The sequence below is a fragment of the Falco biarmicus genome, chromosome 15, assembly GCF_023638135.1.
Source record: "Falco biarmicus isolate bFalBia1 chromosome 15, bFalBia1.pri, whole genome shotgun sequence".
NCBI classification, from domain to species: domain Eukaryota; kingdom Metazoa; phylum Chordata; class Aves; order Falconiformes; family Falconidae; genus Falco; species Falco biarmicus.
Window position 1 is genome coordinate 13714812 of NC_079302.1, and position 144179 is coordinate 13858990.

The window sequence follows — 144179 nt, forward strand, 5'->3', positions numbered from 1 at the left end:
AAATTTGTACTGAGACTAAAATATTGAGCTTTTCTCCAGTCAGCAGTCTCTGGAATCTTATTGTCGAAAACTTTATCTAGTTGTAACCCTCCCCAGGGTGATTTTCATTTGCAGCTGCCCTGCTCTGTCTCTCGCCGCCTGTCCCACACTGCCTCTGCATCAGCCAGCACAGGAGTAGGCTCCTGGTGTACAAGGTAGTGGCTGGGCCAGGCAGAAGTAATGACAACTGGGGCGAGTGTTTTGTACGCTGGGTTTTGCAGAAAGCTTTTTGATTCTCACAAATCCCTCTGACAGCTGTCCTTAGGAGAAATCATTATTTTCTTCCCTTTTAGCTACAACCTGAAGAAAGGGCTCAACATTTAGTGTGGCACTCGGTGGCAAAGCACAGTAAGAAATCTCTAAGCACATGGAGGGGAAAAAAACCCAACAAACCAACCACCTCATGAAAATGTAAGATTTATTATTTTCATAAGGTAGACCAGTTCTAACAGAAGTATAGTACATTTCCAGGCTGGTGCTAGAAATTTAATTGATTAGTGCTTCTGGTATTTGTTTGACTGAATTCTCCTGTAATTCTGAAAAAAATGACTCCCTCATTTTATTAGTTATTTTCTGCATTGCAGCCAGACATGGAGGTCTCACCAACAGCAGGATCTGCTGTGCTATGTGCAGGAGCGCAGCCACCGCCTCATTAGAGCAGCTGGGCCAAGTGAGTGTGGAGGGAGTCACATTTCCAGTTTCCAGATGGGAAATGGAGGGTAAACGGTATGACCAAAGTCACCCTCGGAGGCTGCAGTGGAGAAACACATTGAACTGGAAACTTCTCGCGCTTCACAAGGTGTCCTAGCCATCAGACCTTCCTTTTGTCATAATTAAAGAAGACTTATTTAGTATTTAGCAAAATACTGCATCTCAGGTTGTTGTCTGATCTGTTGGAGCACATTGTTTTTATTTCCTGAACATTATAAATCCTTCTGTAGTTTTCATTTAGGACACTCTGTGATTTTTATTTTTTTTCAGATTTTTGGCACAAAAATAACTTAGAAATATTGGCGTGTGATATTATGTGGATTTAATAACCTATTGCTGTGAGAGTCTTTTAGACTGTTATCTAGGAAAGGTTTAGAGTTTTTAATATGGAATTTTTTGGTCAGAAATCTCTTAAATGAGTACAAACCTTAGTGTAATGTACTATTGTACATTTTCATTTCACTACACCTGCTGCAGTTTAGCTTACGGGTGATGCCAAGGAATAGAGAGCAGTCTCAACCCTTTTACTAACTTCTCTTTAGCCATGGTGATTTTATTTTTTTTAAGCACTTCATCTCTACAGGGCATTTGACTGAAGTTTTGATATCCAGCTGGAGAAACAATTTCTTTAAAAGGAAGGCATAACAATGAATGCTGTATATTGACCCTATGCATACTCTGTCTAGTTTTGAATGAAGGCCTTCTGCAAATCTCCCTGTGTTTGCTCATAGGCATCCCCACGCATGCTGTATGACGACAAGGCTGTTGTGGATCACTGAGTATTGCAGCAGCAGGACTGAGAATATTAGTTTGCACTTAACATGTTTTGTGCTTTCAGCTGGGTCAAGGGTCAAACAGCAGAAACACGGTGGGAGAAAAAAGGAGCTGTAATGTCCAAAGACATTACAAAGCTGTGCTGAGACATCCTTTCTTTCTGTTATATGTGCAAAGGACTGCTTGCTTTCTTTCAGGGTTAGGACAACCGTTCCTCCTAAGGAGGCTCAGAGCTTGCTTCACGTCCTAAGGCCACTATGCCAGACCTGTGTTCAAAGACAAGAAAAGGCATGGAGATCCTGCCCAGGCAATAACAACTCGGTGGTAACGGGGAAGATGTAGGTACGTGTCCCAGCGTCAGCATTTCACACAACTCAAGGGTGAGGAGATGGTGTTGGCAGTGTCCTCTCCGTCTCTACAGTCGGCTGCAAAGGGAAGGGAAGAAAGACGACATGCATTTCCAGCATTGCTCCCTTGAAATTTGGTGTAAACCTTTTATATATTCAGAGCATTTTGACGGGAGCAGGGTAGAGCAGCTTGCTCACTCACTGTCCATGTGCCTGGGACCCAGTGGGTGTCCCCAGCAGGCAGTGCACTGCCCGGCACAGCTGGAGCAGCTCTATTGATGCTGGCAGCACTGTGTTTCCTAGACATGACCTCCATGCTTCCAGGAAGCGGAATTTTAAAGGAGTTTCTGTGCCTAATTTCCAGATTTGAAGCATTGTTCTTCACCTTACTATATTTAGAAGCTGAACCTGTACACACCCCCTGCAGTTCAATCACTGGCATGCACAAATTGTGTGTGGTTGGTATCTGTCTGCCTGTCCTTCCCTTCCATCTCAGACTTGGATACGTGGCTTGGAGGCACCAGTGGCAGAAGAACATTGGCTGTGGTAAAGTAACATGCCAAAGGTCATGTGTCAGTAGGTCTGTGGCAGCATTAACCCTAAGCCATTAGTCGCAGCATCATCTCAGCTGAGACCGCATGTTATCTGCAGCCTTCCCTCAGAGCCAGTTGTTTAACTGCCACTTAGCTCAGAAACCTAAGACTCCCTCCTTGACTCAGCAAGTTCTTCCTCACAGCACTTGAGACAGTTTTTGAGCCTTGTTTATAGAAAATTATGAATATTTCAAAAGAAGGAAGGGGAAAGAATCTTTAAATTCAGGGGGGATCCTGCTCTTATCTGAAGAATTAAAACTCACAATCCTGACTGGCTAAATAGATACCTTACATCCATAATAATTCTTTCAAGAGATACCAGCTAACCCATGTGATTTCAGCCGCCATGGCTCCAACATCTGGCTGTGTTTTGACGTTTCTAAGATGTAGAGGTATTGTGTGGAATTGCAATGTTTTTGCTCAAATGTCAGTGATAATATTGCTGGCATGCTCAAGCAGTGGATATTCTTGTGCCTAGATACCTCATTATCTGCAGATGCCATAATGAGAATATGAACGCTGTCAATCACTATGAGACACTTGTATAAGCAATAACATAGGAAAGCTTTCCTTGATTTTCTCTTACTGCTCTGTGTTTGTTGGCTGGGAAAATCATTGGGATGTGAGGAACTGAGACTTTGTTTGGCCTGTTCTTTACAGACTTGAATCTGTCAAGTCTCGAGCCTCTCTCCTTAAATACCTCCAATTCATCTTCCCTTCAGAGGGGGCTAGCAAGGCAGGGAACTCTCCTGGAGTCTCTCAGGCAACAGCTACCTCAAAGATAGATACAGATTGTGGGGGACTTGCAACGGCTCATCCCAGATCTGACACCACTGATGCCAGATCATTCTCAATTATACCATTAAGGTTTACGGACTCTCTGTTTACTTCAAGACTACATAGACAGCTCAGGTTCAAAGCAGAAAAGTCTTACTTTCCAACCCAAAAAGTATTAGAAAAGCTTGAAGCAAACAGGCTATCCCTGGAAACCACCTTTTCATTCAGAAGGGCTTTCCCAAGCTACATGTGTGAAGGTTTTTAATAAGTGTTATGAAATCCCTACAGATGTAGATACAAAACATCTGCAATATTTGATAGCTTCACAGATTTATTTAAGTTATTTCTGAAAGGCATATTCTGTAAGTAAACATCTTACAGTTCTTAATTATCAAAAGGGGAAATAGTTTTACTAGTCTCTCCTTATTTTTTGCTCATTTCAGTTTGACACCCATGGAATATTGGGTAGATAATATTAATTTTCCCTGACTTCGATGTCTACAAGTTAGACAATTAAGTCTGGGCTAGTTACCCTTTAAAGTCAGTGGAGTGAAACAGGGCAGTTTGTACTGAGAGTCTTAGCATTGGTCAAATGAATCAGATTTATAGCCTGCACTGATTATAAAAAAAGATGTAGTTTAGTGACGGGTACAGGCTAGATACCTGACTTTACATATGTAATGCTGGTTGAGATTGATTCCACCCGTCACTGGCCAAAATATTGCAGCATGTACTTGTGTTTCCTACACATCTGAGAGAGCCCCCAGAACCAAGGTGGCTCCCGGGGTGCTGGTGCTGCCAAGGCTGCCTGCCAGCCTGGGGGCTCCCCTCGCCCACTCATGCTGCAAGCCAGCCCAGCAAAAGCTCATTCTGGCTCAGCAGTGCCCAGGTGCCCTTTTCAATTTACTGTGTGGTGGTGATGTAATGATAACCGTGTTTAGCTGGATGAAAATCGAAATCAGGGGTAGGGAAGCAGCCCTGTTTCCCTGAGGGAAAGATCCCTGCATCCCTGACCAAAGTCACCAAATGGGGCCCCAACCTTTGGGTCTACTCTACTTGTGCAGGAGGAGGTGAGGGCCAAAGAGTTTTATGGAGTGTGAGCTTCTGCGTGATCATTTCTGGAGGCTGCTGATGTATTTCTATCCTCTCTTTTAATTAATACATTAATGAATTTAGTGCTGATTTTGCATTGCTGTTTTGAGTGTTGGAAGGCATGATAAACAGTAATCATTAATGTGTTGGTGGAAGGCTTAAAATGGCTTAGGATAAGGGCTTTTCACAGATGCTGAGGAAGGTGCCTTGGGTGGCCATGGACAGGGAGGTGACATGACTGTCTAGAAGAGCAGAGATGTTGGGCTCCATCGGTAGTCAGGTACTTGGCCTGCTGGGCAGCTTCTGGTGTATCAGAATGGCCATTACACCCCTCCTAGACTTAAAGGAATCTGTTGAGCTCTTTTCTGCAAAGTGTCTGGACTTTCATTCTGGACCTACTTGAACCCCTTTGTATTTTACACCACGCTTGCTACACATTTTTTGGGCACAACTCCTCCCACCTTATCCTTTCATTGAACATAAACATAATGTAGCATAAAGGTGAACTTGATTTTATCATTTCATCAGGGCTCCACACTGAAATTCAAACACAGTGTGTGTATTCATTGAATTCATTTTACCTGTATAATCTCACATTATAATGGTATTGCCTTCCAGAGGGTCACTGCAGATTTGCACTGTGATCGTTTTGTCATTGCAAGCTTGTGTGATAATAGGATTACCATAGGCATGTTCTGAAATTGTTGTAAGATTGCTGTGAGGACATTAAGTCTCTATTCAAGAGTTTGCATCACTAAGAGTTGCACAAAACAAGCTTAGAAAACCTGAGAAATGTGTGTGACAAAAAGGAAGACACTTGACGTATCTTCCTCATGAAAGGAAACCATTTGTGTTTCTAGAAGTTTTGCAACAGGCATGAAAGTAAATGAGGGAAGCTTGAAAGAAAATAAATATTTATTGCAGGTCAGATTTACATATATACATGAAAGTACATACGCAAAAATGCAAATGGAGTTACTATCAGTGCCTATAGAGGCAAATGCTTACATTGCAAATATCTAATTAAACAGCTGTATGGCACTGTGTTTTATCAGAGCAGTAATGGTGTCTGTCTGCTAGGGCTGCCCAATTGTGTCAGCCTTTTTATTCTTAAGGAAAAATGTCCTGCTACTAGTGTTACCACTACAACAGTGAGTATCCTGGTACATATACAATCATATATGATTTCTTGTTTGAAATGCTGAGAACAATTATATGCAGAAGTTCTGATCAAATAGAAAGTGAGCAAGCCCATAAAACTAGTGGCGTGCAAATAAAGGATTATTACAGAGTACTCCAATTTTAAACAAGTAGTGGGAAGTATTTCATTTCTACTCATCATTTTTGATGCTGTTTGTGTTCTTAAGGCCTATTTAATTAAAGAAGAGCTTGTGGCTCCTTTAGGAAAATAAAATAACTCCACCCAGAGAGGTGTATTGTATTCTATTCTAATTCTGTCAGCTCCTTGCTTTTTTCCCTTTTGATTACAGGGCATGTTTGCAATGTGATGTAGTTTAGCAGTATTATTTAAAATATGGCTATTAAGCTTACCTACCGTTCTGAAAGCTAGGCAAACCTCAGATCATCCAGAATGCTTGCCCATCCAAACCTTAGTCAGTGACAGATTAGCTTAGCAAAGGGCCTTGCCTGGCTGTCCCAGCTGGCTTCTATACTCATTTCAAAAATATGTTTTCATCAAAAGCTCTTCAGCTGACAGCTGAGTTGGGGGGCAAATAAAACAGAAAAACTCTTGGCAATTTAATTTTTCAATGAAAGCTTTGACAAAAAAAAAAATATTTTTTTTTTCATTATTAAATCGTGCTCATCTTCAGCATTATTTTCTGAGTAAGTCTTAAAGGAACCTCTAGCTTTTACCTGAATTCCAGCTTGGAAACCACCAACATTTCAGAGCTCAAGGGAATTTACAGCTGGCCCTGAGGAGACTCCAGCCTGCACACAGGGCTGGCTAAAGTGGGTCACCACAGCATGAGGTATGTCTGGGCTGTCCATGTACACGGATGGTGAGTTAGTAGCTGGAGTTGTGGGACAAGGGCTCAGAGTGGTGGGTACTTTAAAACCAGTGCTGCCAAGGGCTGCAGTCATTGAATTATAGAATAATTTAGGTTGGATGGGATCTCTGGATGTCATCTACTTCAACCCCTTGCTTAAAGCTGGGTTAAACTTGTAAAACACCTTCATCACTTTCTTTATTATCTGACCTAATTTCAAAATTATCTCAACTTTCATCCAAGAGTATAGATGGACTTTTGAAAACAAAGTTTTATACTCATTTTGCAAAAGGGCCAGCTGACATAAGCCACTGCAAAGCTACTGGCTGAGACAGATCCTCAGAATTCCTGTGTCTCGGTCTCTCAGCTTTCGGCTTTCCATGCTAGGCAACTGCCTGCCTACAGTACAATTGGTTATTATTTACATGAAGGCACAAGATCCTTCTAATAAAATGCCCATCAAAGCATCAAAGTGGTCATCAGTGTGGGCTCATTTTTTCTCTTAGTATCATTCAGAGTTGTATAGACGTGTTTCTCGCAGGCAGAATTTAACCTTTGCTGCACAAATTAGCAGAGGTTGGTTATTAAAGCAACGTGGTTTGAAATTGCTTTGGTAGTTGCTAAGCACATCTGTGATTACGTCAATTTAGGTTTACCTCAAGATACAAAGCTTCAAGTGAAATGTTAGAGAAGCAAGGAAAAATCATGCTTTCACATCTAAATGACATATGCTAGACAACCAAAATAAACCCCTCTATGTCGTTATATTCTGGGCTGCCCTTATTTTGCAGCTCTGCTTGTACTGGATTGAGGTCTACAGTTGCTGACCACTGCTTTGATTATCTCACTGTAGCACATAATGCTTCATACCCGGAGAATGTATTCTAGCAAGCTCCTAAATTGTATTTGGACAAAGAATAATTGAACACTGGACAGAATAACAAATGCTATGGTCAAGCTTGCTTCATGGGTTTATCGTGTTGTATTAACATGATAGAAATATGAATACTTAAATCTTATCTCAGGTATAGTTTATAACTGCATTAATCATTTACTGTATTATATATTTTTCATGTCACTAAGATTGTGAGGAAAAGATTCAATTTTCCCAGTGCAGTCAGTTGAATGTGGTTTAGATAAGTTAAAGGCATTGCATTAAACTGTTTCAGCATGGCTTTCTCTTATAGATCCTATAAAAGGATGGGGAACATATATCAAACAGTAATAACTGGTATATTTTACTTTTTAAAAAAAAGTCATATAGCAGTGCATTTTCCATTTTCATTAAAATCAGATAAATGAAGTTACTAAGTTTGCCACTTACAGGTAAATGTATTCAAATTGACACAGGCATTTCTACCTGCTGTATTTGCTTGAAATTGTTAAGGGGAAATGCCCTTCTATCAATTAAAGTAGCAGTTTGGTAGACACTGAAATTATCCAGGGATACCATAAAGAGCAACAACAAATACCCACAATATACCTAGAGGTGTTTCACTTTCCTCGTATTTACTGGTGATGTGGAATACGAACCTTCCAAAAAAAAAAAAAAAAAAGAGTGGCTCACCAGCATGTGTCTCTGAGATTTCAGCACACCACAAAGCACTCCCATTTTACTCCACATAAAAAAGGAATATGTACCAGCATATGCATTATGCACTGCTAACTGCCTTTTTAGATCATTATATGAACATTGCACATTCATTGCCCATGAATTATACGTAGATTCTAATTTGCAAGAGAGATACTGATTCATATCCTTGAAATCAAGAGGTGGCCAAAGGAAAAACGGGGGATGCCAAGGCAAGGGATGCCAGGGGGGCTGCGCCAACGGCTGCAGGCTGAGTGCAGGCGAGGTGGTGTGGCTGCCGACCTCAATGGGAAAAACAGTGAGTGGAGCAGGTAGCGGTATTTACTTGTCTGTAGGAGTGCTCCATCAGTTTGGGGGAGTTTTGGACAAATGGGTGAGTATCGGGTGGTTAAGTACTTTTGCGCTGCCCCTTACTGGCATGTAATATATGGCCACTGGGGCTCACACCATGAGCAGCTGCTTCTGTTGGGGAAGAGATGCAGGGAATGGTGTCTGGCTGGGCTTCAGTCTGGTCAGGACCAGGGCTGGCTGGGGATCGGGTCCAGCACCGTGCCCGGGACTGCCTAGGTGCAGTACAGCACCCTGAGGGTGGCACGAGCGCCGGGCAGGGCGGGCACCAGCGGGTCCTGGGGCGGCTGTGCCATGCAGGTACTTGGGTCCCCTGTGCAGGGTGTGGGGTTTGTAGCAACAGCACAGATATACCGTGACTGGAGGTGAATTAATTGTTTCAGCAAATTTTCATAGTTGCTCATAACCGCGTTTTGGAAAGTCCCATTTAATAACAAAAAACAAAACAAACAAAATTATACTGCTATAGCTGTCATGCTTTGCTATCGTTCATTATTATTTTTTAATATATATAGATAAAACTGTTCAAAAGTTTTGTACCTGGAAAGCCAATTGAAATACCAGGATCCTTATGCCACGACCGTTCTTCTGCTACAAAATTCTCTGCACTTGTTTGTATCTATCTGTTGCACTTCAACATCATGCTCCGTTTGCTTTATGACTTTAAAAATAAATAGGATACTTTAAATATGTTGTACAATAATAACTTATTTTCTGGTCAGATATCCTCTAATTGAGATCAGCTGAAATAATCTTAATGAAGTTGTACAATATGGAAGATTCCCTGCTATGGAGGATTTATTCGCCTAAACTGTAAGTGGTGAGTGAAGCGTTTGCCAGCTCTCAATTAGTAGTTCCTATGTCATTGCTGGATTTTTAGAGGGTTTTCCTTAAACTGCTTTGAATTATGGTGTCACAAAATGCTAAATCAATTACATATGTGTCCTTGTATCTACCCCATAAGAATACCTGCCATGATTTTTTTATGGTCCTTTTAGACTTCTTGTTTACTTCCATGAAGTGAAGTAAAGGTCATAACACAGTGCAACTTATTCCTTAAAGTTTAGAAAAAAATCAAAACAGCAGGCCGTATAATAGAAAGGTGAGATTCAAAGACACAAATCACTTCACAGTCACAAAAATTGCCAAAAAATAGCAGCTTGCAGCTGTGCACAGCAGGGACAGAAAACATTAAACACATGTTAAATAACAAATAGGAGACTTAAATATAGCTAAAAGTGGACCTTATTCTGAATAAATCATGTAAACTGCATCTTAATGGTTCTAAGGAATGTAATGGATCATGTGAAATATGCTAAATTTGTATTGTTAAAAAAATCAATAGTTAACCCCATCCCTTTTAAAAAGGGGACTGTTGAGTCCATGAGTAAATATTTTGTCTTTCATTTTCCTTCTCTATGTACAGCCAGATTTGTGAAATTTCATTTCAGTTAAGGGCAAAGCAGGACTTGCATTCAAAGCAGTTTGGGTTTTGGGTATGATACTATTTAACATTCTCTTTACAGAGGCTGGACTTTTAATGAAATTGTCCTTTTCCCCTTTCTTCTGTTACAAATGCAAAGAATGTGGATTATCCCATTTTTTTATATACTCCTGGTAAAGTGTTTGAATTGGGCTATCCAACATGCTGCATTCATTTGTGGTGCCTGTGAAAGGGCAGCCATTGCTCAATGGGCACAGCGAGCCTCATCCCATCCTTTCTACCGTCTGGGAATGAGCGACTGAGCGCGAGGGGGAGAGGAGGGGAAAAAAGGCTCTCTTCTTTTTATGAGAAGCATGAAAAATAAATCACCAGTTTGAGCATTCAAATCAATCCTGCTGGCAACTATCTTTCCCTTGAAATGTTTGTTGCCTGTATATTTCTGCCTTCTGAATATTTTCAAGCCTTTTTGCCTGCCTTCCTCACCGAGGGTCACGTTTTAGTTTCGCTGTATATATCTTTTTTGAGATTAATGTACCTTAATGACATCATTGTGTGCGATGATGGGAAGGTCCCCAAGTTTGCTTTTCTTCCCATCTCAGTTGCACTTCTGAACAAATCAGCTCTTGGGCTTTGATGTTTTTTCCTTTAGGGCTATCTTTCTTATAGGCAATATAGCTTACCTATACATTTAGCGAGTCTGCAGTCTCTCATTAGATGCATTTTTGTCATCAATAATAAGTTCCTAAGGAGCCTAATACGAGGGGTAACGGATACGGTGTGGAATGGAGCCATTGTTTGATAATGCAATATCTCTCATAACAATGTAAATAAGAGACTGAATACATTTCAAGGCTCCTTTGTGCTCCACGTTATTAGATAGTGCTCTATTTTCAATCTGAATATTCAAAATATGCTCCTAGAGTGCAGCATCGAAGTAAGTGGCTTTGAGGATATTTTTTTTTTTAAGTGGAAAGAAAAAAAAAAAAAAGAAAAAATGAGGAGTGTTCTAATGAGGAACAGTTGAGTACTATGATTTAACATACTTCTGAGGTTTCTATCAGCCTGGAGCCGTTCTTTCTTGGCTTGTACACAGTGCATTTACATGGAGCTCTGTTTGGATGAGTGCCTTCCAAAGTACTAAATGCTCTAATGTACTGAAAAGCGATAAATATGGAAAATGCACACATGCATACACACACACACATACACGAAGTGCAGATACATATGCAAACACATACACACACACCCCTACACTCCTTACAGAGAAACTCACCCTCCCCCATACAGATGTTTTCATCTCCTTGATGGATGGATGGGTGAATTTTTGAAGGCAAAAATAATAAAATAGTATGTATTTTATTTATTTATTACCTGGCATTGCATAATACTGAAGTACTGCTTGAAGGGATGTGCTCCCACCCCTGCAGTGTGGCACCAAAGAATAAGACTAGTTAAAGGGGAAGAAAAACGAGGGGAAAAATCCCATAGAATAAAACCTGTACAAGTATTGTCACTTCTTCCCTGACCTGCCTGTACTCTGCTAACCTGAAAATGAGGGAAGGAAGGGTCTGGGTTTAAGCAGCACAACAAGCTGTGTTGCTGGATGTCAGGTACTGTAAATGCAGACAATAAGCTCTGGAAAGCATGTCACTGTTTACCAAAGGGCTCTTTGCAGTGACCTTACAAGCTAACAACAGTGATGGGAGTAGAAATGGTAATTGTCATTTTTATAGCATAGTCTTTTCTAATTTCTTTCAGTTCGTTCCTAAAAAAAAAACAAAACAAAAACAAAAAAACACAAAAAAACCCAACAAAACAACTTAGACCACAAAAAAGAGAAATAAAATCGTGAAAACAAAGCTGAATAGGTTAATGAAATGACAATAGAAAAGAGTCCTTAATGGGGATACAATTGCTGCCTGAAATATTTATTACTTACATTTATTTAGATCCTTCATGAAAAAATGTGTCTGTTTTCCTATACTTTGATTTTTGCTCTGAAGTTTCGAGGAGTTTTTGTGCTTTTTCATCTAATATTCCTCCTCTAACTCTCCCAACGTGATTCATTTCTTTAAGATCTTGTTTTATTTTTAAGTCATCAATTACTCAAACTTTGTTGGCCTATCTATTCTCTGCCATCTGGACCCCATACCTTATTTTAAAGCATGTTCAAATAATGACAACCTTCTTTTCTCAATTAATTTATGGGCTGTGGGGACCATTTTTCATTTGTTATCATGCACTTCCATTTGATCTCTCATATCTTTCTTCTGCATCTGCAACCATAGTGTATAAATCTTCCTCTCAAGCATTGTCATGGTGCCCAAGATATATAGGTGTAACTCCCTATTAGTTCCACAAAACCGACCTTAATTTCTAAAAATGGTATCAGATGCGAATAAAGTTTGGTAAGATGATTTGTTTTGATTTACTTTGTACCACTTATCTCGGAGTTTTCTTCCTACTTTTCTTTTATCTAATTTAGACAGTATAGTCTTGCAAGCCCAGTTGCATGTTTATCCATTACCTCCCTGCCAATGCTGCTCCTTAGAGAGATGGTGCTGTAAGATTTTGGATGCTAAGAATAATAAAATGGCATTTTTCAGTAACCTGTAGTAAGTATGCAATTTCTTCTTGCATTTAAAAATGGTAATTTTGTTTCCAATGAAATACAGGGATTTTGTAGGTCTGATTGAGGTGACATCAGTCTGGTAAAATGAACAGAAACAGACAAATCCAAATAGCTTTCATTTTATTCTGCTGTGTTGACAAATGATAAGACTTAAAAATCCAATTCTCCCACCGAGCACTTAGAGGAAGCTGGTTTGGACTGCTGAAGGGCTGTGGCTCACAAAACAAAAACCTCTCTTTTTTGTTATTGGGGGCGGGGGGCAGAGTATGCATACACACACACACACACACACACACGTGTGTGTGTGTGTGTGTGTGTGTGTGTATGTGTATTTTGTTTTACATAAACAGACTTCAGTCCAAACTAAGGGTTGCTAATTAAGCAAAAAACATGACCAGATGTTTATTAACACCTCTCAGGTTCATGGGATTTGGATAGTGTGCAGTTTTCATGGACTAATTTGAGAAGGGAAACACCTTTATTGGAATAATGGCCAATTATAATTGCCGCCTATGCCTATTTTTCTTTTATCTGGTGTACAGGGGGGAAAAAATAAGCCCAACCTATCATCCTCATACTGTTGATATTAATTCTGCACATTATTGGGTACATATTATTAATAATAAATACATAATAATGTACAGATGAAAAATTCCTCAGCCATTTACTTTACAACAACTTTTCTGTACGTGTTTTTATTAGTTTATCACATGCCAACGTTGTTAACCTATTTATATGTAGCCTGCCACTAGGTTTGCCTCTGCCAAAGCAACGATGCGTCACTTTGATGCCAAAAAGCACTGAAACAGGAAGAGTTGCTGTTGGGTCCCAGCATGGTGACTTCATCACAGGCCTCAGCTTCAAACTGTGGAGTAATAAAACTGAATAGCACAATATAAAACTCCATGTTTCATAAGACAAATATTGCTTTACGCATTCATGTCCCTTGTACTATGTTAACTGTAGGAAGAAATGGAATACAGTTTTAGTGACCCCCTGGGACCTATAAAGGCTATTTCTGAGTCTGAATCTTGCTGTTTAATTTAATCATTTATTATATTAATATTCAAATGGGCTGCATCTTATTAGCTACTGCAAAGATGTTAGTATGTCTGAAATAAATACCTAATTATGCTTTTGAAGAGAGAGGTTCTAAAGACTTTTGTACATTTGTGCTAATAGAACAGTTCATTTGCAGATTTTTTCTGCAGAAATCAGCAGTCTGAACATTTTGTTTTTTCCCCTCCTTACTTTGAATAAAATAAGAACACAGATCAAATATACCATTGTGGTGCCTAAATAGCACATACGAGTTTTCCCCTTTGTGCTGTGAGACTTCATTCTCCAAGCGAGTGAGTTATACAGTAGCAAACTGACCAGTGCCCTCAGCTTCTAGCTCAATAACACATTAATAAAAATAACTGCTTTAACCAAATGACCATGAAATTAAGTATGTTCTTATTCAAATTAAACAAATAGATATGCTTTTGAAAAAACATTTTTGAGCCTGACATGGTCATGTTTAAAATACATTGACGTTTTATTGTTTTAAAAGCCCATTATTATTTTTTCCCTGAGTGCAAACTAGAAAAGATGAGGACTTTGAATTTCATGTCTTCAAACAATAGACAGCAGCTTCCTGCAAAAACACATGTTGTGGTTCTACATCAGGTAGGTAGCAGGATGCAGGGATGTGGAGGAAAACCATCCGTGGATTTCCAGTGCCAGCACATCTGCAGGATCTCCAGAAAAAAAACCTTTCACTAAGTCTGCATAAGGATGTCTTGAACTGCAAATACTGTGTATGTAAATGGTACTAACACATTTTAAACTAAATATGCACGGTGTGTTTAGAGCAGTACAGAAAATTAGTAATAAATGCAGAAGTTACCGTCTGCAAGACTAAGGATCACAAGTTGCTATCTTTCAAAAGATCACCACAACCAAACTTGGAATAATCTTTTTTTTTTTTTTTTAAGTCTCTAAATCCAAGGTTCCTACTAACACAAAGTTATTTCTTTCATAACTGTTTGCTGAATAAATGATGTTGTTAATAAAAGGTTAAAGGACAGAGACTGCTGGAAGCCAAAGTCAAGTCCTGATATTATCCACAAACAGCCAAGATAGCGAGCTGCAGGATGAGGTCCTCCGTGCCGACCTGTGAATGGGCTTACCCTCACTCCGCTGCAGCAGTGTGGAAGCCTCGCCAGAACATCTCCTGCCATCGAGGACAACAATTACCACAGTTATCACTGCTGGGCAAATTATCAGCCTTCTTGAATCCAAGGAGGAGAGAGGTAGGTCAGCTCCTATATTTACTCAGGGAAGTTTTGTCTAACACCTCTAAGCCCCGCTGCTCCTCGTGGGAGTGTTGCCTGTGAAGGCTGTGACTAGACCCCACTCCGCAGTTCGTTCCTTAATTCTCCCAGAGCTTTTGGGGCTGCACTTCATCCCATTCACCCCCACAGAGTCTTCACTGTATCCAAGGCATCCTTAAATGCCTGTGAGGTTTGCTGTGGAGAACTTGAGTCAGTGACACCCCACCCCTGCAGGTGATTTTAATGACAATTATGTAGTTACCTGTAACCTTTGACAGGATTGCAAGGAGGATCAGTATGTATTATGGCATAGAATACATAACGTTTTATAACCACTGTTATCTTAGTGACCAACTGAAATTATTAATAATGGTCATCTGACCTACCCTGTATATAAAACAATAGCCTTGGTAGTTTGCTAATTAATGGCAATGATGTTTCTCTCAATAAGTAGTTGATGCATTTCTCTGTTGGCAAATACTTAAAAATACACATTGTTGTCTAGTTTTGCCTTCTTTTCTCCTGCAGAGTACCTAAAGATTAGATTTTCACTGTTGGTTTAACAAGTGCAAGCAAAGCTAGGGCATCAATAGTTAACCTTATATTACCCTCTGCTGAACAGACACAGTATCAATGTAGGGGTTTAACTACCACACCACTAAAAACACATATTCCTGCAGTTTTAGACTAGCCATAAGAATGCTGTGTATATGTTTTCCTCATTATTTGGATGTGCTGTTTGAATGTTGTGATCAGTGATTCAGAGCACATGATTCATCAGGAAGACATTTGCTAGGCAGACATGTGAGGAGCTGTCTGCCTCTTCAATCTCACTGACAGGGCAAAAATGCTGATTTATAGTAAATCATTAAAATCTGCTTATTATTGCACTGCTTGTTCCTCTTCTCCACTTCAAGCCAGCATCTTGATCTGCATCATGTCTCTTACAATTTTATACTACAGCAAGCAGTTATTTAAACAAGAGAGAAATGATCCTTAGTCTTTATTAGTGCATATGAAAGGATATTTTGTTTAAAGAAGACTAATTAAGAAAGCAGACTCTATTTTCTTGCTCAGTTTAGGGAAAAATAAAGATTTAAAACGTGGAAGTGCAAAGAATTATTACAATAAACCAATACTTTTAAATGATTATTGAATAGCTTGTTTTTTAAAAAATAATCATAGAAAAGCAGCTCAAATACCACCAAAAATATTTGGACGGAAAGAGAGCTTGGATGGTTATTCAGCTTGTGATAGAACTCGGGGAAGACACAGCTAAATATTATGTGATTATTGGTGGAAAGGGTAAAACCCCTTGGAACTAGAACTAGGTGCCAGTTGGGTACAGTGACAATGGGAACATTAAAATAATTTTCGGGGGGGGGGGAAGTTTTGTTTACTTTTAAAGAGGTGGTTTTGTGAAATAATACAATATGTAAATACGCTGTCTGATAGAAAAACAAAGAAACAATACAAAAAGCTCTATATTGTGTATGTGTTACTTACAGTAAAAATTTTAATTTGATGCCTGGGGACAGAAATCCTTGCCACTGAATTACAAAGAAGTGAATAAACTGACTCAAAATTAATCCATACAGATCTGTCCCCTTAATAATACTAATTCCAGAGAACAAAGCAGTGCATAATGCATTTTAAATTAACTTGGAAAATGCATAATTTATATTTGTTTTATTTCTTAATATTTGAACACAGGTACATTTTAGAATGCTAAGGACAAGAAAGGAGAGGACAGATTTTGTCCATATATGCTCAATTTAAAAAAAATAAAACCAGATAATATTTTTCAAGCTCTCTTAGAAAAGGACTTCAGCTGTGAAATATTACGGAGAAAGGATAAACACAGTTAGGAGAGAGAAAATGATTTTTAACATGCTGTGAAATGAATATGTTTGGTTAAAATATAAAAAGGGTCCTAATTCCTAATAAAACATTCTGAAATAGATAATTACATATTAGTTTGGATCAAAAATAATGTCCTTACTCATGAGAAGCAATTGAGAGATACACGGCGGGGTGCCCTGTCGGGCATGGCAGGCAGATAGAATACAGGATGTAAGAGGGCAGGGGTAATGCACTGCAGTGCAATGCTCCGCTCCCTGAAAAATACACCGTGCCTACGGGAAACGACGAGACTCGGGGCTGCTGCTTTATTAATGCTCTTCACCTACACATGTAACATTGTCACCTGCCTCTTATATATATATCATATTATTTACCATATGGGTGTGCAAGTAGAAAACCAGATATCCTGTGTTTCTAATCTAGAAAAGCCGTGCCTGTAATTCAGAGATGCATTGATCTCCTGGCTGCTGGGGTAGCTCAGCAGGTTGGCTTCACCCCCTCCAGCCCAAAGGGCCAACCTGCACTTTACCAGGCACCACCTTACCACAGGGAAGAGGAAATAATTTCGTACATCGGTATATCAGCCTCCTTCCAGGCTGTGTCTTTTGGACAAACTCACAGGCTCTTCACTGCCCCGCCGTGCTATGTCTGTGCTGCTGGACTTGAAAGTTTGTCGTTCAGTTGGCCTGAAAAGAAAGGAAGGAAAACAAAAGGATTGCTGCTACAGTACAGGCATGGGTGCAGATGGTAATGTAATACAAGGAGAGAGCATCTGGATTTAAAGGTTCTTAGTCTGGAAAATTAGTCCACACTGTTTTTCTCCTGCCTTTTCCAGAGTAACTTTGGATCTAATAAATGTGAAGGGCTTTTGGAGAGGGCCAAGAAGCAATCGGGTAGGTGTGTGCCTCTTGCATAGCTGTATATGCAGAGATGGGGCATGCCTGCACGGGCAGCAGGGTTGTCTGCATTTCCCCTCTGGGGTACCAGCCTAGGTAGGTCCTGGAAAGAAAGATAAGCTTTTAAAGAGAAGAAAATTTGCAAGCATTCCCATTCTCATATCAAAGCTGTGATCCTGAGTGAGGATGGAAACCCGAGTGAGTATTGAAAAAAAACAACCTGCTTGACTATATTTACTCGGGGAGATGTGGTGGTTAAAACAGCGGTGGTACATGTGCAGCTGGTAATCAGTAACGATTTAGAATAATTTCACTGGTGTAGATTTCAGTTATTGATACTGCTAACTGTTAACTCACTTTGAGTGGTTATCATAGGAGCACACGAAGGATAAAGACCATATTTTATGGAGATTTTCCTAAATATTCTTCATGATGTTTAAAAGAGGTGAAATTTGCCTGAGACCAGACTTGCTTACAACACAAAAATTTAGCTCCTAGTTGCTAAGTTATAAATCTTTCTGCCAGATTGGCTGGAACATCACATTACCTTGAACTAAATTTGTAAAGAATGACCATTGTCCTCACAGCTGTAAGAGAAAAATGTAGAGCTTGCCCCAAACCACAGGTTTTAATAGGCTGTTCACATGAAACTAAAAAGTGAGGAGATAAAACCAAGCCAACGCAAATTTATCCAAACTGATTACTTCCACAGTGACAATTTGTTAAATAATGACTTTACTAGGAAACTAAATTGATTACATTTTGCACACTTTTAGTATTTTAACTACCTGGAAAAAAATATCAGCTTATGTTTATAGGAAAACATTCCTAGTTAATTCTTTCCTTGGTGCTATGGTTGCGAGTTATTTTCAATAACTCAATTTACAGGCTAGCCTTATCGTGGGCTAATGCAAATTAATGCTTTGAGTCATAAGTGTTTCCCTTGGAAACAGTAATTTCAAGTTAATGTCTCTTGATGTGAAATGGAGTGCAGTGTCACAAGCTCTCTCTCACCAACCTACAAATTAACTTCTGTCCCCTCTGTACAAGAAATATGGATGGAGTCCTGCTTTGCTTCCCATAAAAAGTTATAGACACATACGTGTATGTGTAGGTGTGTCTATGCAGGCATGTGCGGCAGGCCACTCTTTAATGAACTGGTTACCGTGGATTTTCACTGGTGCAACCAACGGTGTGTGAAAAGGCTGTATGCAGCCGTTGGAAATGAATGAAAAAACAAAGTACTGACATTTGCAGCATACTAATACAATGATGAATCATGAAAGATAATTGTTGATCCCCAAACCAGGCCTACTTGGGCAGGTTGATTTGGTTTGCACCTAGGGACTGGTGAGAAAGAATTTGCAGCTAGCAACTATGAAAAAAAACCCACCAGAATTAAAGAAAGAAAACAAAGAAAGCAAATAGTGAGCAGAGGGAAAAAACATGTTTCTTCACTGTATTAACGACTTTTTTTGTGACATATTTTAAATGAATCAACAGTAGAAAAATTCTCCGATCCAGCACAGCTATGCCTCCTGCATATATATTTGATTTAGTATTTTCAGTCCAATCTTTTAACACAGCCTGTAGAACCCCAGCCTTATGCTACTGCTCAGAGAAATCACAGCACTTGTCTCCATCCTTCCAGCCCTCTGCACGTGTTGGAGCATGGGCTTTTTATTCTCATAGTTGGGCAAAAGTAAAACCAGAGTAGTCAGAACTACTAATGGTGAAGTCAGTTACAACCGAGTCAAAGCAGGCTAATTCTCCTGGCTGTGCCCTTGATGGTGCCTTCCCCTAGAACTCTCATATTATTGAATTTTTCTTCTTGCAAAATTCCTTTTCTTTTTTTTTTTTTTTTCCTTCTTAATAGTTCCGAGGTCAAACTTCTCATTTTTATAGCACCTACCTTCTGGAATTTATTTAAAAATAAATATTACAAACCTAACAAACCAGCCAGCCAGCCCTTCTCCACTTCTCCTTTGCCTAAGATAACTAAGTTAAACAAAACAAGCTTTGTAGAGAAATTACACAAATCCCATCTTACAATACAGAACATTTTCCATCTTTGCAGAGTCCTGAACTTCTTTTGGAGCTACGCAGCTCTCTGTCCCACAATGGACAATATTTGTGGGCTGCTACCTTTTGACCTCCACAACATCCCACAGCTTTCAGCAAACACCCAGGCGACACCAGTAATGCTACTTATTTTCTCCCAGCAATGGAACTATCAAAACAAGTTAAAAAAAAAAAGTGGTAAATAGCAGTTAATGTAGGATGCCCGCTGAGCATCAGCTAGGACAGTCCCAGCAGTCCTCCGAGCCTAAGACCACACAGCTCAGCAAGCCCTGGGACAGCTGCAAGTCTCCAACTCACAGAGGAGGGAAATGGTCTCTTCTGAAAATTCATGGGTAAGGATGTGTTCAATGAGAAGGGAAAAAAAAGCCTAAATTGCGCATAGCTCTTGACTCTGAGAGAAGTACCTATGTATCCTTGGGAAATAGCTTCCCTCATCTTGAGTACAGGCAAGAGAACGAAAGCAGAAGTGCCCATCAGCAGCCAAAGGCAGATGTGGCATTTCAGAGGGAGAGGAACCCAAGGCAATAATTAGATCAGAGACAGAGAACAAGGTAGAATCCTAGAAAATTAAAGGGAAGGAAGAAGAAGCAAGACTGCAATAAAGGAATAAAGAATAGAGGACAGAACATTCATAAACCAAGATGAACAAATAAGATAGTAAAAACTAGGGAGGGAAAGGAGCAGCATGACTGATTTTTAAAAGCTCAGGTCCTGATACCTATAGGAGGAGGAAAGGAATGAAGACAGTGGGGGGAAAAAGGAAATAAAGACAATCTGGCCTGATGGAAATAGCAGAGACAAAGAAAACGAAGCATGTCTGAAGAAACAGCAGCAGGAAGGGAAAGCACAAATTCCTTCGGGAGGAGGCAAAAAAGAATAGCTGTGTGCTCTGGACAGAAAGAGATTTCTTGAGAAACCACTGGCAAAAAGGCAACAAAGTCCCTATTTATTAACGCAGATTGTTTAATGATTTTTTTTCCTAAGACTTGAAGCAAATTATGGGACTCAGAACACTAAACAAGGATGCAGAAGACAGAAAATGTTTAGGTTGTGCAGGTGAGCTTTAGGTTTCAGAGTGTCTTGAAATAGCACATACTGAATAAAATTGCAGCAAGTATAATAGCCTGTTTACAAGATCAAGGCACAGAAGCAAATCGAATGAAAGGTTAATAAGATCAGAGTTCATAAATTAAGGTTTAAATTCTCATTTTCTTAAAGAGAAAGATTTAGATGAAAGATCATGCAATCTATTTTAATTGTAGGAATAATTAGACGTATGGAAGAGCAGAAGGGATAATATGTAATCAGTGAAAAGACCTGGTCTTCTTGACCAAGGAAACGCCCTCCAGACAAAGTCAAAGACATGGTATATTCAGGAATCAATACATTTTTCTTTACTTGAAGAGGTCTCTTATTGTCCACGTTGGTTCGTGTCATCCAACTTTAAATGGTTTTACTTCATCAAAGAAAAATTATTCTTTTTTCCCTCTTTTTTTTTTTTTTGATGTTGCCATGGATAATTCATTCTGACCAAAAAAGCAAAGATTCAGATATGAGCAAAAGACCAGAAAGGCTATGGGGGAAGACCCTATTTAATACTTTGATCTACAGACTTGAAAACAACTGTAAATATTTTTTTAATATTTCCAACATAAATAGTGTCATCTTTAGAATTATATTTGCAATCAAATTTATGATGGCCAAAAATATCACTTTAAAGCAGAAGCATCACTTCTACCGTCTGGAGATTTTTCTTTTTTTTTCTTGTGTTAGGTGTCTTAAGAGTGTGCAGAAAAAGGCACTGCAAATTCAGCACTTAAGAGAAATGATAATCAGACAATACCACATTTAAATCATAATGTTACATTACATTGCAACACCTTGTTTTTCTTATGACTTATGGCAATCCTCTAAGGACCATCACTCTTCAAAGAAATTAAGAGATTTCATCAGTAACAATCCCAAAAGAATTCTTGCACTTTGGAGTGTTTTGTTGGGTTTTTTAAAATACAGTTTACACACAAGAATATGGCCGCTGATGTGATAACAGACTCAGTTGGCAAAAATGCTTTTCTTTTCACAATTACTGCTTTTGGATTTCATTCTGCAGAAGGCTGAAACAAAAGCCTTGGCAAAATTCCTATGACCAAATGGTGGAAGAATGTGGCTGCTGTTTGAGGGACCGTGCCGGAGGAGCCCAGTGCAGCGGGACCTGCAAGCAAGTCACCACTGCCCTGCGCCAGGAGAAGGTGCCGTAGCAATATCAGGAGCATTTCACTTCTGAAAGGCAGCTGTGCGCATGGCTTGCTTGCTTACCTGTCTTGCAACACTCGTTGCTCACCGTGGGGCAGGAGGGAAACACTAGGGCTGTCACCAGCTTCATGGGCATCCTCTCCTCCTGGAGCTGTGTTCTTTAGGGCTCACATGGCTCCCAAGGGTCTGGCCAGCCTTTAAAGTCTGACTCCTGCAGAGATCAGGCTGACTCCGTCCTCTACCTGCATAGCCTCCAAAAAGGGAGCAAGTAGAAATTTAAGCAAAAATTGGTGGAGCCTGAAAGACGAGTCTGTGCTACAGCATGGAAGAAGGTGGCGTGGGGAGATGTGGGCTGTCACTGCCCTGTGAAGGGTCTGGCAGCGTTTGCCAGTGCACGTGGGGACCGGGCAGGTGCCTGTGCATCCTCCTTCGCTATGACCAAGCGACTGCTGGACACCAGGCACAGCAGTGGGGATTTCCCCTGCATCTAGGAGGAAAAGCATCACCTCAAGGGGTGAAGAGCAATATTAATAGGGAACGTTGTCTCCTTCCTTTGTCGATGAAACACCTTGTTTCAGGGTTTTTGTTTTTGAACAGAACAAACGGTAACTAATCGGTAAATGTTATTTTGCATGTGCATATATCACTGGATTGCTCCAGCTCCTGTAATGTGATATCATACATCAGAGTCAAGAGGGATTAACAGCTCTGTCAAATGTCATCAGTGAAAGCTGTATATGTACAGTCATCTCCTGTGGAAACACTTCTGAGCAGGCTAAGTTTAATTCAAATAGTTTTCAAAAACATCTCCAATTGTCATAAATAGGCGAGTCCCTGGAGAAGCAGATGTTAGCTCTACCAAATGCAGTAAAACATCTTAAGAAAAAAAATCGTAAATATGGGCAAACTTCACTGATAGAGTATTTGCTAGAGAAAGACCAAAAGATTTACTGTGGATGTCATTTGGTGTTTAAAAATACTATCATGTGTATCATTAAAACAAAGAGTATTCTCTTAAATGTCTGTTATTTAGTTTTGAAATGAAAAATATCAAATAGTTAAACTTTATTACGTGTAAAATTGTTTTTAGATCATGATGTAAATGTTACATACAGCAAAGCAAAGTTGAAAAGCAAGAAAAAGCAGCTTGCTGCAGAAAGATTCAAAACACCAAAGCCAAACAGATGTTTTTAAGCTAATCTGACTGTAGCAAGGACCACGTGCCATCACCTATAACTGAGCCCTGAAGGAGGGAGGCCAGGATTACTGTGGGGTTATAACCTGGTTCAGCTATTTAGAAGCACGTGGAAACCCTTGAAATGCTGCATGTAAAATGCAGCGGGGCCTTTTGGGCAGATGTGGTTTCCATCCAACAGCAAGTCCTGCTTTAAGCTGCTCAAGAGCAAGAGCCGCTGAAAGGCCCAAGCGCTGCCCTGCCCACCAGCCTTCGGATTTTCCTCTCCATGTTACACAGGAGCAGGACACAAACCAGAAACTATTTGGGTGCAATCACAGGAGAGCCCTGCCAGGTTTGGCAGTGCCAGCACTTGCCCTGCAGCTGGCTGGGGAGGCCCCCCCGGCAGCCCCCCGGGAGAGGACTGTGGTGCTGCCATGCCCTCAGCCATGGCAAGGTCGGCTGTGTTCCCAGGCAAACATCAACTCCTCCCGCAGCTTTCCAGAAGACATCTTCAGCCCACACCGTACCCAATATACAACAGGATATAACTTCCTGAAAACAAAAGGGTTTTCTTTAAAATAACGGTCATGCCTCTTAGTGTCTCAAATCATGGTGAAAATTGTGTAAAGTAAGTAGTGTTTTAAGTAAGTAGTGTTTTTACTTACTAAATTTCTTCCTTCAAAATAAACTGAGTTCTAGACATACAACAGCATTAAAAAAGAAACGTCCTGTGACCAGTTTTGTACTTTTCTGGACTGCTTTTTCTGCTGCCGTTCTTGGATGGAAGAGACCACAATGGGCTACACTCATGTAGAAGTATGTGCATATTGAACACTAAACAGTAGTCATCATGTCATTAAATCAAAGGAACATCTCACCATGTAACTGGGTCTCGATTCCTTGCAGCAGCATCACTGTACAGGTAACTGGTCCCTTGGAGGTCAGCTGAATCCATTTCTCTTTCTTTACAAGGACTTTTCTGTAAATCTTGGAAGTTCACATGTTGTGTTTAAAGACTTGTAATCTCTCGTTCACATAACCATCACAAAGAGCACTGCCACCACTGTAGCGTTTAGACGAGCTGGATCACCAAAGGCAACAGTGGCTAGCCAGGCAGCAGAGGAACTAATGGCATCTAAATGGTCGAGATTCTATGGCATATAGACAAAACATGAGTAAATCTTGAACATTATTTCATTTTGTTAAAAATATTTTCCTTCAGAAATCTTAGGTGTCAAACTGAACATTTAATTACCACATCTAAATTGTGACAACCTACACCAGTAAACTGCACTGTTACATGAATGAGGGACAAACTATCACATGAAGGTACTCACCGTGATTTAATGATCCTTCAGAAGAGTATTGTTCAGAAATTACCTCATTAGTTCCTTTGCAGGTAACCAGCACCATTCATATGTCACATTGCAACAGGATGCTGAAGAGCCTATCTAGGGTCGACTGAAATTTGTCTTCTGCCTGGTAAAATGGACATTGCAAAGGAAATATATAAAAATGTGACTGATCTGATGAGTTGCAGAGAATGACAGTGCATCCTTCTGGGACTTCTGGTCTCTTCACTATCCATGGATCCATGCAGCCACCCATTCTTCCACCCATCTGTCCTGAGAACTTTTGATGTGCGTGCCCAGAAACTTCTGATAAGATGGTAATTTTCAGCTTCTAAAGCCAGGCATTTTTTTTTTCCTTTTAACTGCAAAACTACGTGTTCTCTCCACGTCACGGTCTAAATCAAATGGCAGGATATTAATAAAAGAAGTCATAACCAGCAGATTAAATTTCTTTTGTATTAAACTTGGTGAGAGTTATCAGGACCTCAGATTCTTAGCTATAAAAAATATTCCTTTACTAAGGGATTAACTTCTAACAACAGATCTGTTGTTCAGCAGAGTGAGAGATGCCCCAGACTGCAAGGGACTTGAACCAGCTGGCCAAGCCCTACGGTCAGCCTACGCTGGGCTGAAATATTAAGCATTGTCTGCCAAAGCTGCACCTCTTTGCCTGGCAGTTGTCAATTAATTCATCTGCAAGGCCTTTTTCTAATACTCTGTACTCCACTGGAGTTTAAAAAGTCAATCTCTGTGTTCTTATTAGGTTGAAAGAGCTTAATTACTAGTAGAAGGAATTAAAATAGTATTGAAGGTTTTGCTTTCTGAAGAGTAATTAATACAATATATAATTAAACCTTAGGTTTATTTTCAAGGGATGATATTGCTTAGGTTACCTGAATTCAGCCTTCAGCACTGACCTTGTGGCCTTGTGGACAGGGGGATGGCAAACCTCTGCAGGAGACACTGGGAAAGCAACGGCAGGAGGACAGGAGTGACACTGCACAGAGGACATCCATCGGGCTTGCTTTCCAGTCATGTTAAACTAAGCTGTGGGAAAAACTTAGTTTAGATTTTCTTTCATACATTGGCACTTATTAGGTTAAAAACCATCAGAGGCAAACCATGTAGTCATGCTTGTGCCGCTGAGTGCTTCAGAATGTCACGTGCCAGGTTGCCAGTGCTGAAGAGGTTTGGGTTCCATTTGTTGGGTTGTCTGGCTGTAAAGTGCACGTAGCAGTTGGGTCCGGCGGGCTTTGCAGCAGGAGCTGAGCTGGGTGGGTGACTCGGGGGTCACAGTGCTCCATTTGCATCCTCATCTTCACACACCTGCATCAGGTATGTGTGAACGCCCCGTGATACCATTCGGGGAGGTGGGTGTAAGCATCTTTTTTTTAGGAGGCAGATACCCATGGTCAGAACGGTGCTACGAGGAGTTTCTTCAGCTGGGGAAGACAGGATCTCCAAGTCGGCTTTGTTTCACACCACCGTATATTATTTCAACTGTTAATGAAAACACATGGGTTAATGTTATTTAAAATGCATTTAGGATAAAGGCTGCATATGAAATAATGTCAAAAGGAAAAAAACCCCACAAAATTGCCGTAAAAGCCAGCTTTCTCAGAGAAATATCGCACTGGATTTATTTGAGAAAGACTCAATATTTTCTGTTTGGAGGATTTTGATGAATAAATGTTATTCCTATTTATTATTTATCCACTTTCAAATTGTAATGAATAGTCGTGGTGATAATTTCTTTATTTCTATATTTATAGAAATACAGAATTTCATACATACTGAACTGTGTTATTATCCACACATGTTCCGCCTTTCTGTAAATACAGAAATTTGGTGTTTGCCAGTAGAACTATTCATTACAATTTGAAAGTGGATAAATAATGAATAGTAATGCCATTTCTTCATTAAAATTCTACAAAAGGAAAATATATACTCGTTATTCCTTTCATGAATTCGGCCCATTGAAGGTTCATAAATAATTGTGCTTCACAATTGTGTCTAATTAGCAATGAACTTAATCCAGTGCATCCAAGAGCCTGAAGCAAAGGGAGGGATATTTTTTTGTTGTTTTATTTCTCACTCTCAGTGGCAACTGTCTGATTTTTGAATGTACCTTTGCTGACAAAATGATGCACTTTCAAAGATCAACGTTACATATACTTCTCCCCCCCCCCCCCCAAATTTGCTCTTTTAAGTATGAGGTTCATAAACACTGTCCCCACCAAACTTCAGGTTAGCTCAACAGTGGAGCAGCAATAAACTGATAAATGAATCTTAAAAATACTTCTCTATATTGAAGTTCTCACATAATACTTTTATTCCCTAATATGAGCTTCCCTGCAGAGCCATGCTGCTGTAGGAATGTCTCGCTATGAAACAGTTACTTCTGAGCCAAGCTTCAGCAGTGGCACCTGCTGTGGCAACACCCTTGAGGAAGGGTTGTGCAAAAGGCAGAAGGTTGGGTCTTCCCTACCGGGGGCACTGGTAGAGTCTCAGCACACAGGCACACACAGCACCACAGCTCGCTCTTTCCCTGCACAGGCTTCAAAGTCAGTATACAATGTAAAGTGATCATATTGCCCGTGAGGATTTCCCAGCAATGCACCCTTAAGAACTGTTAGAGGATGATATGTATTTAGCTGTCCCTCTTTTCTGTACAAGCTGGTTTACTAGAGAGTGGCTGGTGAAAAAACAGAGCTAGATGTACTAAATGTCCTATATTCTTCAGCTTTCAGTATCTCTAGTTTCTGTGGTGCTTATCACATGCCTATATAGCCGCTCCCATCGAGATTCCTTGGCAGGCTTGATAAAAATCCTAAATATATTCATTGTTTTCATCTCCCCCAACTAGTCAGTCATCAGTGACGCTGTTGGCTTTGTTCTTTGTACTTTTTCAAAGGAGCTTAAGCTCATACTCTAACTGATTTGATGTTATCTGAGTCTTAAACTATCACCAGCTATGAAACATCTAAGTCTGTTATGAATAGTCATTTAAACAACCAGTACTGTTTTATGAGACACCAGCAGGTTATTTGATTATATTACAATCACATGCCTTGCAGTTGAACTTTACTGTTGCCAGTGAAAAGCAGAGGAGAGGAAGAAGGAAAGGGAAACGGATCTTTGCTTTTCTTAGTGTCCTTTGTAACTCATGCGACTCATACAGTGAGGACACCAGACAATATCTTTATTGAATGTATGCCATCAAACTATTTAACACAAAATATGACATATTTTAACTGACCTTGTCTTAGAAAACAAAGGCAGACTCCAACAGATTTCTTAAGTGAAAGCCTCTAATATCACAGCTTCAATAAAATAAACATCTCTTTTGTTTTCCCTCTTTGCCTTTTACAAAGACCAAAGGAAGGTCTAAAGACAGACTCCCTGATGGAACACATTTAGCTAAAATAACACTGTCGCCTGCTTTTAGAATTATCTCAGCTCCTTCCAAATATAGAAAATAATAGAAAAATAAATGCTGTTTTATCATCATACTTCACCCCTGAGAAATTCATATCCTCCAACAAACAAAAGTATGAATTAAAATTGTCTTTCGAGACAACTGCTGGAGAAAGTTACATAGGGGAGAGTCAGGGATTAAATATACAGACTGATTTCTGCTCCCAGTTCTGCCCCAGACATCCAGAATGACACTGGGCAGGTCAGGGATTTTTTAGGTACCTGCTTTCCCATAACAAAATCCATACCCATGAGTTAAATCCTCATGGCTTATAAAATGCATCCAGAGAGTTAGGCACAGAGAATAATAAGTGAAAAGCTGCCTAATACAACATAAATCTAAAAAACGTAGTCACCCTTGGGCATAATAAAATGGGCATAATAGTATTCTCCTACCTCACAGAGTGCTATCAGCATACATTTACGAATGCATGGGTTCATAAAGACTACAGAAACAGCTTGGGAGACCCTCCTACCACATCATCTCAAACAGACCCTGCCGCTGCCTGTCCCTGGCATGAGGTGTGTGGGGCATAGGCCAGGGAGAGCCCTGGGGGTTGATTGTTCTTGCACCTTGCTGTCCAAACAGGTTTTTACTCTGCAGCATTCAGCCATCTATAAGAACACGGGAATCTTATCTTTTGAAGTAGTTGGGCTGAGAAGCATAGCTTTTCCCCATGCTTTTCCCATCTTTCTCACGCTGCTGGTATTTCCTAAGTCTGGGAATTATCCAGAAACCAGAATTCAGCAACGCTGCTTTGGTATTTGCCTTTCTGTCAGGCCTGTGAGCAAAAAAATGTTGTCTAAATGCTTGGTGATGTCTTAAATTCTCAGAGCAAGAACACGTATGTCTTCACTTACACGTCCTTTGCGTCCACAGGCATATATAGCAAAGCGGTGAGAGATCTGCAGAAGTGATTTCCCATCTGAACACGCTGTGACCTGGATGCCCATGTAGGTATACGGTTACAATTTTTGCAACCTAGGTGCAGAGGTTTGAAAATATGCCCCCAGTGACCAGTCATTAGCAAAACTGAAATGAGGACAGTTTCATGTAAGAGGCTTTCTGAAAGCCTTGAAATATACTCAGCATATTTTAAATGGCTTTAATTCTACAGTACTTTTAATATAACCCTTTAAACATGAGGGAACACAAAGGGGAGGTTAATTGGAATGGCTAATTAAACACAGTGAAGTTAAAGAACTGGAACACTGGGATTTTGTTTTGATATTTAGCAACATCTCATAACCCTAAGGACATTGATTTAGCCTAAGGTCTGGTATCTTTATAAATTGCAACATAGCCTGGAGACCCAAAGGAGAGACAAAAGGGTTGAGTGCTTGTAACAACAGATTCCCAAAGGAGCCCTAATAACAATTATAACCAACATGATTATTTGCATTAGTTAAAAAATAAATCCGTCTCTCAAGTTTTAGTCATTTTGTACTGATCAACTAGGATATGGAAACAGTGAGACAAAATCTGCAACAAAAGCACATCCGACCTAGGGATTCAGAGGACAGAAATTTGTATCTTCCCTTGTGGATATTCAGCCACAAACTTCATTTTGCCCTCGATAATCCCAGAGCAATTCAAACCATTCCTCAAATATGTCAGTGAATGGGAAAAAAAAGGCTGCTTTTCTAGACTTCTTCCCCAGTCTTTAACGATAACATTCAGAGAGCCTGTGAGGTGTAGTTATACCCATTTTATAGCTAGGAAAACAAGCAACGTACCCAACTCTCAGCAAGCAGAGAGAAACCCAGAAGCGGTGACTGGATGTCCAGACCTGTTCCTCGCTGCTGAAGGGTGCCTGTGCCTGCTGCTCTGCCATGCTGATGTGCCAGCGACAAACCCAGTAGAGCAGGAGCTGCCAAAAAGCACTGAAATTAGAAACAGTAGAGCCACACCAGTAAGATCCTAAACCTTACAGCTTCTCTGGCTGGGGGACCAGGGTCTTGTCTGTGCACTGCATGGTGCAGGAATGCAGGATGGAAACCTGCCTGGTTGCTGTGTCTCATATGATTAAACTGGAAGCAGAGACGAAAGCTGTTGAACCTCTGTTGGCTTTGTTCAGTGAGCTCCTCTTCCATGAGACCTGACCTTACCACACAAAATAAAACCTCACTTTAATGAAGGTATCCAGATGGCCCTCCTAGACACAGCTATAGACTGCTGAATGCTAAGAACAAATCAAAGGAGTTGTTTGGTTTGTTGGGTTTTTTTAGTGTTGGGGTTTTTTTGTGTGTGTGGGTTTTGGGGGTTTTTTTTGGTTTTTTTTTTTTTAGGGTTACCTTCACACAAACAGCACATATATCACAGGAACATGAAGAGCTGGATGTTTTCTGTAAGCATTTTCTTGTCTTTGCTGACTGAGAAGTTCCCACAACAGAGCACAGTTTGCCCAGAGTTGTTTACCTTCCCGATTTCTGATATCACTGTTCAGCTGCTGGTCTCGTAGCAGTGCACAGATTACGATGTCTGCTGAAAAACATGATTTCTCAGCCTTAGCAATGGCACCTGGGGAATTAACAGAGCTCTCAAGGATTAAAGTGAGATCCTAGCCATACTTACATTACCTGTGTAGCCGGCACAAGGAAGAGTTAGTGTCCGTGTTACCATGATTCACATGGCTGATGCAAAAGTGTATAATCTTTTTAGGAATGCTGACTTCTATTAATTTAAAGATACAAGGATCAGATTACTAGAATATTAATGGTATAGATGCATAGAAGATGAAAGAACTATTATGAGTCTGTTGTTCTAGTTTAGTAGCTGGACTGTTAGAAAGCAAGCAGAAATACAGAGCGCACATGTAGAGCCCCCAGTAACCAAACCCCAAGCAATTACCTGCCCAGACTCAGAAAGGACACGTAGGTTATTGCTAATCGTCTGGACAGGGTGAAAAGACCTGAAGAAATGAGACCCTTTCTAAACTAGCAAGGCAAGGTAAGTGGTGGGGATGGGGATATTTAAGCAAATTTTATGATGATGGGCAACCTGCAAGCCAACGTTGTTCTGCCAGATCCCTGCTGTGACTGTCCATTTCCATAAAGAGCAGCTCCGTGGTGCCACCACACCACACCAGGGACCGTGCAGGTGATCAGTGGTTCCACAGGGCACAAGTTCACCTCGTACCCCACCTGCACACCTCTCCTGCTTGCTTCTCACTCTGCATGGATCTGGGGTGTTCTTAGAACAGCTCGAGCGAGAGCATCACTCACAGTCCGTTACAGGCTACTGTCTTTCCAAAGGGCGTTCAGCTGATGCCCCCACAGCCTGGTGAAGCCTCACTGAAGCCCTGCACATAGAGCAGACAAGTCTACCTCTCCAAAGAAGATTTGCTGGCAATCCACATACGTTTCAATACATAATTTTGATTTCATGAATATTGAGGCAACACTAAATGACTGTGTGAAGCTGCAATCCAGCTCCGAAACAATTTGCAGCGAAAGGTATTCAGGCACCAGATAAATCTACAAATTCACTGCTTTCATTAATACTTACAGAATGCTCGAGAGTAGAAGAGGCCTTTATGCACTATATGAAATATTTAACTGGAAACATATTGCCAATAATCAAATATTATGCTCTGAGAAACCTAAATGCAGTCTAAAAATTGGGAACTTACTGCTGAGATAGCAAATAGCTCGCTCTTCATTTCTAAAGGTCTTGCAAAGTTTTGTCAGTGCTTTGCAAAAATATCTGCGAGAAATGCGAATCCTCCCTGTAAAATCCAGCAGGAAAGGGCCACTTCCCAGCTGCCTTTGTTGTCAATTTAGAAAAAGAGAAAATGGTTTCACAATGATTGCTTTCACTTTAATTTCCCCCCTCCCCTGATTTCAGCAGGAGGAGATTCTGCTGCTTAAAGGGGGTTGTAAGTCCAGAACTGCTCTGCTGACTTCACAGAGGCGTAAATGAGAACAGAACAGAGACAATTGCTTTTAAATGGATTAATCAGAGCAAGTTAAATAAAAAGCAGAAAATTCTGTTCCCGCTTTATATTCAGGTCAGAATTTGGGGATTTGTTCTTCTCATTTGCCAGTGTTTCAGAACTAGGAAATAATATCTGAGAATTCTTTTTTCTTTCTTGACAAAGAGCGCTAGTCAAAAATTGGGAACCAGATGGCTGCTTATATATTTCTTTTTTTTATTTACTGCAATACTAAAGCCACCATAAAAAAGCAAAGTTGAACAGACAGAGCTAATAATATAATCATTCAAAACACCTGCAAACAGTGCAGATGGGCAATTTCTGTCTGCAAAATCATCAGTGAAAGACCGCCTTCCCATATGGGCAAATCTAGCTGCCTTAGAGCTTCCTAAGCTCTGTCCCTTACCTTAAGAAAACCTGCATTGAGCATATGCAGTCTTTTTATAGCAGAGCAGAAGTGTCTGTATCTGCCTGTTTATTTTAGTTAAATATAACTTACAGCACTTACAGCCCTCTATCAGTGTATTTGATTTGCCCATTGTACGTCCCAAAAGGGCAGAAACTCTGAAGTAGTAAAGCAAACAGCTTTTACTCAGGCAGAACATTTACAATTGTTAATGTATATTAATGAACCTCAAACACATAAGTTTTATTCCTTTATGTAAGCAAACAGTTACAGGACCAAGGTTGCTGTTGCTGGGGGGTGTGAGCACATATGTCTGTCTTATGTATGCATGTGTTTAATATTGGGTTATGAAATTATTTCTCCCCCTTATTAGAAAATAAATCCTCCTTCTGGTATCCTTTTGGCATGTCATCTCCAATGATAATATACATCGAGAAATGGGAAAGAATGAGACCCAGGTTGTTCCAGAGCTAACGCTGGTGCTGCCATTGAGCCTAAACCAGGACGGGCTGATTTTCATGCCCCAGCTTCTCGTCACTTCAACAACAAACCTGCTTCAAGCCCTGGCCCTTGGGAGCTCCCCAGCCCAGCTTCCCAGTCAGATGGAACCCAAACCTCTCTGGAATTCAGCGTGATCTCAAGCAGCCCTTGTGACCAGACTCCTCATTTCATCCCTGGCGCTCTCATCTAGGCAAAATATTCAGCTTTGATATTAGTATTATTTTTGAGTCAGCATCATTAAGAAACCTCCCCACTTTCACATGAAAGTCTTATCTATAAATTTGATTATCCTCGAGGATACATGATTTTGGAACAAAAAAAAAAAAAAAAGTGTAATTAAACACTGTGAAAATGAAGTGGCGAGGCTGTTCCAAGCCAAGCAAATCATCTGCAATACTACTTTATTCAATGAATTCAGTCTGCGTTGTGTCTTTGCTCTCTACAACATCTAAAAAAACCACAGACCTAACACTTTTTCTTTTTTCTTTTTTTTTAATACTAGCTGTGGACAAAAATAGAAAGCTTAACTACATTTTTACACTGCTGCTCTTGTTAGGTGTGGGCACCCACACCAGCTGCTAAATAAAAACTGTTCCTTGCTCCAGAATATATACAAATTTACTTAGAAATTCCCTGTTGTTCCTTACAAATATTATTTTTAACGTATTTATTCTGTGCAGAGTGATCTCAAAAGCAAGTCCAGATGAAACACAAATGGTCAGGAAATCATAACATGATTTTGGTTTTTTTTTTTTTAACCTCTTAAAAACCTACCTTAATACCACTGCATAAGAGAGTGTCTGCAGCCAGGACATCATGGAAGGGGGTTTGAATGCAGATCCCGCCAAGGCAGTGACCTTCTCCAGGCGTTTTCTGCGTTCAGGGTCCACACATGAGGTCTCTCTGGAAGGAGCTCATTGCTGTGACAGGGCCTTAAATTTCATTTTCCTCAAATATGTGCACAACTTTGAAATTTGCTTTGTATAAATACTTCCTGGCAGTGAAATGCAACTTCTCAAATCACCACTGAAAGAACACAAAAGGAGCAGCAACCAAGCCACAAGGAATGCAAACATTCACAGAAAATATTGTACATTATGTACCTAGTTCTGGTGAACATCTTCATTAGGCCATTTCACCGGGATGCACAGTGTTAGCAGCTCACGTTGTTGTTTTAACATAACAATTAAAAAGGTAATATGTCGTAGGAAAGGAAGTAGGGGGGAATGTAGGTAAAGAAAGACCCGGTTTCTGCATTATATAGCAATATAATTCTGCAGAAAACCCGTCTGCTCTCCTAGCAAGAGCTTGGAAGGCTACAGCTTTTACAATGCCAGCTCATGTACGAGGAAAAAGATGTAAAGGCTTTGCCAGGGCTTCCTATAGTGCAGTAGCTCCATTATTATTATTAAGTATCTTCTTTTCAAAGTTTCCTGGATTTCCTAAATGTAACAATAATTTTAATAATTACAAAACCGAGAATACTACTTCTATGACTGACTGTGTTCCCTGTTTTCCTCCAAGCTAAAGCTCTGCTTTCATGTAATACATAAAAGAGCAATATTGCTCTGATGAACTAAGACACATGAAATATCTAATTAACATTAAAATATTGTCTCTTGTCATTAGCTTCATTTGCACTTTAAGTGTCAGTTCTTGAGAGAGAGGTTCAGAAGCAATGACCTGGTCCTCGAATTAAAAAAAAGAAAAGAAAACAAAAACCTATGCAAGGCAGAAAAGAGGAAAAAAATACGCTAACGTACCACATTACATACAAACAGAACTGCTTGCAGTTCTTGAGAAAGAGGTTCAGAAGCAATGACCTGACCCTTGAATAATAATATAAAAAAACCTCAACAACCAAACCATGCAAGGCAGAAAAGAGAAAAAAAATACAGTAATGTACCATGTTACATACAAAGAGAGCTGCTTTTCTTGATACCCAGGCTCAAAACAGGATTCTCAACAAATAAGAAGCTTTTTTCTCTCTTCTTTTTGTTTCCCAACCATCTCACCTCCGATGAACCCCTACAGAGTAACTTTTGGCCATGAGAGGGATGGAGGGTGATGGGAGGCCCCAGTCCCATCCATTTCCCTGTGCACCCACCGCACAGCGCCCGGCATTGCAGCTCAGCCAGCCCTGCCAGGGCTTTTCTTTTCTGGCTGAGAGCTGGCCCTGGGACCTGCACTCACCTGTCTGAAAGCACCCTGGCCACCAGCTGGGTGGGACCTTTGGGGGTGAGATGTCCCGGGAAGCTGCCCTCTGGTTGCAAAAACTAAACCCTCCCATTGGCAAACAAGCCAGCTTGTTGAGTGTAATTGTTTTATCAAAACAGATAACCTTTTGTGATCATCCTGATGGGAGCAGGAAGGCAAAGGAAGATCATTATTTTCATTTTAAACTGACCAGTTTGTTAATCAGGTTTTGATTATTTATGTTTCTAGGAGGTTTGTGCCAAATGAGAACTGCATTTATTTATTTATTTATTTGTTTGTTTGTTCTGTACCTGGCACTGAAGCATGCCAGATCCCTTCGCAGCATTTCTTCATCGCAGCATCAGCACAAACCTCACAAAACAGCATGGAAGTGGAAGTGGGCACTTCCCAGCCTAACAGCTCGAGGTCAGGTGGAGCTGCAGGTTCAGAGCTGGATTTCTCAGCTCTCCAGGATTGTGGGAACTTTGTCTCGTTAGAAGGGAGAGCTTAGCTGAGATACTTGGAGCAGACACTCGCCTGCAGACACCAGCAATTAATGTGTACTCAGACAGGGGTGTTTATTTCTGGACCGTGTCTGGTAACAACTTTTTAAATTAAAATCTCAGGGGTCGCAAGCAGGGTGAGAATTTTTACTGTGAAAAGAAAGGTGGATATTATTTATACAATATAACCCCAACCTCATAAACAAAATAAACTTTCCTCTCATTAGAAACTTTCCCCTTAGAAAGACCCGCTAATTCATTTGAAGCGTGATCACTTTCCTCTTTGTGCTCATGTTGGTTTATGCAATCTATTAACAGCTCTTCAAGTTACTCTTACTTTTGGTCTTCCGTGTTCTTGGGAAGGCAGGAGATGTGAGAAGAAACGCTGCCCTGTGCCCATGTCCTTGGCTGGGGAAGTTCCCAGCTGCTGCTCATCCTTGGGGCCAGGGAGAGCTGCCTTTTTGGGGGGCACAGCCCCCCGCGCATCAGCCAAGGACTGCCGCGGCCACCAAGTGCTGCTACCCTTTCCTTCCCAAAGCTGGAGGAACAGCTGTCTCCGATGCTGCATGGGACAAAGGAGAGCAGGAGAAAATCCACACATCATCGGAAACACCGTTCGTACCATCATTTGTAATTTCCATGCACTCTCTCTTTTGCCTAGACATCAGGATTAAATGCCAAAACCTGTAAAACTAATTGTATCAACGTAATTCCCTTAGTCAGCATACCTCTTGGTTGTGTCGCTGTTATTCCTTGCCATTTGTAGGTCAGGATCTAATGGATGAGCTTTACAGGCCTGCATATTTCTTTTTGGAGTTCATTAAAGCCTGAAGCAATTGCACCTTAACATTTCCATGCAATTGCAAATTTGACCTCTGGCAACAGGCCTTGCAAATCGATTCATTTCCAACCGGTTATGATTTGTCATCACTGAAAAGTTTTGGTGGGGGGGAGTGCCCACCTCTGAGCCACGCACAAACCAGCCAGCCTCAAGAGACCACTCCAAAGCAGGGCTTTGCCAGAGTCACAAGGACAAACGGAAACCAAGAGACAGTTGAGACACTTATTAAAAACAGTTAATTATTTAAGAGTCATCAAAATTCTCACGTGCTAAAAATTGATGGCAAAACAACCAAATGCATCCCGTGTTTGGTTAACACCTAAAATTTGACTTTGACCCTCTGGTACCAAAGCAAAGAAATTCACAGTTAAAGCTACATGTCTAAGCAGTACTCTGTGCTTAACTCACACTGTTTTTACAAAGGGTCTGTGCACAGTTTTAAGTGCCATATGTCCAGGGTAAGGAAGAAAAACAACAACTAAAATATTAATATCTAGTGTTTGTTTTTTTTGTTTTTTTTGTTTTTTTTTTTTTAATACAGGAATTTAGATCTTGTGGAATATAATATAGAGTAATGATTCTATCTGATTACTGGTTTTCATTTTCCCTGGTAGTTCACTTGATGCTCTTTTAAACTATCATTACATGACTTAAAGGTTATTGAGTTTTGTTTCTTTTTTTTTTAATCTGTTGAAATGTTTTAAGTTTGTGGAACATAGACTCCTAAATCAATGCTGATGGCACATCTAAGGTGCAAGTTGCAAATTTAATGGATTTCTTTGGTTATAATAATTAAGAATAGGTATTTTTACATTTTTTAAACCGAAAAGTCCACCTCTCTGAAGTCCCGATTGCAAGTGTTTAGAAGTGCAAACATGAAAACTGAACAGGAAATTGCATTTATTTTTGGGTATAGCATATCTGAAAATCTGCCTCAACCGCAGAGCAGAAGCACACTGGGAACAAGTACAAGAATAGGTCATGAGTCTGGAAAAACTCTTGATCTTAAATATCTATTTTATTACTTCTCCAAATCTGTGAAGATACGGCTTTCAGCCGCAGGGATTTCTTACATTTTTGGGTGATGGACTAAAGGTGCCATTAACAGAAGATCACATTCCCTGTGTAGGTGCAACTTCAGCTAGCACAGTGCCAGACAGGCTTTCCAAAATATGGACATAATCTGATTAATATTGCTTTAGCACCATCCAGAAAGCCAACTGCGCATGCACTATACACTTTTCTGCCAAAGTCCTCCAAGAAATACTTTTTACTCCTCACTGTTCAAAATAATCCATGACAGTATATTACTGCCTTCCTACACATGTGTTACTCAGCGCCCTATCTTCAGTTTCTCAGCTCTCAAAGTATAATCCCACAAACAGCTTCCAAAAATCTGAGATGCGGTGAGCAACAGCAGATAAAAAAATAAATAAATAAATTCATATACCTATTTCTAAAACATTCGCTATGTCTGCATGCCAACCAAACAAGCTTCTCAAATGAAGTTTTTTCCCTTTTTATGTTTGGTCCAGGAGAATAAATCAAGTTTCATGTGACTGAGTAAAACAGTTCATCAAGAGAAACTTCCTTTAATGTGCAGCCATGATGGCATTACAATTTAGTTGAAAATGATAAAGGCGAGCCTTGGTCCACATCTGTGAAACCACAGAGAGATCTGTCCTCTCTGATCCACAGGAAAATTATCAGCACTGTGGCTTTTGTTAAGTCTTTTCATGCAAGATGTCATTTTTCAGGAATGTACAGTAGTTATCTTGTAGTGAATGCAAACAAAGTTATGAAGTCTACAAATTAAAGTAAAGATGAATATCCTGTTCTTTGGCTAATGTACAACATTCTATACTTCCATATCATTTCATATCTTTTAATATAAAATAATTATACCAGATAGGATTTCCATCTCAGACCGTGACAAATGTCTTATTGCTACACAATGCGGCACTCCCGGTGGTCCCCACCACTGTTCAGTGGGCACAAGGCAATGAACCCTGCTAGCCACCCGGCCCAGGAGGGTTGGAGGCCATCCTGCCAGCGGCTTTTCAATGCATGCAAGGCAGCTCCTGGGTGTAAACACATGGCGTAGGTGAAGTTTCTGACTTGATTTTACAGCACTGCAAACTCAACAGTTCCAACCCGGCTTGCTTCTCATTCTGCTGCCCCCACACGCGCTGGGGTTTCTCATTGACCTGAATGGGGAGCAGGGTGAGGAGAGTCTGGTAAATGCACTCCTCATTCAGGGAAGCAAAGAAAAACTCTGCAGACTGCACCGTCAGCTGGGTCTCTCTTGTCTAAAAGCTTCTGTGTTCTGGCGTGAAACGAAGGCAAGACTCCTCAAAGTAATGAAAACTGTAGCTATACTAGCACAAAAGCAGCATTGCCCTTTTTGTGCACATGTGCTGCTGCTTCTGGGAGCTCCTGGCTGCAGATCAGTGAAGATTTGGGTGCATCCACAGAGCATGATGCAGTGCCACAAAATCCTGGCACTGGTCTCCCTGAAGCCCTGGAAGTGGCACAGCAATCTCAGCAGGGCAATCCACTTTGGCTAGTTTCCTGGATGCTGCACTGATGCTGCAGACACTGCTACGCCTTACTTGAAGAGCCTGCTTGTTCAGCGCTATCTTGGGATCTTCACATGATGCTGTCAGGGGCTTGTACCAGGTTTATTTTGCACAAACAAAATCACTGTATTTAGAAAACTCTCAGCTCTGGACATTTTATGGCAAGAAAAGTCAATTATGTGATAATGCTAGTGATACGAGAAGACAACCAGCATCCAAATTCCTGCCGTCTTTTTTCTACCCTTTTTGACCTAATGTGTATCCTTTGGTCAGTGGCTTAATTTCAGTGCCTCACTCATTTATCATTTTGTACTAGGTTTGCCTGGCAAGGCTGTGGCAGTGGGGGGCACAGGGTGGCTTCTGTGGGAAGGTGCCAGCAGCTTCCCCCGTGCCCGATGGAGCCGATGCCAGCCGGCTCCCAGCCGGACCCGCTGCTGGCCAAGGCCGAGCCCGGCAGCGACGCTGGCAGCGCCTCTGGGATACCGGGTTTCAAAAGGGGGAAAGTTCCTGCGCAAGAGCAGCTGCAGGGGGAGAGGGGAGGGAGCCCGTGGGAGAGCAACAGCCCTGCAGCCCCCCAGGCCAGGGCAGGAGGGGGCCGGGGGGGCTCCAGGCGCCGGAGGCCGTGGGGAAGCCCCCGGCGAGGCAGGCTGTGCCCCCAGCCCCGGGGGGTAACGGGGAGCAGACCCCCACCCGCAGCCCCTGGGACCCCAGGCCGGGGCAGGGGGATGCCCAGAGGGGGCTGTGACCCGTGGGCAGCCGGGCTGGAGCAGGTTTGCTGGCAGGACTTGTGACCCCATGGGGGACCCGTGCTGGAGCAGTTCTTGAAGAACTGCATCCGTGGGAAGGACTCGGGGTGGAGAAGCTCATGAAGGACTGTCTCCCATGGGAGGGACCCCACGCTGGAGCAGGGGCAGAGTGTGAGGAGCCCTCCTCTGTGGAGGAAGGAGCTAAATGTGTGATGAACAGATCACAGACCCCGTCCCCCTGCACCGCTGGCAGAGGAAGGTTGAGAAATCAGGAGTAAAGTTAAGCCTGGGAAGAAGGGAGGGGTGGGGTTAAGGTGCTTTTAAGATTTAAGTTTTATTTCTCTGATTTGTCTGTAATAAATTTTAATTTTTTTCCCCCAAGTTGAGTCCATTTTGCCCGTGATGGCAACTGCTGAGTGATCTCCCTGTCCTTAACTCAACCCACAAGCCTTTTGTTATATTTTCTCTACCCTGTCCAGCTGCGGAGGGGAGTGACAGGGCGGCTTTGGTGGGCACCTGGCATCCTGCCGGGGTCAGCCCACCACACATTTGTAAAATGGATAGATCCATTCTCACCTACATCAAAGGCAACATGCAGGGCAGCAGGGGGATTTAGAGGCACTTAATAACTGTAAAGTGGTGACAATACTGGAATGGTGCTAGGAAAGAACAAAGTATTACTTTGGCAGGTGAATAATCTGTGCCCCAAAGCCATTGTGAGCTGGAAGTGACCTCTTGTGTCAGCTTAGCTATCTCTGTTCACTGGGCTCTAAATACCATGCAAATAAATAAGGAAGTGATAGGTAGAGTCTTTTCAAATTTCAGAAAGTTCTGACTCACTTTCCCACGGAAGTGAATCGCACAGTTTAATCACAATTCGAGCAAAGGCAACACCTTCTTTTACTAGTCCACTACCCAGTTAGCTCTAATGACGGCGTTTAGAGACTACGTGCAGAACTGCAACTCATTCATCTTCAATCATTATTTTGAGTAGAGTACCTCTAGTGCATTTTCTCTCATCTTTTCCTCTTAAGCATGAGCCCTCCAGCGCTCAGCATCGGAAGTACTTTTTCTGAAGGCAGCACAAACGCGATGCAGTCTGCGGCTGTGACATTGGTCCCCCAAGAGAAAGCACCAAGTCATGAAGAGAAGTCAGGTTGTTGCTCAAGTCTCCAAAGGAAATAACCAACTTGCTGTCATGTCACTAGCAAAAACTGAAGGGATTATGATTTGAGGAGCGGATTTCTGAGTACCCTGCCTTGCCACTACACAGTATTTCTGTCTTTCTTTTTTATTAACAGCAACTAAATGAACCTCAAAAATTATCTGGACTGAATGACAACAAAACAAACTAAAATTAGTAACAGCATACCCATTGCCTAGGGCAGTGCTGAACTGATGGCTGATGTGATGGTGACAGACAAATCCTTATTCCCATTCTAAAATCTGTCTACTAAATAAATAATGCCATCAGTAGCATTTCCAGCAATTGCATTCAGCTCCTGCAACTTTTACACTATTATTGTATTGCCTTTGACTTACTCTACAGCATAGTTTGGTACCTGGGCTGACTCAGAAGTAGTACTGCAGCCAATAAACTCATGACCAGAGAGACTGAATCAGTTAGTTTGAAGTATTTGATGGATAATATCTTACACCAGTCCTTAGTAGAGATCCAGTACTTACCTTGTCTTTTATTCTTCTACGCCAGCCTTTTGCAGTGTGGAAGTACTTTCTGGATATTCCTTCTGTATCTCCTTGTTTCTCTCCTGTTTTTATCACGTCAGCCCTGATAACAAAAAGAAAAAAAATGTATCTGAGTAGCAACCTATCTCTACAGAAAGACAAGCAACAAACACAATGTAAGAGGTCACATCAGAAACAGCTGGAAGACCTGGGAAGAAAGTATGTCTGGATCTAGGGTAAACCTTTAAAACTTTTTAGGCAGATAAGCGGAGTTGTCCTATTTGGATATCTTTGATGGAGTTCACAGTAATAGAAACCTTCTTTTCTCCTTGTGTTCTCTAGAAATCCCAAGATACTTTTTATAAGAACAGGGTTATATCTGAAGTGTTAAAACACAATATGCTTCTTCCATTAACATGAAAAATGCTACTTGCCATCTGACAAGTGCCTGTACTGCAGACCGGCTTCAATACCACTTCTGAATCATCCCCTATTGTCCCAGAATGAAAAGCACTATTTAGTGTATGGCTTGCTGTTAGTACTTCATCTTTCTACTAACTTTTTGACTATTTATCTGTTTAACTTCCCCTCTGGCATTTCTGCTTTTCTCTGGTCTTATGCTTATTGGTACCAGCATTGTTAATACAGAGGATTGCTCGCTGAGGAGCGGGAGAGAGAGCTGAGAGCAAGTCTCACAGCTTGGTTTTGCTCCCCCTTGCCCAACATCCATCAGGATGCAGTGTTGGGATCCCTCCCTGGATATATGCACCTCTAAGATTCCCCTCATATAACTAGGCTACGGTACAGTCACACTGGGGTATTTGCTGAATATAGACTCCCTCTCTGAGCTCCTTCCTACTGCTGGTACTTGCTAGTGAGGTTTTCTGAATCCAGAGCTGGGTTTTGAGGCTCTGGGGTTTTGCAGAACTTCTTCTAGTCATTGAGCTTGGTACTCTGTCTATGGAAAAGAGATATTTAAATAAACAGAATCAAATCTTCCAGAAAGTGATGTAAATCCAGTACATGCTTCATAGCACACTTTAAAAGTCTGATTTCCATGCATCTTCCTTAGGCAATTCCTCATACAACCCTCCTATGTTTGGATGGAGCATGGTTCTCAATGATGGAAATGCAGAGCTCTTACCTTTAGGCTTTGACTGTCCTGGTGAGCTTCAACAAATGATCACTGTGTTGCTTGCGCACCGGCTTGGCGCTGGGTTTTTTCCTCTGTCCACGGCTGCTCTTCAGTGGAGCCTTCCAACGAGGTTTGATGGTAGATACATCTGTGATGTATATTCATAACATCTACAACATCAGAAAGAACTCATCAACTGTACATAGACTCATTTCCCAGGCTATCAAGATTTTCATAAAAGGCTAACAAGCTCCAAGGTCTTCAGCTCATGGTGCCTCAGCTAGGATTATTGAAAAGAATCTGGCTGGTATCCAGAAATTTTTGAGTGCACAAGGTTTTGCAGCTTTGCAAAATCTGTTTACAACATAACATAACGCTCACTGGGAGATCACACCAGGCTATGACTAGTCTGTACAGTATTAGAGAATTTAGTGGCAGTATTAACCTCACTGTAAAAATGTGAAGGTCTTCATCTAGACATAGTTTTAGCAGAGTTATAAAGTTGTAATTCCCTTTCACGGTGGATATAAATGAGGGGTTTGGGTCACGAAAGTCCTCAGCCAGATTAGAGTCCAAGACAGTGTCAAAGGGCTATATGTATATATATGTACACACACACACCCTCTTCTGCATCGCCTTGCAAGGTGTTCTGGATCATTTGTTATGCAATGACTCTAAAGGAAATCCATAAGAAGGATGAAACCACAAAACCCTAGACCTTCTAAGAGCGAGGGGGAAGAGGATAGCCAACGGGTATATCATTGAATCAATTTATTTTGAAACTACATGAAAGCTCCACTTAAAAAGTCTGCTGCAGAAGACCTCTCAATTCCTCTTACTTGGACCCTGAAATCTGAGATAAAGGAATACCTTCCAGATGCAAAGTTCATTTCCCAGTTGCACACAGAACTGATGCTTTCTGCTTTTACTGATGTCTTCATTACGTTCTTGTGCAACATGAGCTTGTCTATACCTGTACATGTACCTGCTTGGTCCTGGAAAAAAATGATTTTGGGGTTTTGTTTCTTTAGTTTCAAGGGAAATTAAAGGCCTGTGATAAGATTGAAATGAACAAGAATGTGATTAATATGAAGACCAGTCTGAAATTACTATGCCAAAAGACACACAAATATGTCCATATGTTTCAGTTAAGAATATTATTTTTTCCAGACAATGATAAATTAAATAACAAAGATTTTGTAAACCTTCATCATACTAAACCGCTTAATGCTAGGAAGTCAAACCAATAAAGCACTTTTACTGTGCCTTCACTCCATTCTACGCACGTAGCCAGATGGATTAAGGTGGGGGAATAAAAACATGCCATGAGGATGTCATCACTGTGACTCATACCTGAGTCTCCCCAGCAATGAGGGCTTTGGAGGAGACAGTTGTCCTTGAAGCACTGTCTTGGCACTTCCCCAGGAACAGCTCTGGTTGAAGTCATAAGTGAGAAGTACCAAAAGCTGGAGTGGCACTGAGATGATAAATGGACTATTGCTTCTCCACACATGGTCCTTGCTCATGGATCCCAGGGACTGCAGGGGTGTTTGCAATCACATCCAGATTGCCCCCTCTCCTCAGGAAACCTATGGATAAAATTCACAGGGTTTTGTTCTTTTCCTAGCAGAAGAAATTGGTCGAGTCTGCCCTTTTCCTCATTCTACTCTTGGAAAGGGAAAGAAACATTGAACTTTTCAAGCTCTTATGCCACTACTGACAAACAACAATCCAAACAGGGAGTTTTGCACATAGTAACTAGAAGGATGAGGAGACATTAGTGGTCCTGTATGCATTTCAGTAACTTTGAGATAGCCTAATCAATGCTTCTTTGCTTTGGTTCCCCCTAGCAGCAAGCACCGATTACATGGGCAGGCCAATGAAACACTTAAATAAGGATTTAGACATAGAAGTTTGAAGAACTGCGACTTTATATTGGCCAACAACTGAAATGAACTGCAATTGTCTTGATATTTAGGATGGTTGTATTGGTACTAAGGATATTTAAGGTGAACTTCAAAAGATGTCTTTGTCTGTTGCTGAAATAAAAGGGTCTTTCCTGTCTTTGTGTTATATTTCATTACAATGTATGGTTACCTCTCCGTAACAGATCTCTTAGAAGGGAGCAAAAGCTCTTGTCAGATTAACTAGAGCCATATGGCTGTAGCATAAATCCATATAATGAAGGGAGCCACGTACATAGGCGGGTGAATGGATGCCCTGAAGAAGAAATGGAGAGCGAGAGAAGAGCTGCTGAAATGGAAATCCAGGAATCTTTTTACCAGCTGAAGCATTATGCTGTTTCATAACAGAGAATCTGAGTTTGCATTTCGGCAGAAGCAGGCTCGGTGTCACGCTTTCAGGTCCGGATCAGGCAGAGGGATGCAACGGGCCATAGCAGTAGGCTACTTCGTGGCAGTTTTAATCTGTAGGTTTTCACATGTTGTCAAGAAAGCCTGTGCATTGTACAGATTGTGTGTCAGGTCTGCACATCTCAGAGGGCTCTGGCGGGAAATTGAGCATGACCAAGGCATCCAGGAGAACCACCGGACAAAAATGGTGCCCGGGACAGCTTCAGTGCACTTCTCGGAGCCCTCCTTTTGGGGTAGAGTACTTACAATGAAACTCTGCAGGCAGGCTTGCCTTGGGAACTGCTCAGCATCCAAAGCAAGCTCTGGGTGCAGGCACTGCTCCTTGTCAAGGATCCGGCCCTGTCTAAACCATGCTAATTATTAAGTTGTCTTCTTCTTCTTTTTCCCGTTAACTTGTGAGGAAAATTACCCTTCTGAGTTTGAATGACAGAACAGCAGTAAGAGTACGCACCTTTTTTTTTTTCTTAAATCAACCAAACAGAAAATTCACAATGAGGATGATCTTGTAATTACACACACGTCAGAACAGAGAGCATGATAGTTTGCTCAGATTTCTTTGAACATTTCTTTAGAAGAATTTGGGAGGAGAGAGGGAGGGACGAGTTTATTGTAAATCAACTTTAGCATGAAACTTTTGTAAAAAGGTGCCCAACATGCATTACATTCTTTGTTCTGTGTTTTTTCCTAAGTATAAAGCCTTGACAACCTGCTATTCTATGATTGATGCACTTATTTCTTCTAAAGTATCACTAACCAAGCATATCATTTTTATACAGTAAGTGTATATTCAATTTCCTACAGTTTGACTGCTAAACAGGCTCAGTAGTAAAACAAATATATACCGTTGCAGTACACTCTTCAGGGGGACCAACTGAAAACCTTGGAATACTTTTCATTCACATTCCCTTTGCTTTCAGTGACAATGAAATCACAGCAGGGGCACATGCTAAATATCCATATTTTTAAAAAGTTGCACTGTCATTGGGTGCAGTCTGCAACTACTGCAGACTTTGTGCAATGTTAATAGGAATATTGTGATTCATATATTCTTGCACAATAAGACAGAATGACATATCAGGTTTGCAGGCTCTCCTGACAAGGTATGAGGTATTTATCTGGGTATGTATAGCACACTCTTATCAGCCTAGTATCTGAACGACTATTGACATCATTATCATTCATGTATTCATAAAATGTGTAGGGGTCTCCCAGTTACATTCTGCAAAGTCTGGAGTTGCTTCTTCATAGTGCAAAAGAAAACACAAACTGAAGAAAAAGAAATCAAACTCCTGTTGGCTTCGTATTGATCCCTGGCACTCCTGGACCGGGCGGGAGGATAATGGATCTGCGAGAATTCATGTATGTTTATGATGTACGAGGCATTTCGTCTGACATTGAATCAGGTCAGTGGGCCCATTGGACAGGATGCAATGTCAATGGAACTGTTATGTATTATTGATGTCAGTCACAGAATAGATAAAAACATTAGCAAAATAGCTTCCATTGCCATTTTGGTTTTTTTCGCCCTCAAATGACAAAAGGCACCAGGCCATATTAAATACAAGAAGCCTCCAATATTTCTGATTCTCTAACAGTTTTGACTTGGAGCAAATCTAGGAAATGACAAACTACTGCAAAACCAATATTTTTACATGGAACAAAATGGCTTACCTTGTTTCACTTCCATTTTCAATTGTGGATTAAGTTTTGCCTGCAAAAGAGAAACATGCTCGCTCAAGGTCCTCTTCTGCAAATTGTTAGGCGTATGAGTCCTCTTACTCACTCTGCATTTTTGCTTATCTCTGTGTTATATACCACTACACCAATGCATTTTAAAGGGCTAATTCTTATTTACATTTAAAGCAACTTTAAACTTCCTGGTCTGTGGCATTAAAGCACATATTAGCACTTCTTCACATTGGCAAAGATGTAAAAAGGCTGTCATGCAAATCACATCCAACAGACTATGCATATACTTAAAGTAAGAGGACATGTAAAAATTAATTTAAAAGCTTTAGGTACAGATTATACCTATTTTACCTAACCTTAGGCATCTCATATAAGCATTGTTCCCTAGAGATACACACCGCCTGGGCTGCTACCACAACTGACCTGTTCTTAAGTTTGAAGCCTTAAAACCCACTAAACAGGTAGTAAAAACTGAGCTGCATTTGAAATGCCATGTAAAAAGTAGCTATGTATGAACAAATATTTATAGGATTTAACACCTTATGAGGAGGGAAACCAGTGCTGTGAGGCTGACTGCACAAAGACTATGTATAGCTTCTTTGCATCCTGTGTTTTCCAGATCACATTAGTGACGTTTTAAAACTTTAAGCAAGTGAGTAACACCATAAATTTCAATAGGGCTGCATGTGCCTAAATATAAACACTTAAGAATTTTACAGCTTCAAAGCACGAATCACGTACTTGCATTTGCCAATTAGCTCCATAAAGGGATGGGGAAACATGTGTTTACCTCATTTACATACTCAAAGCTGTTTTGTGTGTGCACCTTTGGCAGGCTGATCTGAGACATACATCTTTGCACCTGCACCCATGGAAGACAGTTTTGTTCAGAGCAAAACTTAGGAAAATGCAACATACAATTTTAGTAAAGAGTTTTATCTCAGCCAAATATGATAAAGGAAGTGCACTCAGAAAATGATGAGGCTCTTTGCTTGCTCTTTGCTAATGAATGGTTGGCCTGATCCTTCTCTGTGGTATAGATTTGTCCTATTGTCTCATTCCACCATGACATTCAGAACAACCTGTGCCAATTTGTAACTTGTGGGTGCTACAAAAACAGGGACCCCAATGTTAAACATTTTAGTCCTTGTCAGTAAGGCCACTGGTCTCCCCTCTGAAGCTTCAGGAATTTAAAAAATAAGCAGTCTTAAGAACAACCTGATACACAGTCTGATTGATGCTTTTTTGACTTTCACAATAATCCTCTTTTTTATTTTTTTTTCTTGTTCTTATCCCCTGCAACTTATCTTTGCTTGCCAGTGCTTTGTTTTGAACTAGGTATGCTTATAGGGTCATTAAAACTTAAATTTGTATACTGAAAGTGTTGGTAAAGATAGGCTACCACTATACCTAAGTGTTATCTTCAAAAGTGGAAGCAGAGTAATAATCTCTCCCTCCTTCCCCCCAGAGAGATCCCACTAATTAGTGACTCTTTGATCCCACAGCCTCTGAACAAAGACTACTACAAGAAATGTCATCAGATCCCTGGCAGAAGTATTCAACCTCTGACATGTAAACCAAGGGTCACAAAGTGGACTAGGTTTTACAAAATATTGTGAACGGTGATTTTGTTCAATAATGTCTTTGAATGGTTGCTCTACCCATCTGGGGTATCCGTCCTCTACTACTTACTACATTTAGTGTAATTTGGTCCACTACTCTCCATCAGATCAGAATCAGAACTAAAACCCAATCAATAAACCTTCGGATTCCGTGGGTACCTGGTGGTGCAATGAGCTTGCTCCATTCCCAGCGGCCGAAGCAGCACTTCAGGACACACTCCCATGGTTCAAAGGATGTGACAGTCCCAGGAAAGTGAGAGGTGTGGTTTTCGTTTTCACCTCATGCTCCTAACAATGCAGAAGCTGAATGAAACTACATTGGGTGATTCATCTATATGCCTTCAAGACTGCCTTCCAGTTGGGTGAGTAAATGGCATTTGCTTCTGTCTCCCCTCTGCAGCAGTTCCCCGCAGCCCCAGCAGCCGTGGACAGGGTGAGCTCACCCACTGGGAGCCAAGCTCGTCCCCCCGTCCCATAAGCTGGCAATGCCATGAACTTCACATGTGCTTTCTTTATGAATATATACCTCTAATTAACAAAGACTGCAGACTGTTAGTTCCCTTCCCCAGGTCCTTCCTCCCCTGATAGCAAGTGGCTGTTGCAGTTAATCTAAAAAAATTCCTCCCAGGCTTTCTGCTCAGTGTTTTCCCCTCTTCACAAACCAAACCATCCTCTGCTGTAAAACAGATAACTGAAAATTTTTATGACCAGGTTCTTAAAACATTTTTAAACTTCCCCTTCCTCCCCTTCCACAAGCCTTTTGATGTAAGGAGAAAATCTCATGCGGTGCCTACCCTTATCTCCCCAAGAGAAAACAAAGAGAGTTAAAGGAAAACGTCTTCTGCAGAGACTGCCTTTTCTGCGCTTCTCTCCCTACTGTGTGCCAAATAATGGCATCTGTTCCTGCTGTTCTTTAGTTCCCCCATCCAGTGTGTTTTCAACTTCCTGTGAAAATTTGTGGTTCTTAAATCCAAAGGTCATGTTTAACACTTAAGTTCAGTTTGGAAGGATTTGGATTTGTTTCTCTTCATATTTTTCTTTTTCCCCTCTCACCTCTCCTTTGAAAATTGACAAAAGGCTTTCACTCGCTCTTTGCATTGCGCATGTTTTACACACTTCAGCATACATCTCCACAGTTTGGGTTAATACTCGGGGAAATATCCATTCATGTATTGATAAGCATTAAAGCATTGCTGTTTCTGTGCCTTCTGGCAAGGTTTGACGTGCTGTTAGCAGCACATGCTCCTTTCACACTGCCCTTACTGTACAACCAGTTTGCAGTGTACAGGAATTCCCTTCATCAGATCTACCAGAAAATTCAAGCTGCATGTAAACCAAGCCACACTTCTAAGCAGAGGTTGTTCGAGTGACTAATTCAAGCTGCATGTAAACCAAGCCACACTTCTAAGCAGAGGTTGTTCGAGTGACTAGTCAAAATTCTACTGAATTGTGTGTGATGGTTTTGTGCAGGAGGAGCTGAACTCAGATCACCAGATTAATTTTTCTTATTCCTTCAAGTTGGGCTCAAACTGTGATCCCGGAGCTGAAATGCCAGTGCTCTGCCCAGTGAGCTGGTCAGCCCATCTGTTTGCCAGCTTTGTGCATTTTACAGTGGGCAGCCTGGGATGGTTTGACCATTGATGCATTGTAGGCCTCCATTTATTCAGTATTTTTCCTAAAATATAATTTTTAAAAATGCATCTTTTTAAGCTGAAAGGATCTGATGATGAGAGATGGTGAGGCATAATTTGAGAAAGACAGACAGGGAAATAAAGGCAAATACATAACTTTCCACATGGAGGGGGAAAAAAAGCCAAGACCTTCATTGTTTCCTTTCTAACAGTAAGAAAAATGGCCTGTGCATGTTGCTGAACCTTTATTTCTATGCCAAGGAATTGGGCTGCTCCACAGAGCACTGGGCAAGAGCCCAGGGAGCAGGATTTGGGGTCCGCGCGCCCTGTGCTGGCCACCCGTTCAGCCTGAGACTCTGTTTTCCCTACCTGAAAACTCACCTTGCAAACACCACTTTAGAGATAAAGGGAAGAAGTCGTCCTGAGAGGAGCAGGGTTTTAACGATGTAATTTTACAAATGTTTCATATATTTCATTTTCATTTGAGAAAGGGAGTAAACTCCACAGGTCTGATGCCCTGCACTCCCTCCCAAGATTTTCTCTGCCCTTGATTCACAGGAGTAGTCAGAAACCTTCACATCCTTTAGTCTGCACACTGCGGGTCTGGCATGGTCTCTCTTGTTTGGTCCAAGAATCAGATGCTATTTCTGGTCTGAAGACATTTGTTCTCAATTGCCTACACAGTTCAATAGGATTTTAAGGTACATTTGTTAGGGATTATAAAGCACCTAAAGATGTATCAAGTGGAAGGGTCAATACAAGATCAGGGTGTATTGTGTTACGGTGTGCTGTATTATGCGGCATGTCTCAATTCACTATTGGAAACCAGATGTGGCAGACCAGCCCAGCCTATTTTTTGAACATTCGTAGATATCTTTGAATTATCCCATCAATTTTTAAAGATTTTTACAAAGATTTCAAGAAGCAGACTTTCTCAAGTCTTCCAATTGCTATCAAAACCCCAAATTCCGCTGGATAATTGAAGCGCTCTATCCCAATCAAACAAATAATGTGCAAAAAGAATGCTTACGTCTTTCTTTAGCAATATATACGAAAGATGGTATTAATTTGCTACCTGTAAGGTGTATTGAATTTTTAATCATCTATATATTTATGGTAAAGTGTAACACATTACTTCTAGCACACAAAAGCTTATGGCATACGATTATCCTTAATTAATGGGTAAGTGCAAAGCTTTATTATTCAATGAAACTGATTTATTATCTTAATTCTCCGATGTTCTGCTTCATGTTTCCATTGAAACCATTGTTTGCACCATGGTAACCAGCAACCACCATATGTATGCGATCTTTTTTATGACCTATACGTAATTAGATTTTATTGTTTTCTTAAAGTTGAAGTGTAGCCTGTGCAAGCGGTCCAGCTATAGCTTCCTATACCTATAAGTGAGGGACAGGTCTCTTGCTGCTTTGTTTCTGTAATAATCAGGTCATGTTTTGGTGTATTATTATAATCCAGTGTCTATTTTTTCCCCAGCAGTCCTGCACACATTCTTCCCCTTCCCTCCTGAGCATGACGGCACACTTGCCTACCTGTCCCTGTCTCCTCTGCGCGGCACAGCTAGTTAACTGAAAGGAACTGAAAAGAGCTGAAAGCTAGTGGGTGTCGGAGCTGCCTAGTGGAGAGATCCCCAGCTAATTGCTAGTCCTAACAGGCACAATTAGCCGCTACAAGCCCTTTGAGATGGCCCTGGGCTTCTCTCAGGTAACAGCCATCACTAGATAAAGGCTGAAATACACTGCATTTAGAGAGACACTTGCAGACAGGGATGTCACAGGCTGCCAATTATGCTCTGCCTGTACACAGTCACTTCCAACAACCAGACAAGACACATACACCTGAAGTTAAAGGGACAAGTTGTGTACTATTTTGAACTACACAGGTGTGGGGCACGTGAAGATATAACCCTTCTCAAATTAGGTTGTGTCATCTTTTCAATTATCAGCTCTTGATAAAGTTTTACAGGTTTTTTTTCCTAATGTTTAGTCCCAGCAGTAAGTCCTGGAAAGCTCTGTGGGAGAGGGCTGCGTGTTTTGTTTGCTGTATGTGATGTTACTTTAAGCAGTTTCCCCATCACCACACAGACAAAAATGGCTTATCAGGCCTTTTCTAACCAAACAGTGGTGCTACAAGCCACTGGGACTGTAGTCCTTCAGCCACCTATTCCTCGCAGAGGAGGACAGATTAAGATACCAAAGGACTACTTTTAAAATTAGTAAGTGCCTCACACTTCCTTAGCCATAAAACCCCGACCTTCTCCAAGCATCTCTGGCCATACATCCTTTCTCTAAGCAGCCCATAAAAATGGCCTCAAAAAATTTGCGGGTTTTGAGGCCAGTTAGGAGGACATGGGCTATTTTGGATAGCTACCACAACATAGGCCACCGACAGCAGCATCCTACACAAAATCATCATAGCTCAGTGCATAAATATCCAAATGCTTCAAAGATGGAGACTACAAGAATTTTAAGATCTACATCTAAGTTGTAGTCAGTGGTATTAGCATACAATTTCCAGGTCACATGACAAGCACAGATTTTGGCACAAGTTTTCGTATATTAGTAACCTAAGTTAGTCCCCCACCTCCATACCAGCATACCCATTTAAAAAGAGATTTGGTAAAGTGATTCAGAAAAATGGTGTACACACAATTACCTCTGAGTAAAACTTCTTATTTGGTTGCTCTGAGAATTAAAATGATTCCACTGCCTACCTTCAGAAGATCTGGTATCTCCTGCCATTTTCTGTTAGCACATGAGGTCCATCACGGCATATTCTCATGGTATTTGTCAAAATCTGTTATGCTGCCTGTATCAAATAAAATTAAAATTAAATATTAAGAGAATGCTATTTATTTCTTAACTAAATATCTTAACTCTTTCATATTTATTTCCTTTTTTCAATAGAATCTTGAAGACCACCTTCCAAATCATACAACATCTAGCAAAGTAAGTTAATACTCAGAAGCGAGCTTCCCCAGTTCCAACTGATACCACATGGGAACAGCTCTTTCTGTTTAGGAAGCTGAACCAAAAATCAAGATATTAAATATAAATTTTTGGTTTTTAAGACACAGTTTAAATTTTCCCAAGAGCTTTGGGATCTTAATATGGAAAGTATGCAAAGACAGTAATTGCTAATTATGAAATAGTTGAATTCTGTTAAAGGATAAAAATTACTTGACACAGTTGGTTTCACCTCTGCAGAATTAAAAATGAAGCTCCAAGTGAAGACTTGTAGGCTTTGTGGAGACCTGTGTCTATCTGCTTACCTACATGGAAGGGAGGGAAGACCACTGAATGAGTCGACAGCATATGTTATCTATACGTATGCTTCTCTCCATTACGATCTACTGATCATTCCTATGATAGATTTGTGAACCAGACCCGAGGTAAAAGAACCCAGGGAACCTGTGCTTACATTATTGTTTCTAGTGTTCATTTTAGATTCCAAGTATTTTTTATTTGTTGGGTTTTGATTGTTGGGTTGTTCTTTTTCTGTTTGTTACAAACACGTTTGTTTTCATTATTGAAGAGTGGACAACTTTTAAATGTATGCAAAACCAGCATGCTAATATTTGATTGCAAACCAAGCAACGATCAAAAAACTAAAAGGAAAGAATGAGTGCTCTATTATTAAACTAGCAAAATAAATAGATATACATTTTTTCCCTTTTTACAGATACATTTGCAACCAAATTAGTAATAAGATCTCCTCCAGTATAAATAAAAAAGGCTTGCACTTACCTATTAATTAAGAATAATGGAATGCCATAAGCTTTTGTGTTCTAGTGGTACTGTAATTTGTTACTCTTCACTACAATAAATATATAGCTGCTTAAAAATGTAGTGTGGCTTACATATATTAAATTCATACTGCATTTTGTATTGATTCACTTTGCTCATCCGGTCATCCACTGAGTTCATGGGGACTAAGCTCTGGCCCTCTCAAGTAGGGAAGAAAAGCCTCTGGCAAGGCAGAGGGGTTCAACAGATGGATCTACAACACACAGCGGCATAGGGTTTAGTGCCACAACATTCACAGGCTGACCTCCTCATTCATCCCAACCCAATTCACCCAGGTGCTCCTGCAGGCTTTCCACACCATGAAGGGGCAATGGACCAAACCCCAGTGGCCCAGCTGGTCTCCCCTGGGACAGAGGTTCCCACCTCACTCTCAGGCTGTCAGCTTCAGGGATTTTAAGGACCAAACAGGGCTCAGCAAGCAGATTCTCCTTCCCAGCTCAGAGGCTCAGTCCATTGCTCTGGTGGCCCATCTCCAGCTGTGAGTTACCCGAGGGGATGATCACCTCCAGCTGCCCCGCTCACTCCCTCCTCCCTGTTCTCAAAAGTCAGCAGAAAAACCCCAACCACAAACAACTGAATGCATCTGGTGAATTGCACAGTAGAGGGGAAGCTAATGTACTAGGAATAACATCCTGGTAAAAATGAATTAAATTTCTCAAGCAAATTACCAGACACTGAACTTGTGAGCTCCTCTGAGGAAGAAAAATAAAAAAAAAAAAAAAAAAAAAGAGAAAAAAAGAGAGAAAAGAGAGAAAAGAGAGAAAAGAGAGAAAAGAGAGAAAAGAGAGAAAAGAGAGAAAAGAGAGAAAAGAGAGAAAGTTGATGAGAACCATGGGGCATGGGGCTTATTCAGTGTGAGGAACAGAATCATCGTGCACACTGCTGTGTGTGCTCCTCAAACATGCCATTACGTATGGCTTCATACACCATTGCAAACTTTGGGATCTTTTACAGACTGAAGAATTAGGCACCATTCACTACAAGGGTTATTACATCAGAGTAAATAGCCCAATTGTCCATTTCATGATGATCACTCCTGAGCTCAGAAATTATTATTTGCATGGCTAATTTAAAACAGATGCATTTTAAATATACCTTAATCTATATGTAGCAGCAACCTAAAGCATTATGCCATTGGAGCAAAATAAGCCCATCCAACGTAGTCACATTTCAGACTCCTTAGAAATTGATTTTTTCTTAATTTAAAAAAGTCTAAGTTCTCACTCATGTGGCAGAGAAATTTCTATACATCAACTTGCTATAAATGGTTATTTGTTGAGATTTTTTGCCTACAAACCCAAATTTGTACAACACCACCTGTGAGAAACTGAATTTTTCACCCTTGCTGTAGCCTCCTTCATCTAATTAGGGTCAGTTACACTCTGTACATGTTAACATTACCTACTAAATTGCTAATAATCTTAGCAGACGAGAAGGAGAAGTGGAAAGCTGGTTCTCCTGGGAGGAATCAGAATTTGGACCCTGAGGGAAATGTAGAGGGGAAAAAGAAAGAAAAAAAAAAAAAAGGCACCAGAAAAAAAGAAAATTTAAATACCAAACCAGCAGACAAACATTATGCAATATTATCCCACAGAGTGATAAGAGACGTAATGATCACACACTCCAGGAATAAATAATGTTAATGACCAGAAGTTTAGTCACTGCCTAAAACCATATGCTTTGAGCTTGCATCTTTTTGAGAACTTCTTACTATCATCAATGGCAGAGAGTACTGCTGTGGGTTGAGCATAATGCCTGGACCACGCTCAGCCTCTGGTACCAGAATCCGGCTCCCTGCACGTGATAAATTTGGCTCCGCTGACAACCACAGAGTCCACTGCTGTGGACTCCAGAGGACTGCGACACTGAGCCAAGGAACTTTCAGCATGACCCTACTGTGCTGAGCACAGAAAGTGCACCATATTCAACTGCATTAATGTTGAAATGTGAGGTAGGAAAAGAAAACAACGCACCCCAATACTGAAATTTCGGTGAAGCTAAGACTTTTAGATTAGCCTTCTTCCTTTAGAAAACGGGTTATGTATCTTTAGGAGTCAAAACTCCCGTTTTACATATTAACCATAACCAAGTGCCTAGAACATACAGTGCCTGATACCAGTGTGATGGAGCGTTTGCCCATTACAGACTCTGAAAGAAGAGTGATACCCACCTATTCTCTTGCAATATTTCCTGCGCTTGGACTTGAAGGGTTTAAGTATTGGCTGTTCTGGATACAGTGTGGTTTGTGACATCTGATAGGATCTTAAACCAGAATAGTATGGCTATAGGCCATAAAATAAGATATCAGAAAACAGAGAGCCAAGGAGATAAATTTTGTGAGTCCACCTGACCAATCCAGCTGAGCAGAGTGCTGGTTTCCTGCATCTCATGAAGTAGGCATGTAAAATATCTGTTTCTTGATGGGCCTGGCAGATGTGATGCCAGAAATAATTCTACTCTGATTTATTTTTGTAGCTTTATCTAGTTCCCTATATTAAACCTACAATCCTAAAATAATTTTAGGGCCATTTATTTTTATGTCTACAAACAGTAGAGTTACCCAAATGTTAAAAGCCTATGCTCATAGGCCCATAAAAGCACTGTTGATTAGATTGCAGTATTTCAGCTTTTAGTTATCAACACTGACACTTTTGGAAAAAATTGAGTACAATATACTTCTGTACACATTGCAGTGTTTTTAACCATTTAGTCAGTACCACGTACATCAAATAGACACCATAATAAAACAGAAATACATTAAACATACATCTGGAAGCACTTTGTAACTGACTTCTGCTTATGAAAACGACTGTACATAATTTCATCATTCACTTTAATTCAGTCACATGCTGCAGTCAATGGAGTCGGATAACACGCTGCAATAAGATTCGAGCATAGATTTCTCCTTGTGCTAAATTCCATGCTTTATCTGTCAGTCCACACTTGCCATCACTCGTGAGTCCATAACGTGGCACCAGAGCCTGCAGCAGTGGCACTGGACACAGCAGGGACCTGGTGAGATATTGCAATACTCACCTTTCAGAATGTCGTTGCTCTATATAGCTTATATCACATTTCATGGGCAGTTACTAATAGCAATTCCAACAGCACCGAGTAAGTTATCCTTAAGCAGCTTGACCAGAAGCTCTAAGGGGAAACCAGATCTCACTTTCTGTTGCCAGCAAACGACAGGATATTTGCACGAGGTACCTGTTCTTTTCTTTTTACCCTTTATTGCTTGGTCTGAACCATTACTTTATATGCACTCCAGGATGAAAAGCTGCCATGTATGTACTGTTATTTTCATAGCGTATATTTTTCAGTTTTATCCACAAAGGGTAATAACAGCAATAACAGTAATGCAGCAATAACAAAGGCAATAGCAGTAGACATGGAAACACACACACACACATCCCCCCTCCCTCAGCAGTATGACTGATAACATACCCAAAGCGAGCAGAAGCTTGCTATCAAAGGATATGCATTTTAAAAACAAAGGTACTTTATCTTATCTACTGGTATTCCTTTACTAGTATCAACTAAATCCCATGAAAGGGCCATACACTGGTGACTTGGCGTGCTGTAATGCATAGCCGATCTTCTTTATACTTTTAAAGAACCACGTTGATCTTCTGTTAAAGCATGGCTGAAATGATTAGCACGTTATATTATAGCTAAGAAAACCCCAAACAGGTAGAACATTTAATCTACACCCAACTACATTGTTAAAATCAACAACAAAACCCCAGTAGAATGCCATGAGTCTTCGTGACAGTGACACTTCTAGTGACACCACTGGTTATCCTATTTTATGATTGGTGGTTTTGCCTCAGTAACACATTTCCAATCTTTTCTTTAACTTGTTCAATTATAAAACCAACATAATACAGACTGATTCATAAGCATAACCCCACAAACACTTCCTTGTTTAAAATAGGAAGAGACATTCCTTGACAGAAACTAAAGATCTGGTTAAGATTCAGAACAGCAGAAGAAGTTTCCAAATTGTCTACTACTCAATAGTCTGAAAATACTTTATAAATATTACATTATCTTAGTTTCAGTGCAACGATCATTTGTGCAACAATCCAAGCAACTAAATAGAGGTATCCCTTTTTAAGCTGAGGAAATCAAAGCACAGAAAGACTAAAGTATCTAAAGAAATTACAAGATTTCTGTTCCAACACTAGAAACAAACAGAGAAATATTTTTTTTTTGTCCAAGTCTATGTTTTAAATTTCAGCTATGCTGACTACTGCTTCCTTTTGCTTTGTTGGAGAAAACAGAATATTTAGAGACTTAATCTAAGAATCAACCACATTAAATATAGTCTGGCGAGCTCTTGAGCAGAAGAACATTGTCCCTTCCAGACGGACTAGCTGGCCAGTCCAGCTGGCCTGGATGAAATTTCTTTCTTGATCATTTTGTTTGTAGGATATATTTTGCTTTGGCACTTCTGCCACCTGCTCTTGTTTTCCATTACTCCATGGCTGTGTAAGCGCTTGCCCACTTCAGTCTACACTTACCCTGAAACCGCAAAAATATTCTCTTCTCATACAACAGACTTTGAAACATTCTTTCATTAGTCAAAATTGTCTACTTTGCGTTTTGGTGCTTTACGATGAAGACAGACTGCAGGGAACGTGCTAATAAGATGGGTCTCACAGAAGTCTAACTAGGACAAAACCATGCATATCTACCTCACCACCCCTGAGCCCAAATAGAAGGTTTTCACTTTGTAAATAAAGATGCCTTGAGATGCCATACCTGACAAATCCTCATTAATTTGTGGTGGCATTTGGATGCAGACAGGTTAATAAGTGATGGAGTAAAACCAGTGATGTCAAAAAATGCAGAGGACCAGAGCATCCTTTACTCCACCCTCCCACAGCACCCTTACAAGTTGCTGTCCCAGCACTAAATAGATGAAGCCCCATTACCTATGGTGGTGGCAGGAGAGAAATGGGACAGCCTCATTTTCCTCTTCCCCAGGGGCTCTGGGCCATGTGTTGCCAAAGGAAGATAACTGCAGTAAGACTCAATGCAAATCAGCTGAGGGAGCCGTCTCCTGCTCCACAGCTGCAGCAGAACTGCAGCAGCAGCAGCAAGACACTGGTTCAGTAAAACCACAGATTAAGAATGATTATCCTTTACTCGGGTTTGCAGTGATCAGCAAGGTTGAAGCCAAGATGTGACATACTTTCACCATCCCACGGTTCCCAGGGTGGAACCAGTCATGCTGCTGCTCTAGATGCCAACACAGCAAACTCGTATGTTCATTTTCAATGTGGATTTGAGGTTTACCAAGTGATGCCTGTCAAAGCCCTGTTATTGTTCGTCAACAGAACAACTAAAAAAAACATTTAAAAAAATCTTTTTCCTCTTTAAATGAAGCTGTATTTTACTGCAAAGGAGGGGGAAGTGAAAATAATTTTCTGCATCAGTATTATCAATTATCCAAAGCCCATTTGCACCATTATGACTTTAATGTTCTCCCAATAGAAATATAATTCTCATTATTTTTATTGGGTTTTATTTTTATATTGCTATTAAATGCATATCGCCAGATTCTCTGTTTTCTTAAACTACGTGGGCCAAATATCCAACGCAGTATGAAATCCCAACTTTGAAACTGTGCCCCTGGGCTTAGGTGTGTATGTGTGCACACTGGTGATGCTGAAATTGCTTAGGCATGGGATCATTTATATAAATAAAGGTATGCAAAGAAATGTTCTGCTCTTGAGTTTTACCATAGCCACCAAGTTAGTGGCTGTATCTCCAAACAATCCTCTTTCTTGGCCAAAAAGGAGTAATATTAGGGAGTGGGTAATGATGCCCTTTAGAACAATGCATTAAAACATGGTAAGGTCTTAACAGAAAAAAATTAAAGAACATGAACAGTTTGAGAATACGGTTTATTTGATATTTTTGTATAGATGTTTTAGAATCAAGACAAATTCAATCCCAGTTCCCTCTTCTCTAAAAGTAGAAATGGAGGGAGTAAAACAGATGTATTCTAACAAGGGACAGATTACTGTTGTGATTCTGTTGTAAGAGGTGGTATTTCTGGTCTTTACATGCGGACTTACATATTTAGTAAGTAGGGACACCCTCTCTTTCACAGTCCTGTTTTTATCTGTTATAGTTAATACTAAGATGGCATTCTTTTTATATACTAAATCAAAAGACTAGTCATTACCAAAATAAAATGCTGCTTTTTTTTTTTTTTTTTTAAAAAAAAGGTATTCACAAGCCTGAAATCATAAATCCAAAGCAGGCACTGGATGAGTAGGAAAAGACGTTTTCCAATGCACTTGCCTTGCTCTAAGTATGCTTACTAAAGAAATCCAGAAATAATGTGTTTGAATGCAAAATTTCTCCTGCTCTAACCCTCTCAATTTTTCTGAAAGCATAATTTACCAGATAAATCCTTCTCTCACTCCTCCCTCACCATTGTGTCTGGTGTTTTTTGTGCCCCTTCCCAAAGCGCTGGAGCCCAGCTCACCAGCAGCCAGGCAGCATCCCTGGCTGCTGCCCCCTCCCCAGCACAGCGCTGCCCTGTGCCCATGCAAGCTCTCCTGATGCCCTGCTTTCGTCAGCATGAATAACGGAGCACCTGGGCTGAGTCAGGACTGAGCAGGCTGGACAAGCCCTCTCCCTGGACCTATACGGTGGTCCTTAAGCAGGCTCCCGATGTAATTTTAAACTTCACTTCATCATAATGATAGGCTACACAACCTGCCTCCTATGAACATAATAAGCACCGTGGAAAAGATAAACTGCTTTAAGAAATGCTACGGCAAACACCAACTGGAAATGGGACATAAACCAGTAAGGCCCCATATTCAGCTGCTCCTGCAACTGCCCTCTGCCGTGCACATGTGGCTGGCAAGGAAATCCTCACACAAACAGGCATGAAAGGGTGGGTATAAAGGCTCTTCTTCTTGTTACTTCACCCCTCATTTTCAGTTCTACTTATGATCAAGTGCTCGTCCAATATACAGATTTATAAGGCTTCATTGTTTCATACAGTAGGAGCTGATGCATCAAACCTTTTTTTTTTTTTGCCTTACAATTCCAGCTCAGAGACTTCTGTTTGCCTTAATGAATTTTGTTTGCATAATTGACTGGCATCAGGTTAAGCAGGTATTGAAATGTGATATAACAACCTAATCAACCGTTAACAGGTATAGAAGAAGCCCTGACAAGGAACAGTCTGAAACCCGTTCATGATGAGATTCTTTCTGATAAGGGAAAAAGGAGAAGTGTAGGACCAATTTATGCATAAATTGGTCACATTTTCACACCTAGCCCCAATTATCTAAAAAGGGTTTAACATTATATTTATATTGATAAGCTTAACAATGTTGAACCACGACTCTCGGATGATCTGTTACAATTCACATCCAAAGCGACCAGAAGGAATAATTGGAAACCCTCCAGCATTTCAAGAAATAGAAGCAGCCTTGAAAAAGATGAAAACTGCCGTACAAGGTCTGGCTTTTGCTGAAATTACAACATAAATTCCGAATGAAGGATGGCCAAGAATAATTCAACAATTACAAATTCCCCTCTAAAGACAGAAGGAATGCTACAAGATTAGAGAAATTGAGTCATTCCAAATGTCTCCAAACTGGGGTGGGGGGGGTGGGCGGGTGGGGGGGGAGATAGTAATGACTACAGGCTGACTGAGACATTTGATAGACTATCACTGATTTATTGCACAGGGGTTTTAGCTGAATAACCAGTTTTTATGCTATGAATATCAATAGTTGGCTACACAAATAGAAAGGATACTTGCCAAACAATTATGGAAATCCTCATACTCATCACCAGTGTGTAAGTTAACCTCAAGGTATATTAGACTGTCTTTAATGGGCTACAATCATTTTGACATCTTCTCCAAGGCAAGAGCACCCATAAATGCCTAACTGATTTCCTGTACAAGCCAGGCCAGCAAGGCCAACCTGTCACGTGCAAGTATCTCAAACAATCAAAACCTAAATATCGACCCTTAAACCCCCCTTTAGCTGGTGAAATTTTGATTCCTCCCATGTCCTGTTTCTGTTTTCCAAAATGAACTCATACAGTAAGGAGAAGGAAGCTTTCCCTTTGAGTACTGCCTACAAGCAGCAGAGAGACCAAGGTGAAGTCATATGCAGGCTTTTAAAAATGTATAATAAAGGAAGATAGATAATAACACCACCTATAAATCAAGGCTGTATATTACAAGAGGCACGGAGATAATTTTGTTTTCTCCACCCCCAAAATTTAGCACAGAAGTACGCACGTCCACGAGCACCGGCACTGGTTACAGCACCCCATACAGTGGCACCCCAGGTTTTATGGCAATAGCATTTACGAGGGTCCCACCATCAGACTTACCTTTCCCATGCCCAGATGCTGGCAGGGCAGCTCATGCCGCTGGCCTCCCTCTTCAGGGAGCTCTCCTGCCTCTTCATCCCATTGTCAGCTCTTGCCTATTCCCTCCCTTCTGCAGGAGTGGTTTGACCCAGGCTTAGCCCTGAGCTGGCATCCTTGCCCAGCAACATTTAATTTTTGCAAATGTGGCTGAGAAGCCTGGAGCGGTCAGGTCTGTACTGAACTGTGCTTGTAAATGAGGTTTTTTGCTCCACGACAGGTCAAGCACAATAAAATAAACTGCAGTTGAAGGAAGCCAATATGTTTTTTCCCCAAAACCTGTTGATAAGATGGAAGATTAGATAAGAAATCCTTCGAGGAGGAGGATGTTGTATTTGTTTCAAACCATATTTTCATTTAGATTAAAAGTAAATGAAAAAAAAAAAAGTAAACAACAAAAAAATAAGGAAAACCAAGAACAAAGTCAAGTAAAATCAACATTTTCTGCTCTGAAAACATCAGGATGAAACACGGAATAAAGACAGTGAAATGACATCCTTGGAAAACATGGGGGTAAAACACTCAGGAAGTTTCTGGATGTTTTTGTTACCTTTCTTTCTCTGTGTGAGCAACTTCGTTCAGCCAAGAACAATTTAACAATGTTTTAGCATTGCTGATTCACTGTTTTTCACAAACACAAATGTAAAAAAGGATTCAAATGAAAATTTTTGCTCAGTTCTTCTTGTAAACCAACACATAGACACTTACACAGCTGATCTGGAAAGGTGCTAAACAGCTGTTGGTGACAAATATGAAAGAAGACCTCAGCTTTGGAGACAGGCTGATGACAATGCTGGGTCGCATCCTGAAGCTGGCCTTGGAGGTGTCTGCTGTGCTATTGCCCACCCCTAAATCAGAAACAAGAAGTCCTACTCAAAGTAGTTCTTTAGATGGTCATAGCGATGGGGCCATGGCCCCCTCCTGTATACACTGGTTGACATGAGCAACATCTCACCTCTGTTTTCTTTCCTCTACTTCCCCAGGGGATGAAGTGTGTGGAGCATGCATTTTACTGCCATGGTCCTTCCTAGTCTTGGAAGTCCCTCAGATCCCTAGTGGGCTAACAGGGCTCTGCACAGCATCCAGGAATTTGACATATTTCAAATCACAGCCAATGCTCCATCTTCATTTTAACGTTTTTTTTTTCTTTTTTTGGGAGGGAGGGAGGGTGGGGGGTGGAGGCAGGGAAGGGCAGGTCCCTATTTCTGCCCATCTGTAAAAGGTGGGTTTACGAATTGCCAAAATCTGCCTGCTTAGTACCTAACCAGCTAACTTTCCCATGAAACCCAGATCACCCCTCACATATATATATGTATATATATATATATGTATTGGTAGCCGTGTGTCTAAGTGCTTAGATTTGCATAAACAGTGCCAGCGTAATGTAAAATTATGGTGCCAGCACCTTATTTCCAAGAGATTTCAGAAGTGTAGATGTGTGCTAGAGAGTGGGCCAGGAAAAGAGTCAATAATTCATAGTATCGTTCCACAGGGTACTCCTCGGAGGATCTCTAAAGTACATCACTGACATTTATTAACAGATTCTTAGAAGGCTCTCCTTGAAAGGCACAAAGACAGTATTATTGTCCCATTTTATAGAGGGGAAACCTGAGGTAGGAATTTAAAGATATGTACTATCTCACCGAGACATTAAATGAACAAGCCAAGACAGACTCCAAGCATTTTTCACTCCCAAGGTAAAACTGCATGGGAGTGCATTTCTGTGCAGGCTTTCACTTATGGCCAGCAGAAACGAAGAGCAAAGGCGTAGCTCAGGTCATCTGCAGTGGGTGAAGTCACACACCTGAATTTGACCAATATTATCTCCACAGAAAACTAAAAGCATTACAACAAAGCAGAGATCAGGGGTCTACATGAAATTAGTCAGATATTTCCATTTTGTAGACTTGGCACAGTCTTGGGTAGCATCTCCCTTCAGCAAAAAACCTGCACACTCGACTGTTATGAACGTCACCCTGGTCAGATATAGAGACAAACCTGGAAAGGGAACTGAACTTGAGGGCAGAACTTTTCTGGGTTGCAGCTCTTTGCTTTGGAGGTGTTTCTGCCCCTATCCATCCTTGGTGATGGCAGTAAATCCCAGAAGCAGCACATATTCTAGAAATACCACAACATTATATTTATACTATTCCTTTTTAATTAAAAATTCTTTTTTCCATGAACCTACAGAAGAAACTATGTCACTTGGGTCAGAGCAGCATGTATTTTAAATTATCGACAACACTCGTAATCAGGAAACAGAAATGAAGAAAAGAAGAAAGGGAGGAAGAAACCTGTGCAGTGCAGTAAGAAGGATGGCCAGCAGTATACATACATTCCTCTCACAGGAATACATACATTTCAGCATCTAAAATCTTCTACACCTCTTAGTCACTGACACCCCATAAAGCTGACAAGTGGCCACTGTGACCAAAGCTGCACGGCTCCCTCCCGCTTCCCTCCAGCCAAGCAGCCTGGCAGGAGAGACACAGACACACCATGGCAGCCCTTCCTCAGGGAAATACAAGGCAGTTGTTCCCCCGTGTCTCAGGACACAATTAGAACCATAATATTTAAACACTGCTACTCACCTGTGAAAGGCAAAACCACCACACTGGCACTGCCTGGACGTGGAATTTATCCAATGTGGACGTGCGGCACTGAAAACCAGTTTGCAGGAGCAGGCAAAATCCAAGTAATTTTTTTTTTCATTATCTTTTCATCATTAAATAAAGCATATAATAATTTCAGGTGCAGACAGACCTGGCCCTAGTAGCTTCTGTATAATGGTGCTGTACAGGAATGAATTCCTTACACTTGCAAAACACTTGTTGGATCATTGAATAATCCAAAAACATGGAGTAGGGCAAGACATTTCTGCAGTTCATCTTCACAAAACATGATGTCACTTATGTACAGACTCTTAATCCTATTCCTCCTCCTATTTTCCTTTCAAATATGTGTTTTGTATGGAGTTATCCATCAGACAGCACATTGTCAATGAGATGTGTCATTGCTGCGTGTGTATTCTGATAAAATGAACCTAATGCATATGTAAATCTGCTTTCTCAGGAAAAGTGTGCGGAAACAGATTTGACTTGAAATCTCTCACTGCAAAAAGATTTAAGATGGGTAGAGAAGAAAACGTCCCAGTTGCAAGACTGAAGAGCCGCCCTTGAGATCTGAAGTACAGGGTCCGTGGAGGGACCCCAGGAAGGGCAGGCTGCCCTGAGCAGGGCCTGGGGGCAGCAGCCACGTAACCTTGTAAGAGCGCTGGGCAGCAGCACTAATAAAATAATGCAGACGACCAGCACACGCTGCTTTCAAAATATTGTGCTGCTAGGGACTGCTGGAAAAGTGATCAAGGAGACCTCCGTGAAAAAAAAAAAACCAACCACAAATAAATCCTGATCCTGGTAACATGGATTTAGTGCTCTAATCAAATAAATCCTGATCCCGGTAACATGGATTTAGCTCTCTAATTGTTTGTGTTTTTTTAAAAAAAATATTTTTAATTTTTGTAAAGGCAAACCCATCAACTCTTTTGAATGGACTCTTACATATAACCATTTACAATAATTTGTGCAAACAGCATTTTAAGGAAAGGATTTAAAGATATCACCTGGCAAGGTGTTTTGTTGACAATAGATAGATATTAAGTGCAGTTTATTCCTGGCCAAAATTAGGCATCACTCTTCTGGCTTTGTGATCATAACAGGGGGAGGTTTATTATTATCTGAAAGAGTTTGCAAAATCACCGTAACATTAATAGACACCTTCTTAAAAGGGTAAAAATAGACCTGTAAGGATATTAACAAAAAGTTCCACTGAAATTAAAAAAACCACACCCATAAACATCCCTCTCACAAGCAACTAACTCTTACTCAAAATAACATATATAGCCAATTTAAAAACAAGCCAGCGAAGTCACAACTGATGCACAAGTGCGTATATGTATGCACCTTGCCATCCATATGGACAAATTTTGCAGGTAGAAGTACAAGGAGCTGTAAGGTGGAAGGAAATTTCCTTGTTATACCATTATGTATCTGCTGTTCTAAAAAACGGTATTTCTTAGATCCTAAACCAAAACCCAAGTTTATATGACATATCTTAAATGTTATAGACTACATATACAAAGAAAGGTTTTCTGCTTTGTAACACCATTTTCAGAAGCAGCTGATGGCTTTGTGTAAACCTGCTGCCTTTCTGGGCAGGGACGGTATCCTTTACAGAAGAAAAGTGAAAACCAACACTGCCCATTCATAAACTATTTTTATGAGAGCACAACTGTCTCTTCAGTTGGAAAGTGGAAAATATAAATACAAGACCTTTGTGATCTGAAAATATGGTAGTTTTTAAGCTGCACCTTTTAAAAGAATATCTCAAATCCTGAAAACCTTCTGCTGTAACTTGCTGCTTAAAGTAAGAAGGTGCGTTCTTCTTTACAGCAAGAGATACACTAAATCATTTGTACCACATACCTCTCAGAGTATGTTGTGCCTGAGTTCAGTGAAAGGCTTTGTTTTGGTCTCTAAGTGCTTTCTTGTTTATTTGAAATGGCAGTATTTACATCTCATAGCTTATTAACTCTAATCACCCAGTTCGGTAATTAAAAAAGGCAGAGTTGTCTACTGACATTGATCACAGTACAAAAACTCGCAGTAGAAAGAGTCTAATGAAATATTTTTGTAAATTGTAAAAAAGGATAATTATGGGAACAGAAAAAAAACCCCAAACAAACCTCTATAGTTTCCTTTAATGAATCAATATATCGTTCAATTAATGTAGTGAAGCAAAGCTGAGATCATGAAGTTTGATAAGACACTGACAAACGTATTAATGCTTTTCCAGCTTTCAAAATGACTTCATGGGATGATACCCGAGATAAACTCAATTTCTTTTTAAACAGTCACCTTTTTATATAAAGAGTTGGAAAAGGCAAAATGAGCCACTTGCTGAAAAGGGAGCGGGCAACATTCTGAAATCCATCTGCTGAAAAAGGTGACATTTCTTCATTCAAAGGAACTTTTGCTTTTAGTTGTAACCATCTGTTGATCATTTCATTTTATGAGACTATTTTTGAAATAGAAATGCTATAGATTATGACTTTTCCTCCACATATAGGATTGTTCAAATTTCAAAAGACACTATATTTGATAACTAACACTTATTACTTACTGCCCTTTACAAAACATTCTTGACAGAAGGTTAGGAACTGACATTTCCAGTTGAAAATAATGCATTGTCAAACAAGAAAATTGCAGGCTATAATTTTTAACACATGTATCTATTATTTTAAACATGAAACATTGCATCAGTTTGACGTTAATTTATATAATAGGGATAGAAAAGGATAATGCAATTTTCAGGGGCTATCTACATTTAATTAACTAGCAGCAGTCCCCTGTAACAAAAGAAAACTCCGTTACAAAATATAAAGCCTGTTTGTACACCTTCTATCATGCATTATTGAAACACACAATGTCATTATATGAAATAATAAGTGCTTAAATAGAGTTAGCAACTAATAAATGCAGACACAAAACTTTCATAAAAGTTTGTAAATACAGTATTGTATGGAAATTCTGATGCATATTAGCTCTCATATGCACTGTAAAATGTTTTATTATGAAAAAAGTGGGTAAGATACTTATCTTTTAAATTGGAGTTTAATATTTTATTAGTGCCAGGCACATAATTCTCATCAAATGGCAGGAAACTCTTTTTTGTATGGATATAAATGTCTAGAGTTTAATATTTCAAAGATAAGTACCTACTACTGCATCTATCACACTGCAGCTTAATGGAATTTACTTTTTCTTAAATATTTATACTGTATGTGTGTTTGGTTGTCAAATGATTGTATAACTACTGAGGTAGAACTGACAAGCTGGGCAACAATCTTTTGAATTCTTATTTTTCAGATTTGAATGTTTAAAATCTTGACTACTATAAGGAATACAGGATTTGAGTAATTTCAAACATGCAATTTGCTTGGAAAAATAGTATTCTATAATTGACAAACAAACAAAAAGTTCTTCTAAGTGAGCCCTAGATTGCAGAAATTGTCTGACTTTCCCCAAACAAATTACATTTAAAGAAAACCAGAATGACATTAGTGAGAAATATTTCCTGAGAATCCAAAATACACAGTAGTGAGCAAATTAAACTGAGACCAGTCTCTGATATTTCCAGTGTAATGTACAGAGAGCATCATTCAGGTTCTGCAATACTGCAAACTATTTCATCAGTTCTGAGAAATGCTTTCTGATCCATGCTGATACAATTACCTAGCCTTTATTGGCAATTTAGACCTGCTTTTAGGGACATTTTAGAGCAAATGATGTTTTCTTGATATTTTAAAAAAGCAGCACTATTTGCTATACCTTTGGGATAAGGTAGAAATGGAGTTAGAGGCTCATTAAATATCTGATTGGTACAATGTGGGTTTTGTTACTGTGGACTAAACTACCAAAAATGAAGATATGTTCCTGGAGGTTCTGTTTCCCCTTGCAATCAAACAGTGTTCTTATTTGGAGTATTTTTGTAAAATATCAGCTGGCAGTTACTACTACTGTACTACTTACAAGAGCCTTAAAATCTGCCTATTAATTGAAAGATTTTGAAACTTACCTAATAATTTTTTAATATGAGCATGTGTGAAGGGCACACCACATCTTTCTTTGTTCTTGTAAAAACGTGATGTCCAGACTATGACCATGTGAGCCTGAATTCCTTTTGATGTTTCTGTAAATAGAAAAAAGTGAAGCAGCTACAGAGATGAAAAAAAACTAAAATGAGATACCCTGAAATGTTTTTTATGCAGGGGTTTAACTGAAATGACATCTAAAACTAGACAACAGTTTACTGAAAGACACAAAGACCAAAAGCTCCTACCGGTTTGTCTTGCAACCGGTATAGCTTTAGCTTAAAGACAGCAGCAGTAGCCTTAAATTTTAGAGTTGAATTAAAAACCTGCTTTCCTGAGCACTGGAAAAGCTGGTAAATTAGGTCCTCTTGCTCTGATTACTTACAATAGCATATACAGTCAAAAGTAGACTCAAAAGTTCTATCAGCTAATGTTGCTTTGATATTTTCAACTGTTTTCAATTTTCCTTCTGCTCTTGGAAAATTCACATGAGTGTTTCTGAGTTCTCTATATTACACAGCTATTTTTATGCCATATTGGTCTGAGTAAATAACATACAGGAAAGTGCGATAAATCAGGAGCATACCATTGTGATAAATAAAAGCTGATAATTTAAAACTCTTTTAGCTAGAAGTGAGGTGCCTCGTGAGAATACTAGTGTGGTAAATAAAATCTGTTAATTTAAATCTTTTAAAATAATACTTGCTGCCGTTAGCATCCAATGCACAGTGCAGCAAGACACTTATTAAGCAGCCCTGTCGAGGAGAGGATTGCATCACTGCCAGCGACAGGGAGGAAACTCACACTGCCAGTTTCTCCAACGAGATGGGGAAAACTCTGCAAAACCTTCCATGGCTGACACACACAAGCCATTTGGTGTGAACAAACGTATAAGCAACTTGATTGAACTTGAAGTCACAGGTATTTGTGACCGCACGATGCTACAGTCACAGTCCCCACCGCTGACACTAGTTTGCAGTAAGGCAAGCTGTGCTGTGGCTCAGTTTTAAAGCAAAGTCTGTTCAGCTCTTTCACTCGGAGCGGTTAATGGTCAGGCAGGGAAATTATCTGAAAATCACTATTCTGAATCAAACACATGCACCAGATTAAGAAAGATTTTAAAGCCCCCATTTCAGAAAACCAGCTAGACATCTCATTGCTGAAACATCAGGTTTGCCCTTGCACTGCCCGTTGAATATTTGCTAGCTGTAAGAGAACAAGCAGCTGGAAAACCCAATGCGGTTGCATCACTGTGGGGGGACAAAGACAAGCGCCCCCCCCAAAAAAGGGCAAAAGAATAATAATCCTGCCAGAAATGCAGCCCTACCACATTGCTGGGGAAGTTGGGGGGCTGGTTGGCCCCAGGGGCACGACGTGCTCCCTTGCCCTGCGCAGAGAGAAGCCCCCAGCCTCCTCCTCCCCAAAAGGCAAAGCCAGACCAACAGTCGCACGTCTTTCATTTGTCCCTATCACTTCCCCTAAGAAAATATCACCTGTTGCCATCACATTTAAACAGCTGGTGCCCAAGGCTTTGTGCTTCAACGGCCTCCCTCCGCGAGCCCCCTGCCTGCCTGTGCCTACTGTAGGGTGCGATAAGGGCTCTGTGGACATGCCCGGCTAATTTCCCTGGCACAGGGCTCGTGTTCTGAAGCCACAGCCTTGCTGCTGTCTGAGAGGAATTCAGGGAGAATTAAAGGACTCTTCTGAAACACCATGTGCCCGTGCCTGCCCCATAGGTTATCATTTGCACTCTTACAAACAGTCTAATGTGCAGGTGATTACTGCTTTGGTTGCCTGGCCAAGTGCAGGGATACCCATAAGGAAGCAAGGATACAAAGCTTAAGATCATACACTAGGCAAAATATTGAGGTTTGGTGTGGGTTTCTTTTTTAAATAAAGACTGAAAAGTGAAACAAAAACATGGGCTGTCAAGCACAGAAAAATGTAACCTGTTGGGAATGAGCTCGGCACTGGCCAGTTCAGCAGGCTCATCCAGTGGTGTGGAGGGCTGCCAGATCCAGGACGTTCTGCCTATCCTAAACAAAACTTGGAGAAAGTTGGTATGAGGTATTACCTTTTAACTCTGAATTTTTGGAATTAACAAGTTTTTGTTCTCTTTAAGGAAAAAACAAACAAACAAACAAACAAAAAACCCCAAACACCAAACAGCAACAATCAACAAACTTCATAGTCGTGCCTGTATTTCACATTCAGTGCCCATTAGTCATACTGGCAGGAGAACAACTACAGGTGCAATTTTTAAAAATGCTAGTGGATAACTAAGGAAATAGCAGTGGCCGACCACGCTAGCTATCTTGTGGAAAAAGCTTGGAATTTGGCAGTGATGGACAGTGCATTCTAGGAGGAAGCTGATCCTGCAAGTGCACATGAGCAAAAGATCTAAATCTCCGCTATTCACGCTTATTCCACTTAGTCACAACTAAGCTGGAGGAAGGAAGTTTTCTACATGCTGCACTGAGAGAGAAATGAGCTGGAAATCCCAGTACAAGATGCACAGTGCGTCTGTGACCAGACATATGGACAACCTGTTTTTTCCCCTGTGCTTTTAGGCAAAGGACATTCAGAGGAGCAATGCCACAGGGACTGAGATCACAGGGATCGATGGTGCCTGCCCCAAGAGCACAGAAATTATCTCATGTGCTGGGCTCCAGAAAAGGACCGGAGGACTCAGCAGCCCTGTCTGCCTGTGCCAGGGTGTTCCTGCCTTGGAGGAGCATAAATATTGTGACCATATCTGAGGACCACACAGTTTCCACCAGCATCTCTGCAGATCAGGGGCATCATTGCTATAATCAGCAGTCAGCCTGCCTCGCTGAGCAGATACTAGACCACTGCCACAGCAAAGTTCAACACAGTTTGGAGACAAAACTGATAGAATAATTGCTGCAATGCCATACGGCATCTGTATTAACATGAGCAAATTATTTTGGTAGGGATTCAATTTCATAAATGTGGCTTCAAAGGCTGTTCCATGAGCACGATAATGCTTTTTTCCTTCTCACCAAAATGAATAAAAACTTTATGATAGGTTCAGCACAGTACTTAAGTATTTGTTTTGTTAATTTCTTAAGACAAATTGGATTCCCAGTAAACACAAAACTTGGACAGCTGCATTAAGCAAGCAGTGGGGAAGCAATCTCATAATGATTATCATGCAGAAGCACACTACAGAAGAATTCCCAGAATTTCATCCAAACTGTTATTTGCTCTATTATAAACCTTCTATAAAACCCAATATAAAAATTCCTGAAGGAAGAGAAAGCATTTTTAAATATTTGCAAATACCCTCCAATGATTAAAGGAATATGTGAAAGATGAGATGTTAACGAATGACAACAGAATTAGGAATACGGTCTTTCTCCTTATTTTATTGCACTGAGAGGGAATCAGAGCAATGTAACCGTTTTCCTTCCAGCTGAAAGTCAGTGAGGCCCGACCACCCAGCTTCGGATCATGAACCCTGCAGGGCAGTCTTGCCACAGGTCCCACATGAGCTGATCTGGAGGGCTCGACCCCGAGGTAGGTCACAGTCACCCGGTGAGGCTCTGAGACTTCAGCCATCAATAGGCATTGGGGTGAAAATATCAGAAGTCCTAGTCTTGTGGTTTCAATGGATATGAGCATGTGGGACTAACGAATCTCAATACCAGCCCGTTGTACCTAGGATTTTGCATAAGGATATTTGTCCACGTTTGGATCTAAATGTCTTTACCTGTGGCCACAGGGCAGGGGGGGCAGGATGGGTTAACACTTGCCTGATGTTCTCACCAAGCGCGCAGGTACTGCTGTACAGACCTGCACTGCCACGTCTGGACAGCAACCCCCTCACCTGTTGTTTCTTACCTTTTGCACAGAATTTGTCTTTCAGAAACAAAATAGCTGTGCACAGCAATTTTCATAACACTTTCAAGGGGACTCGTAAGCTTTCTGCAGTGATATATGAACTCACTCCCCTTGGTGCTGCCAGGAGGGAGGTCAGCAAGGAAACATCCCATACACCTGATTGGGTTAGAACATCCACAACTCTAATTATCATTTATTTAACCTTGAAAAAAAAATCCCATTGTAAAGCAGAATATTATTTACAAATTTTTAAAATAAAATCTGTCATCCCATGCAGCAGCCCTTTGTGGGTTTAGCAGCTAAGGCAGGCTCCCGGGAAGCAGGGGTTTGGGATCTTTCCAACCAAAAAGATTCAGCCAAAACCCTGAAATCTCTCTTCTGTGAGCAACTAATTAGACTTTGACAAGTCTTACAGCCATTAACATCCCTCCACAGGCCTCTGCAGGACATGTTTGCACATGCAACGCTATTTTGGTGAGCCCCACAGCCCCTGGGAAGGGCGGGCAGTGTCCGTGCAAGGCGGCAGCCCCCGGCCGTGCCTCGGGCAGCGCAAAGCCAGTGCTAATGAAGTGGCCTCCCAGAAGAGCTGCTTGGCATGGGTGCAACACCATACTGACACTTCTCCATGGCCAAAGATGTCACCTAGGATAGCTCAATGAATTTTGTAACTTGCCTCTTCAACATTTTTCTCTTGTTGTTCTGCCTATACAGTCCTATTCTGCCCTAACCCCGGTGCTGATCTGAAGACCACCAATACATCCCTCCTCCTTGCTTTTGCTCCCCCCAGTGATCACTGCCAAATGGGCTGCTACAAGCTCTTGGAAAACAGGCAGTGTCCTGCTCTCATAGTCCCTTGCCTATGCAGAGGCTGGACAAGGACTCCACAAGCCACTACCAAACAGCTTCACCAACCTAATACACCTATCAACCTCGAGACACCCAGCTGACAGCTGAAGATGCAATTTTCAACCTATTCACTGTTTTATGGCAGACGATCTTCTGAGGGGGCTGGTTGTGGAGCTCATACTCTTTCCTTGAGCATTTAGGAGCACCAGCCACCTCATGGACATGACATCCAACCACAGTCAGCAGCAGAGGTAACTGTCCGTAGGGTGTGGAGCACTCCTGCAAATCCCACACTATGCTCATGTGCAGACCCTATAAAATATAATCCTAATTTTCTGCATATTCATATGTGGAAGAGAAAAAAAATCTCATTTCTACCAGCACAGTAAAACACACCCATCTTTTTACAGAGGATGCCACAGCTACTAATGAGGTTCCATGTTTCTCAGTTCAGGAAAGCAGATGTTTCTGTGGGCCAGCAAAAAAAAACAGGTCAGCAAAGTGAATGTCCTGCACTCTACCTCCATGCTGTCAGGGATGGAGAAGAAGGGCAAAGTCTTTGCGACGACCACAGAATAAATCCAGGGCAATGCCATCAAGTTAATAACCACCAAAAATTATGCAAGCAGTATACTCATTTACCCACAGGTTAGAAGTGTCTACTGCTGTTTCATTAAATAGTAATTCTTGTAAATTTGAAAGCATAACTGTAATCAACCCTAAGGGCATGGTGTTTCTATTGTCACTGTCACTAAACCACCATACTTATTCCTGTGTGGTACAAGGTATATTTGATTTACTCACTTATATGCAACTTTACCTTCTGATGGATTTATAACAAAAGTTAAGGAGATCTTGCTGCCTCCTAGGCATGATTTTGTACCTGAAGACCTGCACCAAGGCAGGAGGGTCCCACGGTGTTTCAAGCAGGGACACGCACGGGGGCTGCTCTCCTCCACGGCTTTGGGAGACCCTGCTGCCAGCTGGGAAAACACGCAGTTTTGGAAACAGTAAACCCCCTGAAGAGTGTTACCAGGAATAGAGACACTTAAAAAACACCTGACAGCTCTGCAGCCGCAGCGTTTTAAGTGTTGGGTCTGATTCATAGTTGGGGTTTATGCCTCGTTCAAGCTGATGAAATTTTCTTCATTTTAGTAAAGTCATACTACAATAAAACGGGAATACTAGACAGATTAATCCAATCAATAACTCTTCTTAAAAGTAGCAGCATTTGCCCCCACACTGCTGCCTTTTATTTATTGTTTTATTTATTTATTTATTTTTACTATAAGTATGACTTAAAAAACCAGTATGTAATTTTCACCCCTGGATCCCTAGAGTACTACCTGTCTTCTCTGTATGTATTTTTAAGACAGTAAACGCTACAGACTGAAACTGTCCGTACATGTTCTCAAACACACAGTACTGAGCCAATTGTCAAGAGTAACCAAATAAATGAACAAATAATAACAACCTTAGTGATACTAGCTCATATTTACACTGAACTATTATTTCAAATGATGTTTGATGTTTGCTACTATACGACTATGGATTTATACGTATTGTAACATGCAATAAAAACTAATGTCAAAGAATAAAGGGAAATACAGCAGAGATGATGCATTTTTCCACCTGAGTAAAAAGTCTCCAGACTTGCAAATGCTAAAGTGAAAAGTGTGTAAAGTAACATAAGAAATGAAAATGAAATGGGGAAATCTCATTTGTGCCTTCCCTCTATCAATGAAGTTTTCTTACTGTTCGGGGATGTATTAGTCATCAGTGAAAACTGATCTTGTATTTGAAATAGAAATAAAGGAAACTTACCATTAATGTAAAATGACAGTGGTTTTAATCTCTAAAATATACTGAAAATAGAAAAAAAAAATATTTTGCACAATCCACCAGAATTGTGTGTCTGGCAGCCAAAAGGATATAGGATATAGCCAACATCGACAAGTACTCCATGAGGCACCGGTTTCCTGGGAAAGTATAGTGCCAGATCACTGTGCGTGCTGCCTCCATCTAGAATGCTTTCTTTCCGTGGAGTCGTAGGCACCTAGTATTTTAAATTCCTCGCACCGCATCAGGGTTATGGTACTATGTTACAAAGTTATTCAGAAACCTGATTGGCCATGTTCCTGCAATACATTTTCCTAACCCCAAGATAAAGATCCATGCATCTCTTTACCCTTTAAACAAAAAAGCTATTGTAATAGCATGTAGTGTGATGCATGGCATGAATACCAAAACATGTACATGCACTGCTAAACTGTTTAAGTATGGAAGAAGTAGTGTCTAATAGCATCAGGAAATTGAAATTTAAAAATTTTTCTCACTCACTTATTTGATGAGAACTGGGCTGCTGACAGGTGAAGCAGAAAGTCATTTTTCAAGTTAAATGCCAAGTGGTTATATAGCATAATATTCAGTCAAAATTAACCACCTCACTGCTGCATTGACATACAGCGTATTTAATGGCAACGGTTTCCGCAAAGAAAACTATAGACCTTGGGGAGTTCTAAGAAAATGGAAAGAAAATCTTACTAATACTTCAGTTACTTGCTTGAAACAAAGAACGATAGTGTGCTCTACCTCATGGCAGAGAGAACAAAACATAACTATTTGTCAAAATTATAAACATAATTTTTTAGACTCTTCCACATGCAGATTGCATGTTTTAAGTCATCAGATGCACATACCTGATTTATGAACCAGTTTGGATCCACAACACAATTTAGGGATGGAAGAAGGGCTTTTTGGTGCATTTCAAAAAGTTCTTTGCAGTATCTCAGGCTTGCTCTCAGGGTCATGGTCCTGCAAAATGACATCTATAAGCTTTTTGGACTCTTACTACCATCTCTGAGGACTTTACACAGCTCAGCTTCAAGACTACGGATTGAAAATACAAATCTCTCTGCAGTGGGACCTTTGATTCAATTTTCTGGATTTAATCTGGATTTAATTTTTAAAGTGCAAACCAGTAAAATATACTTTGTGTTCTGAATGCCTCTGGAAGTTACTGTAAATTGAGTGCATGACACAGCCAGCCCTTAACCCTGAAACAGGCACACTGGTTGAGGGAATATGCTCTCTAACTGTGGGGTTTCGGGTTTGGTTTTTTTTTGGTTTTACTTGCTTGTTTTTCAAAGCATAGTAACTATTCCTTGCATGCAAAACCTTCTTACTGGAATCAGCTACAAGGAACTACATTTGTTCTCTTTATGCCAAAAAACCCTGACCCATACAAAGAAAGCTTTATTGGTCAAATAATCAGAGTACCTAAAGAAGTAAATTCAGAGATAAAGGAAGCATAAGAGAGCAGTAAATAGACTTTTTAAATAAGAATAAACTCCTATGTGTAATAGTGTAATAGCAAAACAGAGGCAAAGGCAGGCAGTGGCACACTAAAAAAATGTATTTACTTCTTTTGCTAGCTGTTCCTCATAAAAATTTACACTACAGGTGGTAAAATTATAAGGGAACAGAGCAGAAAAGAACAGCGAAGAAATGAGCTCGGGTGGGATTTCCAGCTTTTCGAGAACATTTAAGTTGTATTTGGATTTTCCTCCCCAGTGCCTCACTGGGCCAGGCAGGGACCCCAGGATGCTCTCCCACCACCCCTGCTTTGGATGGAGGCTGGGGGTGAGCCCCCATGGGCAAGCCCCCAGCGGTCGCTCCTGGGGAGCTGGTCAGCGGGAAGCGACCCAGGAAGGGATGGACACAGCACGTGGGGTTTGGTGTTAATTCTTGTGCCTCTAATGGGAGGAACGATGAACTTACAGCAGCCGGGCTGCCGGGAGGCCCGGGGAGCAATGGCAATGTCTTGAGGATAAGCAGAGCAGGAAAAATCAGAGATCTAACCCAAAGAAAGTCCTCTGAATCAAAGGCAGAGACAAACTCTTAAGGCCAAAGATCTGCCTGTCCCTTCTCATCAGTGAAGTCAGGCTTCATAAATAAGTATATTGTGAAGGGAGATTATTAAAGAGAAAAGCATAGATGGCTTTTTGTATATATCAAAATTCTTGCTTTCGCCTTGACAGGATCAAGCAAATAATTCCTCAAAAAGTCACAGAGCTATTCAACAGGTGAACAGCTGCCAAGACAATTTGAAAACTCTACATTGTGGTCCATCATGTAACTCATGTTTGCTCAGTAAATATTATTCTCTTGGGACATCTCATGCAGAGAAACAGATGCCAGTTGATGACCCAACCTTTTCCCGGTCTTTCACTATTGTTTATGTAAAAGAAATACAGGTAGATATTTATAAATAGAAATTACTCAAATCTCACCAAAGTGATGTTTCCTTATGTTCCACTTCTCTTCTGTGCAATATATCTGAGGTTTTGCTGGTTGAACTCCAGGGAGGGGGGGGGCGGGGAAGAAAGATTGTAGTTAATGTGTATGAAACTACCTCTAGGATTTATGGGGTATGAGAAGGGTAAAAACCATAGATTTGTATAATTTTTACTAGAAAAAGATGTATTGAGCTGGCAGCAGCAGAGAGATGAAGGGAAATCATGAAATTCTTCATAGTATTATATGAAAATTGTCAAAGTGTTGGGATGCCCTAATCATCCATGAGCCAGCTGAAAATAAAGTGTGTTTATACAGGAATTTTTCAGCATCTTTGGACAGTAGCTTAGCTTTGTTATAAGCCGTAATGTTCTGCAAAATAATGTTTATTTTATCTTGTCATAGAATACAGTAATAAAAGAATTGTAAATGTATCTTATTTATCAGTGTGTCTGCATGTTTGGGTTATCACAGGAGACATGGGTTGTTTTTCCTTGAAGGAACTGAAATGTCTGGTGGTTACTTTAGATGAAAACAGGAGCAACAAAAAGCACTACAGAGATATTCCTCTTGGTCGTTGAATGTGATGCTTCTTACCAATTATCTCTTATACACAGTTATTAGAATATGGTTTAAGGGGTTTTCTGACAAAAAGAGAACACATCTGAAATGCTCATTGCTATTAGCAGTACCCAGTAATGTTCTATTTCATGTTGGAATTTATGTAATAAAAATGTTAAACAGCCAGTGATTGGATTTGTTTACGGGATCTAAAGAGGGGAACTGGGATGAACCCATGAATCACTTGCCTTGGAGGACTCTTTTCTAACTGGATATGGATGGATTGGACCTGGAAAAAAGAGACTGATGCAAAGTGACTGTAAAACATTATTCACTTATATTATTACTTGGAGTATACTGACTATCACAAGTAGGTTTCTTCATGGTCAATCAATATTGCTCTGGTATTAAAATATTTTTAATGCAACTCATGGAACCTGCTGTTGCAGAAAAAGTGAAAGAAAAGGAAAGAAAGCATGGGGAAAAAAAGCCCACTATAATCCATCTCCATAGAGTCAATGTGGAGCCAAATTACCCACCAGAGAGCACTGGCTGCAGGACCTATGGGGGTAAGCGCCATGCAGGTGTGCTCCTCTGCTCCGGCCGTCCCAGCCCCACATGCCACCGTGTCCCAGGGCTTGCTCTGGTGGACCACGGAGGAACCTTTCCCTGGGAGGCAGTTTTGCTAGAGCACATCACATTTTGAAGTTGTCTCTCTTGGGAAGACAGACTATGGGCGCCCACCACTCCATATTTTGGTTCTCCCTCTGCCCATCTATTCTCCTTCCCTGGTATGTTACTCACCAGATATACCTACCTATGGTCCTAAAACTAAAACTTCACCTGTGGATTAGTGACCCTGACTTGTATATGTTATGTCCACTGCTATATTTGTAAGCAGGGGCCCTCAGGATTTTCATATGATTGCTATTTCAGTTAAGCATCTCAAAGTTAATTCCCTGGAATTGATGTTAAATTCTGTAGTGTGAATGCCTCTGTGTGTGGATATAAGGATATGTATGCATATGAAGAATTTATGCAAACAATTAGCACTTATTAAAATCAATTTTCTCTTATAATTGAATGAGATAACTCTAGAGATTAAATAACAGGGGAAACAATCTAAAATGACAAAAATGAAAACTATAGAGGAGAGTGTTATGCAATGGCACTGCCCTGCTCCAGAGGCAGTAATGGCCATGTTCGTCCTCCCAGAAAGCAGAGACCAAACTTTTGGATCTGTAACAACATTTAGTAATAAGTTCTGGAAAACGTATTCATTCAACAATACTTAATGCCTTAATTTACTTTCAATGTACTTTAAGACAGTGAAATCTGTACTTTAAGATTTGATAAAAAGCTAAAATGAACAGAAATTACTAGTGACTGTACTGGAAAAATTTGCAAGATGCATTAGCACGATCCCTAAGTCAACGGCCTGTCTCAAAATAAGTTTCCAATGATAATTTTATTAATTCAGCATACATATGTGGTTTGTGCTACCTGACCAGAAATAGAAGGGTTGATGTTATCCCTGTCCATTTATGTATTTATTCTTTGAAATGTTCTTGTCTGATAAGATAGTTTGTGCCTAGTGCTAATTATATCATTACCTATAAATAATTTAAATCAAAACAAGGCTAACAGTACATTGGACTACTGGGCCTTTCAGTAAAGAATTTTTTTTCTATCATTAAGGTCTGAAGATATGGAATTAGTAAGTTAATATCAAGAATTTGTAAATGTAAATGCTGAAGTAGAATTTACAACCTTAACTTTGTCCCTCATGCTGTCATGCATCACTGATGTACAAGTCTTTTGATATATATGATTATTACTGCTGGTTTAGTATGCTGCTTTAAAGATATAGAGTACCTTTATATAAATCACTTCTTCAAAAATAAGACTTTCTGAGCAGTAGGTCTTGTGCTGACCTTTTGAAATAGTGACTATTACCCATAAGGAGCTTGGTCAAGAAAACTCCATACTAATGCTTTCTGTTCTTATTATTTTAAACTATAACTTAAATAAGGAAATCACCAGCAAAAATCTACTGATTAGCTTCTCTCCTCCTCCCTCCACCATGGAATACACTGATTAGCTCCACCACACATCCTACTCCAAATAACGCTGCTGTCAGTTTTGATATAAGACTTGCACTTCATTAAAATGCAAGCCATGCTCTTGGATTTTTTAAAATTATCATACCTGGGTTGGTTCATGGAAATATGAAGCATTAAAAAAAACCACACACACCCCCCAAAAAACCAAAACAAAACAAGAAAACAAAAAAAACCCAAAAAGCGAAACCAAGCCCCCCTCAAAACCCGAGTAAATGCTACTGCAAAAATAGGCAATATCAAGGGGTTTTCTTCTCCCTGGAAAGTATTTCCATGTTGTTTCTGGCTTATGCTTAAATGAAAAGAACGGGTCAGGGATAACACAAAGTAATTTAAAGGACTTACGCTGCAATACATAGGATTGCCCACAGCTACACCTTGCAATCACCCAGTTCATATTTTAGGTCCTGACATAAGAGTTCATAGTATTTTACAATTCTATGTTCCATGTCAGTGGCTGACTGTGGAGTTGAATATCAGTCCTATTTAAATCTGCAAGAAAATAGCTGCAGGTGACATAACCTTTCATGTAGTACCACTGTGTACATATACAAATAATTGAGGCTCTTGACCCTGTCTACGCACATACAACTGTAAGTACAAACTTGACATTTTGATACTGCTTGTAGCCTTTCCCGTTGTTATTTTCTGTTTCAATAATCCATTGCAGGTAGAAAAATGAAAGAAGGAAGCATGAATGATTAATGCTGTCAAGCTAAAATAATGTATTTAGAAAAATCTATAAATCCGTTATTTGTGGCATTTTAAAACTAAACACGACACTCTTCGGTGCCATTCAACCTATTTTACAGCAGATAAATGTAAACGTTTTGCAGAAACAATGGCAGCATAACCCTTTGAACACTGGTTTTGGCACGAAAAGTTGAAGGGATTGTCTGTAAACTTCCGTGTATAAATGAATATTAAACGTAGATGAATATTCATACAGCGCTATTAATATTTAATATAGATGTATGATGCAAAGCAAATGCGAATAAACTGCCGTTCTTATACAACCTCCCTGCCTTTATCTTCCTGGCTGTGTCCACACATGGACTCTGGCCTTATCTCTGGTATTTTTTCCAGCTTACCTCTGCAAATTGAACAATGGCTGGAACAGGCTATACTCAAAGATTTAGTGCATGTACCTTCTTGTCAGACAGAACAACGCACCTCTTTAGACATTAGATGCGTATTGGATATGTGTGTTCATATACATATAAAAATTTGCTCTTTATTTAGTAGTTGCCATTAAAATTTGAACCAATAATGGGAGAGCAGAAGACCTGATGACTGATTTTGGATAGTCAGAATTTTCCTTAGATTATTTTTATCTTCAAAAAAAAAAAATTGTGATGGAAGAGTAAGTGCCACATTTGCCCTCCTTTCTGGGACCAGACTCGAATACCAGCCTGGTGCTTATTTCACCAGTAACGCATGTCCTTACCCTGCTCCAGCTCTCCTGAAGCCACTGCTGGCCAGGGGCTGGGCACGCGCTCCCGGTCCTGGGCTGTGGGCAATTCCCTGCGGATACCCTAAACAGACGATAAACTATCCATGCTGCTTGCGCTTGAATGAAATCTTTGCAAAATAGTGCGGACGTTAAAATTATATCAGCCCCCCAAATCAGCAGTTCTGCTGTTTTCTTTCACCTCTGAAATGACAGTCAGACAATCAAGGCAGATGTTAGCGTATAAACAAGATACTCCCTTTTAAAGTAGTAAGGGGCCTTTCATGCTAACAAGATGTTTTCTCACTATGAAGACAAGAGTGTACAACAAAGCCGCAGCTATCTGCTAAAATGTCTTGGAGATGTTACATTTGTTAGGTGCTCTAGCAAGTCATTTAAAATTAAAGTTAATTAAATTAATGTGATATTAGCCCAATTGTTTCACTTGATAAATCTGTAAAACCCAAACTGCGCAGCTCAAGTTTTAGGAGACAAGTGAATTAGTAATGCATGTAAATGATCACAGTTTGCAGACTCAGAAAAATAATTAAAATATAGCTATAGCTTGCAGCAAATTTCACCTGAAGTCACAGCAATTGAAGTGCTTTAAGATGCTGCTTATTACTAGATATGCATAATGCCCTTGATGTGTTTAAGAGAAAAGTAACTATACTTTCCATTATATTCTTTCCCATTTTGCAAGGATTATTTTCATCTCCACTATGCTCCTTTATGGTCAAAAAGTCTTCTTAACTGTTTCCTTAGGACTGTGTATTAGATCTCACCTATGTAAAGACATTCTCATCTACTAGGTAAGATAAGTAGCTTTGCAATTTGTTCTCCAGCTAAATGGCTGAAGAAATTAGCATCTCTACTACATGCAAAAGTTAGAATTTTACCTAAGTCATGCCAGGTAACAACTGAAAGGAAGCAAATGTCTTTGAAAATCCAAATAAAATCATTTTATACCATGAAAAATATTAATTTACATAAAACTTCTAAAAATGCAAAATAAACATTTTTTACAAATAAATTAGTTTCATATATAAGCAAGTTTATATCACGGACTTTACATTTTTTCTTCCAGAAAAAAAACTTACTATTATTTCTATGTTTTCTTCCGCTTTCAGTGTGAAGAGCTGTGTTGTCCAGGCCAGAGTGCGGTCATACTGCTGTTAGTGTGTTCAGCTGCTAATTAACTTCTCAGACCGGAGAGTGAAACCCAGAGTAATAGCTGCCACATATACAGAGAAAAAGCAACATAGGCAAAACATTTTGAACTAAGTTTGCAATTGAAGTGGAATGCACCCGAACTGCAGAAACTTGCTTTAAAGATGCTCACTTCATGCAGCCGATGGGGTTTAATAATTTAAAATTAACTAAACTCTTTTAGTATAAAATATAATGGCTCTGTCAGAACTGAAGTGCAGAATGCTAATTTAGGATTTTAAATAATAATTCTGAATAAATGGAAATGTCATTAAAAGGAAGGATTTTTTTTTATTATTTTAAGTGCATAAAGGGACACCTTGAATTAATATAAGCCATTAAAGATAGTCCTAGATTGAGCAAAGACGTACAAATGTCAAAACCCTGAGTGAACTAGAAAGAATTTGGCTCACAGTTGAAATATTCTGGGTCATAAACATGAACATGTTCATATTGAAAATACTGTAAAACTCATATGTATATTTTGCAAATCATAGAATTTTTAGGGAAGTATCCATATTTCTGTGGGCAATCTTTTTTGAAAGCCAAGCCCCCTTCTGGAAATATATCTATAAGCACATTGGTGCCTGTCATCATCGCCAGCCACTCCTCCACCTCCTGTTCTCCACACTCATGCTTTTGGATGTCTGTGTGAAACTCAAACAGTTTGTTCCCTTCCTCACCAGCATCACTGAACATGGGCATCAGCAGGAATTTTGGCCAAACTGTTTCTGGCCTCGATCAGCATGGGTGGCCGGTGCCAAGGGGACGTGTGCTCTGGGGGGACCCACAGGAGGGTCAGCGCATCCCCTGCCAGCTCTTACAGGTCATGGGAAGCCATTCGTGGAGGTACCAAATAAAACAGATGCTTGGGTTCGTTACAGCTGTAGACAAACTCTTCCTAATATTGAGATGTTTTTTTAAACAAAGATGTTCCTTTTAAAAAAAGGAAATTAAACTCAGAAGGGCTGAGGGGTGCCTGTGGCAGAGGCCAGCTAACAGCACTACTCATTGATTTCTAACAGAGATTTCTGCTCTGTAACAAAGTGCCAGGGGACAGCAGTCTGCAAGTGTGACTCCTGCTTTGATGGCAGCACTCAGGACAGGCTTTTTTGTGCTTTTAGCAAATATGGGTTAGAGTTGCAGACTATGTCAAGACTTAGAAATTGAGAAAACTAAAAATTAACATTCAATGAAGACAGAAGCCCAACAGAAATGGATGGCAGAAGCAAATCAGACCTCTCAAAACACTGTTTCTGCATTGCATCATCTTTCATCAGAAACATAAACCACCGTCACACCACAGCGATCCTCACCCAAACGTCTGCTATCGCTTGGCCGTGGTCTTTAAACTGGTGCAAGGCTACAGGCGTCTCCCTAATGCACCACCAGGGCTTGAAAAGTAGCTGTGAACTATGAATCAGAAAAGGTTATTTTTTAATTGCAGAAAGAAAAAAACATTCCATTTCATACAGAAATACAGACACCTTACATGCAAAATAACTCCCATACTGGGCAAACTTCTGAAGCTAATTTCTTGTGACTGCACATCACGGTGAGATTTCCTGGTGCCTAATGAAGTGCGAGCTCCCACCTGGGCTGTTGGGAGACCTCACTCCCACATGGATTCTCCGAAGCAGGTCCCTCAATAGGGGCATTCATTTGGATTTCTGTCTCTTGCCACTCGCTTACCTTCACATGGCCTTCAGGAACCTGCTGCTTCAGAGAAATCCACTAGCCTGCCAGAAACGGACTCATCATCACAGGTGTTTCCATCATCTGGACAAAGACTGACATTCAGCTACTGGAGACGAGGGAGACGCCGTGCGCTTCTGCATGCCCTTGGCTACAGTACTGTTGAGAATCAACCTACTACCTCCACTCTGTTCCGCTTCTGGCTCTTTCCACAGAACCCCTCCTAGGTCTTCATGGTCTTTGTTCTCACGGTTCCCGGATGTGGGAACACAGACCCTACAGTCCTCTATGCAAATAATTTTTACAATGTTAGCATATGTCAGTGTAAATGCAAGTGTAGACTACAGATTGCTTTCCCCACAGTAAACTTCTATGACAACCCTTTATTTCTGGCTTCAGCTAATGAGCTTCCACACATTATGTGGTAACAGGAAATGCAAAGGCCTTTGGAGCAAAAACCTGGAGGACATGGAGAAGACCTCCTTCTGCGATACTGAAGTTTTCCTATTAAGGCTGAAAGGAACGGCTTCTTTACTAATTGAGAGATAAAAACTCAACTTGTGCCACATCCAAAAGATTCACATCTGATTCCCATTCGTTCCAAAGAGAGAATGATACTCAGAATTTATGTACAGTAATGCATTTTAAGTGAAAGTTCAAGCCCACGGTACTGCACAGCATGCATGGATTCTGCTGGACTGAAAGACAGCAGGAAACAAATGCACCCATCTGGCCACATAAATCAATCACTGAAATCTGAAGATACACCCACAGAAGGGAAAAAATGATTAATAGATCTGTGATGTGTAAATTTTTATTTAACTCTAAAATCACACTAAAAATCGTGTTTTTGAAGAACGCCACGTCAAGGACATGAGGACTTTGTAATAGCAAGAGTCTTCTAAATCTGTCAGAATAGGCAGGGTAGATTAAAAGTGCACAATGAATCCTGGTGCAGCAGTTGGGAGGGTGGCCATCTCCTCGCCGGGAGGGTGGCTTCCCACCCGCGCAGGGTAGATGGTGCCACCCAGCGCTGGACACCATGGACCTCCCACTCTCACGGTGTGGTTTAAGTGATTCCTAGGGACTAAATATCATATGGCTTTTCTGTCTATCTCATTCTCTCAGTAGGTTCAGACCTTCACTGCACCGTAGTGGCTGTGCAGAAGCTGAAGGGCCAGAGGCTCTGCTGGCAGCTGAGGACTAAACATGTGAGTTTCCTTTAGTGTGGGCACGAAAGCCCCCAGATACTGGAGAAAGCAGCCTGTATACTCTGCACAGAGCTCAGCGCCAGAGTGCAGCGTGATTCTGTGCCTAATCTCAAGCTGCTTTTTCTGGCAAAGGGTCACATCTGGGGTGAATCCCTCTGAACAGAGACTTCTAGGCTGAGGGCTCGGAGGAGGCACTTTGGATCAGGTCACGATCTCCCTGCCCGCTCCGTCTGGCACGTGGGACATTTCTGCACCTTAGGTCTACTGACTCACCTTAAAAACAGTGCTGTAGTAGATCCATTCCCAGCCACATTTTGTCATTAAAAATGGAGTGTTTTGGCTGACTTTGCCTTATGGTTCAAGTATTAGCTCCTCGGAAGCCACATACCGCAGAGAGAAGCTGGGCCCTCATTAGTCACTTGCTAAACGAAGCCCTGACATTCAGTCTGTAGCACTGTGAGACAGCATCTCACAGGTTTGGGGTTTTATTTCTAAAACTTTGGACAACATTTTTGCCTCTCAAGTGTACTTTTCCCTGCCAATAATATGCTGGTGCCTTTTCAAGCATCTTCGTAGGTCACTTGGGAAGGAACACAACTGTGCACCAGAACATGGATGCAGCTGAATCTTTTGACACCATTAACGAGTTTTGTCATTCCACAGGAGTAGTAATTGCCTCCACAACATTTCGGGACCAGAAACAGCCATCTTAATCTAAAACAGCCTGTCTTACCAATGGGAAGGCCTTGAAAACACGGTCTTTTAAAATTGGCTGACACAAAGCTCACCCCTATCTCTATCAGCATTGCAATAAATAAATGATTACAGTCAAAGTACTGCCACTATTGTTATTAGCAGCCTGCAAGTGAAAGTTGAATCAGAAGAACACTGAAGAATGAAAATACTTGTAAAGTTCATTCTATTTCAAGTCAGACTAATTCCACTGGAGAACGTTACATACTCACCAGCACAACGTCTCCAGCCTTGGTTCCTGTCACTATGGGCATCTGATTTACAATCACCACCACATTTTTTGTTTGGTTTTTTTGTCTTCCTTTATTCACTGACTCCTGCAAACCTTTGGGAGGAGAAATGAAGACTACTATAGCAGCTTTTAAATTGACTCTTATATTAAGAATGTTATGTTTTTTATATCCGCTTTGAAAGGGTAATATGAAACTTATGAAATATTTACTAAGTGTGATGCATAAACAACAAATCAACCCTTTTCCATTAAATATTTTTTGTGAAAGATATTTTTAATAAAATACTGCAGCTTGCAATTTAATTACAATGAGTAATTAAAACTTAGAGGATAATCATTTTTGGCAAAAAGTCAGTTTTTGTTAAAATTTTAAGATAGAGAAAAGATGCATATTACGACCATAATACTGTTAGTAATTAAGATAAATGCATCAATTATTAAAGATGCAAACATGTCAAGCAAGCATAACTAATTATTTGAGCATGTTAACAGTTGTTTAATGTTAACAAGCAGTGAATTATTAAAGACCCCATGTGTCACATTTTGGACTGCATAAAATATAATGTTCTGGAAGGGTTTATGATTTTCAGGTTTTGCTTAGATCTTTCCAGTCAGATAAGCAATAAATTTAAGATAACTTGCATTTAAACTGTATTTCTAAAATAATTAGCTGTAATTGTATAATGAAATGTTGTATTTCTCACTTTATGAAGACTTCCAAATTCAGAAAAAATGATCAAAATATATCAATAGGTGCTCTATGCTGTAAATACACTATTTCAGTATGAGAGTGTGCAATTTCTTCATTAAAAAGAGATATATTTGAAAAGCTTAAACTGTCAGAGTAACAACTAAACTGGGGTGAAAGAGTGCATTTTATGTGAGTTAATGCTCGTATTGGTACCTGGCTTTGTATTTCAGTGGCTGAATACCATCCTTCCAAAGAAAGATCTGTAAAGATCCCCTCAGCCAGCTCCTGGTGACTGCGGTAAGGCAGCTGCTTTCCCACCTCCAAATGTCTGTTAGCGATCCCACAACATAGGACATGAGTAAAAACCCATCAGAATAGTTTAGAGTTGTACAAACTGTCACTAGAAATCCTGAAACTCATTTTGTTCTCATCGTGGTTTTGGTAGTGGTTTTGGGTAGGTTGGTGTTTTTGCGGGTTTTTTGTTTGGTGGGTTGGGTTTTTTAGTTGTTTTTTTTTTTCTTTTTTTTTTCCCCCTTCTGTTTTTTAAAGACAAACATAGGCTTATTTTGTGTGAAAAGTCTTCTTTGAACTGGACCTTCTTCCAGCGGACTGAAAACTAAAATCTTTATGTCTAAGCATTCGCTTTTAAACCTTGAATTCTGGTGAGTCCCCAATGGATTTATTGCAAATCAGAGAGATGTCACAAGATCAGCGATTTGAATTTCTGGATATTTACTGCTATACTTTTCTAGCCCTACCGAACCATGTTGGCATTGCCCCTGCCTTTGCCCTGGCGAAGCTCTCTGGATTAACTCCTATGCTGGTAGTAACAGCAGCTGCTAATTTAGATTATTTTGACATGACCAAGGAGAAAACACATAAGCATTTACCATGGCACATCAAGGGGAAGGTGACCCCTGTACCTTGCTGAGCTGCAGCCAGGAAGTTTGCTGGTGGTCTTTGAACAGAGCAGACCTCCACCGCCAACGTGCCAAGGTGGTAGCCTCCTTCCCAGAGCACCATCCAACACCACCACGGAGATCGCCGGCTTGAATCCATGTCAGGGGGAGGAGAGGCCTGGGAGCACCAAGGAAACATTTGTTTGTTTGTTTTTAGCAACATATTAATATGAATTAATGTTTGCAAAGCTCTTTGACATCTTTAGATGAAAGAGGATGTGCACAAATATTAGGCTGTTAATTGGGTGGCTGGAGGGTATGCAAACAGCGCAGACCCAGTGCAATACTTAGTTCTTCACACTAATGTTTAAAAATCTCTTCTGCCCTGCAATTAAGCAAAGTTTCAGCCATGCAGTGGGAAGACAGGTCTGACCTCCAAAAACTTGCAAGCAAAATTTACCCGTGGCAGTGAGGAAGAGCTCACAGAAACACATGCCAGCCACTCCGCCAGGCCTCCCTGCAGCACCACACCGGCATGAGAAGTGTGTTTCAGTAGTCCAGAATGGAGCGTCCCGGGCAGAGAGGACAGTGAATTTTCCTTGTCATGATCTGTTTTCTAATGAACACAGCCCAATATATCCCCCTCTCCCAAGCATAACTGAAAGGCTACTGCCCCAAAACGCAATTGGAGTTTATAAATCCAGGCCATCACAAAAGCACAAAGGTCAAAGCCAGACACACTGGTAGAAAAAGATAATGATAACAAAATTACAGGTAGTTGGGCGAGCAGCACCTCAGGCCCAAGGCAACAGTGGGATTTCAGGTGCTGGAAGACAAGTGTGTCTTTTGCAGATAATTTACTGTGCTCAAACATACACAAAGGAAGTTTTGGGATCCTACTGGTCTTCTTTTTAGTTTACCTTATTTAGTATTTTTCCCCCAATTTTTCTTCCCGTTTCTAGGTGACCTCCCTCCTGTGACAAGGTCTCCCCATTATGACAGTGAGCTCTGATGATAATGTAGGTAACATTCAGACTGAGACCAAGTGCAGCAGAAAGCCATATTTCACTCCTGACCTTCAGCTCCCCCTCCAGTGCAATGCACACATTATATTTCCTTTCACTCATAGCAGGACCAGTGAAACAACGCCAGATGAAATAAGTGACATTTCCTTAGCTAGATACCAGAGATGAATAAAATAGTTTTGCCATTTTCGCTGGATGCATGATACCGGCCACACCACTTTGCTTAGCTCAGATTAGCTATTAAGATCCCTGCTTAGGAGAGGCAGGGAGAGAAAGGCGAGGCAGAGCCCACCCTGGCACACGCAGCGCTTTGCAGCCTGCCCGTGCTGCGACAGAGCCAAGGGGCTTTGGGAGGAAGCTCCCAGTGACGCCCCGGAAGGTTTTCCATCCATCCCTGTTATCCCAGCCAGAACAATACACCTGCTAAAGCGCAGGAAAAGATCCTGCTGTCGAGCCGCTCCGAAGCCCCAAACCCAAAATCGCGGGTTCTCTCATCTCCAGCACCAACTGCTGCACTACACAGTAGCGCTGGCAACGCTCCAGGCGTATTCCTTTATGTGTCAGGCCTGAATCTCTTCATATGTTAGGGTAGAGCTGCGTGTACAGTACTTCCCTTACTTCCAAGGCGTTTTTGCCATCTGTTTCTATTATGGGAGTTTATGGCACAGAATACCTCAGACAGTACAGTATCTGTTTCTTTTCTGCGCTGCAGTTATGGTTGCTGTGCCGCTTTATGAACAGAATGATAAAACTTGGAGCCTTCTTAATTCTCTCCTTTCCACCCCCATTTTTTTCATAGCACGTTGCAGAAATGGAAGGATTTTTTTTACAGTTCGTATTATTATGATGAGAAGTGATTTGAAAGAAAGTACGGAATTTATCAGGAAATGGAAATGTGACTACAAGGCAGCTTTTAAAAATCCTTTAATCATATCATGATTAAGAAGGTTTTTATATTGTTACTTCTATGTTCTGAAGTGTATAGAACTTTGTTATAAGCCAAAATTTGCTTTTTCTTTTTTCTTTCCTTTTTTTTTTTTTTTTTTTAAATGATCTTACTTGGAATAGATAGTCTATCATTCACATACATTAAACTCCTGCACTAAAACAGGGGCTCCACATGCAGAAGGGCTCCATGGATTTTCAAGAGTAATATTTCACCATTCTTTGCGTTCCCGAAATCAAAACACTTACTTGAAGCAGTGTTGTGTCAATAAACCCATGTCCCCCGTCACATATTCTCTGAGAACCTTTCATTCCTTGAGGAGAGGAGTTATTCTGTAAACTTTATATAGACATTTTTGTGATGTGGAGAGCTATTATTTTTATGCAACAGTGTCACATTTTAACTGCATTTAGATGGTGAATGTTTGCAATCATCCTCATTGTCTCTAGCACATGAGGAGGCGGAGCTGTTGCACACTTCTTTAAAGAATGAATGAATGCAGGCTCATGGGCAGAAGATTAGATAGGTATGAATTTGGCAAAGAAATCAAATATAAACGCAAAGAAATATCCTATTTGCCCATGGCTGGTTTGATCACATGGTGACCATCTGGAATTTAGATCAAGCCTTCAATAAAATACAAGGGACCACACTTCTGCAGCACTCTCAATGATAAATTAATATCTGAGCTGGAAGTACTACAAGAAAACAGTGATAAAGAAGACAAAAGCCACATCTCACATACTCCAATTGCACTCCATTTCCTGGTGTTTCTTCACTTCCCCCCTCCCCCTGCCCATTAATATAAACATTATATGAGAAGTATAGTGAGAGCAATAAAAAATAAATGGCAATTAGAGCCAAGATCCAGAGCTAAGACAGGAGGAAAAAAGGAACAGAAACATTGGTCCTGATGGCCTTTTCCTGTTCCAATTTTTTTTAATGTTCTTCTGACCCTGATTAGATCTGCAACTTCTCATGTGAGGCTTTGAGATGAGTCCTATATTTAGATAAAAAAAGCTGTACCACAAGCGAACTGCCGAGCATGCAGGGAACCATAGATACTTTGCCATGTTTTCTGAACTACACCATTGCCTGTTATTTGCCCTCCTGCTGGCAGCTGACTTACCACGTCACCTCTTGGGTGCAACCTGCAAAACAAAAGGTCTGGAGCCCTCTGAGCTACTTCAGGAGGTCTCTGCCACCCGGAGCTGCTTGCATCCTCGGAAGCATCTCTCCATTTACCACAGTACCTTGTCAGCAGGACAGCTGTTTTAGCTGATCTTAGCAAGCAGTTTCTTACCGGCTAATTCAGAGGCAATGCCTAAGGTTACCCCCCAAATCCAGAGCCTGGGCAGCCCTGAGCCCTCGTCTTGGAAGCACCAGCAGAGGCAACAGCCCAAGCCTGGTCCCTCATCACTGCACGGTGCCAAACACAGCAGGTGCTGTCCTCTCTTGTAGGCAGCACCACACTGGCCAATGCCTCAAGACAGACCAGCAAATTGGTTCAGCTGAAGACTTAGGAAAGAGAAAACATGTTAGTTTTCAGGTTCACCCTGAAGCCACACAAAGGTGGACCAAAGGATGCCCCAGGTATAAGCCAACCTGACTTTCACTGGTTCAGTAACATGACCAGTGCCACAGTTCCTGGGATTTCCTCCTCTGTTTAGCTGGGGGCTTTTTAGCACAACATAGAAGTCCTTCTCCCTCAACCCACCAGTTCACATTTCATTGCATCTTCCCACCACTTTCAAGCCATAGGTATTTATATGAGCCTTAAGAGCTCGGGAGTCACCTCCCTCCTTTGCCTTGTCCGCAGGGGATGGAAAACTGTTCTGTACCCAGCGCACACATGGTGAAGGCCATTATAAGGGGCGTAGAAACACAACAATGACCCCCTGCCACAGCTTCCAAAGATGGGGTACAGCCGGCTGGATGGCAGTATGAACCCTGACACTGGAGCGCTCCGGCACAGTGTTCCCAAGGTGCATTTCTAATACCTCTGGCATTAGTATTTCTGCCACCTTTCAATATTCAGAACGGCAGAAGTAGTGAACTGTCGTAGTGAACCGTCCCGGCAGTATGGATCAGAACATACTTCACTGCGCCTTTATGCAAACCTGTGGACGCACGCGGGGTGTGCCTCCCACTGCAGCAGCTTTTGCGATGTCTGCTCAGGATTACAGATACTCTGTTGTAAGGCTTTTTTACAACTGAAAAGGAAAGGTGCTCATTTTCCATGGATGGTATGGATGCACGTCCATTTGGCCCACAGAGGGAAACACAAGTCCCTTCCTGCAATGGGTAAGGAAAAAAAAAATTGTAAGTCTATCAGGACAAAGGTAAAAAACAATCTCTGGAAAAAACAGGGGGGAATACTCTGTGTCTCTCTTTAGCAAATAAAGTTCTCAGACTATGTTTTAATTCTGCTTGAGCAAGGTAATACTCACATCTCCTGCAAATCCCCTTCAGCCCTGTCAGAGGACAGTTACGAACGCCTCTGTGGCAGTCACCTCCTTCACTTCCCTTCTGTCACAGGACAGATTTTAAGAACTAAACAAATATTAGAAGTTAAAAAAAAAAATAAAATTCATGAGCCCTTCAGTTTCATTTGTATTTTAGGTTTAAAGGAGTGATTTTTTGCTTGCTGTTCGGATCAATAGATTATTTCAGTAATAGAAATACTAATGTCTTTAAATCTATATTTTTTTTCCTGCAAATCACCAAAAAGTCTCTCCCAGATTAGGCCTCCCAACCAACTGATTTAGTTATGTGTCACAGGAGCCTCAGTGTCTCATTTTTCTCTTTTCCTGGGCTGAAGGAAATGCTTATTGGTACTGTACTTTAAACCCCAGCCAATGGAAAGCAATGTTTCACCATTTATCTACCCCTGACACATTTTTATGTAAACTGTTGCAAAGGGAAGGGATTCAGATGTTTTACCAACTCCACTAAAGTACGAATAAAAGGCATCCAAGGTTCAAAGAGTTAAATTACCCAACAGTTTCCCCCGTTGTGCTCGCCCCCCACCCTGAGCCCCTCTCTTCTCTCTCAGGGCTATGCTTGATTTATGGTGTGATCCATCCCTGTTGGGAGTTGACAGTCACTTTCATTTTCTGGTATTTTTTTTCCTTTCGCTGCCAAGGTCACCAGAGAGAGGGCCCTCCAAGTTTTCTGCATTCGTCCTCCTTCACCCTTCCACCGGCTTGGCCTCATGAATCATCCCGTCTTCACATTGAACTCCTGATGCTTCTCTTCCACCAAACTGCCCGACTTCCGCAATTTTTCTTCATTCTCACTAACAATTTGGTAATGAAATATTGATTTTTAGTTAGATTCAAATAGATGTTATTAAGTTTGCATTGATAAATCGTTCCCTTTCTCAGGCTGGAAGTACCTCAGTCAAATTCTAACTGCGCTTTCATACCTGGTGATGTATTAATTTGACATATTTGTCACCCAGGCTGCCTGGCTCAGAGTTAGAGGAGAGCGTCTGTCCTAATTGCTGCTATTTCACAGAGAAGGTGTAATTCTAGCTGATTTCTTCCAAGGATTTTAGTCCTAAAATAAAATGTTTGCAAATATTTTCCGTGGGGTTTTTACTGGGAAAACAAGCGAACAGACACTTTTTTCCAGAAGGGAGAGGTAGGCATTCAACAAAAGCACGAGCCAATTAATGTTACATGTTTTCAGTTAATTTTGCTAATTGGAATATATTAAATATCAATGAATTTCCCATGGATTCGAAGACAAGTAAGCAGTTCTTTTAACCCTCTTTGGTGAGAACTATGGGATATGTAAGATTTTTAAAAATCAACTAAAAAAACCAACTGCTCCCTTAAGTGGTTAAACAAAGTCAGCATTGCCTGCACATGCCCGGTACAGTAACCCCTCCGTCAGAGTTGAAGGTGGGACACAGGCAACGCCAGGTGGCAGAAACCGTGTCAGCATTGCATCATCTTTCACCTATGCAGGGGATAAGGTTCCCAGTCCCAAGACTTCACCAAGGGCAAAAACTGTGATCACAGATAGAAAGACAAATAACTTATGCTGAAAAAGAGACATACACTTGCCCCCTCTGAAATACCCAGGCCTTGTTCTCCACTGCAGAACTGCTTCAAAAATAGCTGCTGCTGAACCCCCTGTGCCCCCAGCACTGCCTGTGGCCAGCGGTGCCCAGTGGCAGAGCACAGGGCAGAGACCACAGAAATTCAGCTCCGATCCAGATGGCAGAAGGGGAGGGAAGGACACACACATGCTTATTCCCACTCTGTGTACATCTCAAGTAACAATTAGTTTTAAATTACAGACAACTCAGTTAAAAGTTTAGATGGAGGTTTGCACCTGCATCAATTTGAAGGCTGGAATTTCAGCCGGACCGCAATCTGAGCTGCCATTCTGTGCATGTCATTCTGCATCTGTAAAAATTCCACCTTCCCAGTATCCCTGCAGCAGATACCAACGTAAGTCCTTCATACCATAGCTACAAAAATGAATCCCATATTTACTGTGACTGGATAAAGCACAAGTGTCATTTCTTACCCACTAAATTAAAAGCTACCTGCTGAAAAGCCAACCTCTAAAGAGTATTAGGGAAAAAAAAAAAAAAAAAGAAAGAAAAAAAAAAAGAAAGAAAAAAAAAAACTCAGCAATGTGTTACTACCGGTCCTCCAAGAGGAGTATTGAACTCCTGTGTGCTGACTGATTTCAAGAAACAGGCATTGATGAATAAAGCCCAACTGCTTCCTATGCTCCTGTATCACACCTTCTTATTTACAAAATAATTTAGTATAAAAGAGGTGATTCTTGGAAATTAGCTTTCAGAAGTTCAAATCAATTTAGTTGGTGCCTGCTGAAAGCTTATTTTCAAAACAAAAAGTTCCAATAAAGGAAATGTTTTTCAAAACAACAAAACTCCAATTTAGAGCAGACAAAATATTTACTGCTCATGAATTTAACTTCTGGTGTTTAACATGTTTGCTGTGTTCCCCATGCTACACAGAGTGAGGTAAATGCAATGTTTTAGTGGCACTGGTAGCTGCTGACTCCACCCATTCCTTCCATTGCATTTCTTAAAATAAAACAAACTGGAAAAAGGATATAACAACATAAACCAACCTTCAGTACCTCCCCCTCCACACTGATACTGTAATAAGACTGTTTAAATGAATCAGACAGCAGAAGGGATGCATAGATTTCTCTACTCATGTAAGTTCATTCGTTCTTCTTGCATTCCTCCTCTAACACACTTCTAGGATTATTTAGTGCAATAAGTAATTATCAATCCGCTTTGGAAAGCCATTATACATTTACATACTCTTCAAAGCTGCTGTTACTTTTATTGTTTCTAATGCCAAAATGGGAATGTGAGACAAGAGCCTCTCTAAGAGCAGGTTATAGTGAGTTCAGCGTGCAGAATGCAGTTTGTAGGATGCATATGGGAATGAGTCATTTCTGAGAAACATAAAACTCTGAGTTATCAAACCTTTTGCTAGTCAATTATTTTTCTTTACTATGCTTGCTAGTAATAACAACTGCTATAAGAAGCGTGCTCTGCGGTAGCATTTCTACTAACTGTTATTAATCCGGTGGAAAGCAAAATGTTACTGGACCAAAGCATCCCTCTTAGAACCAAAAAAGCACAATAATTCAGAAGGTAAAGATAAAATTCAGATATTTTGTGGAGTCTTCCTTTCCTTCCACTACAGGACAGGTATTGCAGAACACAAAGTGAAATAACCCACCAGAAAACCCCAGTGAAGGGAGTAGCTGAGCAGGAGCGTGACAGACACGCTGTCAGAGCCTGCTTACCAGCACAAGCAGATAAATATGCACTTAGGGAATTAAAACATATATACACGTACAAACAATATTGACTGTAATGGCCTTTTGGGTCCATCAAGTTCTAATAATATATGTTAAATATGGAAAACCGGCAATGCTAGATTATTACAAGGTATTTAGGAGTAATTCCTGCCAGGTGAGCAGCCAGCTGCAGTGTCACCCTGCCGTGGACCACAGCAAGAGGGTTTCTCCTCCAAAGGTTTCTCCCCTGGCAGTGGGTGGCTCAGGTTAGTACAGGGCTGCTACTGACTTCTGACAAAACCAGCGTTCGCCTCTACGCTCGGCCTCCCATGCTCCAACACCACAGTTCAAATTCCCAGTGAAATCTAGAGCTGGGTCAGGAGCCCAAACTGCTTCCCAACCCACAGCATCCTAGCACACGGGTAAGAAACCCCAGGTACTGATAGGCACCCTGAAAGCACATTCACAGACTTCATGGGACTATGTGGCAAAGCACAAGGTGCACTTTGGCATTTGCTCCTGCCTACACAATTGCAACGTGGTATGTGTACAGGTGATGCTGTAAGTCACCCTCATGGAGCACATTTTACATGCCTAATGCTAAAGCACCAGTCCAGACATCTGAGATAATGCAGCAGAAATTGAAATACTTACAGTGGAAAGGTTCCCCCATCGCTGCCAGTGTCCCTGGTGCTGGCCTTTGATGGTCTGCCATCAAGATGAAGGGGAAGAGCTGCTGTCAGCAAGGCTCTGCCTCCTGCTGCTGCTGAGCACAAGGTTTTTACATTTTTCCCATTAGGTGACACCTGGGAAGTCTTCTAGGAGAAATGTTTATGAATTCTAGGAGAAACTGCAACATCAATAGCACCGCTGTATCTCTTCATGCTGCATCCATGGACCAGGAAACAGACAGCCCTTCACATGCACCATGGTCTGTAGAAAATCCAGACGAGGTGGAAGGGTCATCTCCTCAAGGTTTCTACTATATGAAATACTGGGTCAGACTACCTAGCAATCCATTTCTTGTCTTACAAGATTTTTGGTTTGTTCAGAAATTAAGTAAAAAACCCTTACCATAATCTGGTAGGGACATGTTGATTCAAGGAAGCAGCTGCTGAATGAGCCAGAGATGAAGTAAACAAAGCTGATAGCAGCATTATCCTGTGCCCCCTTAGCAATGAAAACGCAGATTGGGCTAATTGTCAGTAAAAGAAAATATTCTTTTTCATTTTCTTGGCAGGTACTTCAGCTTGGCTGCTTCAAGGAAGCAGCTGAAAGCTCCCACAGCTAGGACCTTCCTTCCTGAGCACCTCTTGTGTCATCTCCTACACAAGAAAAGGATTTCCCTTTCTTCCCCAAGCACTTTCCCTTCTCCTTACAACCTGTTTTTCCTCCATCTAGCCATGATCCTTCACTCTAATGAGAAGTAATTAAGCTGAAAAGAACCTGTGAGGGCTGGAACCACCCTTTGTGAACCCAGACCAGCCAGCCAGACTTGTATTCACATGGTAGTGTTGCTCTCAAGGAAAGAAAGATATGGTAAACAGATTGGAACTTACACCTGGTGAAAACTGGAGCAGTTTCCATAGGAAAGATGTAGAATATTTCCCTTCTGGTTCCCCAGTGTAACCAAACCTGTGGTGCATAGCCTGGGGAGCAGGAAAGCTGAGTTAAGATTCCCTTAATAAACAAAGCTGGGCATCGAATCCAAGTCCCCACATTCTTCTGGCAGAATACCCCAATTAAACTGCTTGGTAAAAACATCATCTTTTGTGATGCTGATCCTGTCCTAACTGCCCCATATGCCAGGGAAACTCAAGATAATCAAGGTTCATCTTTAAGTTTTGCTCAGGGCATAAATTCTTACTGCTCCTCTCTGCCCCTCTTCAAAGCATCCCACATAGAAAAAAATATTGTTTTCCTTGGGGTAACGCTGGCTGTCAAGACATCGTTAGTAATAGTCTCTCCACATGAGATGAGGTTTTGGTACATTCACTGATAGTGAATGCAAGGAGCAAACAGTCGCGACCCAAGTACGTTATGCTATCCCCATCTTTCAGAAGATCTCAACTGGAGATTTGGTGGTAAGAGAATTAGGCACCAATTAATAGTCAACATATATAAACAACATATATGAACAAACACAGCCTTACGATCAAACGTATTAAATTACCTCCAAAAGCAATTAGTTCAATGTTACTGTGATTGCAGTCAGAAACAGGGAAATTTATTGTTCTCTATTTTAAACATTTAAAATCAATGTGCTTGCCTTGTGAATGTACCAACAGCTATTCTGAATACAAAACCAAAACCTATCAAAAATGCTTAATTACACTAAGTTTTCCATTACTTCTTACAACTTCACCACCATTCCTCTTTCCTTAAGATCTTTCTTCTGGTGCATTTTTTTTTATGCTATTAGTGCTGTCTATAAAATATGAATCACAATTCCATGATCGTCATAAAAATCATAAAATTCTATGCCTGCCATGAAAATATTACATGATTTATTTTTGTGTGAAGTACATATTAAATCTAAGTATTGGAATGATATTTTGCCTCCTTGACATCAAGAACTTTAAAAGACGCACAATTTCTACTCAATTGCTATTATGTTAGGTTTCCTTCTTTATTTTAAAACAGATATTTCAGAAGCTATTTATAGATCGAGGTTAATATTCATATTGCCATATGCTGTACAGTATTTGCTCATACACCCTCTTCATTTTTATGACATATGGTTGCTGCATTATACACGGCATTCTCCTAATGTATTGCATATGCATATAACATTTAATACAACAGTGGGTATATACACCGTACATTTTCTGCTAGCATTTTTTGAACTGATAGACAAGGTAGCTCCTCAGCTGTGCTCATTGAAGGAGAAAAGGTGTGGTCATAAATGCACTAGAGCTCTCTGCTTTGGATGCTGGTATAAACCCACACCCAAAACACCAGGGAGACAAAAAGCAACATAAATGGAGAAGGAGAGGAAACTTCTCTGGTGGCTTTAGGATCTCTCCACACTCACAAGTACATACAGCAGCCTTCAGTGGCTTGGTCTGAGAGGTCACCATATGGGGGTCTTAAACTGCATATCAGGCTTAAGCATCCCACTGTTACAACCCAAGGGACATGTTAACAAATGGCAGGATTTTTCCCCTCTTGTGGACACCAGAAGTTTAAAATTGATTTTATCGCCTTCAGCTGATAGGTTCTTAATCTCACATCTTAATGATTCCCATATGCAAGGTACTGTCACTAGATCTAAGCAAAATTATTCTACAAAGAGCCTTCGTTCCAGTTAAAAAAAAATACAAATATGAAAACAGGGAAATAGCTTGCAAATTCCCTTCCACTTGACTGCACCATTTGCATTGGTAAAAACAACACTAAAAAATTAAAATCTGAGAATACTGAAACATTAAAAAAAGACCCAAACCTGAATTTTTCTTTGTCATTACATTCTGTTTTGAAAGCTAAAAAAACAGAAACAAAAATCAAGTCAAGGAAGCAAAAGAAAAAAAAAATGACTCTGAACTATTTATCTACTTTTAGCATTGCCAAGGAATGGAAACATCCGTTATTCACACAGCTCTAGTCATCATAGCACTCTATAAAGTTCAGTGGTCACAGAGCGCTCAAGAACTAATAATTAGTTTTTCCTCTTTTTAAGCAGAAAAAAGCCCTTATGCTAATAATCAACAAGTACGTAACATTTTCCATTAAACCTTCCAAGGTTTGACATGACTACAGCATTTTAATGCTGCGACCCATGCTTTGTTGAATATTTTTTGCAGCTTTTGCCCAGAACAAGATTCTTGCCATCGCTGTGTATCCCAGCCACCAACGTTTGCCAGGCAAGGGCAGGGCTTGTTCTTTCAAGAGAAGACTTTGGTCTGCATTTCTGAGAGCTTAACTACAGGATCACATCCAAAGTTAAGAGGGAGAAATGAGCGGGGAAAATGTGACTTACGCCAAACACTTCCTCAGGACTTTGCCTGTCACATCTTCAACAGAAATGGAGTTATTTACTATTGACAGAGAACAACTTCATCCTGGTTTTGCAGGAGCATCCTGCTCCTTTCCAAGTGGGCATTGCATATCGCCTTTGTCCTTTCAGTCCTGCTCCTTTCCACTAATTCATATCAAAAAATAGTATTAATAATAATCAATATCAATAAATATCAGTTAAGAAGGCCTCACAAGCCTTTCAAAAGACACAGACATCGCAAACACAGGTGCCAGCCTTGCAGAACCAAAACCCCCTGTTTTGCCAAGGGGGGCAGGTCTTTGGGGCTGCTTTCACGGGTTCCTGGTGATTCCAGCAGGAGCAAGGAGCACAACTCAGCCTCCGCAACACAGTTCAACACCACACAATCTGACAGCCTTGTATGCGTCAAATTCCCAATTCAATCAATAGGAACTTTTATAAAAGTGGAGTAGAAAGTACTCATCCTGGAAAAATTTGAATCTGTAGTTCAAAGGTTTATGAAAGTCTATTGACTTTAGTGGACTATGGATTGCATTCCTAGGACCTGGATTCAAAAAGGTAGGCAAGGACAAAACCTGCTTTTCTTTCTATACAGATGATCCTTATAAAAATACACTCTTATAAAACAGTTCCAATACCTCAAATGCACACCCCCATCCTCCAGTCCAAAGGCCATATAATTAAGCCATCTGATATTCAGATGCTTCCCCGCCCCCACCACCTCCTGTCAGAAACAATGAAGAAATAAGCAGATTTCTTCTAGAGCCATAGGCTTTAACTACTGCATCATGTACAGAGAACAGAAAGGAAAGGCTGCACAGGATGCAGAAACCATGAAGAAAAGTTATTAAAGATTTAGCAAAAAGAAAAATCAATCAAGGGAGATACACAAACCTGATTAGGAAAGAAAAGATTGTATGCTCCTATATATAAATATATATATTTATAGGCATGTTAACGGGTGGCTGGTTCTTCTAAGATTAAAGAAAATAACCTAAGGTTAAATATCCTTTTGAGTTCCTCTGCTACCATCTACAAAACTGGAAACCTGTTTGCCATGGCTTCAAGCAAAGGACTGATAAAAGAATATTTTTGCAGCTAAATTCCCTCTTTTTCCACCAGCTCCTGAAGTCATGAGACAAATTCACTTGCCAGAAACTGATTGAGTACAGGGGATTTTTCCAAGTCTCTTTTCTGACCCAGATTTGTGTCTTTGTGCTTTCTGAACAGATGGATAAGATGATCATTCTTTAAAGATCCCAACTTAAATGAAAATGTGTTTAGTGGTTCCAGTGCAGGGAAATACAGTAAGCCATTAAACCATGACAAATTTGACACACACAACAACTTCAGGGAAAAGAGGCCAAAAAAATGGAATGTCTCCCTTACCAAAGCAGAAACTGAATCCGAGTGATTAAAAAAAGCAGCGAGGGAGATAAGAAAACAGCCATCCTTCCCCTCCGGGCGTACACCACAGCCTACCGCACGGGAGCATCACAGCACACTCCTACCAGCTACCCCAACCCCATCCACCAGCATCACCGAAATTAGCACACAAATGCCAAGCTCCCAATTAAAGAGATAGCAAAGCTCCCTGGAAAAGGTAATGAGACACATTCTGCTAAGTACTTGCCCACAATTCACAAATGAATACAGCTCGGCTCAGCTAAAGAAAGAAAAAAAAAAAAAAAAAAAAAAAAAAAAAAGAACCCAGACAACAAAACCCCACTGAATTGTGATTTATAGTAAATCTCTGACATTTTTATGGTTCTCAAACCAATAATGCAAGAAGAAACAGCAGACAGTGAGTTCTTGGCACTGGTATTGACTTCAAGGTCAGTGGAGCACAGAAACCCATTGGTTACTGATAAAATGGCCTCTCCTCCACCCAGCTGCTTCTGGTTTTCAGCGGAGAACTTCTTGGAAACCTGCAGGTGTTTGATATTTTGTGGTACTTAGCTCCCCTACTGCACTTGATAGAATAATTACTTTGTTTAAACTTTTCAATCAACAGAATTTCTTCTTCCCTTGAGCCTGGAATTGCTTTATTTAGTATGAAGACTAAAGAAAGAAGGTTAACAGCCTTTAGTTATTCACATCTATGCAGAAGTCTTTTATTCTTGAATCAAAAATGGTATTGCTATTATTATTCTTTTAACTCGTATGTAAGGGTAACATGATTGTGTCTGTAAGTAAGTGCCATACTGAATTTAATCATGCTATTTATTTGCTTTGAATTATCCTGTATTCATTTTTTCTGTACTCTTAGGCATCGATAAAGTGGTTCTTACTATTACAGTAAATTAAATGCACTTTAAAAGATTATCTTTTACATTTGTCATAACAAGAATTTACATCAATGTTTTTCTCTCTTTAAGTGGGTATAAAGAACTCGTATTCATTTTCTAATTTATTGTGTAGTATTTATTACACGAAGAATGATTTCTTAACTAATCACAACTCATTAAAATCTCAAATTATTCCCAATAACCCATGGTAAAAGACCTCTTGTATCAGGAACAGAAAAACAATCCAAAGATTTTTAGTGAGGAAGCATAACTCATCCTCTGCCACTTTTCCTGGATGAAATTAAGTATTTCAATATGCAAAAACTCTATGGGAAGTAACAAGCCTTCAGAGGAGGGGAGAAACCGCATGAAAACAAGTGGCAGGAAGGATGGAGGATGGGTGAGAATGGCACATCTTGGAGCAGAGGAGGAAAATGGAGGTGGGATGCCACGTGCAGGGGAGGAACCTCCAACCTCTCCTCCGCCTGCATCCCTCTCTCTGCGGATTCGCCTTGCTCGTCCCTCCCCACTAGCTGCGAGCAAACAGCGTGCTGGGGGTTTCATGGCCAGCCTTTTGCAGCCCCGTGCCACATTGCCTAATGGCTACCACATAATTATTGTGCTCCGTGGAGCAGGCAGCCCCCTAACATAATGTATGAACTGCACAAGAGCGTTCTTCACGCAGATCTACAGAAAGAGCCATTTACATCTTAGTTGTTAAATACTGCATTCAGCCTGCCAGTTACTCGCCTTTTTCTGCTTCAGATATGTGGCGTCTTCCACATGTTTAGCGCTGAAGCAGGCATTTGTTTGGACTATACGCCTCTGTGTACTTTTTTAATGTAATAAAATTGACAGATGACTTCTTTTTGCAACAGGTTTGGTAGAAGAAAATGTTTTTTTTCTTGATGGCTGTTTAGACAGCAGTCTTAAAAAATGACTAGTCACTAAAATTCCTCATGCTCATTTCATATCGTGTTGATTCATATTAAATTCATGACAACAAAAAAGCAACTTGAGGCACTTTTGGAAATGACCACTCTTTAGTGCTTCTCTCCTCCAGGCTCGATAGGCCCAGAGTCCATAAAGCTGCCTGCTGTCTTGTGTCATGAAAAGAAACAGCTTTGCCTGGGAATGCCATTACTGTGTAATGAGGCATGCAGCAAAATATACCTTCAGCAGCCACTTGATGAAGGCTTGCTGACACACCAGACCAGACAGAAATGTTTTTTTGTGTGTTCTTCCTTATTTTGTCCATCAATCACATCATTAGTCAAAGCAGACAGCCCTGTCAGCTGGGCACAGATGCAGACTGGCAGGCGATCAGTGGACAGGTGTTAGAGCTCTCCCAAAACAAGATCTCGAAATGAGAAAAGGAGTGAAGACCTTGTTCCAAGGGCTGGAATGTCAATATATTTAAATAAAAAAATAAAAAAAAAGCCCCAGCACCCACGAGGGGAAAAGTTCAGAGGGGATGCTCAGAGCCACTGCACAGAGACTTTGCGAAAAGTTAAAAGGAGCTGCCACTTTGCATTACATTTTCATTTCTGCCCGTATTAGCCCGTGTCGGTGGATAACAGCGACGTCCAGCATTTGCTGTTTTGAATAGAGTCTAAAGGACATTATGTAAACAGTATTGTACTTCTGTTTCATTAGGAAAATCCTCCATGGCACATGGATTTATTTGTCCGAGGCTTCTGTCATTAAGCTGAGACACTAATACCCACAACGAGCATATATACTTTCAGTTTGACGTGCAAAATGGCAGAGGGCTACACGAGGGATCTCATTTTCATTATAAGAACCAAAAACATAAACACAGCAAGATACATCCAAAGTGCCCCTGGTCACGGGGAGTGCTAATCACACAGAGGCAAACCCCATGCCTCCTAACTCCTTACGCAGGCAAAACCCCCACCGCCCCCACCCTGGGCTGCCCTCTGCCCGCCTCTGGTGTGGAGCCCGCAGACCCCGTGCAACACTGCACGTGGCGATGTGCGCGGCTGCCACCGTCACGGGGCTCCCGCAGTGTGCTCGGGGGCTCGTGGCTCTCTTTGGAAGGGTGGCCGGGGGGTGAACCCGCTCCTCAGCCCCAGACACGCTTTGCTAAGCAATTTGAACAGCATCATCTTCCTCCAACCTCTCAGCCGTCGGTTTTATTCCTGTAAACTGGAGCTAGTTGTCTCCTGCAACATTTTTGCATGGGTACTTTAAAGCAAAGGGTGTTTCATTTCCTTCCCATCCTCTCCAGCTAGGTTTTTGTCTGCAGTCACACTTTGAATTCTAGAAGGTTTTTAATAATGAGTCTGGCTAATATTGTTTCTGAACAGCTTTGTATGCATCGTGTGCTCTTTTTGAGTAATATTAGATAATTCGTCAGCTCCTTGTCACCAGGCACGTGATAAATCTCCAGCAGAATCTCATTGTTCTGAGTCTAGTCCTTCTCCCAAACCTGGGCAAAAGGGTGCTCTTGTGAGGTCCTAAACAAAATTCTGGAAATACAATTTTATCTATAATGTGCCTCTCTCAAACTTGCTATGGCTGAGTTGGCCAAACTGAATGAAAAGACCTTTTTATTAATCCCAGCTGAACCCAGCTCCATAGAAAAGCAAGCAGCAAATCCTCTGCTAAGATGAGTGGGAGGGAATGACCCTTTGGGAAGAAAACTGTCAAGAAAAGGGTGTCATCAGGACCACGCAAAAAGGGCAAAGATGTTAATGACAGAAGTGTATGAACTGAATAACCTGGGCAGGGATACCAACTCCAGCTGCAGTTGGGTTTAGTCTTATTTTAGCAAGAAAGACAAGCCCCTGGAGTGCAGTGATTTGAACAAAAAATCAATTAGTGCTAATTCCCAGGGATGTGGAACCAACCAAAGAGCTAACCAGCTTCTCACTGACAGAAAACAAGTTTGCCAAAACCATGTCACTTTTCAATTAAAAAGGATACAACTGATAAACTAGAAACCTTCCCCTTTAGAAACAGAGGTAAAGTGGCTTGGGGAAAGGGACAGCAAGTCAATTGAACAGAAGATGTGCACGACCCGCAGCTGGGAAGCTGCAGCGGTAATTAAGGTGTCTAGGTGGGGTCACAGGGTTTGGTTCAACTTTTGTCTCCTACCCATTGCTGCTCTCTCTAAAACCCTGCAATTACTTGAGGCTTTCCTATTTCCCCCAGGTCTTCACTGTCCCCTTTCTCTCTTTGCCCCTTTATTTGTATTTACACTCCGTGTTATTTTAACCCCCACTAACCCATTATCCTCCCTTACCCTCTTCCTCTGGATTTTATTCTTTCTTCCCATCTTTAACCACCTCTAACAGACTCATTTCTTGGCATTAATACCTGAAAAATAGGTTTTAATTAAAGCAGAAAACCACAAACGTACATACATTGCATTTGAATGTACTGATGTACTGAAAATAACGTAGGAAGCATGCCCACTTGATCTCTATCCAGTGGCCATGGGTTCCGACATGCTGCCAGCACACTGACCTGTTTGAAGACCTCGGGCCCATCCGTTCCTGGGTCACTGGAAACACTGGAGACACTGCTGCTCAACCACAGCTCGTTCTGAGAGCAGAGTGGGGAGCAGATCAAATGGGGTTTCACACCCACTCTCTCTGTGCCCACCCATGTCTCCTCTGCCCCTTCCCATGTCTCCTTGAGCAGGTGTGGGCTGTGTCTCTCCACAACACCTTGCTTATGGCAATGGAGGCACTGCCCATCTCCTGCGGGGATTTGGGAAGCCAGGCTCAGACCCTCGCCCGCTGCCGAGCTGGAGAAAACTCAGGTTCACCATCATCCCAGCAGCCCACCGGCAGCAGGGTGAGCTCAGAGCCTCTGCTGCAGCAGGCTCCGGACTCAGTCTGCATCCTGGCTGGTAGCAAGGAGATCCACTTCACAAACATGAAGATTACTTATGACTCTCAATTCTTGCAGAAAAGCAGAGCTTCTGTGTATGTGAGTGGACCTCGCTGGATCCCAGCACTGCGGTAGGCACAAGCTGCAGCAGTTGGTACGCTGCTGATGGGCTCTGGGGAGTGCACTCAGTGAATTGCGATAGCTGACTTCTCCTGGTGCAAGCCGGAGCATGACAGTACACACAGCTCCAAATTTTCCCCAATGGGATTGCCCTGGAAAGAGAAGGTTCCTGGTGAAATGTCGAACTAACCTGGATTTTAACTTGCGTCATCACTGTCTTTGCTCACCTATTTTAGAAAAAAAAAAAAAAAAAGTAAAAAAGTAAAAAAAGGAAGGTCCATTCCACTTCAATAAATAATAGGCTAGAGGGAGGGTGGAGGGAGGAGGAAAGGAAGAGAAATTAGGATCACTGAAAGGTCAGGTGCCTTTATACAGCACAAGGGAAAAGGAGCAGGCTTTCAGATCTTTCCAAGAGCTGACCTTTCTAGAGATGTGCTCAGCATGAAGGGGGTAATACCTGATACAGAGCCTCACGTCTACCTTTAAATAAGAATTAAAGCCAGGTATGTCTCTGGAGATACCATTAATCTAACGAGCCTTTAGAGGCCACTGTTGTGCCAAACAGACCTGGGTGGGATACATTTATCTGGTAAAAGAAAAGAGTGGTGCTTAAAGAAGCATTAGTCCGCCAAAGTTCTAAGCTTTATTAATAAACACTGCTAAATACCCCTTTTCCTGGAGAATGGGGAGCAACAGCCATTAACAGTTTTGTTACCCAGCTTTTAACTGTGTGCACATTGGCTTCAGCCCTCTGGATGTCCTGGAAAAGTCCGAGGGAGTGGAAAGGGTGAACGTGACCCGTGTACCTACCGCTGCCGATGGCCAGGGTCTCCTGCTCCTATGGAAACGGCTACGCTCAAGGACCTCGGATCTCACAAGAATGGAAGGAAGAAAAACAACAGCTGACCTTCACTCCAGCGCTGGGTACCCAGGGTTTAAAACAGATTTCTTTTGCGATTCTGAACAAAGTGTTTATTCCCCAGTTGTGACATGGAAGTAGCGTGGGGCTAGTTTGTTGGCTGAATGGATGTTTAAGACTGCAGATGCTCCTATGTGATGGCAGCAGGGATTACACAAGGACTTGGAGTGAATTCCTTATGTGGGGAGTGAATTCACTGAGATGACAAGGTGTGCTTGAAGTTTCCAGGTTCGTGCAACACAAACTTCAAGCAAGTCCTCACTGGGTTAGAGCCTTTGGTGGCTTCAGCTTGTCACTTCCAAACTTCATGATGAGCCTAAGCCTGCTGCGAGAAGGCACCAGGTGAAGTTAATCGGCCAAAAGAACATGAGAAGAAAAGCAGGGTCGGCTCAAACTGTGCATCTTTCCTGTTATATTTGTGCTCCAGTGGCAGCATGCAAAAATATGACATATTCCCTTGCTTCTGCAGTCTGGATCCTGTCTCTGCAGCATTGTCATCGATCTCTTGTTCTACATTAGGCTCTTAGGCAGCCCATTGGGGTCGATTTGTCAATAATTTCAAAGGTTATTCAAACGTTCAGGCTTTATTGTGATTCTTAATGGATCATCTCCATAGAGCAATTTAGAAGTGTTGGAGAGGGAAGGTTATGCAGCAACAGAGAAGAGACAGTACCAGGCTGGTGACAGTGCTGCTGTAACATTGCATGCCACCACCACTACACCTTACATACTCTGGCCACCGTGCTAGATCCACACATAAGTTACATGCGTCAATAGTTTCAAGGAAGGCACCAATCGCTGTCGTGATTCAGGAAGGAGCAGAACACAGAATTAGTAAGAAACATCAATGTGAGCAGAAAGGCACCACCAGCGTGGTTGGAACTCAACAGTGTTGGGTTATTAGTAGTCTTATAAACTGGAGGACAGAGCTTGCTGTTCTCAAACCTGCCTGTTAAATGAGAAGCATGGATTCAGGAAAAACCCACCACAATTTAACATGAACTTACCAATGCCCTTCTTGAAGTATGGAACAAATTCATGACAAATAGCAAACTCCTGGCTTCAAGAGCTTCACCTTTTAAAAGCACAAAGAAATACTTAACATCTCCATCCCACCCCCTGACTAAAAATGCTTCAGAAAATTGACCTAATTATTGTGCCAACTCATCGGTTTGAAGCCAGAAATAACCTCAGTGAAGCTAATGGAATTAAGTCAACAAAAATGAAAGGTAGTTTTGGCCCACTGGGACCCAAACTATCAAATGAAAAACATTTGGCGTCAAGGTGAACTACACTCAGTTGGGAGGGGAAAGAGGAAAGCACAGGGCACAGCCTGGCTGTGTTCAGGAAGCAGGAGCAAGGCAAAGTGTCAGTTCCCTGTCTACGCAAGTCCCTTCAAAGCGGGAGATCTGCCACAGCTCCTGGTCACACTAAAAGCCATGACAAAACTCTCGCTGAATTTATCAGACCTGCTGTTTCATCTAAAGTGTCAGCGTCTGGGTTTTTAAAGTGGTCTTAAGCTAGAGTATTTCATCAGTTGAGAGCTGCCAGATATAACAGTTATGTTGGGAGGAACTACAGATTTTATCTAAACCATACAATTACCTTTAGAAAATATATATTTTTAAGTTTATCTATATCTGTAGAGTACACCCAACACACCCTTCAACCAAATAGGCTTTTGTCAAAGTCATCCCAGAATATCAAGTAGATGTCAATCAAATTAATCTTTAAAAAATAAGAACTTTTATACTAGAACCACTGAAAGGAGCTGTATGGTTAGCACATAGAGGCCCACCTATTTTTTTATATCTATCACATTTTATTAACTCATATGTTCACAATAATGGTTTTATGAGTCTAAATATCAGCTGTACACTAGGGCATGGCTAGTGTTGCCTTCCCAAATAAACAAATCCAGCCATTTTCACATTCAAGACGGCAGCATCCCACTGCTTAGAAAAGTTTTAATATGAGAGAGCAGCAAGACAATATATACTACAGTAACTATGCCGATAAAGGCTTCAACTTTGCACTTCTTACTGCATGTAGCCCTTAACCACGAATGGCTTTTACTCTTCCTTGGGCGAGGACTACTCATGTGAATAAAGATGTCAGGAAGACAGAAGCTGTTATAGGTAAAGTTACAGATTATATGCATCATAATACAAAACTGCTGTTGTGTATTTTGCTGTGGAATACTCTTGCTTTTTATACTTGTGACTCAGTAGTGCCAGGAGGAAAACTCCCCTCATCTGTACAAACATGAGATGCAGGAAATGCCTTGTCCTAAGCCATGATAGAAACCTGAACTCCCAAATCTATGCATAAACAAAAGTGAGAAAAAAAGGAGAAATAACCCAGTAGAAAACAAGTGAACTATTCATTTTGAAGCACTTAAATTCTGTTTTAATTAGCTTAGGCTTCTAAAGGAAATCCTTTTAACCTAAACTACAGACATATAGGTTGTCACTCAACCAAATTTCAGAAGATTTCCTCTAACATTTCTGAGACAAATAAATTTAAATTAACTTTTATCTATAAACAGGCTAGTTTTGATGAATCAGCATTTTATGATGAAAAACATTTCATCAGCAAACACTAAAGCAGCTCTACAAATTAATTGCTACTTCACAACATGAAGAAATTTGCAACAGATCTTTCTTTTGTCATTAGAACAAATCAGAGAGATTCAGCTTGATTTGAAATGCATGCTGTAAAACTACAAATAATAATAGCATTTATAGGAACTGACTTTACATCTCAAAGGTTTGTTTTAATATTACTTTTCTCCTTCCAAGCAGAAGCAGGAAGATTCAAACCCAAGTATTCTTTAATTATTTTCCTTAGCAAAAGCCACAAATGAGGGACAGTTTCCTGAATTTTCATGCCATTCCCTCTGGAAGGTATAACTTCCAAAAGTGATTTCTGGATTGAATAATCAGTAATGGATATTTTTGAAAGAAAACTTTTGGATCAAACACTTGCAATGACACCAGTCACTGCTAGGTCCCTATTGTAGATGCCAAAGCAAGTTCTCCACCCCTTCTAGGAGATTGTGCAGTTCCTCTAGTCCAGAAATACCGAATTTTTATCAAAACAACTTTGCACAGTCCATTTACTTACTAATGTCAATACTGCTTTTTACCTCACTTTGTTCTTCTAATTTACAGAGACAATTTAGTCAGGGCAGTTGTACTTGGACTTTTAAGGGTTTTTAAAACACTGGGACAGCAAAGTGAGATCTATTACAGTGGTGGGAAGATCGTATGAGTTACAGCACAATTACCACCATTTCTAGCAGCATTGTCATGTAGTTACGATGTAGCTTACATTAGGTAAAACGGCTCAAACACCGAATAGAACAATGTACTGCCTATAAATCTCCACATATCTTCTATTATTAGGAAAACTTCTTAAAATTCATACTTGATAAAGTAATAAACTTGCTTGATGTATAAGACCCCACACACCAACTGCTGAAATACAATGAGGGTTGTTAAAAGAATAAACCTGTTGAATAAATCTGCTATGTAAAAATTTATCTCAATGTTATATATAATGAAACCCTTCTTAAACAAAAACCTGATAAAACAATAAACCTGTTCAAAGATTAAATTTGCTGCACTCCAGGGCTATACTTCTCTGCTGTATTTGGAGCTGCCAGACAACTTTCAACCTGTTTAATTTCAGCAGTGCTCTCTTTACACCATTTTTTTGCTATTCTATTTCAATCACGCCAGCACTTGTAAAATCTAGGGAGAGTCCTACAGTCCGAGTGCAATTCGCTATAAGATTTCTGCCAATGAAAGTTAACAGATGAACTTTTTCATTTTTTCATGCTTCCATTTTTCTTGATAAAAATGCATCTCTAGGCATGAGTAAGAGTCGCCCATTAGCTCATTATAAAGGCAAGGAAGAGAGCGGAGATGGAGAGAGATCTATGATGCAGAAACACTGGAGAGTGCCTAGAGCAAATGTTCACCCCACCCTGGACTGCTGAGAGAGTATCTGCACAATCTGTCCCTGCTAGTAATGATGTCCCGGAGGAATAAGACAATGTGAAGAGGATTTTAGTACTTTGAAGAAGCAACCACCACTCCGCAGCATCAGCGGGTAAGACTGGCTCTTACTCATGAGATTCATGGTTTATTTGCTTGAACAAAAGCCCATGGATTTTGGCCCTGACTCCAGAAAACAACATTCTAGGCAGGCTAGGAGCTTTGCTAAAAAAATTTTCAGGATAACACCCATGAGTATATCAAGCATCTGGAGTGTTCTTTAATAGTGAGTAATGATATTTCTTTTGTCAGGCAGCTGGCACCTTCTGCCTTCTGACACCCTCTAACATCATTCTTACTTTGAAGGCCTTCGTTAGCTCCCAGCACCCCTCCCACCACTGTCCAACTTTCTCTCTACCTCTGCAATCACCTTCTGAGAAATGCAAGTGAGCCGCCGCAACCCAGGACCTGCCATCATCCAGAAGATGGTTTCACCTTGCAAAGGCTGGTTTTGCACTAAGCAACCCCCTTTCAGCTAAGTGAGGAAAGAGAGTTAGAGCGGGAGTTAAATATCCATGGGTTCTCTAGTTCAATCCTATAGCTAACACATATTTTGAGAGCTGTCAGGCACCACTCGGCTGTTGCAGCCTTCCAAGGGCAGGCACCAAAGAAATGTCCTCTGGCTGCTGCTGGCCCTAGGAGGGGCAGTAACCTCCCTGGCCAGCTGAGCCGTGCCCTCCTCGCTGCCAAGGGCAGAGCATCTTCCACTTCAGGTACCCAGACAGCCAAAGCTCACATGGGTCAGCAGGGTGTCTGCTCGCACCCTGCTAGCTGCGGATGGGGATGCTATCCCACCACAAGGACAAGGCTATCCTGGTGAATGTTAAAAAAAATCTTTTCACTTCATAATTTTTTTTAGTGGTATCCAGTTAGAGGTACTGTGGCTATGGAGGAAAAAAGGCTTAAGTAACATTTCACCTGTGCTGTACCTTCCCTATTAGCATTTTTTAACAGGAGCCATCCTCAGTCTTAAGGTTTCAAATGCCAGACGTGCATCTGCCCTGATGGCAGAGTGGGTTTCTGCTGCGCCTGGGTCATGTCTGCCATGTGGGACCTGGGGTTGCTCAGGACACTTGCACCTGTGCTTTCTGTACCGATGGTCAGCTAAGGAGGAAAACACTGACAGCTGGGCATTAAACTCGCTGAACGTGTGCGATGGAGGTGCAGATAGAAACGAACTGTTCAAAAATTGGCATGAAATGCTGCCAGTAATACTCAGGATTCATCATTTTATTTTGGCAGGGATTTGTTTCACCATAGGAAAGTACTTCCAGAGTCATCTTCCACTGAAAAATGTGAGATACTTCCAGAAACTGCAGTGAGCGAACCAATTAATCCTCTCTCAACTCCTTACAAGGGACTGTAACGAAAGGCCTAATTCCCAGAGACAAGGTCACTCCCCAGGAGCAGTTGGGCTGGCAGAAAACCCTGAAGTATAGAGGAGGCATGTTCGATGCTGTCTTTACTTAGATTCCGAGCCAGCAAAGCTCCTTATGAGAACTGATCAAAAATTGCACATTAGAGGAGCTGGAGGGACTGCTCCTACTGACTGCAGGCACCAGGCTCTTGTATCTCAGCAGAGCTAGGGGTCCAAGATCTGCCCTTCCCTCCTTTCACAGCAAAGTTCAGACTTGCTCTAATCAGTTCCTGACTTTAATTTTAAAAATGCCCCTTGAACGGGAGAGAGGACTTTTGTCCTGAGCAACACTGGAGCAGAGGGACACCCCAGCTCCTACCTGGAGGGTTTGCTGGCCGGTGGGGATGCAGAAAGGAGGATGCTTGGGAGGTCTGCCCAGGGCAACACATTATTGGCATTGTGGGACCAGCTCTGCAGGTCAGCCAGCAAACAGCTCTCTACTCTGCTAAACGAGGAGCCTTGTAAGTACCTCTCGCTGTTATTAAGGCACTGCCCAACACGTCCCTTCCTTCCAAGCACTGCAGAAATCATACCCAGGGAAGGGTGTATCCAAATCATCTGTCATGAGCTCGCTGTGGGCAGGACCAAGTTTGAAAACTTCAGCCTTGTGAGTGTTGGGAGTGTGAGGATGAATCCGGCGTGTCTGTGGTAAGAAACAATCAAGGTAGAGCTGTCACGTACCAAAAGTCACAGCTTAAAAGATGTAGAAATCATCTACATTATGCTCATTGACACTTGACTAAAAAGACAACCTTGATGATGTTAAAAGAACAAATAAAAGGCTGCAGGATGATGCTACCAGCCATGTGATATATGACATGTTTTGGTCTCCAACAATCCTCTTCGTGCTAGTAAGAAATAAACGTTAAAACGTAACATTAAAATTATAAAGAGCAACTAACAATAATACTATCTGCGGGTCTCCATAGCAATTAGGAAATGAATCAGATTGCTGTACCATTGTGCAGGACTCGTTGTCTTGGTCCTCCTTTTCCCTCCCTCTGCATCCCAAAACGCACATGCAGGGACAGGCACCCCTGTATACACACACCCACACCCAGGCTCTGCCTTCAGCGCCTCCTCGCAGACCTGCCTGCTTGCTGCTCACCTAATGCCTGTTCGGGGGTATTTTCTCCCCCTTTCCAAACAGTCACTGGACTCAGCTCAGGCACAGTGATCTGTAATCTAGCAGCCATTTTTCTGAACATAAGCAGCTTGCATTTAAAACTCTCCTACTCATCCGTCTTCATTTGAAGACTGGGTTAAAAAATAAAATTAATGATTGCTATCAGAGAGAAGATGAGCAGCATCACCAGTGAAAAGTAGCACTGCCACATTTTACCAAGGCTAACATTTTTCACTGGCTGGAAATGGCTGGATATACTTGTAAACATTATTAAAAATAATAACTTAATGTTTCCTTCCTGTGACTAGCTAGCATTAGCAAGGTATTTTCAATTAGCATTTCCTCCAAGCCATGTAGGTCTTTTACTTCATTTTATTTAAAAAGGGATTTGTTTTCTAATTTTTTTACTTCTGCTGTTGTCAATAATAGAATTCAGTGGAATGGCTGCGGCTTTTTCCTCCCATCACTTACAGTTTGTAAGCCACTGAAAGGGAATGTATGCGTTTGATTTTATTTGCTTTAGCATAGCTGTCCAATGAAAGAAAAAGACATAAGTATGCATTTCAATCTACTGTATAATATTATGCGAGGCTTTAAAATACAAGTAAATAGCATCATACACTTAAATCAAGTCATTTTATTTTTAGGGAAAATAAACAAATAATAAAATGATAAAATAACATAGATGCTTTTGCATTTCTTGTTTTTTTAAAAAATACGCATTATGAGTAAAGCCACTCTAAAATCCTTCATCCAACATTTAACATTCCTATATAAAGGAGACTGTTGCATTTCCAGTTCTAACAAGCCTCTCCTTGATGGACTAATCTTACTTCATTACAGAAACACTACATACATGTTTTTGAATGCTAAATAAGCAAATATTACTGCAAATGCAAAGTTGTATCATGGATCTGGCAGCCTCAAGGTGATAATTTCCTTCAAGTTCAACACAAAGTTGTTGAATATTTCCATTGATTGCATTGGGCAATTCTCCATTCATTTAATCAGATTAACATATAACTTGCATATTCAACATCAATTTTACATGCTCTAATCCTATAATGTATAAAAGGTTGCAGTGCAATACAAGCTCCAAAAACTGCTGTATCTATTGGTGAGCTTTTAAGTAACACACACGCACACACAGATTCAACTAGCATAACCAATTATCTGCTTGTATTGATAGAAAACAACTTTTGAATAGAAAAATGCATCAATTCCTCATTTGGAAGTAAAGATGCATGCTCTACATATAACATATTCATCAAGTCCAGAAAAAAATAATTGATTTTCTCTTCTATTCATACATCTGCTAATTAAAAATTTACTTTTTAAGTACAGAATGAAACCTTCAATGTCCTTAAATATTTCATATACCTCTAATAGTAAAACTCAGTGACCCATATAGTAGTTTGCAACTGCTTTTAAGATAGGTCCTGATTCGAAGTGCTGACATTTCATTAACTAGTCACAATTTCTATATGTGCCAGTAACAAAACAACTTTGGAATATAAGAATCATAAACTCAACACATCAATCCATCATTCAGAAATGCTTTCATAAAAGAATTATTAATGCTTCAGTCACCTACATGCAAAGATAGCACCAAAGAGCCTTTTATATAGCTGGAACTAGCATGAGAAGTCAAAGGATGTTTAACCATGATTAAACATATTTCATACAATAGCAATCTCTTCCCAGGAAACAAAAGCTTGGTATGCCACCATAATTAGACAAATGTTGTTAGTCACAAAATGAATGTCAAAACACAAGCTAAAATTAACTCAGTGTAACATCCTAAATCCATAGTTATTCCATGGAAATGGAATTATTGGCATATTAAACTTTCACATTTACTATACAAAACAAGTATCAGCCTTCCTCTTGCAATCCCAGGAGGAAAATCTATTGCACCAATGCTGAGGTCTATTTAAAGTACATATGTACATAAAGGATTGGGCCCTAAATCTGTACAGACATTTACTTTTATATGTAGATGATGTGTTATATGGAGCCAGTACAATGAAGTCTTAAAATAAGACAGAGCATAATAAAAATGGTACAGTAAGAAGAGAAGTATATCAGCACATGAAGTATTCCACTGGCAAATACATTCTTTAGTTGTCACATCAGAATTAAATGTAATTTGCGGGTGAAATTAAGGTTGTTCAGCTGCTGACCATCAAGACCATTCCTGAGCTCTGCAATGAATGTGTCACATTGTACACCATGAGCCGGACTCGGTCAGGAGTCAGTCAGGTTCTGACTCCTCCGAGCTCCGAGTTTTTACCCCTTTTGGAGCTAATCCTGCCTGGAGATACATTTCTGTAGTTGTAACAGCAAACAAACAATTTTTTGTTTGGAAATGTTTAAATTATATGTGTGTTCATGTACTGTGCATGCACACATTTGTTTCCACACTTGCCATAGAGAGGAAACCACTTTATGGCAAGTATCCAACCCTTCACATTATTTCCCTGGCAAACGCTAAAATGTCTGTCAACATCATGTAAACAGGCTGGCAGGGAATTTTGAAGAAAGAAAATGAAAGCTGCCATTTATTCTGTGCATGACACCATTTAAACATTTTTCAAAACATTAAATGTTGAATTGCCATTTAAAATTTTGAATCATTCATCAACATGACATAAGGTGGCATGCATGTCCTTATAAATTCAAACAGATCAATCCCAGAATGACCTACTAAAAAGCAATCAAGAACCTCAAACCATGTAAAGTTGCTATAAACTATGGCAGATAGCACAGGGATAAGATGATGCTAAGCAACACATCTGGTCTTTGTCCTCTACACAGAGACAGTCAAATGTGGTTTAATTTTGCAGAAGTTGTGTGTACGGTTGCGAGTTGTTGGTATTTGCTCAGATTGGCTCTGGTTTCTTGATTAAACCTTTTTGCTCTGGGGACCTGTTTGCAGCATCGTGTGGTTTCGCAGCTTAGCTGCTCTGGAATGGTCCCATCTGAGAAGAGCTGCCAGAAATGCTGTGAAGCATCTGATGGAGACACTGCTTGCCCAAGGCAAACAGCCCCACTGGCAGCTCAGCAGGGGTGTCGAGGGAGGCGGGGGGTGGGGAGGGTGGGGGTGGGCATTCCTCCTGCGCCAGTGCACCTGCCTGGCACTCCACCCTGGGGACCTGACGGCATGTGGGTCCTGGGCTGATTTCACCCCAACACACACAATTCCTGAAGTTTTGGTAAGAACTTCAGCAAGGAATAATATAATTTAAACATTCCTTTGAATACATCCTGCTGATCCTAGTGATTTGTTGGGCACCTCACTGTTTGTTGTGTGACAAGTTGGACTTTGGACAAGGTCAGCTCTTGAATCTTGATTATGTTTTTTTCCCCTTGAGCCAGAAGACATTGATTTGTACATCTAGTTTACCTTGTTTTCTTAGCCATTTGTGACACAGTACAACAGTTCCCATCGAAAAAAGTGTCATGTAAATAAATTACAACTTAGGACGTATACATTAAATAATTTTATAAATGAACTTTAAAAATGAAGGAATAAAAAATGCCAGTCCCAACTTCTATGGCTGCAGTGATTATTCTGATCATGTTGTCATGTGTAATGAAGCACAATCCCATCATTAATCAAAAGAACCAATCAGATAACTAATTTAGGCAATATTCTTTACCACAGGACATGTCGGTCAGTAAAAATGCATTAAAATAGCAAAAGATCAATAGTAGACACTAGGGACTGTGTTTACAAACCAGTCTTAAACTTTAGGGTATTATATTCTCAGTCATACTGGGCATCTGATTTTTTTAAAGATAAAATAACACATAAGATAAATGCTGAGATTTTATTTTCAGTTAATAAGGTGCATTAGAGGCTGTCTGCTACAAATGTATGAATTGCTGTGTTATTTAATGATTCCCACAAAAGTGTGTTTAGCTACTTTCTAAATACACTCTAACTAGACTGAAGTGACACTGCACAGGAAAGAGTTGGCAGGTTCAGGATTTACCGATGTGTGCCTTCAATACCTTACGTGGAAGCCCACATCAAACACTATACCTGGCAAACACTATTTATGTTCTGCCTTGGGCAGCCTTGTGTTTTACATAGTCAATACCTTTATTTAAATGCAGATTGAAGGGACTTTGTTGCAAGCAGAGGCATGCTTTTTCTAACTTGGATCCTTTTTTTCCTTTTTTCTTTTTTCCTAAAGAATGAGAATTTTTTTGCAAATTATTCCAGTAATAAGAAAGTGCATCTCAAATGTGAAATACCTCCATTGGATTTAATCTTTTCAAGTTGGTAAAGGGAAAAGCAGAGCAGTGCTTTATAATAGCTGTAGCCCAGGTAAAGCCTGCTGCCCAACTGACACATAGCATCACCCTGCTGGACTCTGCCTGGAGACCACTTCCCCACGCCTGTGGAGACTTCCCCAGCTGAGAGAGCCACTAACTGGTTAATAATAGTGTAAACCCACAAAGGTTAGTTATAAGCTCAATAAGTAGCCTCAGCACTTAACCAAAACCATAATGAACCATATTATTCAACTTCCACACACAACACGCATGAACAGAGCTAGTGCTAAAATACCGACGTGACATCTTCACGGAGAGCAACAGTATATTAGGCAAATGCAACATTTATATAATCTCTGTTTGGGAGCACACATCTCATTTTCAGAAATACTCAGGAGTTTCCCATCGTTCAGTAAGCAAAGCAGACCTGTAAACATTGATGCAAAGTAGAGGAAATTTGGCAGCTTCGCCAAAGGTGCCATAGCTGGCACAGTAACAGCTCACCTGAATTGCTAAAAGTTGTTTCTATCAATGCAGTTCTGTAGCAGCCTCTCAGACACTGTCCTGTGACCACATGGGAAAGGAGAACTGGATGATCAAGCCATACTTTGCCATTTCCATGGGAAAAAGAGAAAAAAAGATCCTACAATTTGGAATAGTAAACATCTTGAAAGGAAAAAACCCACAACCCTGAACAACAAAACCCCCCAACAAACTACAATGCATTAATTCCAAAATGGCAGAACACCATCTGCAAAGCAGTGGCAGGGCACGGCTACAGAATACGCCACGCGTAAGGAGTACCTGCAGACTGACGAGGTCCTCCTGCTTGCCAGAAGCTGTGGCTTTGTGGCATTCATATCTGCACTGGCTTATCTGGTCATACTCAGTGGACTCTTCTTACCTGAAATATTTAATTCCTGTTCAAATTACTTATGCTTCTGGCCTCCACAATGCTCGATGTGCTGAGGTTCCCACACAAGATTTTTTTCTACAAGGAAGTTAGATTTTAAACCTGCTGCCTGACAGTTTCATGCAATACCCCCAGCTCTTGGACAACCATTCCCCACTCGCTCCTATTTTGCACATCTTCTCTGTCACATCTTCTCAGAGCCATCTCTCTTCTGAGCCAAAAAATGCTGATTATTTAATCTGTCATCACCCAGGAAGCTGTTTGGTGTCTTGTGAACTTAGAGCTAGTCCCTCCAAGGGACTCTGGTGGCCTATAAACATGGAAATATTGAGGATGTCACCAGAAAACAAAAAGCAATCACAATGTACATGGCTGTGCTGCTGGCATGGGGACCAGACAACAGCAAGAAATGTTCCACAAAACACTTTAAGTAATCTCATTGAGATCGGTGATAAGGCTCATATGCTTAATGGTAAGCATATGCTTAAGCATTTTAAGGCCTGACAGATGTGATAAATGAGCTGACAGAAGACTACTACTATAGTCTAAAATACACCTAGTAGTACTTACTTTCAGAGGAGCAGGAAAGCACCTGAGATATTTGAGCTGCTGAGGACCCTTGCATTCTTCTGTTGTTTCAAGAGATTTTAGGAGATAGAATTTACTGATGTTTTTCTTAAAAACACAGAACATTATTTTATTGTACATAATTCTATTACTTCCTTCTATCCAATAAAATAAGCTCATTCAAATAAAATCAGAATTACTTCCCTCTTTTGGCTTGGGTACAGCATCTTTTGTACCCAGCTAAGCAATCTTCACAGTGCTTGGCAATAATCCTGCTTAGAAGGGCAGGATTTAGAACAGATGCAGACTTCTCCATGTTGGGGTGCTACCAAGTTCTCTGTTGATTAGTAGGGTGCATAATTGGGTATGACAGAATATAGATTTCTGGCAGAAAATAATTTCTAATGGGAGAAGCCACTTGCTGAGGACACCCACTTCAATTAAAGGTAGACCAAGCCTCTAAGTTAGGATGTTAACCCTGTGACTTCTCCCAGACCCACTATTTCTGCTTTTAAGAACTGGGATCCAGTGCCTGGTTGTGCCATTAACAGAGAAACAGCCATGAAGGTAATGCAGACTTAGAAGTGGAGACAAGGCTTCACCAGAAAATAGTTTGCTGAAGCTGTCTTGCATGTAGCAGTAATCTTTGATCATAGAATGCTATATAAATATTATGCAAACACTGTATACTCTGATATATGCTAAGCTCCAGCTAAGTGGAAGATCTCAAAAACATTTAATATGTAAAGTAATCATTGCTGTGGGTGTAGGTATGCTCTCTGCATGCATGGTGTCAGGCCTTTGTGGGCTTTTCTGTATACAGTCCTTGCATGTGCCTCCTGACTTGAAATGGAAGTAGTGGGCAACCAAATTCTTCTGACCCACCACGTAAGTTCCAAGAAGACAAGGGTCTATTCAGACACCATGGTGCAACGCTGATCACAAAGCCCACTGGAGTCACACAGAGCCTTTCTGTTGGCTTAAGGTCTACCTGCTCTTTTGCTTCAAACTGATCTCCAAGCAACAAGTCTTTTATGTTTCAAGACCTTCATCTGCTTATTTTTGATTAGGCAGCACATTCACCTCACTCTAAAGAAAATGAAAGGGTGAAGCAGTGAGTGTTACCGACAGACATGGGGATACCAGGATGCAGTGAACCAGATACGAGTCCCTGTTTTAGCATGTGGTTATCTCCTTGAAATCAGCAATAATCCTTATGTGCTTAACATGAGGCATGTGCTCAAGTGCTTCATTTGATTAAAGCCTGACTGATTGGGCTGAGGCTTTTGATCTTGGCCTCTTCTTTTGAAAGGAAAAGAAAGAAAACAGAGATCATTCTTAGGCAACTATATTTACAGCAGCGTGTATGCCACTGTTGCTGCTCTGGTGACGAGCTTGTCCACAAGGAGAGGTCTCCACCTCGCTGAGCAGCTCTGCGCAGGTGGGTTTTGCATGCCACGATGCTGCTGGGCATTGGTGATGTCCCTGCAGCTGATGGGAAGGGCACAGACTCACACTGCCGCTGCTGCATGGAGCTCAGCACCAGCATCACTCCTGAGGACTCAGCACCTGACCCAGGGCCTGGGGCTAGCACCTGAAGCTTAGCACTGTGCAGGCTCCAGGAAGGACATGCAGGATCCCATGCAAAACACAGGGATGGGAGGGATGGTCAAGCGCAATGCCAAGGCACTTCAGCAGTATTTGTCACTGCCAGCTCACTCCTGGGCTACTGGAGTTTCCCAAATGAGCCTCTTGAGAGCTGCCACCTAGTTTCCCATGCCCATGCTTTCCTCTCTACCACGTCCATGTCTCCTGGATGGTCGGGTATGTCCCATAAGGGTTACGGATCCAAATGGGACAGCGGGGAGGAGTGCAACGACAAAGAACTATGCAACTTACGTGTTGCACACTTAAATAAAACTTCTGGAGGTTGCAGAGAGCAGCCTCCAGCATTTGCTCCCACAACTTCGGTAACAACTTTCCCTGGCACAAGAGATTTCACTCTGAAACTCTTCAAAAGTGCTGGACTACGATCACATACAAGCCACACTTCTAAAATGCAGCAATGCACAGAGTAAAAAATGTCAGCTGCTTAACACTACACAGCAACAGCACAAACCAAGATGTGAAACATATCGAGCTCGAACTACAGGGGAATTTCAGGCATAAAATGTAATTGCTCGAACTGGAGTTTAGCCAGCACACCAGGATTCACACCCCTGTCTTGCAAAAATAATGCAATGAGGTGTGTGAACCGCAAATAATCATGACCTCAAATTCATGACTTACAGGCATCTTAGCATGGTGTTTCCAGAAATACTGTCTGCTCCCAGCACCGTACTGGGACATTTGTTCTGTGTCGACTCAAAGAGGAGAATGTTGCCCACTGATTTACCAGCACCACTACAAGAAGTGCAATGGGTCTCTTTAGAGGTCCCCTTATTCGAGTAATGATGCCTCACAGCTTGTGAGATTTAACAACATCACAGCATTAATTGGCCTAACTGCAACTGCAGCATGAAGACTCTGTACTTCTAAAATTTTTTTTTAAGAATTTATCTTAACTAAAGCTTTTAATCAACAATGCCATGCATTTTTATTGTACTTTTGAAGATTACAATAATAAACACAGATAAAATTTGTAGAGAGAGTATGAAGAGTGATGCAGGGTACTATTTAATTCTTTATTACAGCTACGGTTAAGTTTGTGCCCTACAAAAAGAAAAAAAAATTCTTAACTTACTGCCACAATTCCCTTCATATTAAAAAAGATTTTATGGTAGCACAGGTCAAACATTACTCATCAAAACGTTTTCAGAAAAATTCACATCTGTTCCCTTGAAAATGTTTCAAGGAAATATTTGCTTGCCTTAAAAAAACCAATCATATATATATATATAGGAAATTGAAGAATCAAAATATACCATGACAGAAAAAACCCCACCTTTTTCTGAGAAAGCTTTGGGAAACACATAATAGAGCATATGTGTTTGTCCTCTCAAGAGAAGACAGTGGTTCTTGTTCTTCCCCCAGTACATCCTACAGCAACTTGTCCCATCAAAAAGCAACCAGAGGATACACTCAGGATAGGAATTCCTGGCCCAGATCCTTGGACTGGTTTGGCCCTAGGGCTGACACGGTTCATCCAACACAAAGAGCTCCTGCAGTAATACTGACTGGCATTACACCTTTATTTTGGTATATTTTTGGCTATATAAACCAAACAAGGCAGTTACAACTAAAGAAACCTTTCAATTGTATTCTTCAGACAAATTTTGGTATCTAGCCAATACATTAAAATATGTGTTTTTAAACACAACACAAATGTTGCAGCTCACTGACCTGTGAAACAGTGGGAATATGAAGAACACTGAGGATTAAACCATTTTAAATCCCTCCAGCTCACTCACACACAGTACTGGGAGAAAATACAAGCGGATACATTTACACCAAGCTCTGTCCTCATTTATAAAGTGATCCTGTAACATGTACAGACTCCAGCACACAGGACAGTTATTTTTGATCTGTGCTGCATTTTAAACACAACGGTTTTTAAAGTTAAAGGAATCTGATTAACTCAGCGTTACAACTGACAGAAAAGTGACAAGGTCCAGCAGAAACAGATGTTCCCTGCAAGTTGCTTCTTCCATCCCACGCGTCTTTTAAGCAACGTTCAAATTCCATTTGGCACTTCTCCCAACATTTTTTTCCCCATCTTTAATGCAATTGTAGGAAAATTTGACGCTTATCTCACCGCTATAAATTTAATAGTAATATTAAAGAACATCATTCACATTAAATCTAAGAAAGTAAGACCATGATAATGTACATAGGTTTATGCTAATCCCTTACCAGTACTCTTGTGTGCTCTCTTCTACTTGCATTAATACTCTGCTCAAGGTAGATTAGTCTGTGCAAACCTACCATGCCTGCTACACTTCCTTTGCTAGAGATTTTACCTAGGGAGCCTTCAGCTGCAGCAAGAGACTTGAGCCTCAGGGGCAGAAGGTACTTCTGTAGCAGGTGAAAATTGTGCCAGGATTCATGCCTACACACCTAACAATTTGCACTAACTCTATCTTCATTTCGGATGGGGTAGAGTTAAGTTTCTGCCTAGTAGTTGGTATAGTACTGTGTTTTGGATTTAGCATGAGAATAATGTTGATAACAACAACAATGTTGATGGTTTAGTCAATGCTGAGTGGTGCTTACAGTAAGTCAAGGGCTTTTCACCCTGCTAGCAAGTGGGCTGGGGGGGCACAAGAAGTTGGGAGGGGACACAGCCAGGACAGCTGACCCGAACTGGCCAAAAGGATATCGCATACCGTATGATGTCATGCTCAGGCTATAAACTAGGGGGAAAGCTGGCTGGGGGACTACTGCTTTGGAACAGGCTGGGCATCGGTTGGTTGGTGGTGAGCCATTGTTTTTCAAGTACATCACATGTTTTTCTTGGGTTTTATTTCTCTCTGTTATTTTCCTTTCCATTAGAATTTACTATTGTTGTTATTATCATCATTATATTTTATTTCCGTGATTTAACTGTTCTTATCTCAATCCACAAGTATTCTTACTTTTACCCTTCAAATTCTCTCCTCCATCCCACTGGGGACAGGGGGAAGTAAGCAAGCAGCTCTGTGGTGCTTAGCTGCTGGCTGGGGTTAAACCACAACAAACTGGAAACACAAATCACCACCAATGAAAATGCAAGTCAGTTATGAGAGTTTTAGCACAGAGAATTATTGGTGTATTGTGGAAGAACCCCAAATAAATGTCCGTTATTGGTTTAGTATGGAAAAGAGAAAGAATTTAGAAAGAAAGATCCCAACCATATCATATCTACTGAATGTGAAAAGCTTTAGAAACAAAAGAAGGGAATGTATGTGTGTACATATTATACAGTTTAATAACTCTGCTCCAACTACAAATTAATTCAAATCTTGTACTTGCATTAAAAATGAACTCTATCTATTTTATGTTGATCATTAACTAAGAATATTTCACACTAGAGATTTGTCATATTAAGGAGAATTGAAACCACTTATATCAATTAATTGTGTTATACATAATCTTTACATAGACTACCAAAAATAATTTAGATTCTATATTAAGGAAATATTAAATACAAATTCTGCAAGGAGTCATGACCCGAACTCCTGCCTAAATAATATTTTGGGATGGGGAAAGGAAAAGAAGTGTAAGTGAAAAGCTGATTGTGAGAACCCTTCAGAGAAATTTTTCCATTGAAAAATGCAACAATACCACTTACACGTTACATGCAAACATGTCAGTATCCTTAAGGACAGCGTCTCAGAGATGGGATGGAGAAGGAGGGGCTACAGCCAACAAGTACATGAAATAGGTACCAACTGCTGCCAACAAGTGCATGAAACAGGAGGTCCTAAGTCCAGCAAGACGAGAACCTGAAGCAGGTTCCTTACATGCCAGAAAGCCTTGTTTTGGAGTTTCCTTTCTCTGTTCATGATTTTTAAAATAGTAATACTACTACTAAAAAATAAATCTGCTTGTATTGTTGAATATTAAAAATACCTTGGCAAGAACTTGAGGCTTAGTCATCATTTTTCACAAATAAGTTAGTCCCACTAACCTATAAAAACTGTTTAATGGAACACAGAGTAAAAGAAAGCTGGTCCCTGCTAGACAGTATCAGGTCAAGCAGTCCAAGAGGGACATGAGGCTTATACAATTAAGAAACTTTTGAATGACTTCAGAAAAATACCTGCCAGCACAAATACCAACCAGATAATTAACATCAAAAGCTTTCTGAGTATCGCCCCAATTTTCATCTCCATTCAGTACCTGGCAAACACTTCAAAGCAGCAGGAGGAAATTCTGCAACAGGAAGGGAGAGGATCACAGGGGCTGGAATACCCTGAGGCATGGGAGCAGGGGTTAGAGACCATGAGGAGTCTAGAAAACACAGTAACGATCCAGAACATGCTGTACCGTTACCAGTGATTCTGAAGTGGGGCAGGATTCTTGGCATGGGAAAGGGAAAGAAATACTTATTCAATAATTGCTTGCTTCTTCAATAAAACAGGCTTTGAAGGCAATTAAGAGAAAAACAGTCTAAACCAACCGGACACATGGTTCATTCTGAATTATTCATGTAGGGTCTGTACCACCACAGATGAACTGACACAGTCACACAACACAACATCAGCGGTATGATTTAGATGATACAGACTCTTCTCAACCCAGAGAAGGCAACAACTAACTCAACACAAGACAGAAGTGATGATATGCACAACCTCGCAGTTACCATGTCTGCCTCAATGGACCATTACCATTCTGTGTATAACTGTCATGGTTTCCACAAAAAAAATTCACGTCTTCTGCACGTCAAGTCACAGAGATTTAAGTTTGCTTATCTTTCCTCAGAGGAAGAACCAGAAAGCCTTTGCCACAGCAGCCTCCTTGGGAGTGTGTCCATTATCGTGGTTTGGCACTGTGCAGTGCCTGGCATTCTTCACACAACCTGCAGGTAGCCCAAACACTTCTTTGAAAGAGATTCCGATACAAACTTCCCCAGAATGTTATTGGAGACCCACTCAGTTCTGAGTATAGCCTTGAAACACCTGATAAAAGGTTTTTGACATGCTAACTACCAGATTTACAAGCAGTAAGCATACATGCTATAAATCAAATTCCAATAATGTTATACACTTCTCTGAAAAGGAAACAAACACTTAGCCAAATATTTCTGATTTTGCGTAAGTTCCACAATCACCAAGCAGTCCACAGAGTGCATTCCTAAAGAAAAAAATAAATTAGTAACTTTACTTCTGAATAATTCTCTGCCTTATTGCCATATCATCCTCATATCTGTCATTACCCCATGCCTTTTCCACGCAGGACAAATTAATGATAGGGGAAGCTTCGGAAGTCCTACAAAACCCTGGATGTCAGGACCTCGTGTGCTGCCAGAGAGATGTCTCAGCATGTTGCAAACGCAATTTGAAAATTCTGGGTTTGGAAATGGGGCTGTTTAGCTCTTGGATGATGCAGAGAATTGATTAATTAACAAGTGATATGAGACCTACCCATCTCTTCGCTCCACCATCCCACTGGGAAGCAAAAGGAGCACTGAGCATTGCCCAGAGCACAGAGGCAGCCCGCGGGGCTGGGGAATACGACTGCAGCTCCATTCGCCCCTGTGCAGCTCCCACCTTTCAGAGGAGCTGAGACTTAGTCAGCATTTACTTCTGCCAGAATCAGCCAAGGCTTTTCCCACCATGTGACATGCAGAAAAGAAGGGGAAAGCAACGATGCCATGCTAAGGGAAGGGCTGCTTGTCATGCTACCATAAATAATAGCATCGAAGATGGGCCGTGATAAACAAGAGTTTTCCTTTATTGAGGAAAATTGCAGACAATTCAATCCAAAATTTCAGTAGCCGTTCCAATACACATTTTAATGCAACCGTTTTTTTACCTTACCGTCAAAACCAAAAACAACCATCAGAACACAAATAAAAGTATTTGCAAAACCTGAAAAAAGAACAGCTTTAATAGCTCAAATATTGTGGAAAAAGACCTTTTTGAACTTTTCTACGTATGAAGTGTTTCTACTACTGCCTGTCCAAGAGCAGGCAGTGTGACAGAACTGTCACAGAGCCATGGAGCCCACACCTGAGCGGCATTAAAAGCCAGCTCTCTCGATCGTGTTCCGTCCAGCTAGCTTTAGACAGGGCATAGTGACAAACACGATGGAAGTGGCCACGTCTCGCTGACAGGGAATGCATCACCTTATCTTTAGATGCAGCAACTTTAACAAAATGTTTCCACCAATTACATGGAGAAAACTTTATTTCAGAAATATAAAGGGAATTAAAGATTCCCACAACAGGCCAAGTCGCCTGACCCAGCATGGGCTCCAGCCTTCGCTCTTCTCCCTTTCCTTCATTTCTTTGCTTGAGGCAGATGGATAAAATTAGCAACATGCACATAATAGTGATCTCCATTCAGTTTCTTGTTTACTCTCTGCCACCTACTTTGTCTACAGCTTTCTTTCAAGTAAATCATACAATTACTCTTTTCCACCCACTCTACATTTTAAGTGACATTTGATTAACAAATAAACTAACCCTTAATAAGAAAACTATTGTCTAAATAAGCACTAATACTTTAAATTAAGTACTTTAAATACACCTAATTATGTATTTAATCAAGATTAACAGGACATGCACTGTATGCTAACTAAACACAAAAATTAGCTGACTTAAAAGGTATTTATTGAGGTTTAAGAATTATATAGAAGCCGGCACATATGATAACTCTTATTTGCTTTAAATAATATTAATGAAATAAATGCTTAAGTCCAGTGATATCACTTATACTTGCTTTGTGGATAAATATACGTAAGTCACACAAATAGGATTGTTTCCATATGATGTACCTAAACGCATTTAACCTGGAAGCATCAAGCTGGCTTCCCGTATGCCACATCTTACCTCTGAGCCTCGCTAGCTTATTTCTATCTACTGGCATTTGGGAACTGCCAAAATTCAGAATTTGTGGTCTGCAGGAAATGTCAGCATTTTGAAATCAGTTTCCATTCAGATTCAGAACAATCTTGTTTGTTTGTTTTCCCTCCCTCCTTCCCCCCCCCCCCCCCTTCTTTTTTCCCTAAACTTTTCACAGAATGGAAATCCATCAGAGCCCCCCAAACCTATGCCTGCTGGAAGCCTGGGAGTCTGCCTGGGAAGTCTCCTTGTGTTCAGGGACAGAATCTTCCTACACAGATGTAAATCCAGAAAGCCGAGGTCTGTGATGTGGGGCAGGCTTTCTGGTGTGGCTACCTTTGAGCCGCAAGTGCTGGCAGGCAGCCACGGAGCCACGCAGGTGACCTGGCAGGGAACCAGACAGATTTACAATGAAAATCTGCTTAGCAGGCTAGGTTCTCTGGGAAGATTCATTGAAAGCCAGATGTTTTCATGAAATGTTTTGCTTTTGACGAATCGGCATTTTCTGATGAGAAAAAAAAAAAAAAAACCAAAAAAAAACCCAACCAAAAACCTTTCTCTCTGAAAACTTGCTCTGAGCTCTGCCAGCAGCCACCGCTGCTGAGAGGAGTCAACGGCAATGCAGCGATGCTGGGCAGTGCTGGGGGCAGTGACCAGGGCCCTCTCAGCTCCTGACCCTCCTCCCTCACACCAGAGGTGCCCACCCAGGGTGAGGTTTCAGGAGAGATCCTGCTGTTCTCCTCCGCTGCGGCATGCCAAGCGGTGGGAGCTGGCCCCAGGACAACAGCTCCCAGTGTGCCTCCACCTCCAGCACTTGTGTTCAGAATAAAACACCGACTCCACACCAAGCAGAGCAGGAGTAAACGTTGCCATGCCTTCAGGGTCCCTCAGCAGCCCTCTCCTCTAAAAATAACCCCAGCCTGACCACCAGCATAGGCTGGTCCCTGGGCAGCGTGTGTTCCCTGGGTATCAGCGTGACACTCACCTTCCTCATCCCCCAGTGTGGTGGTTCGAGAGCGGTGGCCCAGGAGCCACTGGGGAGCTGCTGGTGAAGCATCCCTGGCTGCCTGCCTACCTCGGGCTGTGCATCACACCCCCAGCCTCTCCAGCAAACCCACAGGCGCCCGCAGCGACACACCAGGGATCCAAGAAGCGTTAACTTCCAGGTCTTCCCACTACCTTCTGCTGTCTAATGCTGACTGCCGATACAAGCAGCAAAAGGCAGCCAGCGCTTGACAGCTGAACACAGCTCAGACGGATAACAGCTAATGTCTAACAAAGCCATTCCTAATAAAAAGAAATAGGCATAAAAGTGGAGAAAAGGATTGTACTGTGCGTAGGGCTTGGGGAGCAGCTGAACGGTGGCACTTGTTTCAAACCACAAGTTATCTGGAAGTGGCACTGAAGGCACGCACATGAAAAGTGCTGACGAAAACTCTGCTTAAAGACTTCTTTTTCTCAGGCAAGAAATGCCATATGCCTTTCTTTCAGCAGCAGGCCAGACTCACTACTTCATTTCTGGTGCTACGGTAAATGGTATACATTAAATAGTCACTAGGTCTTCAGAAAACTCACTTCTGATATTATTTTAAAGGACTTTCAGCTGTGAGAAGCAATGTCATTTTATTCTCCAGGCATAGCTATCTTTCAAATCAAAGGTCATTTATTTTTTAATACACAGAGTATTGAAAAAATCTCTTGAATCCATCACACTCGGAACATCTGTCCATCCCAAAGTCTCAAACCATTAACACATACTTTGTAAATATGTTAGGATATCCAAATAACTGTGTGTCAGATATGACACTTTCTTGTGCTAGTGAAACCCAGATGAAATTCATCAACTTCAGTAGATTGCAGATTTAGAGTTCTGTAAATAAGGGAAAAATTGGCCCTGTGCTTTAATTAACATTTTAAATCAAATCTGCATTTGAAAATGTTCCAAAATTGGGAGAGATCATAAATAACCTTGGTCTGCAATATTAGACTAGAACATACTTGTGCAGTCTTTGCTTTAAAAAAAAATGTGGTTTTTATCAAACGATAATTATGGTTGTGCTTGAAATGATCCCCCTTAAATTCTTCAGGAAGGTTAAATGACTGCTGAATATTAATATTTTCCCTTTAGTCAGGGAATCAAAACAATTCCCAACAAAATGTTGGGGCCGGCAGATTTGGAGGGCTATGTCATTAAAAGCCGCTGTCATTATTCCGCTTACATGCTTGTTCTGCAGAGACTGTATTTTCAGTAATAAATAATGTTTTGAAACAAACAGGTGATTTCTGTAAGAAGAATCGACAGTATTTTTTGAATGCAGTGGTTTCTGTAGAAACCTTTCCTCTCTTTGTCCTCTCCTATCTGCAGGGTATTGACAGCTCTGACAAGACTTTGATTATCTAGTCAGCAGGAGCCTGAGACTTGTCACTTGTCAGGTGTGAGCTGGCAGTCACGCAGCTGATGAAACAATTGAAAGGAGATAGGCTGAGCATGAGGAGGATCAGGGTCATCAAGCCCAAAATGCACGCCTGTCTAGTAAGGGGGTGGCTTACACCCTCATTAATGACTCCAATAAGGCAGGAGAGGGAGGCGGGGAGGAGCTGGAATAGGGAAAGAAGAAACGCGAAGGTTGGGGATGGTGGAAGAGCTCCAGTTGTCGACAGCTGTTTCTTGCCCACAGCTCCTCTGCAGCCCCAGGAGAAGAACCAGCGCCACCGGCATGGTGCCTCTCCGTGCCTGTCCCCTGCCTGCTGTGGGAGGGATGGAGGTGGCACTCTCCTGTGCCTCCTCTCCCACTCGACGGTTTCAAACCGCACTGCCCAGCAGCGGGGGTGAAAGGCAGGGCAGCTCTCTGGCTGGACCCCTCACAGGACGGTACCCTCTGGTTTCACCCCTGCTGGGGGGATTAACAACCCAACCACTCCTGAGCGACTGCGCTTCAACCGCCTCCAGCATCAGCTAGAAATCCCAGCTGTGACATGTGCCCCTAGCCCATAAGAGGTCTGGGGGGGCAGGGGTGGCTTGCACTGCCCTTGGTGAGAGCTGACACCCCGCCACCACTGAGGACACCTGCCCAGTAATCTGCGCTTCAGCACTACACTGTGCAGCTGAAACTCCGAGAGGGGCATTTGCTAATCCAGAGGCAGGCTTAGTCGGAGGGCAATATAGAACAATAGCAGTTGTCTTGCAATTGGCAGGACTTAGTGAAATGCTTTGTAGAAAGATGTCTGTAATCCATAACTAATATCCTCCCTGTATACATCATACACAACTGGTGGGTCAGTTGATAGGAGCTTATCCTAAGAGCATTTCACACAAAACTGGATTAGTACAATATAGCTTTGCAGTGGAAAAATCATTCACAAACTTCAGCTCGTGTAAAACCCCAGACTTTTTTTTTGGTTGGTTCTTCTCAATTATACACTACCTGTTTTTCTGTGATCTGCATTAGTTACCTATTCATATTAAAATGCAGTTCAAGGTGTGCTTCGCAAGATTTAACAGGCAAAATACTGCTGCCCAGAAAGTCTCTTTTAAATTTAAATGACAACATAAATTATTATACACATTTAGTTAATGCCACAGGAAAGACCATGAGTATTGAGGACACAATCTGTCAGTTATACGCATGCGAACCTGCAGTCATTTTGCTGATTTCAGGCCTTCCTCTCCAAGCCCCTGCCGACACAAGGCCACTGACATCAGAGTTAGGGGTCCCATCACAGGAGCAAATTGCGAGCTTGCATTGAGCAGTTGATGTGAGCCCCAAACCCTTTCAAAAAGTTTGGGAGTTGTCTGCTGTCCCTTAATAAAACTGATTATTGGTGTTCCTTAAATCTCTGCAATTCTTAGACATATGGATAAGATAAGCATGGATTAACTATGTCTGACTATGCATATCAATTGAGGGGAAATTTTTGCTCTGAGATAAGGCAGCAATGAAAACCCACGAGACAGGACAGGCAGAAGGCGAGGGGAGGAGGCTGAAGATCTGTGACGCTGGCACGTGGTGGGACAGACCGTGACAGGGAAGAGGTGCTTAGCTAACTGAGGAGGGGCAAGAGAAGAAACAACTCTAATATTCAGTACAAAATGTCGGAGGTAGACATACAATTTTAAACTTTTGCCTTTTTTTTTTTTTAATTACCTTTGCACAACTTTTGTTATCGACGTAATTCAAGAAACAGCTTGCTATAGCCCCACACGTGAAGGATGCCGTACACAGCAACATCCCTGCTGAACGTGTGATAGTTAAACCTTCCTTGCACAGCTGGGCAGTTACTGAGCTCTGGGCACATCCACCAGTGAGGCGATTTTCACTGAGGATTTCAAAGCACTTTGTAGGAGTCTATTGCACATATCCTAACCAGGATTTCATGCACTTGAAGGAGAGACCTTTTTAACTCACCTGCTTCACCTAGGGCTGCACACCAACTGTAATTCCCTATATCTAAACATGGAAGTTTAGGGAGTTTTCAGTATTGTTCAAAACTGGAACACAGATTAGAAAATACAGTGGACAGAGTCACTTCTTCCATAGCTTTTAGGGGTACCCATCATGGTGAAATGACACATGAATTTCTTTGTAAGAGAGCTGGTTCTGGACTTCTAACCACAGATCCAGTATGAAATGGATACTTGACAGAACGAAGTGTGAGAAATAAAGCGCTCACCAAGAATACCAGGGAGCAATGAATGACAGGTACAGATCAATCGGCTATCAAGGATGTTTTCAGCCATCAGTTTATTATTAATACTTCAACTTAATCTCCAGCTTTAAAATAAATGATAATGTATTCAGTGTTGTCTTTCAGATTTGATTTCCCATCTCTAAAACACTGAATCAGAAATGTAACCTGAGAATGATAAATTTACACCAATGTAACAAACTCATTGACAAGAATTACTTAAGGCATTCTTGGGAAGGGGCTGGGATCGCTGAATGCACAAGAAACCCACCCCTCACCTGCGCACCCTGCAGCCCCATGCTCACCCACAGTCTCCACCAAAAGTAAACGGTGCTCTCGTCAGACTAAAGCTGACCGTGCAACCAGGGAACATCTATTGGAAAACAGTATTAAGGAGCAGGCCCAGTGTCCTGGTTTCGGCTGGGGTAGGGTTAATTTTTTTTCCTAGTAGCTGGTACAATGCTGTGTTTTGGATTTAGTATGAGAATGATGTTGATAACACACCGACGGTACAGTTGTTGCTAAGTAGTGCTTACCCCAAGTCAAGGACTTTTCAGTCTCATGCTCTGCCAGGGAGCAGGGGCACAAGAAGCTGGGAGGTGGCAGAGCCAGGACAGCTGACCAAACTAGCCAAGGGGATATTCCATACCATAGAACATCGTGCTCAGGTTATAAACCGGGGGAGCTGGCCTGGAGCCATGGATCGCTGCTCAGAGACCAGCTGGGCATTGGGGTCAGCAGGTGGTGAGCAGTTGTATTGTGCATCACCTGTTCTTTTTTTCCCCTTAGATTTTATCCCTCTCTTTCTCAGCCCTTTTCACTAAAATTGCTGTTATTATTAGTATTATTTTTATATTTCACTTTATTTCAATTACTAAATTATTCTTATCTCAGCCCATGAGTTCTACCTTTTTTCTGATTCTCCTCTCCATCGGCTGTGTGGTACTTAGCTGCCAGCTGGGATTAAACCACGATACCCAGTTTTAGGTGATGATCAGTCATTTCCATACTGGTTTCTATCAACCTCCCAGTGCAGGGGCATACCCTGCACTTGCTCACACCCCAGAATTACCTGAAATAACTTACAGCAAGATTTTGGCTGCCCTAGGTTGCACAAGGATGGTGATTCAATGAAGTGCAGAGAGATATCTAATTATTCCAGTGTTGGCAATAATTTCCTAAGTAATATACCAAGGGCTCTCTGGCACTGGCAATAAGAGTTCAGCCTCTTCATTATTTGAGAAGAACCTGTATCATAATACATGACTGATTCCAGCTTACAAAATTACCATTTACCAGTCTTTGGTTTTTTTCAGCTGGGGACACTGCTTTACTGCATTCAAACCTGAAAAAGTATCTCCAAGTAAGGCAATGCTTCCTTCAGCTCCAGCCAAAACACTAGAATGTTTCATCTATGGAAGAGACTCCTATCACTGTCAATCATAACAATTCGGCAAGGATGCCACAGAGATTTGAATGTACTTATTTGATCACTTTTTCAGCTCTTGCCATTTTGTTACAAGAACAGAGTTTGTGAGAAGATCAAATCAGAAAGCTATCAATGCTCAGCTATCAATATACATATTCTCTAGAATACAAAATCCTCCAGTTAATATAAAATAATTGTGGAAATGGTTGGCAAATTAAAGATGGTTGTTATAGATTCCAAAAATATTTTTGCTTTCAGCAAAATACATTTTTAATTACTTTCCTACTAGCTGTCATTTTTCATAAACCAGTCTAGACAACTCGTGCCAAATCATGCAAAAACTGATCTCAATGAAATGCTTTCCTCTAACACCAAAGATCAGAAAATGTTCTGTTTGGTTTTTTTTAAAGCACATCTGTAGTTTAACAAAACACTTCTAGGTAAACACCTGCTTATGGACTTCTAAAAAAATAAAAACTTCCTTTTTAAAAAAATGATGCATTAAAATATCAAATAATACCAAATAATTGTATCTCCAGTTTAGAAGTAAACTTGAGAATACAAATTTACATGCCCATATTGTATTTTTATTATCCCCCAAATTCAAACTCTTTTTCCCAAAACATATTACTATGAATCACAAATTAGCAAATCTGCATCAACACAGTTATAAGGTGTACGTATACATTTCTACCGTGTTTTTTGTCTTATTTATTTTGAGCATATTCAAAAGGAAGGAGAAAGAGTGAAAAATAATCTGGATTTGTATTTCCTTTACACTTTTGACTGGAATTATTAAGCTGAATTATAGTGCTCAGAAGTAAGGAATTAAGTAATGTAGATTTTGCTTTTAGCGTCATAATCAATGTCCAAATCTAAAATTGATATAATTGACTGTTAATTAATTCCCTTGATATTTTCATTAGCACATCCAAGCAACAAGTCTTCTGTTTGGCACTTCTGAATTATTCAGGAAGTACTCAGATTGCTGTAATGAAGGCGTTACTGCCTGATACTATGCTGGCTAATAAAGTTAAATGCAAGGCATGCTTTTATTTTTCTATTCTGATTGGACAATCAAAGATTTCCCTGAAGATAAGTGAAATGAAATTTCAGAACCGCACAAAAAAAATGTCAAGAGAAACATCCAAAGATATTTTTGTGAAAGAACCCAGCTCTATACTTTCAATAATTGTAGCTTTCCCTTAAGTCCTGTAATGCTGCAATGAGAAGGGTTGCTGTGGGTGGCATCTAAACCTGTTTTGAAGGCTCCTCAGGTCTCCAGAGCTAATGCTGCCCATCACCCTCCAGGTCTCAAAACGTTTGCAGCAGCCCAATTGGCCAAGTGACAGGCAGAGATCTGCTAGTACCATTGCCCTGGCTAGCGCTCCCTCCATTAGCAATGTGACCAGGACACTCCCAAACACTCCTACAAATCCATGAGCAAACGTGGATGCCCTTACCCAGGTGAATCCCCTCTGATCTCCCAAGCTGATTTTGCCAAGCAAAAGACTTCAGGATCAGCCTAACCAGGAGAGAGTTAGGAGTTCTCTTTCTGGATGCTTGGTTCACTGTTGTGTCAAAAGCCAGGACAGCTTGTAGGGCTTATGCCAAACCTGGCAGCTTTGTGTCTTTTTTCAACATTTTTTCTTGTAAGGTACTAAGTGGCAGAAATCCCATAAATCTTGCCATTCCAAAAAGAAAAAGCTTGAGGGGACTGGGTGGTACATTTGATGGATGCACTGTCCTTAATGCACTAGCCTCTTCCCTAAGGGATTATGGTTTTGAATTTAGTGCAGAGAATGAACTGTTCCTCAACTGATGGCAGTAAAAGTTTATCAGCAAAGGATAGTTTTACCTTTTAGATCATCACTGTGTTCTCTGACATGATCCTACTCTGTACAGATCCTTCAGTGCCACTCACAAAACCAATAAATAGCCACTACAGAGGCAATTCAGTTTTTTCTTTTTTTTTTTCTTTTTTTTTAAACAGAATGCTACTAGTCCTAATTAATTTAATATTTGTCACTTGGACACCATCTCCCATATGACAACCTCCAAAGACTTTACAAAGATTAATGACACCCCATTATATCAATGAAGCAGAAAGAATAAGAATTAGTTCACCCATCACTGAAATGCACTCTCTTCTGGGGTGGAACATGACAGCTACTTAACCGTGTATAACATGGAGGAATAGGGCCTTGGGGAATCAAGAACCCACCAGTTACTTCAAGTGAAATATTGGTCCTACAGCAATGAAGTTGTTCTTCTCAGGAGTTCGTTGTTGAATGGGTATGTTCTTCCCAAGCCTCCTATGGGATCCTATGGCTGCAGGAAGACATTGCACAACTCTAATGGAGGAAAGTGGACAAGGTTTTGCTGATACTCCTTACGTAAAAGACTATAGTACCGCAGATTAACATCAGCAGAGGCATGGAAGTAGACGCTTCTCTGAAAAATGGGACTTCAATCTCCTTTTAGAAACAGAAGGTGAAGAAGCATTCACTTCAAACACTGAATTCACCTTGTCCCTGCGCAGAGGATTGGACCGCAACCCATGTAGTCACCAACCCTGACCAAAAATCTCAAGGGAGGAGCTAAAAGAGTCTCCATATGCCACCATTCATGTCAGGCCTTCAGAGAAAAGGGTTCTCTGAGCATGGGAAGCCACCCTATTACTGGCATCCAGAGGGTTACATCTGTTGAAGGAGAAGGGGGACCCTGCAACCCTGTGTGGGAACACGAGGAGGTTTGGTGCCTACTGCGAATGGGCAAAGCCTTAGTGCCCCATGGCACCACGGTGAACCTGAGTGCACAAACAACATTGGTTTTCCTTCCCTCCTCATACCTTAGCAAATTATGTCAATCAGAAATAAGAGCCTATTTTGGCAGCTCCAGTGGAAGGAGGGGGTGAGCCTGACACCACCCCACCCTTGTTGACAGCAGAGGCTGGATGAGCTGTACTGAGACCCCACCACGGCTGCTAGCCTGGATGAGGGAGAAGTTGCTTTGGGGCTGCCGCATGTCCCCATGCCAGTGCCATGCCAGCACATGAAGGACGTCTGCCTGTGGTGACCACGTATTGTACAGCCGATGTGTTGAGCACACCTTCTGCTCGACCCATGGCCACCCCATCAGTGCAAACTGAAAAACCTGCCTTCTCCTTCCGTACATACTGTATAGGTCAGGGGTCCTCAAACTACGGCCCACAGGCCAGATACGGCCCCCCAGGGTCCTCAGTCCGGCCCCCGGTATTTACAGACACACACCCCTCCCCCCGCCAGGGGTTGAGGGGGGGAAACCAAGCAGCCACAGATGACCTCCTGCCACTTCATCCGCATGCCGGCCCCTGTTTAAAAAGTTTGAGGACCCCTGGTATAGGTAGTTGCATTATAAAATATAAAAACTTTTATCACTCAAGGAGTAAAAATTTGGCTTCTGAATACACACTCTACAGCTTTATCACTTAACTTGAACTTGCTGAAAGAAAAAAAAGCCACATTTTTAGATTTGATCCTCACAGACTTAAAATATTAATCAGACTCGTGCTAGGTATTTTTTTTTTTAATCCAACTGTCTCCAGAATGCTTATTGACAATTTACAAAGAGAGGTTAGAAAATAGGAACGGGAAATATCTAAGTAATTATGGTTCTGGTATTGCAGGGCCAAGTGAAGTAAATTAATGTAATGCAAACATTTTGTGGATTTATTTAATTATTTGCAAGTACAATTAAATCTGCAAGTACCATTAAATCATAGTGCAGAAGATGGGGTTTTATAAATGGGAATATTCTTAATCAGTCTTTTCACAACACTCAAAATTCTTTGCAAAAGATGGATATGCTTCCAGGTCATATATATCCACCTGCTGAAAACATGACCGTATACAGCTGTGGCTACGTTCAAAAAACTTGGGAACAGCTTTCAGCTCGCTGCCGATGAAATTCCCTTTATGCCAAGGACCAGTACAACACCTTCCTGCCTTTGCTTCCCTACGGATCTTCCCTAAACAGCTCATGGGACCTTCGTGGAGCTTTATGCAGCCCAGCAGACCAGAATGAGCAAAAGGGGAATTTCACTGGGTCTGGGTGGTACCTGCAGGAATTTCTGAACTGGTTGAGGAATTACTTTCTTTGGACTCTGGACATCCACCAGTCTACTCATGTTCCAAATCTAAGAGCACATGAATGTTGGAAAGACCCTGAAAAGCTGCAGCATTGTGACTCTGCCACCACTGAAGTCCATGAGCTCATCCTTTCATGAGTTCATGTCAGTGAGCTCATCCCTACAAACGTCTTAAGGGCGAGCGTCAAAAGGACAGGGCCAGGCTCCTTTCAGTAGTGCCCAGTGACAAGGGGCAACAGGCACAGACTGAAACACAAGGAGTTCCTTCTGCATGTCAGGGAGAACCTCCTCACCTTGAGGGCACATAGCCCTGGCACAGGCTGCCCAGGGAGGCTGTGGGGGTCTCCTTCTCCAGAGACATTCCAAACCTGCCTGGCCACAACTCTGCACAGACCGCTCCGGGAGAACCTGCTTTAGCGGGGGGTGGGCTAGAGGAGCTCCAGAGGTCCCTTCCCACCCCGGCCACGCTGTGATTCTGTGATCCCAGGCTCAAGGGAAGCAGCAACAGACCAATGCCTAGATCTTTTGAGAATTCAATCCTAAATGACTACAATGTCTCCAAGCAAAAAATCAATTAATTTTGTTTAAACAGAAAAGGTTGCATATTGTTCCTGTTAAAGTGAAAATAATGTTTAAAATGAGGAAGTTTCTTTTCCAAAATATATTGCAATCAAATCAAAGTCCTGAAATTATAGTTTGGATTTCACATACATACACAGTAACAGCTAAAACACAGTGTACTTTTTCCTCATTAAGAATTGGAAAAAATACTGACCTAGAAAGTATTGTCTAAGCAGTATTCAAGATGTTGTCTTGAGCTCCTGGAGTCAACAAAATAATTCAAAACCTAAAGGACATTCAGTAACATTTGTACATGTCTGAGCACTATATAGCATGAAGTACCTGCTGTGCAACGAAAGTCATCTAGATCTTTCTGTCTGCAACTCACAAAGTTGAGACGTGTTTTGAAAATACATCTTTGACTTAGGTTCTTCAAAGAAATCCCGAGAAGAGGTGAAAACGGAGAGACTGATCGAAACACTCCAAAAGGCCTGTGTTCTTTCAGAGACTTTTAATTACCAACTGAACTGCCAATCCTTTCAGAAATGGATCAAAAACCCACAGAAAGCAGTGACTTAGCAGAAAGAAGCAACTTCCTATGTTTTGTTTCATTTAGAAAGAAACTTTTTCTCTTTTTTTCTTTGCATTTCCAGAAATTTTACAACTAGTGGCAGATGTTCTGTGTTGCATGGCTCTTATTCTTTTAAAGGGATGAGCAAACATGCATAGTATTCAATAATGCATAGGAATGTCATATCTTTTAGGCATTACCCCATCCCTGCGAGGTCATCAGCCTTTTGATATTTCTAGATTTAATCTTACTTTAGAGCAATCAACCACAAAATTTGCTTTTTCTTGATCTTTGACATTCATGGCATATCAGTATTATTGACTTGGCGTTATTTCAGGTGGTTACTGCATTCATGCTGCATGGGGCTTTGAAGGGGAGCAGGGTGGCTTGGTTAATTTTTTTTGATGAGTGAAAATCTAGAGTCTTGGTCCTAAGGTACTCAGCTTCGGTCAGCTGAGGGCTTTGGTTTACCGAGCTGGAGACGAGAGCAGAAGCCCTGCTTGTTTGGCTGAGTGATGATTGACTTGCAGAAGGATGAGTGTGAGCATGCCTGTGGGGGAGGGAGGTTATCAGAAAGTGAGGAATCTGCAACTAGCCTTTAAATTGAAAGCTTTATACTCTGTGCTTTTATACCTGATGTTTTATAGATGTAAAGTGTTCACAGCCTCAGTGACAGCATCCAGTATACCTTTCTGAAATGAACAGGCACCTGACCTCAGCTGGGTCTTTGATGTGGTGGCTTCAGCTCTCAGTATGTAAATATGTTTATTTGCTACAGAAGCCAGTTCTTTAAGATGACTGACTATGATTGCTCTCACATAGGGATACAAAAGCATGGAGGGACCTTCCAGAAACAGAACCCTCTGTGACCACTTGTATTTTGTACATCTTAGATGGGGACCACTGTCCAAAACAAACACTACCGAGCTTCAAATGTCAGTGTTGTTTCCTACCTGCTTCCTTACGTACATAGTTTTCCCAAGTTCAGAAACTTGGATAAAGCTCCTTCTATGATGTTCTTTGCTAAATTGACCTGGAATAAGTTTTTTAAATTATGTAAAAAATAAAAAGAACATAATTTTTAAAACATTTCCTATAACTAGTGCTTTAGAGGTCATTCATGAGACCAGGATCATTTCAAATCGATTGCTGTTAACAAAAATCAAGACTACCCAAACATCCCTAGTGCTACTTTCCACTCGGGACACAGCCCAGGCTCCCAACTCTCCCACAGGTAAATAATTTGTAGAATTAGGACTAAAACTACAAAAGATTTGCTTGTAATGCTATTAAAACAATGCAGATGTGCTAAAGCACATAGGATGTCATACAGGGAATTGATGGGTTAAATAGGGGGGGGTTTTTCAGCTTTAGGATTTGTATGAGGAAATTATGTACATGTAGCCAGGCGCCTACTGAGGATGCGACACACACTCTGACAATGGCTTTTCTCCATATCTAAGATCTTTTAATAAAGTGTTAATTATAAAGGTTTCTCAACTCATTGTTTAGAGTCCTAAAGAGAAGCACACTTTTCCTGTCAGACACGAAGGGTTTGCAGCAAGTGAATTTGTCTTGTAGCAGTAAGCTGTATTTTCCTGTGAAGTGATTAATTTAAATGGGTCGGAGCTGCCCTGATGTTCTGCAGGCTCCCATGCCCCCCGGATCTGAAATAAACCATGCCAGCACCTTGCTGCTGGCACTGTGCTTCGGAGGGGTCCACCTTACACCGTTTTGCAGGTAGGACAGATCCCCAAGTTAAGCGTTTTCCCTGCGAGACCCAACAGCCAAACACTGCCCTGGGATGTACAAAGGACCAGCGCGTTTCATCCTGGCTCAAGTGAACGCCTGCAAGTCTCTGTGGTCTTGTGTTTTGGTGAAGGGTGAAAGGCGGCGTGCAGGTAGCCTCCTCTAGAATATTCATTACTGTATCGACACCTCTATCACATCCCCTGTTGTCACTCATCAGAAAACTAAACAGATTGGCAGATGACATACAGTAAGACCAGTAACAGAGGTATAGACATGCAGTTCCATTAACTTTAGCCAAAATGGAATGAAAAGGGTGGGAGAAGGAAAAAAATATCGTAATATCATCTGAAAGCAGCCCTGTCTCAAGCATGACACACGCTGTAAAGTGAGTCTTCAAAGGAAAAATAATATCACTTTGTAATGCTGATATTTTGCTGAGTTATTTATTTTATGACAAAAAAGCATTGTGCTGTGTGAACAAATATGAATTTACTACTTTTAAATAAGCAAATAAGAAAATGGAAGTAGATCACTATAAAAAACCTGCTGTAGTATTTTGCATAAATGATCATAATTAGCAATTAACTAGTGAAAATCAGGCTTATTCTATTATTTCCCACGGTCTTTTAGGAAATCACCTTGACTCCATGGTCAGGTGTTTATCTGGCAAAGCGCAGACAATGCTATTCACATTTTGAGCTTGTCACGAGCCAGCTCCAGCATAAAATCACTCAACCAGTCTTACACACACCACTGTTAGGAGGCGAGAGGGGTCCAGGCAGCCCAGTGGCGGACAGATATGCCTTAGGGTTTAAAGCACAGAGTCATCAGCTCCAAAAATTCTCGTAAATGGAGATCAACTGCAACTTCAATTTCCACATAGGAAACACAAAACAGAATAAAACCAGTTAATGAAGAATCTCTGAGGCTTTGGAGATATCAGAACTTCAATATTTCTTTTTTCTAAATGGAGAAATAGAGGAGCAAGGGATGTTTCTGAGGCTCGAATGAGAGCCAGGGTTGGTTGCATAGCCTGAATTCACACAATGGCTGATGGGTACAAACACTTGCATCCTATTTGACAAATGTTCAAACACACTGTTACGTGACTTACTGAACTGAGAGGCAGCTGGCCAAAATCACTTCCTTGAGTAAATGTGAATGCCTCTGTTTTGATCCTAGTTTAACTCTCCCAGCTACTACATCTTAGCCATACACAGAAATGCTACCGCCCTCTCCGAATCCACTGCTCTCTGATCAGTACAATGAACCAGAAAAAAAGTTTGCAAACACAATCTAATTCACATTTGAGGACACCTGAGGAGCCCCAGCGCCCTCTATTTGCAACAAACCATTTTGCTAAGAACATTTGCTGTTAATGATCCTTGCTATTAAAATATGCACATTTTGGCGTGATAACTCTTTCTGTGCCTAAGAGGCTTACACTTCCACCCGGCTGTCATCTTTATTCACAACGTGTTTTCATCACGATTACAGATGTTGCAATGGTAGAGATCATATTCTCTTGAACCTTTAGGACAAGATATTTTACATATTTGCCCCAAATGTCGCATTAGGAATGGTCTCATCCTCCTCCAAGACATACCAATACAAACCAGAAGCTGACACTTCTGCATTCCCCAACAGCTGCTACTACAAAGGCTCTGCAAAAAGTTATCTCAGAGAACGTCCTTCAGAAGTCCTGCACTGACAATCCTAACCCGTGCCTTGCAACAGTCATTCTTGAGTATTTTTGCAACTACTACAGATACTGCACATATCTGATATTAACACTGAGATGAAAAATTGCTGTATATGTTCTGGCTGCACATGGACGTTACATGAACTCTTCTGGGTTTTGCCTTTCAGTACTAGTAGATAACCATTGTGATTCTACTCTGTGTTTTTTATTGAGCAATGCTATGAAAAGATTAATCAATTTGCATACAATATAAATCACATTCATCTTTTATTATTGCACAATCAGAGAGCTTTAATGTAACAAATTCCAGTGCTAGATGCCTTGATTGCTCTTTGTAAAAATCCTTAAATACTGTTCATTTAGAAAGAATATTACAGAAATTTTCTAAGTGATATATGTGGTATTTGGGGAAACTTTTCTGATAAAATCCCTGCGGAACAGTGGGATTTCTGGCCTTCTCCATGTTCATTAGTTGCTGAGCATCTCAATGTGTAGAGTGCTCATAAATGTTTTAATTTAAAAAGCCATGGTGGAAAAAAATGAAAAATCAGTTGATACTAGGAATTTATGGTATATCATGAAGAGAATGTAAGCAATACTTTAAAATATACTACTCTATTTGTTAGTGAATTTAAATTATTACTAGACTACATAACACTTACTCTGTTTAGGACTGTCATTCAGAGCCTGATTTTCAATAACCACCAAACCCCCTTTGGTTCCTTTGAAAAATCCCAAATCAGAAGACACACATGGAAGTTTACAGAAATAATTTTTTAAAGAATTACTAGTAAGCAAGCAAAAAAGGCTGGAGAAATGCTATCTAAGTTAAAAACCTTTTACATAACAAAAACTGAACCAGAATTTTTAATACAACACATTGACAATAAGTCTGTTGCTTTTAATACCTTTACAAATAAAAAGATAATTTCTGGATGACTTCTCTCAATACAATAAGCTTTCCTTTTGCACATTTTCCTTTGGGCTCTTGTAAGAACCAAGAACAACAAAGGACCATGGAAAAAAAATGACAGGTTCAGCTTAGAAAGGAGGAAAATTGCCACTTTGCCTGAAATTTCCATCCCACTTTTACAACTTCCAGAAATTTAGATGGGCTTTGGAAAAGCTACTGACACTTTGAGTGATTATCTGAAGAGCAGTGAAATATCTTAATTATTTACTAGTAGCAGG

General features: G+C 41.0%; 2 long non-coding RNA genes across 5 annotated transcripts; both read right to left on the reverse strand.

The window, feature by feature from the left end:
• Positions 1-14345: 14345 nt before the first annotated feature.
• LOC130159470 (uncharacterized) lies at positions 14346-41263 on the reverse strand. 4 transcript variants are annotated; one of them, XR_008825748.1, is made up of 8 exons: positions 41169-41263; positions 33392-35878; positions 30071-30257; positions 29513-29646; positions 25216-25798; positions 23825-24425; positions 21833-22020; positions 14346-17224 (listed from the first exon to the last, which is right to left on the reverse strand). It is a non-coding gene; the product is annotated as an uncharacterized LOC130159470 (long non-coding RNA). The 4 variants fall into 4 exon arrangements; XR_008825746.1 differs by having other exon boundaries at positions 23825-24693; XR_008825747.1 differs by having other exon boundaries at positions 23825-24097; positions 24284-25798.
• Positions 41264-42319: 1056 nt separating this feature from the next.
• On the reverse strand, positions 42320-62972 carry LOC130159342 (uncharacterized). The gene is made up of 6 exons (XR_008825706.1): positions 62574-62972; positions 61830-62144; positions 52352-52446; positions 46347-46386; positions 43657-43892; positions 42320-42473 (listed from the first exon to the last, which is right to left on the reverse strand). It is a non-coding gene; the product is annotated as an uncharacterized LOC130159342 (long non-coding RNA).
• Positions 62973-144179: the final 81207 nt, after the last annotated feature.